The sequence below is a fragment of the Hemiscyllium ocellatum genome, chromosome 6 (assembly GCF_020745735.1).
Source record: "Hemiscyllium ocellatum isolate sHemOce1 chromosome 6, sHemOce1.pat.X.cur, whole genome shotgun sequence".
Lineage (NCBI taxonomy): Eukaryota > Metazoa > Chordata > Chondrichthyes > Orectolobiformes > Hemiscylliidae > Hemiscyllium > Hemiscyllium ocellatum.
In genome coordinates, this window is record NC_083406.1 from 97,927,185 (window position 1) to 98,064,293 (window position 137,109).

The window sequence follows — 137,109 nt, forward strand, 5'->3', positions numbered from 1 at the left end:
AAGGTAAAAGGGGGAAAGTACAAAGGAGATGTGAGAGGCACTTATTTGTACACAGAGAGTGGTAGGAGTTAGAAATGTGTTGCCAGGGGTAGTGGTGGAGGCAGATACAATAGGAACGTTTCAGGGACTTTTAAATAAGCACCTGAATATGAATGGAGTGGAGGGATATGGACCAAGAGCAGGCAGAAGGGATTAGTTTAATTTGGCATCATGTTTGGCATGGTGTGGGCTGAAGGGCCCATTCCTATGCTATACTGTTCTAAGTTCTATGATGCTAGAAGTAAGCTTCAATAAAGTACGTCATCATGAATTATGGCAACTTTCAGTCAGGGAACCAAAGATTGTGGATCTGGTGAGTAACCCTCAAAAAGGGTAGAAAAAAATGGTTTCAATGACGCACTGGGCAAGCAATGTTAGAAATACCAGATTCCTAAAAAGGATGGCTTAAACTAAAAAACCCTGGAGTCCACATCTGAAATGAACACAATTACTAATGGCAACCACGAGCTAATGAAGAATTGTACACCCCCAAAAAAAATCAGCTAATAATACTCAATATTCCAGAGGAAGGGAATGAAAAGACTATTGAAATTATTAAAGAAAAGAAATTTTCAACAGCTTTTCACCATTCAAGAAATAAATACCAAGTCTAGCTGAGGGATTCCTCAGGGAGAGATAGTGACCATAGAGAGAATTAGTGAGAGTCTGAACTGTGTGGGAATGTAAGGAAAATTTATTACATCAGGTAAACCACATAAAAGTTCAGAAAAGGTATGAATCCTAAATTGACATGAGAGGTTTGGATGCAGAGAAAAACCAAGTCAAACTCAAAACTGGGCACTTTGGAGAAAAAGATTCTTGAGGTACCAAATCATACCAGGATTGGACAGCAAGTCTCAAGCTGAACAGGTCACCCATTATTCCACAGGAACTGTAGCAGAAGATAATATTGCATGATACGGCATTAATGAGACCGCAGATAAACTTTAAGAAGTATTTAAAGACTTCAACAACTATTTCGACTTGGAGAGTAATAAGATTGAAAAGGTCAAATAATGATCCAGAAATCAAGAACATATGAATATACAAGGGAGGAGCCCACAGTACCCAACACTTCAGCCTGCTACACTATTCAGTAAGATTTACTCCACATTCTCAACCATCCTGATAATCTTTTACCCTTTGATTATTAATTTACCTCTTCTTTAAAATATCAAAGGCACTGCTTCCACCACTTTCTGAGGAACAGAATTCCAAAGATTCACAAGCATCTGTGAAAAGAAATTCTAAAGTGGGTGACTCCAAGTTCTAGATTCTCCCACAAAATAAACACCCTTTCTATTTGCATCCTGTCAAAACACCTCAGTATTGTTTGTTTCAATCAAATCATGCCCTTGTCCCAGGAATAATTTTTTTAAAAAGTCACCACTTAATCTTCTAAACCCCGAACACTTTTGCCTGTCCAACCTTTCCTCACAATAAACTTGCCCATTCCGTTATTGTTCTCTGAACTGTTTCCAATGCAGATCACCCCTTCCTTAAATAAGGAGACCAATACAGTATACAGCACTCCAAATGTCTCTCTATTCCCTGCATAATTGAAACATAACCCCACTACTTTTGTTTTTAATTCCCCACACAGCAAGCAATAAAATTCTATTAGCTTTCCCATTTACTTGCGATAGATGTTTCTACCAATAATATTCACAGACTGGTTGAAGGATGTTGGGGTTAGTATGAGACCACAGATGTAGCCTATGAATCCTTGTCAGACTTATTGAAATCTAACAGCTTAGCTGAGGAAAAGCAATCTTGTGAGACAAATGAAGGACCATAAATCGAACAGAGTAATACTAAGAGGTGAAGTAAAAACTTGGCTCAGGAAACCTTGTTTCTTTAGCATTGGAATGTAAAAGAAGGTGCTGTTAAACCATGCTCTTGGTATTGCACCAAAAAGACCCACAGGCACAAAGAATGCTCTGAAGAATGCCTACTCTGAAGAAAAATTGACTCTTTTGGGACAGTGTAACCATTAAGCTTCTACCTTCACAAGAAAGGGAACAGTTTTCATATATGAGGTTATTAATGAACTTAACAGGAGAGGATCAATATTGTTTTTTTGGTGAGATCAATGACCCCAATCATGCATTCTAGAATGCAGAGAATTATGTCAATAAACACACCACCAACTTCAAACCAGATACTGGAGTAAGTGTAATATTGTTATCAGACAATGAACCATGGTTTATGTTATATTGCCAGTAAGGACTGATTTAATAGTTAAGGGAAAGCCACTGGCAACATTCCATTGAAAGGAAAAGTAGTTATTGAAATATTGTATATCATACATAATCATGACATCTATCGTGTAAAGCTCGCAATCTTATCAGAAAAGTGGAAGACATTAGTCAACAAGAATCCAGAAGTGACTTGAGAAAAGATTTTCCAACACCATTTATTGGTCTGAGAAATCTTAAGACCAAATATCGCATCACTTTGCAAAGTGATGCTAAACCTGAATTTTTCGCACCTGGGAAGATACCATAGTCATGAACAAAAAAGCTCCAACTACAACCAGAAGACATGATCAATTCAGATCCAGTTTGTGGGAGTTCAGTCATATTGAACTTGAGACATTAACTGTTTCTCTGTCTTCAGATGTTGCCAGATCTGTAGTGTTCCTCAACTTACTGAAGTACAGATCCACATTGAGGTTCGAGTAGAAGCATAACTGCCTGAACACTGTACGATAATAATCTCCTTTTCCTCTTTCTCTTCTCCCTTTTCCAGGAACATGTCGAACTTCATGTCACCTCTCCATATTTTACAAGCCATGCAGTATTCCAGGGGAATAGCTATTACTGCACCTAATATCAGGAGCAATTGGTTTACACAGAGACCTTGAATTCCCTCAATACTTTTCACACAACTTCCTGTTGATTTTAGCAACTCTAGAATACCATCAAACTTTGCACAATTGTAGCAATAGCCAAGAAAAATCAGAAAAGAAGAACACATTGGTGTTGAGATGACATTCCTGCTGCTGAACAAATGCTCAGCAATGTGAAATTAAGATAGGACGTTAGCTAAAGCACTATGTCGCCATCACATCAGTGTTCCACACTAACTGACACTTCCAGTATACATTTGTTACCTACCTCCTGACACTCTCACCTAAATACCATCCACTCTGACTTGCACCAGGTCATTGAGTCATTTACTACATTGAGTCACACAACACCAGGTTATAGTCTAACCAGGTTTATTTGGAAGTACAAGCTTCCGAAGCTCTGCTCCTTTGTCAGATAGCTAGTGGGGTAGGATCATAGGACACAGAATTTATAGTGTCATACAACTGATGCAGTGTATTGAACAAACCTAGATTGCTGCTAAGTCTTCAATCACTTAGAATGAGGATGCAGGTTTTGATTGATTATTATGTAAATCTCAGAACTTCTTTCAAGTCACATTCCCGAGATGAATTAAGGTTTTAAAAAAAAATGTGGCATCTCAGTTCAGACAATACATTAAAGACGTGAGGTTAGAGTCTATCTCTATCCCAAACTTGAGTCAGACTCATTGTATTTCCAAAGTAGGAATTTATAAAATGTCACATGGACTGTCTGCGACAGATTGTGTGCTTTTTGAACATAATAGAATGTATCTGTGAATACAAATCTGAAAATGCAAGTGTGTGTGCGTGTGCACGTGTGTGTGTGTGAGTGTGCATGCTTGATAGGGTGTGTGCGAGTATGACGGAGTATACACCTTTGAGAGGGTGTGCACATGAGTGTGAGTGTGGGTGTGTATGGGTGTGTCTGAGAGAGGGGGTGTGTGAGTGTGTAGGAGTGTGTATGTATGTGTGCTTGTGTATGATTGTGTTTGTTGAGTGTATAGTGGAGTGGAGTCACCAATACTGTGACATGAACCCAAGATCCCCATTGAGGCCATCACATGGGTACTGAACTTGGGTTCATGTCACACTACAGGTGACCCCACTACACTATACACTCACACACACACTCACACACAAGCACACATTCCTACAAACTCACACAGACCCTACTTCATATACACGCTCTCTCTCAGACACACACACACTCATGCGCACACCCTCTCAAAGGCATATACTCTGTCAGACTTGCGCGCACACACACGTCTATGGGGTGAATTTGCATTTGTAGATTTGTATTTGCAGGTACATTCTATTTTGTTCAAAGCACACACAATCTGTAGACAGTCAGACCATGTGACATTTTATAAATTTCTAGTTTGGAAATAGAACCAGTTTGAGTCAAGATTAGAATACAGACAGACTCTAACCGCACACCTTTAATGCATTATCTGAACTAAGATGGCACCTTTTTTTTAATGAAACCTTAACTTATCTCTGGAATGTGACTTGAAAGAAGTTTTGGGAATTTATGTATTAATCAATCAAAACCTGCATCCCCATTCTAAGCAATTAAAGACTTAACAGCAATCTAGGTTTGTTCAGTGCGTTGCATCAATTGTATGACACTTCGATCCTTTTACTATAAATTCTGTGTCCTATGATCCTGACCCACTGTTTTTTTTTAACTTTACCACCCCAGTCCAACATCAGTACCTCCACATCATATTTACTACATTATTTTAGACATCTAAGGTCTGCCATTGCAACAAAGGGTTGTGTATCTGAATTTTGTGGCTGTTACCTGGTCATTTAGGTCATTGCTGTTTTTAAGATCAAGATCTAAGCAAATTGTCTGCCACATTTCCCTCCAATACATTAGATCTTACAATTCAAAGATTACTGTGATGTTCTGGGGTCAGGAAAAGCATTTCAATCTGCTCTGTGTTTTATGGTCATAAAAATTGTATTTAATTTATTTTTAGATTTGCCTATATCATCTTTTTCACGCAGTTTTAAAAGGGATCTTTTCACAACCTTGAAAGTAGCTATTTTTTATATAAAGAAAACCTTTTTCCATCGTTCCTGCCAATCTATAAAAATACTTCATGCAGTACAACTAGGTTTTAAATGGCATCAGTGTATGACGTATCAAAGGTGCTTTGAAAAATAAAAAAAAGTGCTCAACCAACAGTTCTCTTTTTGCAAGCCTGGTAAATATTACTTTGAAGCATTAGAGAAACCCTCAGTAATGTTCCTAAGCACTTCAAAACACATCTGCATAAATCACTAACTCAGACTTTTGCCATCATCCTCATTGAAATGCCTTTAGATACTGGCAGTGCACTTTTATTCCAAATTAATATTCATGAAACACTGCACAACTCCACAGTGCACAACTCAGTTCAGACCCTGGTGATAAAGTAAACACAACACATAAATAGAACAGAATTAAATTGAACAAGTAAGCTCCCATTAGAATGATTATTCCTTTTCTTATTGATAACCTGCTAGCTTCCGTTGATCTCAGCACGTTGCTGACACCTGGACCATACAAACTGCAGCCAGTGACAAAGTTAGTTTCATGATACAATGCCTTCCTGCAAAAATCAAAGCCAAGGAGGTCTTTCAGGAGTTGTTCTGAGAGAAAACTTGTGAATAGCACTGCTTGATCCACAGCTTACCAATCAGAAATAGTTACTTGGCATTACCAGAATCTGGACAAACACAGAGACAATGAAGAATTTGCTTTAAACTCTATTTACAAGGGTGGCAACAAGATTCTCCCCAAATGTTTTCCATGCTACCTACCCAGCTCTCTGGGTGGTCTGTTTTATGAGCCTCTGAGATATCTGATAATTTCTAATTCGTACATAATGTGCAAGCCTGATTTTCATTGCTCTATAACTGGCAGCTATTCATTTTGTTGCCTAGGCCCCAAGCTTGGAGTTTGTTTCCCTAACCTCACTGCCTCTCTCTCCTCCCTGAATTTACTCCTTAAAACTTGGCTGTTTGAGCAAGCTTTTGGTCACCTGTCCCAATGCCTACGAAAGGACATGGAGAGAGGGGGAATCAGAAAATTGATTAACTTGAGTACGAACAGACTGGCCAGGGACCTTTTGAGGAGCCTGATGTTCCCAATGGAGGACAAGCAAACACTGTGAAGAGTATTGCAGCATAACTTTACTTACACAAGCACCCAAGGTAGTGTAAAGGATTCTAGCAAACAGATTGGAAGTCACAGTAAGCCTTTACATAATCTGTGATCACATCAGCTTTAGGAAGGATTGTGGAGCTAAAGAGGTTGCATTAATGAGGAGAGTGTTAAGTGAAAAAGCATAAAATACCAGCACAAAACATAGACATGCTTTGTGGGTTATAAAAGAGCTTTCAACTGGGTGAATTGGCAAAGCTGTTGAAAGTTTTGCAGGTAATCAGAGTCGATTGGAGAGACAAAAGAATGATTTTAACACTGTACATGGGACAGACTGCTACAATCAGGACAGTATTTGGTGAAACTGAATCTGGTACAATTTGGCATGGAGTGGGACAAGGCTTTCTGCTATAATTAGTTCTCTTCAGACCAAATAAAAGAAGCACTGAATGATGTAGGTTAATTGGTGAAGGTAGTGAGATTTGAAGCTGACCAGGTCCAGGTGGTTAATACAACCAAAGATATACAGATACTAATGGATAGATTTAATAAAGTTTTGAAAGCTTGAGGAATGAGAATTAATGTAAAAAAGACAGTAGTTCAGAAAATTGAAGGAAAAATGGTGGAAAGCTAAGATCAAGATAAGTGTCACAACATAAGTGCTTGAGAAGCTCCTTGTCAGAAGATGGTTATAGCCACAAATAAATCAGGGCCAGAATAGCAAATATAAGGTTTTGCTCAGCACAAGAACAAGTAGAGATCTCAAAAAAGCAATAATTAACATGGTGATTTCAAGTGTCTTGTTGAAAGGGGCTAAAATTCAGACATTAATTGGACAGTCAAAGACTAATTGTGAAATGTGGTTCTGGAAGAGGACAAGATGGGTCAGTTGGAGACAGCACAACAATGATGAAGAAATTCTCAACAGGAAATGATCAATGAATACTGTATCAAGAAAAGACAACAAAATAGGATTGGCCATTTTCTGGTGCATGAAAACCTGTCGGAGGAGGTGACTCAAGGAAGGTTAGAGAGATGTAGACCAAGGTAGAGAAAGAGAATGATGATGTTACACAACTTAAAGCTGACAATAGGAAGATCTCACAAACAACTGAAGAGAAAACCACAAGATCTCGGGTGTGAGTGTTGAATAGAGGACCCATCCTTATGAAGGTCAAGACTACTAACTACTCCTTATATGATTCAGTGTCACATTTTGTTACTTAATTATGAAGCATCTTCAGGCATTTTAGTAAACTAAAGGCACTGCGGCAAGTTGTTGTTTACAGTTTCTGTACAAAGTATTTGGTCTAAACTGCCTTCTCACTTCTGAACCTCAGCCTGTGTCCTTGTTAAATACATCGGTACCAATCTCAAACCTGTTAACAGAATTCAATTTATCAATCTTTTCTAAATTTTAAACATCTGACTAACATCTCCCCCTAAGCCTATTCTTCTTTAAAGTAACAACTGATGCTCTTCAACTCTCCTCATAATTCAAGTGCCCAATACTGGATATCAATGAGTTTGTTCATTCCAGATAAAGGTCCATTCCAACAATAATTAAAGGTTGAGGAAACAAAGGCTCCTTGGATGACAGCAGAGATAGTGAATGTGATTAAATATAACTGGAAGAGTGTATGAATTTGTGAAGGATGGCAGGTGAATTCTTTAGTTGAGAACAAGATGAAATACAATAAGCTGAGAGGGAAAGTGAAGAGGAAATTGTGACTGATCCCACCTCTTACTAATAGCTTACTATTTATAGGCTAATAGAAGATTTTTGTGTCACATTTTATGCTAATCGCCATTCTATTCCCACCTTTGCTCATCTGATTTTCCAATGAATTCCTCTCACAACTGAATGTTTGTGTCTTGGTTCTCACATCATGCAAATTCCTCTTCATTTCATTGTAGTAACGAAGGATGGATTTGCTTAGAGATGGAGACAAGGGTAGGCTGCATAATGAGTTCTTCGTATTTGTACTTGCCAAGGAGGAGGATACTGACAAAACATAAGAAGACGTGAAGATAATTGAAGTAATGAATAGAGTATAAATTAAGAGGTAGGATATACTGGACAGACCAGTTATGCTTCAAGTGGATAAAGTTGTTCAGTAAAATGGCCTGTATCTGGGTTGCTAAAGGATGTGGGGATGGTGAGCACAGAAAGACTTATTGTAATCTTTAAATTTTCCCTGAGAGGTGCCAGGAATCAGGGAGTGTTTAATATCACACCTTTATTCCAGAAAGGGTGTAAGGACTAAGTACAGGCCAGCAGTTTGATTTTAATGGTTGGGAAGGTTTTACAATCGGGGTCAGGTTGGAGGGGAATCAATTGACATTTATAGAAGTTTTGAGCTAATTAACCCCCAGTCCAGGTTTCTTAACCGAAGATTGTGTTTAACTCAGCATAGTTCCTTTTGATGAAATAACAGAGAAGGATGAGTTTATCTATTCCAAATGAACAGTAGTGGTTTAAGAAGGCAGCTCACAACTACCTTTACAAGGGAAAATAGGAATTGGTAATAAATGCTGGCCCAACTAGTGATTACCACTTCATTGTTTCTTCAAAATTGGACAGACTAGACTAGTATGCACTGGAGCTAGAAGAGTGAGAAGTGACTTGGTTGAAACATATAAGTTCTAGGGAAGTCTCGACAGGCTAAGTGCAGAGATGATTTCATGTTTTGAGAGCATCCAGAACTAATGATTACAGAGAAAAAAAAAGTGAGGGTCACCTCTTTAAAATAAAGATGAAGTGCATTTTTTCTCTCACATCACAGACAGTTGAGAATCTTTGGAGTTCTCTTCCTTAAAAAGTGATGGGAGTCTTTGAATATTTTTATGGTAGAGATGGATGGATTCTTGGTTAGCAAGGGGGTGAAAGGTTACTGGACATAGGTCGGAATGTGGATTTGAGATTACAATCAGATCCAGCACGATCTTATAGAATGGCGGAGCAGGCTCCAGGGGCTAAGTGCTTGACTCCTGCTCCCAGTTTGAACATTAGTATGAAATTGAAAGGTTAGCTCACTATGGAATTGCACTGAACAGTGTAACGTTGTTGTATATGCACAGTTGATACAAACTAAGCTTACCACAGGAAGTTGTTGGGCCCATTCCAGTCTAGCACTTTTTAACAAAGCAGTATGTACTAAAATAAGTGGTCACACGTGAAAGTGTCACATTCTCAATCATTTAATTTTAATTTGAGTCACAACTTATAAAAATGTTCTTCTTTAGAATAGTTTACTTTTCTCTCGTCTTTTTTTCTCCTGCAAACTTTAGTCATTCTTTCCTACTGTTGATCTCACTTGGCATTGAATTTACCCATTCTAATTTACCTTACCTTTCCAGATCTTATACTGGTAATTTCACAGTTACATCTAATTAGTTAGGAGACATACAGCTGCTTGCCCCCATTTACATGGGCCTTGGGTATTTGGTTTTCCTTGCTGTGACATCATAAATTCACACTTTCAACCACTACTCACGCAAAACATTCAATAACCTAAACATGCAAGAGCAGTTCTAAGTAATGGCCCATACGTTTGATGCACTGTTGCAGTAAATTAAAGCTCAACGTTTCCAGTGTGGTTGTAGTTTCAGGCTTTACTGACTTATCTGCTGTTTTCAAGTCTATACAAAACCATTATCCATCATGTCCCACTTTGTATGATAACATGTCGCTTTTTCATCTTTTCCAGATCCATTGATTTTTAAAATTTCTTAAATTTACCCTTCCACCTGCTACACCAGTTTATTTATATGGATTCTCTTCCACTTTTTCTACATATATGAGTCTAATTTACGAAAAAATAAAGAACACGTGCAAGAATTCGAGAATTTCTGAGCATAATATTTGTACATGAAGAATGAAACCAAGCAGAGACTATAACAATGGCGATAGGAAATTCTGAAATTTTTTTGAACATACAGTTGCTAACTGGAATATTGAATAAGCCACTGAAGAAGTGGTTGGCAAAGAGTTTGATTTGCAGTGCTGTTTTTGTGTGGATCTGACCCTTGGAATTTAAGGAAAGTGGAGACACCCGACTTGCTAAAAAGCTTTGAAATGTGGGCTTGGAGGAGAATGGAAAGGATCATCTGGTCCGAATAAATAATGATGAGGTGCTGAGGAGAGTATTTCCAAAGAAATTTGCTGAATGTGATTAGGAAAAGGAAGAGAGACAATGCAGGTGCTTACGAGGAAATGGACTAGTACATTCTGGAGGGAAGATTTCAAGGAAAAAGAGAACAGAAAGAGAATATGGATTTTGGATTGAAAATTGAAGGAGATTATTGGAAAATGAAAATACTGAGGATAGGGAGTTATGGAGATAACTATGGCTTAATTATAAGGTCGGCCATGTTCTCTGCTCCAGCTAAAATCTCGAAGGGAAGCCTATCCAGAGAAATAAGAGTTGTCTTATGAAGATACATCAGCTAATTGATCATTAACAACCTGTAAGTGGGACTCCCCCTACACCAGCCACGGACTGAAGTCCCACCTCGGACAGCTGTCTTGCATGCCAGCTGAATTGAGGCTGGCAGCTCTCCATGTACCATATCATGTGGAATTGGTGGCCATTGCTAATTGCACCTGGACAAGCTCTGAATGGGTTGGGAACTTGTAATTAAGAGTCAGTGAGGGAGTGGGGAGCCAGAATTTGAGAGTTAATGAGGGAGAAGGTATCTTTGAGGGGGGAAATCGGAGGAGTTACACCTTGGAGTGTCCTCCAATGGGTGCTGATTGTCCACAAGCTTGGCCATCTCAGTTGACCCCATTGGCAGGTGGACCACCCCATGGCATAGTTACAGTGGGGACAGGGGTGGGTAGGCAGGTGATAGGTAGCCCACTGTCTGTATTTAAACAGCCACCACCTTCAAACTAATCAACAGGGGGCTGTTAAATCCGACCATAAATGTCAAGGATCTGTCCTAGACAAAGCATATATGATGAAGTTCTGAAGAAGGATCACTGGAAACGTTAACTCTGATTTCTCTCTACAGATCTTGCCAGACCTGCTGAACTTTTACACCAATTTCTGTTGTTTTTTTCATACATGATGATGGCTCTGATTCAGATCATATCTATGCTGTCTATAATTACCTTCAGTCCCACAATTTATCCTAATGGAAATTGAAATAGTTTCTTATTGCAGCTTTTAAACTATAATCTAAAGTGTCTCATTTATCCTTTCCCAGCAACGAGTCACTGACATATAATCCCCAGATTACCACCTCCATATTTTCACACTTTATTCTGCAAGTTAACTCTTGAAACATTCTCTGCAGGCCCTCCTACTCTTTCCTACATCATTGAGTCACTGCTTCAAGTCAATTAATGCTTCAGTCATTTGTTTCTCATGAAGATTTTTAACTTATGGTTCCTGCCATTCCAGTTGACATCAGCCACTGAGTCATAGAGTCCAACAGCACAGGGACAGGTCTTTTGGCCCAAACTGGTCCATGCTGACCAAAATGTCCATCCACATTAACCCCATTTCCCTGCACTTGGTCCATATCCTTCTAAACCTTTCCTATCCATGCATTTGTCTAAATGTCTTTTAAATGTTATTAATGTATCCATCTCAACCACTTCCACTGGCAGTTCATTCCATAAGAAGGGTGGTAAGGACAAGCCAGGGAACTATAGACTAGTGAGCATGACATCGGTGGTGGGCAAGTTGATGGAGGGAATCCTGAGGGACAGGATGTACATGTATTTGGAAAGGCAAGGACTGATTAGAGGTAGTCAACAGGGCTTTGTGCGTGGGAAATCATGCCTCACAAACTTGATTGAGTCTTTTGAGGAAGTAACAAAGAGGATTGATGAGGGCAGAGTGGTAGATGTGATCTATATGGACTTCAGTAAGGCATTCGACAAGGTTCCCCAGGGGAGACTGATTAGCAAGATTAGATCTCATGGAATACAGAGAACTAGCCATTTGGATACAGAACTGGCTGAAAGGTAGAAGGCAGAGGGTGATGGTGGAGGGTTGTTTTTCAGACTGGAGGCCTGTGACCAGTGGAGTGCCACAAGAATCAGTGCTGGGTCCTCTACTTTTTGTCATTTACATAAATGATATGGATGCGAGTATAAGAGGTACAGTTAGTAAGTTAGCAGACGACACCAAAATTGGAGGTGTAGTGGACAGCGAAGAGGGTTACCTCAGATTACAACAGGATCTTGATCAGATGGGCCAATGGGCTGAGAAGTGGAAGATGGAGTTTAATTCAGATAAATGTGAGGTGCTGCATTTTGGGAAAGCAAATCTTAGCATGACTTATACACTTAATGATAAGGTCCTAGGGAGTGTTGCTGAACAAAGAGACCTTGGAGTGCAAGTTCATAGCTCCTTGAAAGTGGAGTCGCAGGTAGATAGGATAGTGAAGAAGGCGTTTGGTATGCTTTCCTTTATTGGTCAGAATATTGAATACAGGAGTTGGGAGGTCATGTTGCGGCTGTGCAGGACATTGGTTAGGCCACTGTTGGATTATTGCATGCAATTCTGGTCTCCTTCCTATTGGAAAGATGTTGTGAAACTTGAAAGGGTTCAGAAACGATTTATAAGGATATTGCCAGGGTTGGAGGATTTGATCTAAAGTGAGAGGCTGAACATGCTGGGGCTGTTTTCACTGGAGCGTCGGAGGCTAAGGGGTGACCTTATAGAGGTTTCCAAAATTATGAGGGGCATGGATAGGGTAAATAGGCAAAGTCTTTTCCTTGGGGTCAGGGAGTCCAGAACTAGAGAGCATAGGTTTAGGGTGAGAGGGGAAAAATATAACAAATGACCTAAGGGGCAACTTTTTCACATAGAGGGTGGTGTGTATGGAATGAGCTTCCAGAGGAAGTGATGGAGGCTGGTACAATTGCAATATTTAAGAGGCATTTGGATGGGTAAATGAATAGGAAGGGTTTGGAGGGATATGGGCCAGGTACTGGCAGGTGGGACTAGATTGGGTTGAGATATCTGGTCAGCATGGATGGGTTAGAACAAAGGGTCTGTTTCCGTGCTGTCCATCTTGATGACTATGACTCTATATGCGTACCACCCTCTGTGTAAAAAAGCTGCCCCTCAGATTCCCTTTTATTCTTTTCTCTCTAACCTCAAACCTCTAGTCCTTGATTCCCAACCCTGTGAAAAAGATGGAGTGTATTTACCCTATCCATGCCTCTCATAATTTTATACCTCTCTATGTCCCCCTCAGTCTCCTACGCTCTAAAGAAAAAAGTCCTAGCTTGGCCAACCTCTTCCTATAACTTAGACCATTGTTTCCAGGCAACATTCTTGTAAATTTCTTCTACCCTCTTTCCAGTTTAATAACATCCTTCCTACAACAAAATGACCATAACTGAATGCAATTCGGCAACTGTGGTTTCATCAACATCCTGTATAACGTGCAATATAATTTCCCAATTTCTATACTCAATGTCCTGACTGATAAAGGCCAATCTGCCAAAAGCCTTCTTCACTGCCCTACCTGAGAGTCCACTTTCCGAGAACTGTGAACCTGAACTCCAAAATCCCTCTTCTCCACTACACTACTTAAGGCTCTACCATTTATGATGACACTCCTACTTGCCTTATTTTCCTATGGTGCTAGGTTCCATTTGGTTTGTTACGTTTGTTGACACTATTTGAATTGGTAAAAACAATGACTGCAGATGCTGGAAACCAGATTCTGGATTAGTGGTGCTGGATGCTGCCTGAACTGCTGCGCTCTTCCAGCACCACTAATCCAGAATCTGGTTTCCAGCATCTGCAGTCATTGTTTTTACCTCGTTGATTTTAACCCTACTGCGAATCCTCTTGCAAGGCGCCTGCCTTGAAGAAGTTTTCCTCCTCTCTCTACAAAAATCTCAGGGAATCCCTCTCCCACTGCAACCACGCTTCAGGCTCTCTGCCTTTATTCCTGATGAAGGGCTTTTGCCTGAAACATCGATTTTGCTGCTCCTCGGATGCTGCCTGAATTGCTGTGCTCTTCCAGCACCACTAATCCAGACACTATTTGTATGAAGTACAATAATTTCACCATTCAGTTCTAGGAATCATGGTCAACATCAGGACAGACCTGACTTCACCCAAAATTTGTGAAAAATATTAGTCACTTTATAGCGTTCAAATACGAACTGAAAGCAGGGAAGCCTCATCATCTACCATCCTAACTCTGGAGAACTGCTATACCCATATGGCTACTGCAGTGAAAACCTGCTAACGCAACACAGCTTGAGAGTTGAACAGGAGTTATTCAATGGCTAAACTGACAACATCTATTTGGCAACCAACTGTACATGAAAATCTGAATGAATATCTTCGTCTTGATCGTTTTTAATCCTCCCCAGCAGCCCCCATCTTGAAGACTGAAAGTGAAGACCAGCAAATGAGGACTTAAAATTTACAGCAAATACAGTTTCTGTTGCACTGAGCATTATTGTGTTGTTGATGAGTTTACATGTACTACTGTACAGACAGTTGATTAGTGAAGCAGTGTGATGCCAACAGTGTGTGGTCAGTCCCTGCACTGGTTGAGGTTACCATGAAAGACTCTTCTCCTCAATCTCTCCCCTTGCCTGAGGCATCGTGGCCCTCAGGTTAAATCATCACCAGTCATTTCTAATGAGAGAGCAGCCCTATGGTCGCGCAAAACTATGGCAACTTGACCACTGTTTTATCAGTTACAATTTACTATGTATGTGGAGGTGAAAACAATGAATTAAAACTGAATAATAATGGAGACACTCCACAGTCTTTAATTGTATTCAGGGAGAAGTCTGATTGGTGTGAGAATAATTAACATCTCCAGAACTCCAATTTGATCAATATCTAGGTTTTAAACAGAAGGTAATTTTCCAGCCAAGGGCCACAGCTTTCCTGAGCTAGTATCTTGCCTCAGAAATCTGGGGAATATGATTTCCCTGATCAGAAAGGCCATGCACCTAAAAGCCTAAGTGTTAAAGAGTTGTTTTTGCTTTAAAAAGCTTGCAGGAGATATTTTCACTTGAATTTGCAAGCATGAGTCAATTGCTTGGCCTGATTCTGCAGCGTAGCCTAAAAATGTAAAGATCACATCCTTACTGATAACCTTTGCGGCCTGAGTTTGGTGTCTCAGGAAGGTGACTCGGAGCAATGAGATCAGCTCTCGTGTGTGATATCTCAGTAACTAGTCACTAAGCTGCAGAAGGCAGATTAATCACAGAAGTTATGCTAAACTTTTGTGCTTTAACTCCACTATCTCAGCCCCAAAATTCTCTACAGGTACAGGGAAGTTGCAAAGCCCTTTGGACCCAAGAGAAACTCCAAAATATTTATTCACCTATATCTTCACATGTCCACGCTTTGCAGCCCTTCCCCCAACAAAAGCTACCCACAATGAAAGTATTGTGTACCGTGGACCATTAATGTTATCCCTAACCTCCAAATTCATTATTTACCAGTTATTTACCCAGGTATTACCACATCATTAACTGCTTTGTTGGAAAACTGCTTCAGTATTCCATTTTAAAAATCAGACAACACTGGGTTATCTTTGTTCACCCCAGACCAACACCATCTCCTCCGAATCAGTATTCCATGTGGTGGAGCAATTTTTAAAATCTCTTTTGAAGCAAGTTTATATTCAACCTGCAACCTCTAGCTATGTGGTCAAAGTCATTTTCTTAGATTTTTGTCCATATCACTTTCAACTGGCTTGAACCTTTGTCATTCTTCCCCATTTTTCCCCAACAGGAGCAACATTTACTCAAGAGTCTTTTTATCCTTGAGGATTTACACCTAGCCTGGTTAGCTTCTTGCAATCATTTGCGGCATAGAAGGAGGCCATTTGGCCATCAAGTCCAAGCAGCTCCCCTCAGAGTACTCCAGTCAGACCTATGTTGTGTGTGATTCCTGCAGGTTTATTTCCCTCAAATGCCCAAATAATTTTCTTCCAGTGACCTTGTACAAAGTGAGTTCCACAAACCATTCAAAGGGCTGTTCTACACATTCCCTACATCTCTTGCCCGAAACTTTAAACCTGTGTCTCCTAGTACTTGTGCAATCAGGTAATGGCAAATTGTTTTGCTTGTCCACTTTTATCAAAACCTCAAAATATTGCAGAGTGTGGGTGGCACAGTGGTTAGCACTGCTGCCTCACAGTGCTAGAGACCTGGGTTCAATTCCCACCTCCAGCAACTGTCTGTGTGGAGTTTGCACATTCTCCCCGTGTCTGGATGGGTTGCCTCTGGGTGCTCTGGTTTCCTCCCACAGTCCAAAAAATGTGCAGGTTGGGTGAATTGGCTATGCCAAATTGCCTGTAGTGTTAGGTGTAGGGGAATGGATCTGGGTGGGTTGCTCTTTGGAGGGTCAGTGTGGACTTGTTGGGCAAAGGGCCTGTTTCCACATTGTAAGTAATCTAATCTTTGAGGGGCCCTAATCTCTCCCTATCTACCCTTTGGGGTGGCATGGTAGCTCAGTGGTTAGCACTGCTCCTCACAGCACCAGGGTCCCACGTTCGATTCCAGCCTCGGGCAACTGTCTGTGTGGAGTTTGCACATTCTCCCCGTGTCTGCGTGGGTTTCCTCCAGGTTCTCCGGCTTCCACCCACAGTCCAAAGATGTGCAGGTTAGTTTAACTGGCTATGCTAAATTGCCCATAGTGTTAAGTACATTAGTTAGAGGGAAATGGGTCTGGGTGGATTGCTCTTCAGAGGGTCGGTGTGGACTGGTTGGGCCGAAGGGCCTGTTTCCACACTGTAGGGAATCTAATCTAATCTAAAATCTATCAGTTTCTTTTGGTCCAAGGAGATCAAACCCAACTTCACTGATTTAACCTTTTAACTGGAAACCTTTCCACGCCTGGAACCATTCTAATGAAAACAGAAACTTTTGCAGAAACACAGCACATCTGGCACAATCTGTGGAAAGAAAGCAGAGTTAATGTTTCAAAACTTGTGACTCTTCTTCCGAACAATTAGTAGCTACCATAAATATACACACCATACATAAACATATATACTACCTTTTCCTAGTTACTACTAGTTCTGAAGAAGGGTCTCTGAACCAGAAATGCTAACACTGCATTCTCTCCACAGATGCTGTCAGACCCACTGACTTTCTCCAGCAATTTCTGTTTTGTTTCAATCTTCAGCATCTGCAGCTCTGTTTTACTTTACCATGTCTAACAAATCTCCTCTGCTCCATCACATAGATCTTCATATCTTTTCTAATGTGCAGTGACTAAAACTGGAAGCAGTGCTCCATTTACTGCCCAACAAGAGCTTTTTAGAAGTTTACGGTAATCTCATAGAATTCCTACAGTGAGGAAGCAGGCCATTCAACCCATCAGTGTTTCCACACCAATCCTCCAAAGAGCATTCCAAGCAGACCCATCCTATCCCTATAACCCTGCATTTTCCATGGCAAACCCACCTAGCCTGCACATCCCTAGACACTATGGGCAATTTAGTATGGCCAATCTACCTTACCTGTACATCTTTGGACTGAGAGAGGAAACCCATAGACACAGGGAGAACATGCTAACTCCACACAGTTGCCTGAGACTAGAAACAAAACTGGGTCTCTGTGTTGTGAGGCAGCATTGCTAACCACTGAGCCACCTCATAACATCCCTGCCTGTAGTTATAAACCCAACTTCCCATTTGCTTTGCTAATCACTAATTCAATATATCCTTCCTCCTTCAAATACTAAAATACACCCAGCCGGCATCCCTTTGTTTCATACAGTCTTTAGAATTGTGGCACTATGTTTACTCTCTATCTCCTCATTCTTTCCGCCAAAATACACCATCTTACATTTATCTGCATTAGGTTCTACCTTCCACTTGTCTGCCCATTCTGTTAGGGGAGAAAGTGAGGACTGCAGATGCTGGAGATCAGAGCTGAAAATGTGTTGCTGGAAAAGCGCAGCAGGTCAGGCAGCATCCAAGGAGCAGGAGATTCGATGTTTCGGGCATAAGCCCTTCTTCAGGAATGATGGGCTTATGCCCATTCCTGAAGAAGGTCTTATGCCCGAAATGTCAAATCTCCTGTTCCTTGGATGCTGCTTGCCCATTCTGTTAACCTACTACTTGTTCCAGGCAATTCATATCACCACACCATTTGCTAGTTCTCCAAATTTGACATCATCAGCAAATGTTAAAATTTTACTCTGCAGATTTGTATCACTCATCGCTAGCAAAAAACAATGGTCCAAGCACTTAATCTTTAAGGAGTGCTGCTGTCTATCATCGTCCAGTCTGAAAAACAACCACCCACAAAGATTCACTGCTTTCTAATCATGTGGGGTTTTTTTCCATTTGTTTACAGAATATGGGCATTGCTGGCTGTGCCTGTATTTGTTGTTCATCACTAACTACACTTCAGAAGGTGGTGGTGATGAGGTGCTTTCTGAAACTGCTGCAATCTTAAGAATTTAGGTGCACCCACAGTGCTGCTAAGAGGGAACGTCTAGGATTTTGACTCAGCAACTGTACAGAAATCGTGATATCGTCCCAATCCAGAGCTTTCAGTTGGTGGCATTCTCATGCCTCTGCTGCTCATGTCTTTCTAGGTGATAGAGACCACAGATTTGTCAAAGTTGCTGAGGTGCAACTTGCAGATTATATATACTGCTGCCACTGTGGTGAAAGGAGTGAGAACTGAACATAGTGGGATAGGGTGCCAAACAAGCAGACTGTTTTGTTCTGAAAGCTTCTTGATTGTTGTTGCACTGCACTCATCCAGGAAAATAGAGAGTATTCCATCACACTCCTGACTTGTGCCTTGTAGGTGCTGGAAAGGCTTTAGGCATGATGAGATAGTTTACTCACCAAAGAATTACCAGTCTCTCTAATAGGGACAGTGTTTTTAAGACTGATCCAGTTCAGTTCCTGGTCAATGGTAATCCTGATGACATTGAAGGTAGCAGAACTTAAATGATGGCAATGCCAACTAATGTCAAGAGGAGATGGCTAGACACACTCTTGTTTGAGTCCATCATTGCTTGGGACTTGCATCTGTGAATGTTACTTGCCATGGATCAGCCCAAACTGACAGCCCTTTTTGAAGCAGCCTTCTATATGGTAATTTGTCAAATGCTTTCTTAAAATTCATGTAGATAACATCCTCTTCAGTCCCTTCTTTGGATATTTCGTCAATAAATTAATTTAATCAAACATTAACAACCTTTAACAAATCAGTTCTAGCTCTCCTTAATGAACTCAAATCTCTCCAGATACCGGTTAGTTTTATTTTACTGAATATAGATTCCAACTCCTTGCCTATAACTGATGGAGGCAAACATGAAAGTGGAATGGAGGCCATAATCAGATCATCCACGGTTCTGACAAATGGCAGTGTAGTCTTGAGGGGCCAATTGACCTATTCCTTCTTCTAAACCTTGTGCTCCTATTTACATACTGCTGGATAATGTTAAGATTCCCTTTTATGTTGATTGCTATTTTGTTCGCAGACTTTGTCTTTGCCTTTGTTTCCTCTTCACTTATTGTATTTATCCTGACTCTCATATGCCATGCATCATACACTCCCCTTTTACGTTACAACATGACCTCCATCTCCTTAGTCATCCATGGAGTCCTGTTTTTGGTTCCCTGACCATTTGCCCTTGTGGAATATAGAGAGCCTATACTTGAAATATCTCATCATTACAGATCATCTATCTTTTCATTGGTTTTTCCTGTCACTCAATCTTTTACGCTCCATCCATCCCTTTGCGTCAAATCGAAATTCACTCTCATGTGGTTTAGAAGCTCTGCATTTGATTGTGCTGCTCTTCTCCATTGTATCATAAATTTTAGATTAGCAATGTTAGTTCTTACCCAAGGGTTTCCCCCACAGATGTTTAGTTTGCTTGGTCCACTTCATTTTCAAGAACAAGACCAAGCATTGCATCCTTTATAGATGGGATGAGAAACTCCTCATAAATACATTAGAAATTCTTCCCTCTCAATTCTTTCAATATTATTTCAATCAATATTTGGGTAACTAAAATCCTCTAATATAACCTATTTATTGTTCTTGCACATTTCTGATTTCCCAGCAAACTTGTTCCTCTATGCTTTGTCATTTGAAAGGTAGCATGCCCAAAATGGCAGAGAATATTACAGATAAGATTACCTGATGGCGTTTTTTTTCTCTCTTTCAACTATTCCCCATGTTTTATGGGACTGGTGGATCACCTTGGTGTCAACCATCATTTTGGAAGCTGCTGCTAATTCTCCTCATTTAACTGCAGCAATAAATGACAGCATGATAAGCCATGGAACATTAATGTTATTATTGTCTTGCCAAAAGGCATATTGGAAGGATTTACAGCCTGGCGCTCAACCCGTTCAGCCATGTTTCAAGTGCGCCTTCCATGAACATGGAGCAGAACCCAACGCACAGCTACCGACTCAGAGACAGGAAAGCTACCACCTGTATCACAGAGCCTCCTCAAATTATGATCTTCTTGATGATAGATGATGACAATGTTTTGAAGTTTGGCTTAGTATTTGATCCGCTTTTCTTCAGACTAATTTTTCAATGAATGATCAATGATAAACCTAAAATATTCATCACTAACTTCTACATAAACTTTATATACCATGTATGATTATATGTAGCTATATCAGAAACAATACAGGTGCAACAAGGATGCAATTTCCCCTACCATTCACTTCAAGTGAAGAATGCAATTCATTTAAAAATCAAAATCAGAAGGGTGGCAGTAACACAATTCAGATTCTGTATCAGAATTTATATACATTTATTATGGCTCCATACAATACAGCAAAGATTGTTCTTGTGTTTTTTAATGTACATTATCAGGCACTTGTCTATGAAACAATATACTTAGTTACAACCTACATTATTGAAAGAATATAAAGTGGTGGAACTTTCAAGTACTGCTACAGTCTGTTTTACTGGAGAAAACATTATTTACATGCCAGTTTCAGGTTGCTGTTGGTCTGCGGAACATCCGTCAAAAGAAGGGTAGGTTTTGTGCAAATTGGTAATTTTCATTAAAAAACTACTCCTGTTGCAACTTTTATTTATAAACAGAATGTAATAGATTAGTCACATTTAACTTGATAAGTTAATAAATGTAAGTACTTAATTTTCATTAATGATTCAAAATGTAATGTTTATTGAAACGTTTTTTTTTTAAAAAAGCTCAAGTGCAATTAATTTTCTATGTGGAAAAGCAATTGGTCCAAGACGCTTTCTTCCCTCTTCATAGGGATGCTCTGCTGACTCCTATCAGTCATTTAACATCAAGCAGTACATCACATCCATTAGCTGTACTGAAGAAAATAGCACTGGTTTATCAAAAGCAGTATGATTTTCATCACTAATTTCTACATAAACTTTACATACCATGTATGGTTACATATAGCTATATCAGAAACAATACATCTTCTTGTTAAATTTAAAATATCTGAATAACTATTTTATAATATACTTTTAACAGTACAAATCTAGAAAAAATTCAAAGTTAAGACTTTGTATGCATAGGTAAGATTTGCACATTTCATGGAGCAATCATTTACAATTAAGGTAGTTCTACTCAAAGCTTTCGGAGCTTCTATGTCAAGATGACCAATGAAATACAGTTGTGAAACTGTCTGAGAATCTAGCGTAACACTTTGTGGTACTTTAAACTTAGAGCATAACATTAAGCAGAATGAAAACGTATATAAGAAATCTGATTGTTAAATAATTGATCAAAAAAGTAACAAAAAAAAACTTACAACTTTACATTAGTCCCTGCGCAAAAATCCACATCAGGCAAAACTGATTATGTTTAGAAAACTCTTACGCTTTGAGTTTCATTGTATATTTACAAAAACTGCAAACACCATCACTTAATAGCACCCCCTAGGATGTAAAAATCTAACTCTGTACATACAAAACTTTACTTTAATCCAGTTAATATAAAAAATGTGAAGGTGCATGATGCCCCTTTTTTTCTGTGATTCTGTAAACTCACCATGGGGAAAAAAACCTCTCTACCTGCACTATTCGCTTTCTTTAAACATAATGCAAAAAAATCACAGTAACAATGTGAATGCAACATAGATCTCATAATTTTTCATTCCTAAACTATTTATTTATAAACATGTCAGTTTATGACCAAAGAAAACTCTACTATAACACTGAATGTCATCTGATCTAGCCATCAATTGTGCGCTGTAACAAATTTAATGAGTAGAACAAAGTATTTGCATCTTTCAGTTGTCTGCATTGCCAAAGAATGTGCAGCTCTCATGTTTTGATATTCTAATAGAATGTATTCCATCTTGAAAGCTTTTTCTATCATTTTGAGTGATGTCAGGACTGTGCATCAGAAGTCTGACCATTAATGGGTCTCCTGCACTATGAAAACCAAGCACTAAGGGGTGTACCAATGTGTACAACGACTCTCCCTCTCCATCAGCAATCGAACTATCTCCGCTCAAGGTATCTCTGCAGCAGCTCAACTGAGATTGAAAACTCAAATTCTTTGAGGAAGAAGGGAATATAATGGGCTTCCCAGTGTGACACACTTATGCACAAGTACTGTAGATGACACTGGTGTGTAAACAGAAGAGAGAGAGATGCATGTACAAGAAGGTAGAAAAAGAAAAAGGAAAGAACAAATGAACATGGGTGCATACAGCACATAGTGAAACCTTAACAGATTACACTTCAAATGTAGTTTATATAGATAAACACAGCACCCAATTTCTAGATAACAATGTCTCACAAACAGCAACTGAATGGACAGCCATATAACCTCGTTTTATTGCTGACAAAATACATTTTGCCAAAGCCTTTCATCACAACAATTCACAAGAAATAACATTTCCTATGGTTTAGGAGAGAATGTTGATTGGTTCACAAATAGACTTTGATTGGGAAAGGTGCCTCTACAAGAGTCAAATTGCCAGCTATTTTGCATTCTCTTCTCATACAGTATGAAATATTGTTTTCCCTTTACATGGTGATTTCTTGCAAATTGTCCTGAGTGTAAGCTGAAAGCTTTGACAATATATGTCTATTTTCAGCAATACTCATGTTCTATACTACCAAATGATTAAGCTTGTTTTGGAGGTGATAGGTAAAAGAGGAATGTTGGCCAGGAGAACTTGTTTTTCTTTGCATAATCCTTTGGGATTAGTAACAGCCACCTGAGCTTGCAGATGGGACTTCAACTTGTCACTTAAAATATGGCACCTTCGGTAATGCAACATTTCTCACTGCTAATTGAAATAACAGCATAAAGTATGTACGCATGCTTATCATTTGGGTTGAACTTACTACAGTTTGTTTTACAGGTGAGAGAGCTACCTGAACAAAGCTGATACCCTGGATACTAAATGGCCACAAGATTAGTGTCAAAGAAAAAATTAGCTCTGTCCTCACAACTGTCCTCCTCCTGAATGAGGAGCCCATAAAACGAGCATTCCAATTTGGACAGAATTTCTTACAGGCAGAGCTTCGGAGAAAATTTCATACACATGTCTGTCTGTGTGTGATCATTACAATCAAAAACATAGTTTATAGATGTCATTTCTCTCACACAATTGCACCAGGCATTTTACGGGTCTTATGGTTTAGCTGATGATGCTAAACGGGTTAAGTTGCCAGTTTCCAAACAGTAGAATGCACTGTCTGATGTAATTGGGGAATGTGCATACAAGAAATCACCAAGTGTGGTTATTTCCCAGGTTTCATGCAAACATTTAATGGTGAACTGAGCACATGAGAAGCCCTTTTCCTTGGTAAAATGGTCTTCTATAGAGGAACATCTAGTATCTAAAAAATAGTGCCATTATCTATCTTCAAAGCTTGAGTTACAAAATACCTGTGGATAAGCTGGCTGGAACATTCTATCAGGATGATTTACATACTCTAAAAGAACAAAGCTGAATAGTAAGAGGCTCAAGGCTGGTTACATCTCAAGAAAATCTCACACTGCTACTGAACTTTTATATTTCATAAATCTTGGGACAAAGTAGGGCATCAAACTATCATTTTAAAAAATCTTCCAAGAAGAGTCTAGATTTTCTTCAGCCAGCAATCAAATCACTGCACTGGGGCAAAATCAGATTTTTGAAAGAAAAGTGTTTCAATTAATCGACTTAGAAATAAATCAGAATAGGTCAGGTGCGGGAGACACAGACAGAAACACCTTATCAGGATTTTCTCCTACAGCCAGTAAAACATCTGCACGTGGTTGAAAATTTGGTTGCACAGTTCATCAAGGTTAACTTCCTCAACGACAAGATAATTCTCAACATCAAGATTGATTGTGTTATTGTAACACTGATGTTTGCACTTAAAATGAAAACTGTAGAATTATGTGGCGATCTAGTATATCAGTGTCAAATAACTAATTTTTTTAAAAGAACATGACAGAAGGCATTTCCTTTATAATAAAAGGTGATCAAGTGGAATCCTCACACTGTCAGAATTTTGCCTTCATCTTACGCTTGGGAGAGGATGTCAAAGAAATGGCAAATCTTCTCCTCAATGGGCTACCCTATAACTAAAACATTCTTCCAGGCATGCTGATCAACGTACAGAGATTTGAAACTACAGTGAGTGCTACAAATGCTAAGAGATAAAAATTAATTTAAATAAATTAAAAAGTCAGTCTTCAGGTACAAAAGAGCATGTAACTTTCTTTCTGTTCTTTTAAAATTGAATGTTAAAAATCAAATCACAACCAGTTTTCAGCTTTGCAAAGTCACAAGCACCAAGGATAGAGCATTAGACTCCTCCGAAAGAGTCCTGTAATTTATATAGAAGGGCTGTGACAAATAGACCTATGGCGACAATCTGTTGTTTTCAAAGTTTATGTGGACGCAGTGATTGCCAAACCAACAAGACAGCACAACTATCTACAAACTAAATGGCAACATATCGGAAATATAAAAACTCACTGCAAAAACACAAAAATAAACATTTTACATTAAAGCTTACTTACATTAGAAGATAATAATTACTGTATTTGAATATCAAATTCTCGAAAAGGTCACTTCAGCCTGACATACACAATTAGAAACCATCAGAATTTGAAATCAGTCACTCATTTTATTCCCTGCCTGATATTACATTCCATCGAGTTCATGAAGGGTATGAAGTCACCCTAAATGCAATTTAGCTTCCCACTGGGAGAGTTTATTAAAATATCTCCTTTGCATTCCAAAGTCATACTTAAAATTGACAAAATGAATGGTATTATATCTTTTAAGAGTTAATTTATTTTAATATTCCCATTAATTGCATAAGGAAAAAGCTGAGGATATAATTGTTGCACGCTGGATCATGCTTCATTGTTGGGAATATTTTAAAATGGGCCTATCATCTATAGTGATTCACTGAAATCGACATCCCAGGCATATGCTCAGAAAATTAAGCTACTGGCATTACAAGCCCAGTTGGTATTAAAAGAGAATGTCAGCAGTACCAACATATTAGATATGTAAGTAGTCTATCCTAAGGCTTAACTGCAGTAACATTTATACAATAATTTGCTACCACAAACTGGTAAGTATTGAAGCTGAGTCCAACATTAACTGCAGGTCAACTCTTCTTTTGAAGGGTGAAGGACCTTTACCATCATTTAACGGTGGTGATTTCAAATAAGCTAGCAAGTGCATTATTTGCATTGAAATTGTGACAATACAGTATTGGACTCAGGAGCAGAGTTTGTTACAGTCATAGTCAACAACCAGAACAGGCCTATGTAATGCTCATAATTAAAAAGAAAATTGCTAATTAAGCACACAATACACATGTTTGAAATGACATTCTGTAGTGTGTTTGGCACTTTGTAACCAAACAGTTCCAAATTCCAGAGGCCTTATCAAGAGCAGCACAAAACCTGCAAACATTGGGCAAACATCCTGTGCAGGAAAATGCTCCATGCTGCCAAGTATGATGAAAGGGAAAAGGGAGCATTTATCAAGAGAATTCAGTAAGGGTGAAGGACATCTTTGGACTGCTTTTCCCAATTCCTGATGTCAATCCAGTCTGGGTGCTTTCAGAGAAATCTAGTTTAATGAGAAACAGAAAAAGAGTCAAACATAAATAGGAAGAAATCTACTGAACTATTGCAAACTAAGCTAAGTGAAACTAGTACTTCTAGTCATTCCAAAATCAGGTATAGTTTTTAATTTTTAAATCACAAATCAGGGTGCAGTTTAAAAATAAAATCAGAATGGAGACAAACTTATTTGCTGGGAGAGAGCAGTCAAACTAAACCCTTGCTCGAAAGAAATTCAAAAGTGATCTTTTACAGAACACGCATTTGGCCTGAATCAACTAGCTGAGGTTTAATTGCCCTGTTTCAATCATGACCCATTACAGGCTTCAGCTGTTAAGGCCTAAACTCTGAATTCCTTTCCTAAAGCTCTTTTGACTCTCTTTTCTCTTTGCGTTTAAAGAAACTCCTCAAAACCTACCCCATGTCAAAGTTTTTGGTCATCGCACTGATATCTCTTCATATAATATTTCCTGTGAAGCACTTTGGGATGTTTATCATATTAAAGGTACCACATAAATGCAAATTATCACTATCCAACAAAAATCAATTCAACATAAATTAATAGCACTGCTCATTTATGGTCAGGATAGCCTCATTACAGTGAACTACAATAATCAGAGATTGAGCCCAGGATGAATTTAATCAAAAAGATTTAATCAACTGTTATAAATTATTTGAGCTTTGTTCTGGCAGTTTAAATCATCTGAAATTCTCAATTAGGTTACAACCTTATAAAATACTCTCTCAGTTGCGTACATTTAAAAAACTACAGCCAAACACAATACAATTTCTCTCGCAATATTTGTACTTATTCTTCAAATGCTCAATGTGCTCCAACATTCAAAAAATGAAGTATTTCCAAGTCATATTTACAGTTAATTTGACATATTAGTTCATAATTTATTTTAGAATAATTAGCATGTACAGACAATATTGTGTATTATTTGTGACATGCAGTTGAACACTTCAATACTCAGTTATCTTGAAATGTATTTCCAAACACCTACTCAATAAACTTTTGGTTTCTAATACGTACCAGTCACTTAATTTAGTCAAAAGATGGTAATACCATGTTCCATGGTCTGAAGAAAAAGTTGATAAACACAGAATAAAGGGCGAGTTTTGAGAAGATTTATAGCTCAAGGTTCTGGGTGTAGGTTTCCTCGCTGAGCTGGGAGGTTCATTTACAGCCATTTTGTCACCATACTAGGTAACATCTTCAGTGAGTCTCTGAATGAAGCATTGGTGGTGTAGTCTGCTTTAAATGTTTGCGTTTCCTAGGGTTGGCAATGTCATTTGATGTGGTAATGTCATTTCCAATGGTGATGCCATTTCATGTTCTTTTTCTCAGAGTGCTAATCCATTTACCACCCCCTGAGAAAAAGGAACCAGAAATGACACCACCATAGAAAATGATGTCACCACAGGAAATGACACCACCAACCCTAGGAAACTCAAACATAGAAAGCAGACTACATCACCAGTGCTTCATTTGGAGGCTCACTGAAGCTGTTGCCTAGCATGGTGACAAAACGTCTGAAAAACAAACCTTCCAGCTCAGTGAGCAAACCTACATCCAGAATAAAGGGAAATCTTCAATATACAAGTATACAGCAGAAGTTGGGTATGAACTCATGACCCAATCCCCTGTGCTTGCTCGGTCTAAAGGACAAAATGAACAGCAGTTTTCTTCCCTACATCTAGCTGGGTGTGTTGTGGTGATATTACATATAAGTAAGGAAAAAAATAAAAGATCAGACTTGCACTTATACTGATGTTCTCTTGCTCAAGATGTTCCAACACACTTCATAGGCTACTAGGGTAGTGCAATGGCTGTGTGGTTGGCACTGCTGCCTCACAGGGACCAGGGTTCACTTCCAATCTGTGTGGAGTTTGTACATTCTCCCAGTGTCTGGGTGAGTTTCCTCTTTATGCTCTGGTTTCTTCAGACAGTCCAAAGGTGTGCAGGTTAGGTGGACTGGCCATACATGAACTGCCCATAGTGTCCAGGGATATGCAGGCTAGATGAATTGCCATGGGAAATGCAGGGATTGGGTTGGGGCAAGAGCTTCAGTGAGAAGCTCTTCGGAGGGTCAGTGTGGACACGATGGGTGGAATGGCCTGCTTCCACACTGTAGAGATTCTATGAAATTACTTTTGCAGCTGATTAATGCAGCCAATTTACACACAAGAAGGTCGTTCAAAAATAAGTCAATCATTAACTAAAACACTTTTTGTTCAAGTAGGACTCTTTAATCTCCTAACTGTGTTGAATTTTTCACACCCAATTAAAATCATGGTCCAATTGCCTTTTCAAGTCTCAATTAAGAGACAGCATTTCTGACAATGCAGCCTAAGTATAAACTTACTGTCCAATTGTGCAGTGGAACACGTTGAAATAAGCTGATGCCAACACAGAACATGGGAAAGTTTGCAAAGTCCATTAAAAGCTTCAGAGAATAATACATCTGACAAAAAAATACAAGACATAAAAATGTATTTTGCAATGAGTGCAGTGTTGGGGGGCAAAGGTGGAAGACACAAACTGAATTCCAGTCTGGATTATAATGGTTATGTTCAGTGATTTTCTTTTCCCCAGTATGAAATGGATATAAAATCTCATCTTAGGGGATTTTTCAAGTATATTTTACTTTCTATCTCTGAAATTCTTTTTCTTCACTCTTGCATGGAGCAAGGCATTAATTGATACCTTAAGATTGAAACAACACCCACTCAATTAGCAAAGATTCTCAGTTTGCACTACTGATATGAGACAGCTTGCACTACATGCATTACAAAGCTACCTTTAAAATAGGGCAGAATTACAAATTTGGAAACTGCAATAATCAGTTCTTTACAAAATACAGTGTGGAGTTTAACAAGATGGAAACCAGGCAGATGGAGAGTTGAATTGATCAGGTGACTTCTCTGCCAACGTACTAACTAAACTCCGCTACCTCAGATCTCAATCTACTCCTTCAACCTGGCCACAATCTAATGGAGATTATCCTTAAATATGCAGCTTGGGAACTGAGCACACGTAGAGTCATGGTTACCTCCAGCACAGAAAAAAGGTCCTCTGGCCCAGCAAGTATGTGCCGATCAAAAACAATACTTAACTATTCTAAACTCAACTTCCATGAATTAACCCACAGTCTTTTATGACTTGGCTTTACTAGTGTACATCTGTTCTGAGGGTTTTTGCCTCTCCCACCTTCACAGACAATGAGGTCCACATTCCCACCACCCTCTGAGTGAAAATATTTTTCCTTACATCCTGTTTAAACATTCCATGCCTTACCTTAAATCTATGCCCCCATCCTCAGTCACGGATCCCTCAACAAAGGAAATGTTTCTTTCTGTCTATTCTGTCGACGTTCATTATAATTTCATATATCTCCATCAGGTCCCTGACCACCCCACCTCAAATCTCCTCTGTTCCAAGGAAAACAGTCCCAGTCTATCCAATGTTTCTTCATGAGTAAAACTCTCCAGCGCAGGCAATATCCTGGTAAATCTCCTCTGCATTCTCTCCTGTGCAAAAACATCCCTCCTTTAATGTGGACTTCAGAACTGCACATAATGCTCTAGCTGTGCCCTAACTGACTTTTTATACAATTCCAGCATAAAACTTGCTGCTCAAACTCTAGCCCTTGCCTAATAAAAGCAAGTATCCCATATGCCTTCTTCACTATTTTATCTGTCTTAAAGGGACCGGTGGACATGCACACTGAAATTCCAAGTGCTATTTTAAATTTAATTTAGTAGGAAACACACCAGGGCTCTTTCAACAAGTGAACTCTGTTCAAGACAGGATTTGAAACATAAACAGTTTAGTTTTTTTTTAAATTTTCCATTGTAAAGCCAAGAGCTTTATAATGCTTCTCTGAGCCACACAAGCAAAGTTTCAGTTTCCCCTTGCCTTTGTCCTGGTGAGCAGATATTGGGTCTCCCAATTTCTAGACTACGATTTGCTTCCTTCAAACTGCGACTGGAAGGACAAAATTCCATTGAAATCAGCAGGTTCCTAACCTTCAACTTACTTCTTTCTCCAAAAAGGAATTTTCTTTCACCAAATTCTGCTTCTGCACAATATTATGCCTTTTCTGTGGTCTCACGGTAATGCATTAAAGGGATATATAGTATACAGTATGCTTACTAAGAGTTCCATTTTTTTAAAAAAATCATTGAACTGACAGTAACATTTTATAAATTTAATCTCGTTAATACTAGTAATAACAAAATAGAAAACTCAGTTTGGTGTGAGATGCAATACCCACCTGTGTACAATTTAGCCAGATACCCAGCTATGTTTGGATGCCTTTGCACTGTTGGAATAGCAGTCAAAGTTAAAATCTAGAGTATCGCCATCCATAAGATCATTACGAATAATGGACTCAACATCACAGTCAAGCCTTTCAATGAACATATCATTCAAATCACTAGGCAGCATCTCCTGACTCATAGAAGCAAGATTCATTCTTCCGTATCCACCATTACTGTTAATAGAGCAGGGATCCATTGCATTTAGTTGGAAATGCATAGGCACTTGTAGCTGACTTTTTGGTGTGGACAAATGTCGGATACTTGAAGGATGAGTCATGATGCTCACTGTATGAGGTAAAGCACGACCATTCATTGAAACGGAATGCTGACTGTGTGCTGGGTGGTGCTGCACACTAGGGTTCATCATCTTGGTGTGAACTGCCTGATTAGCATATGTTGTGGAGATCATCATATTTTGACTGGCCAGCCGACTACTAGCTTGTGATACCACAGTATCTACTTGTGGTAGCATGTCACTATGAGGTGGTGAGTCAGAAGTAAGTAACTCCTTAAGAAGTCCTGTTGGGCAGTTGTATTGAGTAATTGCCCCAAAGCTCTGTTTTTTATCTTGAAAATTCGGCAAAGGAATTTGCTGTAGGGAGTTCATACTGCTTTGAACATAGCATTTTCTGTAATCTGGAGTCTGTGAACCAATGGGTGTGTTCTGAGATGGAAAGGAATAGCCTGAGCTTTGTTGCATTAGTGACACTGAAGAAGGCTGGGTAGATGCTGCCATTGCTGAATTTGGGGACAAAAGATTTAGGTTGTCTAAAAGATCCTCCATTACATTTTCAGTCATTGAATTGTTCATGGAACTAGTCATCTCACTTAGACTTGGTAGCGGTGATGCCATTTTACTGGAGGTAGCAGTATAGACTAGGGGAGACATTTGATGAACCTCACCATCCACAATATCTTCCTGTTCTGGCATTATAGGTGAAAGCCTTCCACTTAATGTGCTGGCATTTGAGCCAGTTCTCTTTCTGAAAGTGGTCCAGGCATCAAAATCATCGTTACTGTGAGAACTAGGACTTCCAGGCCATTTTGAGAACTGCGTTCCAGGACTATCAGCACTGCCATCGTGGCCAGCCTGAAGTGCTGCCTTTTTCTTAGCTGCTCTCCCTCTGCTTTTAGCAAACTTGCTGTTGTTATCCATGGACACTGCTCTTCTTCTTGGAGATTTTCCACTCTTCCCCCCTTCTGGATTCAGCATCCACCAAGAACTCTTGCCAGTTCCTTCATTCTGAACTCTTACAAACTTGCTGTGCAGTGACAAATTGTGACGGATTGAATTCTACAAAACAAAAATACAAAATCATGGAGTCAGAAACACTTCTTCATTGCACCCTCTTAATTGTTTGTTACATGACCACACAATTTTCTTTGCTTTTCAATTCCTTCCTTAGCAGCCCTATTTTGGTGGTGATGTTTGGAGAAGGATCGGGGGTTAAGTCAGAGAATATTCCAAGTTAATCATTAATGCGTTGGGGTACTGCAATGTATAGTTTTGCATTCACTCAGCTTTAACAGTTAGTCACCCAGGAGAAAAAGTGAGGACTGCAGATGCTGGAGATCAGAATCGAAGAGTGTCGTGCTGGAAAAGCACAAGTCAGGCAGTATCCGAGGGGCATGAGTGTCGACATTTCGAGCATCAACTCTCCACTCCTGATGAAAAGCTGATGTTCGAAATATCGATTCCCCTGTTCCTTGAATGTTGCCTGACCGGCTGTACTTTCCCAGCAGCACACGTTTTGACAGTTAGTCACCCAAACATATACGACTAGAAGCATAACTTCCAGTCTGGTGTGCCAAAATGCACTACATAGCTGGAATGTCAGTCATAATGTGGATCAGTGATTCAAAGACAAAAGATATCAGTTATGCCTGAAAGAAAAATGCACTTTCCTACAAAGCAGTTCCCCATGCATTTTGCTAATCAATGGAACAGTTCAATATTAGCTTGTTCTATCCCAATTAAAAGTGCAGAATCAATTGCATTATTTCCATGATTTAAAAAATTCTAATAATGGGATGAAATGAAGCTGGAACCAGTGACATTCATTATGGCAGAAATATTCCCCACAAACAAAGCAAGCTGCACAGTAATCAGACACTGATAACATGCTTTGCTGCCATAACAAATTACCTAAAAGTAACTCAGGATGAAACTTTGTTTAATTAGATTAGATTCCTTACTGCATGGAAACAGGCCCTTCAGCCCAAAATGTCTACACCAATCCACCGAAGAGTAACCCACCCAGGCACTTTCCTTCTGACTAATGCACCTAACACTATGAGCAGTTGAGCATGGCCAATTCACCTGACCTGCACATCTTTGGACTGTGGGAGGAAACTGGAGCACCCGGAGGAAACCCACACAGACAGTTGCCCAAGGCTAGAATCGAACCTGGCATCCTGGCGCTGTGAGGCAGCAGTGCTAACCACTGAGCCATATCTATGAAGTGCTTTCAGACCCTCAGTGTTAAAGACACTATACAAATTCAAATTTTGTTAACTTAGTAGTTTCAAATGAGGTATAATTAATTAAATGGAATCAGTACAATGGTATAGCAAATGTTGAAACTTATGTTACATACAAAATTAATGTATGAACTTCAATGGACAGTGGAAGATCAGAGCTCGTGTCTTGTCAGTTTTTTTAAATTTCTCATCCATAGAACAGCAATACATGGCATGTTAAAAAAAGGTTTAAAGCACAAATATCATCTCCCAAGTGCATGAACTAAGCAAAACTTGTTCATTAAAAATCTGTATTCAAATCTGGTTAAACGCCCAAAATCTAGACACCAAATAAATGGTGTCTAGATGTTATAAACAGATGTTATAACTGCTGCACAATGCAGAATTTCATCCATTTCCACCGAAAGAAAACAAAGAAAGACTTGCTTTTTTTTTTAAGTGCTTTGCACAACCACCAGTCTATCCATATGGTCACTCTGGCTTGGCTGCAAAATAACATCTGAATTTCCATCTTACTTTATTTGGTTAGTGTAATCAGAAACACTGCCTCTCAAGTTTAACAATTAGCCAAAGATATTGGTGTCTGCTAAGCATTATTGATCACAGCTAATGTATACCATCATTTTATGGAACTTTATTGCAACAAGTTCCAATTTTAAAGATAAGCGTAGATAGACTACTGAAAACTGTTGACTATACAGAAGATAAAAGACTGGTTTTACATTTCTAAGAACTTCTTACACAGCTGAGTTCTAAGATTTCCGTTTGTCTTGTTGGATGCAAAAACATTAGCAGCAGAACCAATAGCATTAAAGAAATCAGTTATGGAATGAGATTCACTGCAGTCACAATAACATTGTTTTATCTACACAACAGCGAGTTGATGGTGTATATAAGCCTCCTTTTAGTTTTTAACAAAAACAATTAGTGACACCTTCATAGTGATCCCGGCCCAATCTGCAATGGTTAGATCAATGGGCGAGTTATAATTCATTCTTCCAGCTAAGAGAGCTGTCTCCTGGTGCTGCCAAACAATAACGTATTATTTTTCCGAACAGGAAAAGTTCTACAGGGTTGCTACATAAATTCCTGTTTTTTCAAGCGCAGACTGTATGTGAAGCTATAACTTACCCAACTGAGGAAAAAATGATTCGAGGCAATGTTATAAAAAATATGTCCTGTTGTTAATTATGTTGTGTCTGCTGACAACTCCAGACGCAAATACAAACTCATGAATGTCTAGCTTCTCCAAGGGATCTTGACAAGAGAGATAGTCTGAAAGTTTTTCTGCATTTTTATCACTTTCCATGCTGCATTCTACCTCAGAAACATAGCCTGCTGTGAACTTCCATATGGAATAGTTGGGACTTGAAAAGTAATCTAATTATAGATGTTCCCATTTGCCTAGCTTATACACAACTACTATGGGATAACATGTGGCTCTTCATGCTTTGACAATGTAGTATCAATTAATGTTAAATGTTCCTTGCTAGATGTTAAAATATGAATTATAATCTTACCTGGGCAATGATGAAAGTACAGCAAATGACAGCAAAAATAAACTATATGCAGGTATAGTCTACTTCTTATTTATACAAAAGCAGCATTGTTCATGATCATGAAATAAGTGGGCTTGAAGAATGGCGAATAAAATACATTGATGCTGACTGCTAGCCTTGTTTCAGGGCCAAATTCTTTGTATATTTTCATTTGATTCGGTTATTGAGATAATGCACACTACCTACAGACAAAATTCAAGTCTGTACTGGATGTTTTCAAGGATGGCATGCAAAATTTGGGTTCCACAGTGAATTTCATTCATGAAGGATTTTAAATGACTTAAGATCTATTCAGAATAGCAAGGAAATATTTGTTGCTGAAACAAATTACCATTGAACTTAAATTTCAAGAAATAGCAACATCCTATTTCTGCACAACATTAACATTTTTCTGATTTATATTATACCAAAATATTTAAACAAGTCCAAAGAAATAAATCTTAATGCAGTGCAAAAACATCAGTTCATTGTCAAATATATTCTTTAAGTGATGCTGTTGAATGGACTACATAAACCCTAATTATTCTGGTAGGTGAACAAGACATCATCACAAAATGGGAAAATCTAGATGCCCTAGTCAACAGACAGAAACACAGTGCTCAGTTTTTCTAAAATTGCTAACATGTGCGGGACTCACTAATTTAACAAATTAAACGTGTGGCAGTGAAAATCAAGGTTTTGACTCAAAAGGGAGTCAAAAGCATCCATTATTGTGTAACAATAAGATTTTCAAATTGAAACATCAATTTTGTTTCTCTCTCAACAGATGATATCTGATGTGGTGAGTATTTTCAGCATTTTCTGCCTTTATTTAGTAATTCCATTTTGTTCCCAAATTTATAGGAATTAGCCGGATATTCAGCGTGCCCCAAAAGTTAACCCCATCTCCTACATCATGAGATAGAAAGTAACTTCAGATAGTGGTACAAGACACATGGTTTAGGCTTGGGCACCTGTATAGTACAGTGTCTGATTTTCTGTTCCATTGATTACAATGAAACTGAATAACAGGCTCAAAGTATAATAGGCAACTGAGCCAATATTGTTCTGTTGTGTCACTAACTGACGAATTTCTAACCCGATCTCTCTCTTCGATTGAGAACAATGAAACAAAAGATAAAAGGATGGTACTATCATCCAAAATTAAACTTGACAGTGCGTTTTAGCAATCTCAGGATGGACAAAATTATGACAATGCAATTAAACACTCGTAAGTCTTTGCTACATTTGTGGTGAAGAGGGGACCTATAGACTGTTTAGCCTGACCTCGGTTATTGGTAAGATTTTAGAGTCGAGAGTGTGGTGCTGGAAAAGCACAGCAGATCAGAGAACATCGGAGGAGGAGAATTGACATTTTGGGCATAAGCCCTTCATCGGGAAGATTTTCGAGTTCATTATTAAGGATGAGGTTGCAGAGTACTTGGAAGTCCACTGAGTTAGCATAGCTTTGTCAAGGGGTGGTGATGCCTGAAAAAATCTGTTAGAATTATTTGAGGAAATAACAAATAAGTTAGACAATGAGGAACCAGTGGATATTATATACTTGGATTTCCAGAGGGTCTTTGACAAGATGCCACAGATAGGAGGCTACAAAATAAGTTAAGAGTCCATTGTGTTTGTGGCAAGGTAATGACATGTTTAGAGATTGGCTGACAGGCAGAAGACAGAGAAGAGAGATAAATGGATCTTTTCCAGGATGGCATCCAGTGACTAGTGGAGTTCCGCAGGGGTCTGTGTTGACACAATTATCCACATGACTGCGTGGAGTTTGCACGTTCTCCCCGTGTCTGCGTGGGTTTCCTCCGGGTGCTCCGGTTTCTTCCCACAGTCCAAAGATGTGCGGGTCAGGTGAATTGGCCATGCTAAATTGCCCGTAGTGTTAGGTAAAGGGGTAAATATAGGGGGTCTGGGTGGGTTGCGCTTCGGCGGGTCGGTGTGGACTTGTTGGGCTGAAGGGCCTGTTTCCACACTGTAAGTAATCTAATCTAATTATATATTAACAATCTTGACAAAAGAACCAAGGACATTATTGCTAAGTTTACAATTGACACAAAGATGGTGTAGGGATGGTACAGTTGAGGAAGAGGGGAGGCTGCAGAAAGACTTGGACAGGATAGGAGACTGGGCAAAGAATCGGCAGATGGAATATAATGTGGAAAAGTGTGAGGTTATGCACTTTGGGTAGGAAGAATAGAAGCATAGACTATTTTCTAAATGGGAATGGCTTCAGAAATCAGAAGCACAAAAGGGACTTGGAAGTCCTAGTTCAGGATTCTCTTAACGTTAACATGCAAGTTCAGTTAGCACTTAGGAAGGCAAATGCAATGTTAGCATTAATTTCAAGAGGCTAGAATACAAGAGCAGAGATGTTCTGCTGAAGCTTTATAAGGCCGTGGTCAGGCCACATTGGAATGTTGAGAGTACTTTTTAGGTCTGTGTCTAAGGGAGAACATGCTGGCCTTGGAGTTTTGCAAGAATGATCCCAGGGATCAAGAGCTTGTCGTATGAGGAGAGGTTGAGGACTCTGGGTCTGTACCCGATGGACTTGGAAGGATAAGGGAGGGAGGGGAATAAGGACTCAAATTTTTCTTAAGAGTACTGAGAGGTCTGGATATAGTGGGCATGGAGAGGATGTTTCCATTAGTAGAAGAGACTAGAATCCAAGGGCACAGAATCAAAGAGAAGGGGTGAGATGAGGAGGTATTTCTTCAGCCAGAGGGTGGCTTAGCTGTGGAACTCATTGCTGCAGATGGCTGTGGAGACCAAGTTATTAAGTGCATTTAAGAAAGCAATAGATTTGTGATTGGTAAGGGTATCAAGGGTTAGAGAGAGAATGCAGGAGAGTGAGCTTGAGAAACATATCAGCGAAGATCGAATGGCAGAGCAGACTTGATAGGCTGAAATGGTTTAATTCTACTCAATATCTTATGGCAACAGTTTTTTTTAAAGTCAGCAATAAAAGAGTTATAGTAACCAAATTGCTCTCAGCAACAATCACTTTGAATAAAGGTTTTAATAAATAATATTAAATAGTCAGGAAGTAAAGGACTTGAGTACTGCTGATATCAAAGACATTTCGTGGAAATGTTTCATCATCAGGACAATTTGCAAGAAATACCATTGTAAAAAAGAAAAAAAACTTTGCGGAGGTGATGGCCAAGTGGTATTATCGCTGGACTGTTGGGGTTCCAATCCTACCATGGAAGATGCTGGAATTTGAATTCAATGAAAATCTGGAATTAAGAGTCTAATGATAACCATGAAACTACTGTTTGTTGTTGGGAAATCCCATCTGGTTCACTAATGTCCTTTGTGGAAGGAAACGGATATTCTCACCTGCTCTAGCCAACAAACAACTCTAGACCTAAGCAAATGTGGTGCACTCTTGACTGTCCTCTGGGACAGGCAATAAATGCTGGCCTGACCTAGCCAGTGATGCCCTCATCCTGTGAATGAATTTTTCAAAAAAAAACTTATAATGTAAAAAGAGTGTCAATTTGTTGGCAAGAGAACTCTGATACTATTTACCTCAAATTTGTTTTAGTTTGCGGAGTTTTCACATCAAATATATTATTGTCAGATCATCTCCTCAAAATCATAAATTTAGTGTCAATTTATACGGTGAAGCAAAAATCCAAATAGTAATTACAAGAAGTTATTGACTAATTGATTGGGGTCAACTGTGAATATGTTTGGCAGGATGACAAGTTTAGACAAATTTGAATGTATGCATTTTGCAAATATTTTTTTTTTGGATGTTCAAAACATTAAAAACTAAACAAGATGACTAAGAGCAGAGAAGTTACTTAACCTTACTCCAGCAGCCAAACTTGTAATAAGATAATGCTAAAACATGAGGACAATGCAACAGTATGCATTCATTAGGATTACAGAAATATTAATTCACCACAGCTAATACATTGACTCATTCAGGGACTGTTTTTGACAACTCACTATATTCTTTTATATACCAATAACAAAGGAATATATTGCGATGCTATAAAATGAGTCCATCCCATCAGCACATCAACAACCCAAGGAGTAGCCGATCGGTTTAACATTCTAACGAAAACATGAACTGTTTCCTTCTCCATCAATGTTGTCAGACCTTCTGAGTGCTAATAACATATCAGGGATCTGCAGGATTCCATTTTTGGTTTAATGTGGAATGTTTTCCATAAGATAATAAAATAATGATATACTAGTAATTTGGAGGAATGTGTGACCCACCCTAACATGTTAGCCAGAAATCACTGGAAAAATAATGGTAACTCAGCGCTTGCCATTTGATGTGTACTGTTAAAAAAAAGCATTTGTGGCAAAGAAGAAACACGCGATGAGTTCCAATTCAGTGCAAAGAGTTGGCAAGTGTACTGCTGTACCATTATATTCACCAAAATTAGTAACACCACCATCTTGGCATGAGCCATTCCATTGCAAAAAGTGACAGAAATGGGGTGTGGAATGGAGATGAGTAGGGACTGAGAATTCCTGATGAAGAGCTTCTGCTCGAAATGTTGACTCTCCTGCTCCTCAGATGCTGGCTGACCGGCTGTACTTTTCACTTTTTGACTCTCAGATTTTGGGGCTGAAATGGTTCAGAGTTCAAGTGGGGCAAGGTATGCAAACATGATTGTTACTGGATTTAAGCTGGAGTGGGAGCAAGATTTGTTGCAGGATTGAATTTGAATATAGTGATGAATCAAGTGTGCTGACATTTATGAACAGTGGAGTGCGTGGATAGTCAGACAGAGAAGCATTGGAACAGTCAAACAAAATTGCGCAGATGCTGGCAATCTGAAATTAGAACAAAAGATTCTCTAAGTACAGAGTAGATTAGGTAGAATCTGTGAAGAGAAAAAACAAAGTTACCAGTTCAAGCCCATAAATAGTTAAGTCTGGAAGAGACAAAACATGATTGAGGATTTCAATAGCACACGACTGGAGCTGGAGCAGGCTGTAGTTGTTATCCCTTATTTAGCTGCAAGAAATTGCAAACTAAAATATATTTTGAATGTCAGACAAACCAAGTGACAGTAACCAGGGATTGAGGAGAACTGTAAGATATAAAACAGGACACCAACATATATCTAAAGGTTGGACCCCACATCCACTGATAATATCACTGGGAGGCAGATCATAAAGGAGAAAAAGGAGAGGATATAGACTCAGTTGTATAGGGGAGGGAAGGGAAACTATTGCTGGAGCTATTCCAGATATTTTCAGACTAGTTAAAACGAAGGCAAACTGGAAATAGACGAAGCCAAACCAACCACATTGAACAATTGAGAAAAAACACTGAAGGAAGATTGCACAGATAACCGTGTTGAGGGATAAAATAAGATTGAAGATGACAAGAAAGAATCCAGGTCATGGTCACTCAAAGTCAATTTGGATCCCTCTTAGAAATTATGCTTTCTGACGAATTCATACTCTACATCAAAAGGAAAATGTTGTTCATGTTTCTGTTTACATTATTTTAAGTATGTGAAGGATGGATCAATATAAGAATTGGAGTGTAATTCTTTCAGTTAACAAGACAATGCCAACATGCAATGGTCATCAAAATACCATTATCCATGGAGGTGTTCAGTGCATTAAAGACTGCTTCAAAATAGAAAATAAAATTACAGATATTCCTGGACAGAATTGTTCCCGTGGTGTAGACTGGCTCCACTGAAAATATATATATATATCTATATATCTATATATCTATATCTAAAGTCCTTGGCAGTTAGGTTTGAGGATAACAACAAATAGTAAGCTTATTAAAATAGAAAGGATAACACATTACACCTCTGCCAAAGTACAAATTGCACTTGAGCAATTACACTGTTTCATTTAAATTACAGTTAAGTACTTTTTCTGAATGGTGCAATCCTACTTTTCTGGAATGAAATTCTGTGTCAAAGGCATCACTTAGAAACAAGAACCTTTTATGGTACAGCTTAAATGAAGACCTGGAAGAAATAGGTATTTCAGTTAGCAGTATTCATTTATAACCTTCAGTTCTTCCACTCAGTAAATTAAAAATTCTTTGTCATTTACAAGGAATAGAGTATTTCAAGTACCACTTTGACATTTAGTTTGCCAAGATCATAACATACATAATTAGGATCAGCAATTCTTATTGGTGTGTATTCTTGGAGCTTCAATACTGGTTAGAAACTGGGAATTTTCCAACAGTATCTCACCGCCTGACTCCTCGAAGTCCACCTATATGTCACAAGATGCAAGCCAGGATTGTGATGGAATACTCTCTACTGGTCTGGAAGGATGCAGCTCAATGCACAGGCAAGGCAGCTTCCTGAATTGGTACCAGATCTAATGGTTTAAACATGCACTGACAACATGCATGACATTAACTCCACAACACTCAGTCAACATCCTAAATCTGCAACCTCTACTAGCCAGAAGTACCAGGGCAGTCAATGTATTAAAGCACCATCTGCAAGCTTCTCTTCATATCACATACCACCCTGACTTGGAACTAGATCATCATTCCTCCACCATCGCCAAGTCAGGAATCTGTAAATCCCCCGAAGCACCCCATGCTTGTGTCCGTACACCACAAGGACTATGGTGGCTCAGCATCACAGCCTCTAGAAGAATTAGGGATAAGGAATAAACGCCTGCATTGCTCACGTTTTATGAGAAAAAAATAAAGACTTGACCTCTCATTAATGTAATATATTTGGATATTTAGAAGGCATATGGTAAGGTACCATCTGCTAGGCGATTTAATAAGATAACAGGCCATGACTTTGGAGGTGGCATATTAACATGGACAGAAAAATAACTAGAAGACTGAGAATTGAATAAGGAAGGCATTTTGAGAATGGGCAACCTATAACTAGTGGAGTGCCACTGGGATAATTGCTGGGGTCACAATTATTTGTAATACGCATATCAGTGTCATGAGTGAAGAAAGTGCATGTATTATAGCCAAACTTTCAGATGACACAAAAACAGGCGAAAATGATACAAAGACGTTGCAGAGGGATATAGACAGTTTAAGTGAATGGGCTAAAATTTGGCAGATGGAAAATAATGTGGGAAAATATGAAATTATGTACGTTGTCAGGAAGAATAGAGGAACTGAATATTCTGCAGGAAACTGCAGAAACCTTCAGAACAGAGTGATTTTGGAGTCCTCATCCATGAACTACAAGAAGTTAACATCCATGTTCAGTGGTTAATAAGGAAGGCAAATGGAACATTGACCTTTATTCAAAAGGGAATGAAAGTACACAGGATTGTTAAAACAATACAAGACACTACTCTGAGCACAGCTGGAATACTGTCGACAGTTTTGTGTCCTTACCTAAGGATAAATATATTGGCATTGGAGGCAGTCCAGAAAAGGTTCACTTGGCTAAAGTCAGTTGCAGAGGGATTGTCTTATGAGAAAAGGTTGAATAGGTTGGGTATGTACTCATCGGAAAGTGGTCAGGAATTCAGTTTAACTACTTTAACTCATGCAAAGTGAGTGTTTAATTCTTTAAATTTTTCCTGGGTAACCATTTGCTTAACTGAGTCAAAATTCCCAAAATTTAATGGATCCATTTGGAGGATTTCAGACACAAGGGAATAGCCAATTGGAAACTTCAATTACCTGGCTAATTCTCATCGAGTCAATGTCTGAGAATCTACTTAATCTAAACGCATAGCTCCAGTCTACACTACTCCAATAATTCTGTGGCTATTGGAATATCTGTGCTTTTGATTATTATCCCTATGCCTTCTCCCTTGTGTTGCTCATAACAGTGCCTTGGAGACTTACCTCCAACTCTTAGAGACTCCGAGCTAATCCTTTAGGATTAGCAAACCTATATTTATTTAATCTGCACATCTTTCCTATCTGTCCTTCCAAATTCCCTCTCATTATTGCAAGGCCACACCCTACAGTTGTGTGGGTGGAGGAGGAGTGGTTGTTTTTCTCAAACTTAGGTCACTAGTAATTGCACACTGTCATGACAATTTTTTTCCTTTTGTAAGCTTGCTGGCTATGTTTTTGAACAATGTAAATGAGAGTATTTGTACCAACGTTTTACCCAACCGAATGAAAAGGAGTTTTATTTTAGGGAAAGCCAATGTAGTTCCAGGTCTCCAAAAGGTAGACATTACTGTACACAAAATACAAAGTGAGGGAGTGATTATGAGTAACTCATTGAACTATCTTGTTATTTCCGAAGACACAAAGCATTATTGATATGCGAAAACTTGCCACCAAGGGACAGCATGGTGGCTCAGTGGTTAGCACTGCTGCCTCATAGCGCCAGGGACCCAGGTTCGATTCCAACCTCGGGTGACTGTCTGTGTAGAGTTTGCACATTCTCCCAGTGTCTGCATGGGTTTCCTCTGGGTGCTCTGGTTTCCTCCCACAGTCCAAAGGTGTGCATGTTAGATGAATTCAAGAATTCCTGATGAAGGGTTTCTTCCCTGAAAAGTCGATTTTTCTGCTCCTTCGGTGCTGCCTGACCTGCTGTGCTTTTCCAGCATCACTCTAATCTTGACTCTGATCTCCAACATCCACAGTCCTCACTTTCACCTATGTTAGGTGAATTGGGCATGCTCTATTGCCCATAGTGTCCAGGGATGTGTAGGTTAGGTGCATTAATCAGGGATAAAGTAAAATAATAGGGTAGCAGAATGGGTCTGGGTGGGATACTCTTTGGAGGATCAGTGTGGACTTGTTGGGCCTAATGGTCTGTTTCCACACTGTAGGGATTCTAAGAAATAACTGATCACTGGACTACAGCATCTTTGGTCACAGGGGACAAAATAATTTTGAACCATTTCCATCTTGGAAGATTCCCTGAATTCTATGATCACAGCAAGGATTTTAAGACTTTATGTTTCTGTAGGGTTTTCTAATTTTACAGTCTATAATTGCTCATTATATATAATTAACAACATTCTAGTGTGCTCACATACTAAGGAGGAGTGATACCTCGGTGATATAAAGGGAAACCTGGCAATCCCTTCCATCTCCATCTGCCTAGCACCTCTTTGCAGATCTCCCCTTCCTGAACCATCCACATACCAGCTACCGTTCCATCAGTGTGTTTCTCCCATTAAGTTTCCTACTCTCAACCTATCACCGTTACTGCTAGCTCTGGGTTAAATTCAGAGTAGAGCAAAATTATTGTAAATGATCTGAGCTTCGTGTTGAGAGGATTTTCTTGGTGCCCCTCTGTACAAATACAGCCAGTGTTAAAATCAGAACTCTGGATTCAATATTTCTTAGTACAATTCTTGTAATCGCCGTTGTATCCCTTAAGACTATCACTGGTTCAGAAGACGGCACCAACGTTACACACACTACACAATAATGGCGCTAGTTGCCAAAATACTCTGTTTCAAATCATTCCTTTATATTGCACGTGCTAAATATATTGAACAACATATCCTGGCATGATTAGAATTTTAATCAAAATGGCTCCAATAAAATGGAAGACAAGGACTAGTGGGACTAAGAATTTCCCACTAACTTCAGGGGAAAAAGAAAAAAAACTACATAGGATAGAAATATCAAAACAAATAGCAAATAAATGTATCAATACCTCTACAGCTGTCTTACACATTACTGGTTTTACACTATTAATTGCAAGCTGCACCTCTATCATCAAGGTGACAGTTTTTCACACTTTAAAAGGTTTTTTTCTGGTTAGTTAAAAAACTGGATTCTCTTTTGTGAAAAGGGAAAGTTGGTTCGTCTTGAAAATAGTCCGCAAGAATGAAAATTCTGAAAAACAATCAATCAATCATTATGAAAAATAAAACAAAATCTCGCTGCCCTCTCAAGGACAATCCAAAATGAGCAATAAATTCTGGAATAAATTGCCCACATACCATGAACAAATATAAAACAGATAAGTGACAGAGATTCTCTCAGGTTGAGTACTTGATATAGCCACTTCAAGAAGAAGTATCAGGCAGTTAATTTTTTCACAACTTGATTAGGCAGGATTGAAAACTATGCCATCAAAAGCAATGACTACACAATGACTATGAATGAATTTGGCAAGTATGAGGAATCCAGAATGGCCGAATCCTTCAGGTTTATTGCATTGCTTGCGCATCAGGAGGTACAGGAACCTTTCCTCTGGAGGCTGTAGTCAGCCTCTTGACTACCCCAAACTATCACTGATAACCCTGCTTTCGGCCCAATCTCAGACCCCATGCTGATTACCATCTTTTCCTACCCACTCAGAAGACTTCTGAAGAATTGGTGATATAGTGGACAGTGAAGAAGGTTATCTAAGCTTACAAGGAGATCTTGATTAGTGGGCAGCATGGTGGCTCGGTGGTCAGCACTACTGCCTCAAAGCGCCAAGGAATGGGTTCAATTCCAACCTCAGGCAACTGTCTGTGTTGGGTTTGCACATTCTCTGTGTCTGCGTGGGTGCCCTCCAGATGCTGCAGTTTCATCCCATAATCCAGAATTGTGCAGATTAGGTGGATTAGCCATGCTAAATTGACCCTAGCATCCAAGGATGTGTAGGTTAGGTGAATTAGTCATGGGAAATGTAGAGTTACAGGGATAAGGGGGGGGGAGGATTCTGGATGGTATGCTCTTCGGAGCATCGGGTGTGGATTTGTCGGGCTGAATGGCCTGTTTCCACATTACAGGGATTCTATGGTCAATGGGTCAAAAGGACTAAAGAGTAGCAGATGGAGTTCAATTTGGATAAATGAGGGGTATTGCATTTTGATAAAATGCAAATGCAGGTCTTATGCAATTAATGGAAGGGCCCATTGTAGTATTGAACAGAGAGAGAGAGACGTAGGGACTCAGATAGACAATTCTTTGAAATTCTTTGGTGGGAGCAATGGCTTAGTGGTATTACCACTCTATTATTAATCCAGAAACCCAGAATAATATGCTGGGAACCCAGGTTCGAATCCCGTCATGGCAGATGGTGTAGTTTGAACTTTAAAATTTAAAGTTCAAATTTAAAAAATATCTGAAATTGAGTTGACTGATGACCACAAAACCATTGCCAATTGTCTGGAAAACCCACCTGGTTCACTAATCCCCTTTTGGGAAATCTATCTGGTCTGGCCGACATGCGACTCCAGAGCCACAGCAATGTCCTCTGAATTGGCCCAGCAAGCCAATCAGTTGCATCAATCAACTGTCACAACAAAGAAATGAAACTGGACGGATCACCTGGCATCAACCTTGGAACCAGAAAAGACAACAGTAAAAACACAAACAGCCCTGTTGACCATGCAATATTCTCCTTACCAATATCTGGAGGCTTGTGCTGGAATTGGGAGAGCAGTCTCACAGCCTAGTCAAGCAACAGCCTGACAGTCATTCTTACAGAATCATACCTTACAGATAAAATCCCAGACACCACCATTACCATCCCTGGAAATGTCCTGAGCCACTGGCAGGACAGACCCAGCAGAGGTGGCGGTACAGTAGTATACAGTCAGGTGGGAGCTGCTGTGGGAGTTCTTGACATCAGCTCGGACCCCACAAAGTCTCATGGCTTCAGATTAAAGATGGACAAGGAAACTTCTTACTGGTTACAGTGTACTGTCCTCCTTCAGCTGATGAATCACTACAGAAATGTAGGGGAATGGGTCTTGGTGGGTTGCTCTTCGGAGGGTCGATGTAGACTTATTGGGCCAGTTTCCACACTGCAAGTAGTAATCTAATCTACTCCTCCATGTTGAGCAACACCTGGAGGAAGCACCATCAAGAGTGGCTCGGCAGCAGTATTACTGATCAAGCTGGTCGGGTCCTAAAAGGATATAACAGCTAGGCTGGGTCTGCGGCAGGTGGTGAAGGAACCAACAAGAGGGGAAAAAAACATACTTAACCTCATTCTTATTAATCTGCCGGCTGCAGATACATCTGTCCATGACAGTAGGCAAAAGTGACCACCGCACTGGCCTTGTGGAAATGAAGTCCTACCTTCACACTGAGAATAACTGCCATCGTGTTGTGTGGCACTATCACCATGCTAAATGGGACAGACTTCAAACAGATCTAGCAGCTCAAGACTGGACATCCATGAAGTGCTGTGGGCCACCAACAGCAGCAGAACTGCACTCCAGCACATTCTGCAACCTCTAGGCCTGCATACACCCCCCCCCCCCCCACACTCAATCATTACCATCAAACTAGGGGATCAACCCTGTTTCAGTGGAGACCATAGGAGGGCATGCCAGGAGCAGCATCAGGCATATCCAAATGGCATAAACAGCAAGCGATAGACAGATTTAAGCGAACCCACGACCAACAGATCCATCTAAGCTCTGTAGTCCTTTCACATCCAGTCGTGAATATTGGTGACCAATTGAACAACTCTCTGGAAGAGGCAGCTCCACAAATATCCCCATTCTCAATGATGGTGGAGCCCAACATATCAGTGCAAAGGATAAGGCTGATGCATTTGCAACAATCAGTCAGAAATGCTGAGTGAATAATCCATCTTGGGCTTCTGCAGTGGTCCCCAGCATCACGGATACCAGTCTCCAGCCAATTCAATTCACTCCATGTGCTGGAGGTACTGGATACTGCAAAGGCAATGGGCCCTCGTAATATTTCGGCAATAGTGCTGAAGATGTGTGCTCCAGAACTTGCCGCTCCCCTGTCCAACCTCTTCCAGTACAGTTATTACACTGGTACCTACCTGACAACATGGAAATTACCCTGGTATGTCATGTACACAAAATGCAGGACAAATCTAACCCAGCTAATTACTGCCCAATCTACTCTCCATCATCAGTAAAGTGATGGAAGGTGTCATCAACAGTGTTATCAAGCAGCACCTGCTCAGCAACAACCTGCTCAGTGATGCTCAGTTTGGGTTTCACCAGGGTCACTCAGCTCCTGACCTCATTCTAGCCTTGGTTCAAACAGGGACAAAAGAGCTAAATTCCAGAGGTGAGGTGAGAGAGACAGCCCTTGATATCATGGCTGTACTTGACTGAGTATGGCATCAAGGAGCCCTGGCAAAACTGGCATTAATGGGTATCAGGGGGCAAATACTCCACTGGTTAGAGTTGTACCTGGCACAAAGGAAGATGGTTGTGGCTGTGGGGGGTCAGTCATTTCAGCTCCAGGACATCTCTGTAGGAGTCCCAACAATCTTCAGCTGCTTCAGCAATGACCTTCCCTCTGTCATAAGTTCAGAAGTGGAGATGTTCATTGATGATTGCACAGTGTTCAGCACCATTCGCAACTCCTCAAATACTGAAGCAGTCTGTGTTCAAATGCAACAAGATCTGGACAATATGCACACAAATGCCAGACAAGGACCATCACCAATAAGAGACACTCTGACCACCGCCCCTTGACATTCAACGGTATTACCATCACTGAATCCCCCACTATCAACACCCTTGGGGTTATCATTGATCAGAAACTCACCTGGACTCACCACAAACACAGGCTACAAGAGCAGGTCAGAGACTAGGGATACTGCGGTGAGTAACTCACCTCCTGACACCCCAAAGTGTATCCACCACTTACAAGACACAAGTCAGGAGTGTGATAAAATACTCCCTACTTGCCTGGATAGGTGCAGCTCCAACAACACAAGAAAATTATCATCCAGGATGAAGCAACCTGCTTGACTGGCATCACATCTACATACATTCAAACCCTCCACTACCGGCGCTCAGTAGTAGCAGTGTGTACTATCTACAAGATGCACTGCAGAAATTCGCCAAAGATCCTTAGACAGCAACTTCCAAGCCCACAACTACTTCTACCTAGAAAGACAAAGGCAGCAAGTACTTGAGAATACCACCACCTACAAGTACCCACCAAACCACTCACCACCCTGACTTGGAAACATACCGCTGTTCCTTCACAGTCGGGTCAAAATCCTGTAATTCCCTCCCTACCAGCATTGTAGGTCAACCCCTAGCAAGTGGACTGCAGTGATTAAGGAAGGCAGCTCACCAGCACCTTCCCAAGGGCAAGTAGGGATGGGCTATCAATGCTGGCTAGCCAGCAATGCCCAAGTCCCACAAATGAAATAATAAAAAAAAAACAAAATTTGCATCACATTTAGACAGGGAAGTTAAGAAGGCATTTAAGCTCACTTGCCTTCATTGCTCAGGTCTTTGAGTATAGGAGTTAGGACGTCATGTTGAGATGGCACAGTATGTTAGTGAAGCCTCTTCTGGAGTACTGTGTGCAGTACTGGTCACCCTCTTATAGGGAGGATATTACTAAATTGGACAGGGTTCAGAAAAGATTTATTGAATGTGTCTGGGAGTGGATAGTTTGAGTTATAAAAATGAACTGGACTTTCTTACTGAAGCATAGGAGGTTGAGAGGTGAACTTAAAGGTTTATAAAATCATGAGGAGCAGAGATAAGGTGAAAAGCAAAAGGTCTTTTTCCTGAAGTATGGGAATTTCAAAAACGGTGGCATACATTTAAAGGTGAGAGGAGAAAGATTTAAAAAGGACACAAGGGCAACTTTTGTTTTACACGCAGAGTGGTTGAGCGTGTGGAATGAACTGCCAGAGGAAGTGATGGACTCAGGTACAGTTAAAATGTTTAAATGACATTTGGATAAGTTCATGAATAGGAAAGGTTTGGAGGGATATGGGCCAAGGGTTGGGAGAAGGGACTAGTTTAGTTTGGAAACATGGACTAGTTGGACTGAAGGGTCTGTTTCTGTGCTGTAAGACTCTATGATTCTAAAGAGTCTGATCGGACTCAAATGTTAACTCTGTCTGTCTGCCTGTCTATCTCTCTCTCTCCACAGATACTGCCTGACATGCTGAGTTTCACCAGCAATTTCTGGTTTGTTTCACCTGGAAGACTTGCCTCTCCTCAGGTCAGCCAAGGCCCTGTGCCTCAGGTTTCTTCACCAGTCCTTCCCTTTTCAGATCAGGCTGGCTGTTGGGTGGGAAAATATTTTTAAAAATGAATAATATGTATCCTACAATTAAAACTGCTGGACCTTCAGGAAATCCATACTTTCAGGCTCTGCATCCATACTGCCACCCCTCAAAAGACACAATCTCATTAGCTTATGTTATTGAAGATTTTCTGCCATGTGTGACATTTTCAGAATCTAACATTATACAAGTCATCTATAATTCCAAGTTCTACTATTCTCCAAGTATGTGATGAAAACATTTTAAAATGTGGCCAAAATACACTTCTCTGGCATATAACTCACAATGGCTGTCATCCAGATAACTTGTGGTGCATCAGCCAATAGCCAAATCAGACACATATCCAGTCTCCAAAGCTATGTAGTAGCTTTACAGGTCAGACAATATCAGTGTCCTGAAATTTATTGCCTGGTCCCTATCTATTAGGTCTTTGATCTGTTCAGAGAAATCTAACAAATTAGTGCAATCTGCCAGTACTAAAACCATGTTAACCATCTTTAATTAATATTAATCCCCAAAAGTGGTGTTGACTACCACTCAACTTAGCAGTCTCAAAACATTTTGATAAATGCAAGTTAAAACGTGAAGTTCTGTACACTGAGGATGTATCTCCAATTCATTTTGTTTTTAAATTCAAATAATCTTTTCTCCCTTCCAATTCTATTTCAGGTTGAGAAGCAATACTACACAACACTGTGCTGTATAAAATTACAGAAAATTGGCAAGTACCACTATATTTTACATTCATTAAAGGATAGCATTGAATTTCAGAGAGGTCTCCACCTACAGTACACTGCAACCCTGTCACAGGATCTGTACACAGTTCCAAGAAATGGTGTAAAAGCCCAATAATCCTATGGAACTCTCAAAAAAGAAGTCCCCATGAAAAGTATCTAGTTTCCCTGTTGTCTCCTCACTTTTTAAAAAAAATCAAAATGTCTATGCTATAACATACTGAAAAAGTGTTTTCATCCTCAGACAGCCTATGCTATTTGCCTTTAAGGCAGTCTGTACAAAATCTAACTTTCGTTTTTCTTTCAATTTGGCATCAGAATGCATACAATTTTTTGTTTAAAAAGGATAAATTCAGAATTCCCATACTCTCATAGTCACAGTCTTACCTTGATTATGCTAATTTTCCGACTTATTGGCCCCACATATCAGAAGCACATTTTTCTTTACATGGCAATTTCACACAACAATTCTCTGACAAGTTTCATAACTGAATGCCAATGGAATACAATGTTGATATGCTGCGATTATAACTTAGATATGCTCACCATTAGTTTACGTCATTTCTCTGGGATTTCCTTGTATCATGTGCCAACGTTACAGCAAATGATCAGGAGATCGCTGGCAGAAATTCTGCCCCCATCTATTTATCAGCTGAAATACCAGCTGTAAATGGTGTAAATGACACTGCCAGTTGGAAAAAAACTATATAGAACCTGTACATACATGTGATTAGATAGCAATGGAGTTTATATTTAGCAACTTACAGTGACTGGTATCAGTTTCTATACAACAAGATATTATGCTCATTTATACAAGGTGGCCTGAACAGCTTTCAGCTTGAATCAGTTGGTTAGCTAGATGCGTATTTTGTAAGATGTTTAAGAAAATGACAACCAAACCCTAAAGTTGGAAAAAGAAAACAAAACAATCAAAACACTTTTTTTCAACCTGATTGGAGATGAAATTGAAGAAGTCTGTCCTCAAAGACCTTTCTTTGCATAGTATGCAACTAAAAAGCCACACATTTCCTTTACAGTAGGGCTTAACTACATCCCACAGGAAACCCTTACATGGGAGGAAGCTGTCCTCCTGTGAAAGGAAAGGCAAAGCCCACTATTCCTACAAAATTGCAAAAACAAAAGGCCCCAATTGTAGAGTCTGGTGTGCCTGCTTTGTCCTAAATTGTGGAATTGCAAAATGGCTATGTTGCTTTTTAAAAAAAAAAACTTTCCAAGCTTTTCTTTCCTCCCTGAGAGGTAGTGTTATTCCTTTTTAAAGCAGGGTCTGTACAGAGTCCAACTTTAACACTTGTCATCAAAAGCAACAGGATTAAGTTCAGCAGTCACATGCTTATGTGAAAGAGCTGTGCATCGCAAGTTAGCTTTCAGTAAATTCACATTGAATTTATGCCGATTAAAGTCCATGACATTATGTGTGTGTGTCAATATGGAATCCATTGACCTGACGCAATTGTCACTTATACAGGAACCCTCATTTTGTCTGGTGTACATTAAGGTTGTTCCTTTCCACAACACTCACTATAAAACAGAGACTTTAACACAGAAGACAGTCACTTGAATTATTAGGTTTCTCAAAATCATCTGTACAAATCCTATCACTCTGGTCTCTTCCCTACATCTGTCCATAAACACATTTTATGATTGGTGAATTCATATCAATAATACACAATTATTGGTCAGCTCTACAATATTCTTTCTCTACACAACCCTTGTGACATTTTAAAAGATTATTTCCTTTCCACTTTTTTTGACATTTTAACATAGGTCAACTTTTTGAAATAACCATACAGTACACTGCGGTTTTTAGCAGCAACATACATAAAATGGCACCGAGCAGTTAAAAGAATTGCAATTCTAATCAAAATTCTTCAAAAATGCAGCAAAGGATGACATTTTTGAAAGAAACTTATTTGTCCTTGTAAGAAAACTATATTGAATACTTATTTCATAAGAATGTGACTTACTGATTGGGTTTTCTGTAGTATTAGTCTAATTATTCCTGGAGGATACTGTTATGTTACCAATAAAGGTTAAAGATCTACAACAAATTTGAACAATTAATTTTTTTTTGGAGGAGAGGGAGGATATTGGAAATGTAAGACAGTAGAAAAAGATGATTATTTTATGTTCCACACTTCAACAGCAAGTAGCAGATCGGAAAGAGAAATGGCCAAAGTGATTCAGTAAATTTAACCCAGGTTAAACAAAAAGAGAGAACTTACATTTACATAGCACCTTTCATGGCTTCAGCACATCAAATGTAAGACACTTTGTCAGCCAATTCAAGCACAAGGTCTCACAGTAGCAGTGAGCCAAATGACTAGGCAGAATTTTTTTTAAAGTGAGTTAGTTGAATAAATGAAATGTTGGACAAATTACCTGCCCTCTTGTTCTTTAAATTTTGCCAGGAGATTGCTTGTGGGGGAAGTGAGGACTGCAGATGCTGGAAATCAGAGTCGAGAGTGTGGCACTGGAAAAGCACAGCAGGTCAGGCAGCATTGGAGGAGCAGGAGGATCAACATTTCCGGCATAAACCCTTTATCAGGAATTCCTGATGAAGGGCGTATGCCTGAAACGTCGATTTTCCTGCTCCTCCGATGCTGCCCGACCGGCTGAGCCTTTCTACCACCACACTCAACACAGCAGATTGTTTATGTCTACCTGAAAGGGCAGATTGGGCCATCTCATCTGCTCTGAACTGTGCTAAAACAATCATCTCAGATTCAAAACTGGTCTTCTCTCTTCATAGGCCTGTTGCATTTCTCCAGCATTTTCTGTTTATATTTCAAGCATCTGCAGTATTTTGTGTTATTTCAACGCAGCATTCAATCTATTATATGGTCAAATCTTTGGAATACAGCTTGAACTTCTATCTCAAAAGCAGAGGGTAGATAAGTTGTGTGCGCGCATGGGTGTGTGTGAGAGACAGAGTGATTGAAGGCAATGACAAGATGTTTCAGTAATAATGTTATAGAGAGGTAATGCTCAAATAATGTAAGATCTCATGGCAACTAATAAAAGGATAGCCAATAGCACAATTTAGGATCAAACAATGCCATAACTCCACTTCTCCAGGGTTAATTGGAGGTCCTGACCACTGGAGGTTTCTGAAAGACCAGATACATGTAGTTGCTAGCAAGAGACCAATAAAATAAATGTTATTAACATGGTGGTGAAAGGTGCCTACTTATCTAAAAATTGGAGAGCCAAAAAGCAGCACTGAAGGTGATGGCGAAGACTGGTTTAGCTAGTGGCATCAGCCTTTATGAACATATTGGTTGTATCATCCTAGATAATACAATGTTGCTATATAAATTCCACATGCTACATTTCCTGAAACTCAAAACTCAATATTACAGTACACTAAATGATGTGGTCTCACAAAGATTGACAACTTCCTGCATCTCCATACGTCGAAGGAAAAACTAACCACCAATGAAGTAATTCTCTTGCTTATTCTACTGAACTGTGGCCATTTCACAGCTAATTCTTATTTCTGTGGTCAGAGCAATCCATGCTTACTTTTACAAGTTCAGTTTCTATGCCAAGAATGACAGGCAGATACTGCATTTAAAGATTCAGGTTTAAGATGGAATCATTTATTCCTGTTCAAGTACATGCCACTTCACCCTGGAATAGCTAAACCATTTTTTTATTAATGTGAAACCATCAGAAGACAAAGATCAAGTTCCATGTTTCAAGGTTTGTTAAAATGAATAGCCCCAGCAGAGTATATGAAAATGCAGAATGTATTCTCTTCCTTCAAGTACATAAGTCAACCTGAAGTGAACAGTGAATGCATCTTCTCTGACAACCACAAGTAAAATCAGTAGTCTTAAATCAACTCACCCAGAAGCATATTATTTTTTCTACAGGTTTAAACGGAAAACAGGTAAAGGCATATCGTTTTTACTTCTCTTTTCATTAAATAAGTTATAAATGGACAATTTGACAATTGGAAGACAAAAAGTTGTATTTTTCAAATGCAATATGATTTGGCTGCAAGAGAAACTGTGAACATTGACTGGCAATAGTGTAATCAGGACAAGTAGGAGCTACCAGTCATGTCCAAATTCTTCCATTTACCAATCGCCAAGACTTTTAGACTGCAGGAAAGCAGTTGCGAAGTACTCAACCTCCTCATCCATCTTGAGGAGCACTTGGCACAAGGTGAGGTGTTTATAGTAAATTCCCTGTCATTCCTTGTGACAGAGTGACCATGTTTAAAAAAACATATATAGGTCATTTTTGTTACCAGGCCAACTGCAAAGATGCACAAATGTGAACTCAAAGCAATTTGATGTTCCAAAGGATACTCTTGGAAAATGACCAAGAGCTGTGACTTTTTGCACAGGGAGGGAACAAAAACGAGCATTCTATGCCAACACGAGCATCCTAGCCAATATTCTTCCCTCAATCAACATCACAAAGACTGTGTTTATGGGATGTCATTTTAGCTGCCAACATTAAGACAGCAACTACACTTCAAAACTACTTCCCTGGCTACAAATGATTGAAATATCTGGTAGGAATAAAATGTGGTTATATAAATACAAATTTAGAGGATTATAAATGGAACCAACATTCACAGACCATTAATTTATAAAATCAATATAGTTTTAGGATGATTTAAGTTGTGGTGAGATATAAATCATAATGGAATTTGCCAATCTTTGGACAGTCAGCAGACCCTGGTTATATTATCAATTGACAGTCATCACAACACATTAACAACAGCAGTCTGAGTGCACACAAGCAACTCTAGGGAGCAGGCGAAAGGGAAACAGCAGACTTTAATCCAATGTCTAATATATTTCACTACACACTCATTAAGGTAGACAAGCATTCTAGAAATAAAACTAACCTATTTCTACAAGCTGGTGGTGAAAAGCAGAAATAGCAAACCTCAAGCTTTTCCATTCTTAAAATATCACCCTCTGTTATCATTAACCTGAAGTCACATAGAAATACGTTAACTGAATAAATTGGTCATCCATGTGCTGATTGTGATTACCCTTTGTAGGTTGTTTGATACATTAAGGTGGAATGCTGACGTATATACATAAAATCCGTAATATTAATAACTTTTGGACTAATATTTTTAAAAGCTTCTCTAGCAAAGCCCCAATATTTCACCCTGGGCATTTAAAAATCTTACCTAAAGCATAGGTCACAATTTAGAAAGTTTGTTTCTGAAAGGAAAACAGAAAATGCTGGAGAAACAGCAGCTTTGGCAGCATTCATGTGGACAGAAACAGAATCAACATTTTTTGCATATATGACGCTTCAGAATTCTTCTGCTTTTTTAATTTCAGATCTCCAGTATTCATCATACTTTGCTTTTTTAAAAAAATCAAATTTTCCAAGACCAAAGAACGAAAAGAATTAACAATATCCACTTATTTCCTTGGCTTTCACTATATTTATCACAAACTTTTTATCCTCAACTGAAGCATGAACCATAATACAATTAAATTTTGCTACAAGCAGTATAAATTTGAAATATAAACAGATTACCATTAATATTTTTAAAAACAAAAGATGAAATGGAAATGTGAATCTAAACGACCTGACTTTCTTGTTTCATAATGCTGGGAATATTTCTCTTTTTAAAGTAAACATTGTGAATAGCTCAACCAGATACTTAGCGGCAAGAAGGAACAACAATCTGCTGCAATTCCAAGTCAAATGGTTATTCTTTTATAGCAAAAGACGCATTAAGGGACTTTAGAATATATGCATTGTACGAACTAACAAACAAGCCAAGTGAATAGTTTTTAAAATAATGAATCCTTCTCCTAAAATAGCCTTGCCCACCTCAGTTACTAATTTCATCAGATCCTTCTATTTTTAAATTGCAAAGGATTCTCATTACACTGTGGAGCTCAACTTCTAGTCTATACAAAATGTGTAAATAGACAACTTTAAGTTAGAACATAAGTAACGGGCAGAAATACTTACAAACCCATTGGCTTTTGCTTGCCACCTCCTCTTTTTGACCAGAAATCCAGATCAGAGTTCAATTATAAGCATAGGAACTATTTTATAAGCATGGGACTCTTTGGAACAGTCCATTTACTAGTGTGCAAAACCATACAATGACATCAGTGTCTTCAGCAAATTAATTAACTACGCATAACAAATGTGAACATTACAAACACTATGACCATATAACTTTTACTAATAGACTGAGTGAAGCAGATTGACAGTTAATGGACAGTCATATTTATATTTAAATATAAAAATATAGAAACTGATCAGTGTAACAATGCACATGAATTCTTATAAAAAGAAACTGGACATAAGGTGGCTGGAACCTATTTAACTAGATTACTAAGAACAGATACTGTGGGGCTTAACAAGAGAAACCTGGACAATATTCATGTTTGGCAAGGAACATTCACATCACACGTGCCAGACAACGATCATCTCCAACAAGAGAGAATTGAATTATTTCCCTTTGACATTCAATGCCTTTACTGGAGCTGAATCCTCCACTAACATCTTGTGAGTTACCCTTTTAGTAGGCTAAGTTTAATTCCTCCATCATTGGCAGCTGTGCCTTCAGCACAATAGCTAAATGCTTATGTGATGTATCACTTCTAATTGTGATTTTACATTTAGCAACAAGGGATTGATAGTTCCATTTCCAAAATATTTCCATTTCTTATGTCTTACAGAATTTCTACACTTCCTTTGAAACATTAGGGTTTCCACTGTTTAAACAGCTTAAAGCATAGTCTTGACTAGTCAGGAAAAAGGAGACATGTAGAAAACTTAGTCAATGGACATGATGGATGAGGGATCCTGGGCATTTTAAAAAGCATCTTAGTGATTGGGATTTTTTCATAGACACAAGAACAGGTGCTATGGGAATATTAAGTTGTATTAGACTTATTAATGGGTGGTCTGAAGATATTAATCAATATCCAGTGTCAATATTATTGAAGTAGGCAGTTATACTATATTTAACATGCTAGTCAAGCCTGGTGCTGTTACTAGCTGCAAAGCAGGAAAAAAAAATTCAAGCTTCAGCTAGTTCCAACATTCGTCAACACTAAACAGCACAGACTGTACAGAAAAAGCATATATTTACATAAATGTAACTTAGTGACTGCTCAGAAAAAAAAGAGAAATTTAATTTTGAATCATCTGAACTCATCTCATTTGTAAAATGCAGCAAATATTCCAAGTATTTTTGTTTTAAAAGCACAAACTCTCAATTTTATAATTTGTTATTCTGTTAATGGCACTATGTGGTATTTTGATGGAAGATAGAAAGAAAACTAAATAGTGACCACCCATGCCCATAAAGAAGCATAGTCCCAGAGGACCATCAGGCTGCTCGCTCAGTAGAGAGAGAGACACCTGGTGGTAAGTTTAACCTGAGGGTCACTATGCCTCAGGGAAAGGGCAAGCTGAAGGAGGCAGGAATTGAACCTACGCTGTCGGCATCACTCCATCACAAATCAGCTGTCCAGTGACTAACCAAGCCCTATACATTAGCAGCAACTAGTTAACAAAATCAACACCTTTTCTGAAGTAGATCTTGTATTCACCTTAAAGACAAATCTACTTACAAAATTTCACAAAAGCTTTTAAGAATACTAAGTTTTATTCTTAACATTTAATCATACATGTCATGGGATTTCAGATGTATTAAATGTAAATATTGTGAAATATCACTCAAACGCATTATTCCCTGAAGTGCCAATCCTTCATCGTTAATGAAAGACAAGTGTGATGGAAGAATTTGCATCAATGTCATAAAATTATTTTCACAGCTTTAGGTAATGTCTATGTTAAACTTGGATATTGCTGAAAATTGTTAACATCAGACCAGTACAAAAAGCTATAGCCACACAAATAGAGTAGAATCTGGAAGCAATTCTTCCTGTAATTTTAGGGTTACTCTTAGAATTTGAGCTCAACCAATTCCAGGAAAAGCAAATCCAGGAAGGATTTCATAAAACATGTGAGAATGTGAAACACATTACGCTAGAGGCCCTCCAGTACAAAATTCAATTGACATTCAAAAGGATGATAGATAGGTTGGAAGTGCAGGTATTAAGGGTACAAGGCAGCGAATTGGAACTAAGAAGAAATATGCAAAAGGTTAATATTCAGCAACCTTAACAGATGTTCTACATCTGCATGTATGTCCCTGTAGGAGATAAATAGACTTCAAGATTTTGATTAAGTACCACCTCTATTTCTCATAGAGAGACTGACATATGTGGCAAAGATTATCAACAAAAATTAGAATTGCTGCCAAGTTAATTTTTAATCCAGCTACAAATTAAGATCGTCTGAACATTATTTTGTCCAACTTCCAACATATGCATTTAATACATATACACACGTGCATTCTTCCCTGAAGCACCAATTCTTCATAATCCTATGGTGGGGCTAATATTCGTCAATCAGAGCAATGTGGCTGCCAGCATCTTGCTTCCTAACATCATGACTTGGCAAATATAAAGACTCTCACCAAAGAGTGCTAATGGCTGCCATCTGAGGATGTAAAAATGTTCCTTTGAAACTTCTATCTGACTTGTTTTACAACTACAAAAGTAAATTAACAGGAGAAGTAAATATCTGCAAATCATTGCATCTCAAAGACAAGTTACCTAAATACTGGAGTTAACTGACAGAGTAAATTTGTAAAATGAAAAAAAAATCTTTAGAATAAACAAAAAGAGTATTTTCTTAAAGAAATGAGAAGTGCAAGGAAAACCTCAGCAGGTCTGGCAGCATCTGTACAGAGGGAAACAAAGTAACATTTCAAGTCTCGTATGACTTCTTCTCCAGGGCTGGAAAATGATGTTGTTTACGCTGTTGACAAAGGGAGAGGAGGGAGCGAATGGAACAAATGGTGTTGAAGGACTTGAAATGTTAACTCTGTTCCTCTCTACATAGGTGCTGCCAGATTTGCTGAGTTTCTCCAGCACTTTCTGTTTTTATTTTGGATCTCCAGCATCCACAGTAGTTTGCTTTTACTTGAGCATTTTTGTAATCTGTTTATGAAAACCTGCAGGGTTTGATCAGCAATAAAAAATTGTTTTGAAACAAAACTTGGTTAACATAATAAAGCATAACTGAAAACTTGTTAATGAGTCACTATTCTTTTCTGAGGAACCAGTTGAAAAGTGAGTTAACTACCAGAAACTTTCCAATAGAGTATGTAAGTGATAGGCAACGCAAGCCTCTTTTTGGATGTACTGAAAACGTTTCATGATCTTGCTTATCATTACACTATAATGCATTGGACAAAAAGAATTCAATGCAGTGTAACACTCTAACTTGTGTCGCTTCAAGGACAGAAGGATCAAATTTATTTTGGAGGAAGAGTTGAAAACAGTCATTAAAGAGAGCAAAGTATTAGAGCAAGGGATCATTTAAAACGTAAACTCTCAGGGGAATTTGTAAAGGAACTTTACAGAAAGAGCACCTTAAATGAAATAACTTTCAGATGCTAGGGTAAGGGTTGCTTAAATACGGAGGGAAAGGGAAGAGGACAGTTAGGTAGGTGAGAATATTAGCAGCAGCCCAACCTTAATGACATAGAAATCCACGTGCTTCAAGTGCTTCTACTTCGGATAAGGCTGGCATCAGTAATGACCAGAATAAGAAAAAAGGAAACTGATGGTGTACATACTCTCCAGAGTTATCCTGGAGTAGCGGACAGTCTTTGTGAAAAGGATGTGGTTCAGCCAGATATGCTGATGGACAGCCAATGTAGTTAGGTACTACCTATGCTCATTTTATATTTCTTGGACTTAAACAAGTAAAAGTGGAGGCCATGCCAGGTAAATAACTGGGTTGATTGTGATGCACCAATGAATATGGCCATGTCATTGCTGGGGATAGACCAATTTTTAAACCCTGAATGGTAAATTTCCAAGGTCACAGGTTGCCACTCTCCACCAATACAGATATTTGGCAGTTTCCGTATCTATGACTATTCTCATTCACTATACATTAACCATCCTTACTGTTCAAATTACTGAGCACTTGCTGAAAGTTTCAATTGTTTTGTTTTACAAAACTACACCCAGCAGGAATGGGTCAAGAGAGATCCCTGCCTTCCCAGTGACATCTATTTATCACGGCAGGGTACGGTTGTGGGGGTAGGTGACCACTGATTGGTAGTAGTTTTGATACAAGTGAATCACTTGCCAAACCAATTCAGAGTACAGTCAAGAATCAACCATTTTGGTATGGGGCTAGAATCACAAATAAGCACAAACTGAATTCTTCCTATGAAAAGGCATTTAGGAATCAGACGAGCTTTTATAATAATCTAAAAGCTTTTTCTCCCCCTCTTGTGGGACATGGGCATCTCTGGCTAGCTAGCACTTATTGCCCTTACCTAGTTGTTTTTGAAAAAGTGATGATGAGCTGCCATTTTGAACTGTTGCAATCCATGTGGTGCAGACAGATGCACAATACTGTTAGATAGGGAGTTCCAAGACTTTGACTCATCAAAAGAACAGCAATATATTTCCAAGTCAGGATGGCGAGTGGAACTTGCAGGTGGTGGTGTTCCTACATATCTACTACCCTTGACCTTTGAGATGGTCATGGGTTTGGAAAGTTTTGTCTCAGGACTTTTGTTGAATTTTCATGGTTGCTTTTATTGTTGCCAGTTTTCACAGAATTGCTGAAGTGTGGAAACAGGCGATTTGGCCCAACAAGGCAGAGGTGGGCACTGCAAATGCTGGAGATTAGAGTGGTGCTGGAAAAGATGTACAGGTTGGGTGAATTGACTCTGCTAAATTGCTCATAGTGTTCAGGGATGCATAGGTTAGGTGCATTAGTCAGGGATAAAAATAGGGTAGGGAGAAATGGGTCTGGGTGAGTTACTCTTCGGAAGGTCAGTGTGGACTTGTTGGGCCAAATCAAGATTTGAGTGGTGCTAGAAAAGCGCAGCAGGTCAGGCAGCATCTGAGGAGCAGGAAAATTGACGTTTCGGGCAAAAGCCCTTCATCGGGAATGTTAATGATTTATCTCTCCACCCCCGAGGCCCCCAGCCTCATTCCTGATGAAGGGGTTTTGCCCGAAATGTCGACTTTCCTGCTCCTCGGATGCTGCCTGACCTGCTGCGCTTTTCTAGCGCCACTCAAATCTTGATTTGGCCCAACAAGTCCACACTGACCCTCTGAAGGGTAACTCACCCAGACCCATTTCTCCCTACCCTATATTTACCCCTGACTAATGTACCTAACCTACGCATCCCTGAACACTGAGCAATTTAGCAGAGTCAATTCACCCAACCTGTACATCTTTGGACAGTCAGAGGAAACCTGGAGGAAACCCAGTCAGACATGGGGAGCATGTGCAAACTCCACAGAGAGAGTTGCTCGAGGTTGAAATTGAACCTGCGTCCCTGGCGCTGTGAGGCAACAGTGCTAACACTGATCCACCATTCTGCCCTAAACTAAACAACTATTCTTACACTGTTAGCCCAGACCTCTGGGTTACCAGAGCAGGAAGATAGGAACCATAGCATTAAACATGTAATTGTGCCTCAACATTAGAATGTCTTTCTTTACTTGTTTCATTGTTGAAGAAAGGTGTCAGTGATTACAGTATTGAAGTATTGGTTTGTTCTACCAAAAATAGACAACTATAGATGACAATGTAGTTTTTGTCGTCATTGGCAAAATTTGAATCACCAAAAAGAAAACACCAATTATAAAGGCATTTGGAGTATTGGCTTCAACAGCTATCCAGCAATCATACCACACATGCCAATCCATAGCCACAAATTTCTGATTACCAAAACAATATGGTGCGTTACTTCATAGCAGGGGCATGACATTAGATTTAGATCACATAGTTCCTGTAATATCTGGTCTGGTTATAAAACCACAATCACGTATCATTCAATAAAGTCCAAGTCATTGCTGCAAACGTTTATTTTCTTCAGGATCACACTTCACGCTGGGGTTGCAGATATGGAACGATAAGTAGTTACAGTTTTAATAGTAAAAATAAAGTAAGTTTTTTTCTTATTCATGAATTGGAGCCACACCCTGTATTGAGGTTGTGATCTGCACATCTCATCGACACGTTAACTCACCACAACAGAACATTAAATGCATCAGGACCACACCCTAGACTTTGCAAATCTGGGTTATCCTCCACCTACTAATTTACAATCAACAAAGATTTGCACGCGTGGTTTCTTTTTAAAAAGGTGGAGTGAGTTCGGACAACGCCCAAACAAAAGTTTATCACCAGGTCTTCCATCAGCAACATGTGCAGGGTACATAAATACAGACCAGGGTCTCATCCTGAGCCACTGGGTATTAAAGCCAGCTTTAAGCAGACTTGTCACCACATGGCCAATAAAAACAGTGTTGCTGCCAGCTTCTCACTTCTCGGTAAGGGTCTGGTATTCTAGAAGGGCTAACCTCTCCTCTTGCGACTAACACCCTACAACCCTATTCTTCTGCCAGTCACCTCCCTCCCCCAAGACTCACCTGGGATCTGGGTCCCTCTGCAATTTTGGGACTCTAGTGGGTGTTGTTCCAGCAGCAGCCACGTCCCCCAGGAGCACTGCTGAGCACCAGAGCTTCCAGCCTCCAACAGACTTTGCTGCTTTAAGGTGGTGATCGTCTCTCCCTCCTAATTATCCAGCACAGTCGTGATTCCAGGGAAAGGTGTTGCCACTACCTGATTAGATGTGCCTTCCCAAAAAGAGAGAACACAGATCTCTCACTTCTTAACAAGACTTGGCCTCTTGATTCATGCATTGCTTTTACTCTTCTCCACAAAAACATCTGCAAAAGTTGCCCTATTTATTCTGACTGCTATACTCCTGCCTTGCTTATTTTCCTTTAAATTCCTCATAACAACTCTTGCCGTATAACAGAATAGCTTAATTTCCCAGCACTCTACAAGTGCCTCTCAAACACCAAAAAAAAGTGTTCAAAAACTAAGGGTTTTGTTCGGCGCCAAACCCCATTATTCCCATAGCATAATGGAACTTATCTTTGTTGTCACAATCTGTGGCTCCCCATGTTATTCAAACCTCTAGCTTGTGGTGATAATTAGAAAAAGTGATCAACTATTAAGTAAACTAGTAAAAAATGAAGGGCTTATGCTCGAAACGTCAAATTCTCTATTCCTGAGATGCTGCCTGGCCTGCTGTGCTTTGACCAGCAACACATTTGCAGCTATTAAGTAAACTACCCTCATACTAATATGGTCCCAGATTTACTCCAATCTTACTGCATTTATGTTATTCCAATCATGTTCAAACCAAGCTAGCAATCCACAAAGAACATAATACACAAAGCACAGAACCAGAATTTGTTAAGCACAATCTTTTATAAAAGGATTCAACCCAGAGGAAAATTCGACAAACATTCTCTAGTCTTTAACAATAAATCCAGGAGAACTCCAATTCTATCCCAATAACAGAAATTGCAGCCACCCTTCCAGTTATTCCAACAAATTAGCTGTTGAAAGATTCACCCTCAAGGCTAAGATGCATCGTTGTGTGAAGGCAAATGAAGACAAAGACAGATCACACAGTAATTTAAGCATCTTACCCTAAAGCAGTTTGAGAAGGAAGAAAGCAGTCGCATTTCAATTTAGATTTAAGCTTGATCTCTCAAGCTTTTATAATAAAATGGGCAATAACTACTCTGGAGTGGTCCCAGATTCAAAGAAACCTTCACAGACTGGAAAGCCCATTTTACAGGAAACCTCAAGAGGTCATGAAGTTAACAGCATGATAGTTTTGATCTATATAAGTAGCAGGAGACTCGTGGTTTACAATAGATGGAGAAACAAAGGATTATATTGAAGTGAAAGGGAAATGAGTTCCTTCTGGAAATGTTTTCCCCTCAGAATTTACCAAATCCATCTGGACACAATGAATGAACCAATCCAATCCTACCCAAAATCTAAAACAGTACAACACCCAGCTACAGAAACATAATTTAACCATCTTTTAGGAAAACGAGCTTTCAATTGAAGAGTCCCAATGTAAATTTCAGTTAAGGAATTAACTTTCTTGACCTTAAGGCCAAATGTTATGAATCAGAAAAATTGGATGTAAAAGAGAGCTTTGCATTTGGAGTTTAACTGTGCATGTGGGCAGTACTGTAGGGTTCTGGATTAGTGGTGCTGGAAGAACACAGCAGTTCAGGCAGCAACTGACGAGCAGTGAAATCGATGTTTTGGGCAAAAGCCCTTCATCAGGAATACAGCAGGGAGCTTCAATGGATTAGGGGTACTGTTTGAAGATGTGTATTATGCTGACAATCACACAACACCAGGTTATATTCCAACAGGTTTAAGTGGAAGCACACTAGCTTTTGGAGCGTTGCTCCTTCATCAGGTGGTGATGAAGGAGCGACGCTCCGAAAGCTAGTGTGCTTCCACTTAAACCTGTTGGAATATAACCTGGTGTTGTGTGATTTTTAACTTGTACACCGGCATCTCCAAATCGTGACTATTATGCTGACAGTTACGATCAGCTCATACTACTTCAAAATGATGCCAAAGCAAATCTAGATTCAGTGTTGCAGGGAATTGAGCAGTACATAAAAGATGGGCTTAAAAAGACTGTTCATTCAAAAGTTTAGGTCACTTCCATACCAGCTTGAAGTTTCCTATTCTGTGCACATTTGAGCTCACATTAGCCTTTGATCCAATTGTTTTGAATTTCTTTCCTTGAACCCAAAATTAATACTGTCATTAATGAATGACTTCTCTTAGAAAGCCAATAAGTTATTTGCAAAAAAAGCAGAACAACTGAAAGATAAGATGCCTAAAGTAGTCTTTCTGATGCCTGCAGTCAGAAGCAATGATATCTTGCTTTGATAGACAACTAGAGCATGCAGAAGCCCTAACTTTGTAGTAGGTCATGACTGCATGCAAGGTGGTATATATACACAGGTGAAGACCTGCTTAAGTAATCTACTGGATGTCATACATGTTACTGAAGAAAGCAGAATGATCAGCAGTTTGCAATGCCTGATTGACAGGACCCACACAAAAAAAAACTGATCATTTCCACTGTGAATGCAATATTTAAGAAAATCACAATCAGAGCTGGGGTAAGTAAGTATATCTGTTGCTGACATGTACGACGTGGTTTGTACAGCCACTGACAATATACTGCTTAAATGTCGTCACAGGACTGCCCTCCACCACCTTACGGGCACGCTGCAATGCAAATTCATGGGAAATGGTGCTTGGTGACGAGTGGGATACTCTTTCTCAAAAGCATCTCATGCAACAACTCCCGAAAGTCAGCATCCATAAACCACAGCTGGATTACTCCATTATTCACTCACAGACACAACATTCTCTTTCCCTGGCATTTTCCTGTGATGCTCAGGTCCCTGTCCCTACAAATCCCACCCCCCCCAATCCATTTAATTTTCATTTCAAACAAGTTTACCACTCCACATACTTGTCCAAATCAGCACCTAGTATAGTAAAAATGAGTTTAATGAACACTTTACCAACTGGAGAGATTAGTACCTTCAAAACTTAGAAATGGTATATAGCTTCTTCCACTTCTCAATATACACAGTTTATGTCCTAAACTCCATATATTGTAACGGTCTTGCTCCATATACCAGCTCAGCAGCAAAAAAAAAACTAGGCAACAGCTTTGAATGCATCTCAGCAGCATTTGAAAGCAGCAAGCTTCAGGTTGAACTGGCGAGTCCAACTTCATTCCACCTACTGCAATCACTGTGCCTCACGAAGATAAATGGATAAAACCGAAGTCTATGTTTTCAGATTGAGAATCTTAAACTCGGCGGTGGTAAGGACCTGTTAAAACTTTCATTGTGACTCATGCTAGCTTGTCAGGACTAACAGATTAGTGATCAGTCAGACAAGGACTGTAATGCTCTTTGTTCACTGAAGCCTGCAAAAGCATGGGACTTGCCTTGAACATCAAAAAGGCCACTTTTACCTATGACATCACACCATGGGTCAAATTCCAATGCCTTCAATTGAAAGTTATGGTACAGTGCTGAAAAATGTCCCTCACTTCAAATATATTGGAAGCCATCTATCCCTAAAAGATTAGAAGAGTAGAATCCTTACAGTGTGGAAACAGGCTCTTCAGCCTAACAAGTCCACACTGACCCTTCAGAGAGTAACCCATCCAGACCAAATTCCCCTACCCTATTACCCAACATTTACCCCAGACTAATGCACCTAAGACTATGGGCAATTGAGCATGGCCAATTCAGCTAACCTGCACATCTTTGAATTGTGGGAGGAAACTGGAACACCCAGAGAAAACCTACATGTACACACCTGGAGCTGTGAGGCAGCAGAGCTAATGACTGAGCCACCAAGCTGGCATTAAATGAAGAAATATCCAATGTGCTAAGTCTACAGTAAACTACATGTTTGAGTTTGCAAGTTGTGATATGGGACCAGACTTTAAACTCAACGTTTATCCAAGTGGTCTTCCCCACACTTCTCTATTTCCCTAAAACTTAAGACAACTCAGATGCCATATCAAGGCCAAAAACAATGTTTTAGTGGTGGGACAAAGAACGACCATACATATTTTCCAAGATAAAAACATGTAATACCATTGAGGACACAATAACCTCACCAGTTGAGTGGATGGGATGCATTGTCAGTACGTGCGACTCAAGAATGCCTAGACAGATGCTGTTCTCATAGCTGTGCCAGGGAATGCATTCACATGGGGACCAAAGGAAAAGTTGCAAAAACTCAATGATGATCCACTCTATTAACATTAACACATGAACAACAGATTCCCAAACATGACCAAAAGTAACAATTCATCATCCAAAACAGAGTCAAGATCCTTCAGTCAACAGCAGCCGCCACTGGAAGGGAATGACAAAGAGAGGCAGAAAATGGCAGGTCAATCCAGAACTAATATCCTCAGTATGGGAACAGCTTTTAAAGCTAAAATAGGGCTCAATAAACCATCTGCGAATGCACAGCCAATACTCACGTCTCAGATCCAACTAGCCATCTGCAAGAATAATCAAACAAGAGAGATTGCCAGAAGTAACAGGAATTTCTAGTTGTACAAGAATGCATGTGCAGTGTTAATAATGTACCATTCTCTAAGACGATTGGTGCCAAATATTAATTAGCAAATTACACTACATCTGAATTAGCATAATACTCAGTGCCTGATTTCAGTGCAATGCTTGTTCTGCAACAATAAAATGAGGAAAATGCTGCTACTTTCACAGCAGCTTTGCTCTTTTACTCTTCATGTGCAATCAGATCCCTCAGTTGTATACCATTCTGTAGAAACTGATAAGAAGCCTTAATATCCCAAAAAGCTCACTGCTGACTCAATCCACGATTGACAGTGTTTGTGCTTTCATCCAACTCCAGTAGCAAAGTCAGTCAAATCTGACTTGATTTCTATCATGCAGTGCAACTGAGAATACTAAATTATATTCAACATGGATTAGACGATAAAAGAATTCAGAAAGTCAGCTGCTTCGCTCCACAAAAGATTTTTTACTATTTATTTGCTAACCAAAAGATACAATAAGCCTTACTTCAGCCGTCAGTGTCAGTTCCATTACCAGTAACAAATGCATTGTAAATAAAGACAAGATAACATTTGGACAGAGGAGAAAAATTAAATTCTTCAAAATTGAGGCACATATCAATTAAAATTGGAAATTGAGCCACTAACTTAGCACCATACGTTAAACGTTTTTTTCATAAAAATAATTGTTCACTGTACTACTTGCTTTGCCATTATGCACAAGTTAAAATGACAGGCTATATATGCCAACCACATCCTGCCACAGATTTCCTGTTCTGCTTTTTCCTCATTCATCACTCCATTTCTCAATAAAATTAACTTCTTGGCTGTGTTTAGGTCATGATAACACCCATGGAGCAAAAAAATAGAATTCAGATTTACTTTTCTACTCTTGTAAAAGTTGAGCGACGGCCGATTTTACAAAACAGTCACCAGACGAGTAAATTTTGTGCTTAAGCACCAACTTTCCGAACATTCTCAGGAAATTTAAGAAGTCACGTGAGAGGACAAAATTATTTTGAATATGAACCTATTTATTCCATGACCACACTTTGAACAAAGAAATGAAAATATTCCTTTTTGTCTATAGAAATAATTGGAACATATGGTTGAGAACAAAAATAATCTGGTTTCTGAAGACGGCAGTGCCACCCAGCAGCTTCATATTTTATGCATATTTTAATTGATCTTAAATCAAATCCATTCAGTGAATAGGTAGAATCTGTTGTTGTCCCACATGGCGGGTTTATGGTAGGAGGTGGTGAAGAAGAATGGAGGTGGGAATCCCACCCAGCATTCCACCTCTAATTCAATTAAATCCAGGACAGGAAAGCCTGAAGGTAGCCTGCCTGACTAGCTGCCAATAAGCCCTTGAGTTGACCTTAAGGCCAATTAATGTCCACTTAAGTGTCCAATCCTGCTGCCACTGGCGTTAACAGCAACAACAGTAAGGTGAACTCACAACCCAGAAAGAAAAATCAATCAAACATGTGAATGACACAGGATCAACTCATCTTGCAGACTTAGAAAGGGAGCTCCAGTGCAAACAGTATTACTTTTTTTTAAGCTTTATCCATCAGGGCATGTAAGACCACAAGCAAACTGACTTGTGGTTCCTTGCAGGTCCCCAGCCATGGGTCAGGGGTGATGGTGACGGTGGTGATGATGAAGGGGCACTGAGAGTCACAGCTGCCCCTGCTACCAAACCTCACCTCCACAAATAAGACACAATAAACCTTTCTGAAATAAAAAGTATGAGGTGGCTCTCTCATTTGTTCTCCAGCTGACAACCAAGAACATCTTCACTTCCACAATATCCCTGCCGTTAAATTCACAATATGTCTGCATCAGTGACTGTTTAGTGAGAATTTGATGTTTTCAATGCCTCTTTCGAAACCTATATCATAACATTCAACTTCATTTCTTCCACAATCTGCTGCATGCAAATTTAAAACAGCTTGAATTTAAATAAAAAGACTTAAGAACAGTTTTGTTTTTAAAAAGGAAACCACAACAAAAATAAAATAAATTTTTTTATACTTTTGACTTGTGCACCAAATTAAAGAAGTGGCTATACATTAAACTTGGTTTTACGAAGTTTCCAAAATGGACCAATTACGTCAACTTCACAGCATTGCATTATCAATCTCATGCTGAGGGTCAGTCAAAGCAAATACGTCAACTTAAGTCAACAGGACCTCCAAATTATTTTCTCTAATTGTTTCTCCCGTTCAAAAAAAATATGCAAACCGTAATACAGGCAAGCATTCTATGAAGAACATGTATGAGATTTGCTGATACACCGGTTAGCATTGCTGCCTCACAGCACCAGGGTCCCAGGTTACGATTCCAGCCTTGGGCGACTGTCTGTGTGGAGTTTGCACATTTTCCCCGTGTCTGCATGGGTTTCATCCGGGTGCTTCTGTTTCCTCCCACAGTCCAAAGATGTGCAGGTCAGGTGATTTGACCATGTTCAATTGCCCATAGTGTTAGGAATATTAGTCAGAGGGAAATGGATCTAGGTGGGTTACTCTTCAGAAGGTTGGTATGGACTGGTTGGGCTGAAGGGCCTGTTCCCACACTGTAGGGAATGTAATCTAAATCTAAAAAAATTAGATTAGGCCTCCATGAGGAGGATGAAGTTAACAGCACAAATCATGGCGACTTTTATGGGAGGCACGGTGGAACAGTGGTTTGGCACTGTGAGGCAGCAGTGCTGAGACCCGGGTTCAATTCCCGCCTCAGGCGACTGCGTGTGGAGTTTGCACATTCTCCCCGTGTCTGCGTGGGTTTCCTCTGGGTGCTCCGGTTTCTTCCCACAATCTAAAAAATGCACAGGTTAGGTGAATTGGCCACGCTAAATTGCCCGTAGTGTTAGGTGAAGAGGTAAACATAGGGGAATGTGTCTGGGTGGGTGGCGCGTCGGCAGGTTGGTGTGGACTTGTTAGGCCGAAGGGCCTGTTTCCACACTAAGTAATCTAGTCTAATCTAAAACCAAATTACTATCCAAGTTTGCTTTAAAAATGGATTTTTAAAACCATGTTTGGCAGGAATTCCTGGTTGCAATGGCTCATGCCAAAGTCTTCATTTTATAAATTTGAAAATCTCCAAAATTTCGAACTTACAAGAGGCTGTGTCTTAAAGGATTGAGTATTTGACATGAGGTAAATAGCACGATACATTTAATGGTATGTACCGAATATGGAAACCTCTCTATTATTCATGAATCAAAAGCTATCTTGTGTTTATTCCTAACTATGTGGTAATGGAACACCCCAATTTGTATAGTATATTTAGTGCCAAATAGTACAGAATGTACTCCTTTGCTCAGCCAATTCTGGTCTTTGGTCATAAAGTCCCTGGCTTGAATTCTGTCATTTTTGTAGCACCTGCCGTTTGCACTGAAGCTCAGTCTATGAAGCAAACTCAACACAAACCTACGCATCTTTGGCAGGAGGCAAAGAAACTTGTTGGACCTCCTAGTACCATGATCTTTCCACATTTATATGATACAATAGTTTGCCTATAACACAGGCACAAAGCAAGCTTATATGAAACATGATGCTGATTGCAGACACACCATCTGGCATCATCTCGCCCTCCACATACTCATCCATTTACTTGCAGTAGGGTATCAGATCTGGGAAACTGACAGTAACAAAGTACTGCAAATACTGGATATGCATAAACTACATAGAAAACAATGAGACCAATATTGTCTGTCAAACTTCATTATGCAACTGCAGAGATTTAATAGATAAGCCATGTGAGAGGCATTACATGTTCCAATCCACTCCCTTTGGAAATGACATTTCTAAAGTTACACCCTTGTGTCAAATTCCCTCTTTGGCTGATGTGATTTTGAAGAGATACTAATAATGCTGCATGTTGTCCTCCAGGTACAACGTGCAAATCAGAACAAATATTGTGCGTAAACATCCAATGAACTGGCTTAAAACGTGAAAAAAAAAGCAACTCCCCTGATTTTCTTATAATACAAGACAAACAGGAAAGCCGCTAAAGTTTAACAGTTGTGTTGGTGGACAGAATGCCACTAAAAAAGGGATAGAAATTTGTAAAGAGGCATTAATAGTTAGATGGAAAAACTGGTAGTCTGTTTTCAATGTGGGAAAGTGTGAGGTCATCCTTTTTCGATCCAAGAAAGATAGATTTGAGTTTAAAAATAGACTGAAGCAGTGAAGGAGCAGAGAAATCTAGGTATACACACACACAGAAATCACTAAAATCTAGCAGACAGGCACAAAACATTAACCAATTAATGGAATATTAGCATAAAGTGATAGAAAAAAACTCAACAGGTCTGACAGCATCTGTGGAGAGAAAAACAGAGTTAACATTTAGTCCAATAGCACCCTTGTTCAGGATCAAAAGGGAGCTGGAAGACAATTGTTTTTATGCTGTTGGCAAAAGGTAAAGGAGAAGCGAATGAAAGAGTTGAGAAGGATGAGAACGGTGAAGAGTCCTTTGTTGTTATCCAAACTTCATTGTGCTGTCTGCAGACAATTAGGCAAGCAAGTCAACAGACCACCACTGATTCCAACTAAGTCCGACTGAGTCCTAGGAAATATCAAGTATTTGTGACTGAGACTGATAGTGTAGCAATAGTGCGACTATGAAAAACATTGGTCTCTGGGTGACAGCATCTCTCAAATATTTGAAGGCCAAACTTGAACATGCTGGAACTTTTAAGAGATTTTTAAACCCAATGTGGGCACAATACTATTCAAAGCATTTTGTTTGTCACCACAGGTTCCGTCACTTGTTGAAAAATTACAGGTTTTATAACATTAAAATACTGTACAATTTGATTACACAACAGAAAAAAAAAACTATGAATGTGTAATTGTTTTCCCTAAGCACATGGGGGAGATGTGCTGAACCCCAAAGTACAAAGTTTTACAAATATTGAAAACCAGCCAATGAGTGTGTCTTAAAAGTATTAGCTGACTACTATTTCAATGAAAGGTTAAAGCTTCATCAATGGACTCTTTCATTTGAAATACTACTAAGGAAGAGTTTTTAATTATATATTGTCAAAACATCTTTCTTGCCACCAATTCTCTCAGCGGTCCAATCATAGGATAATTTTCATTGAAACAGAACCAAATAATACAAATACTTTTAATGAGTTACAAAGGAATTCAACAAGTTCTACAAGAAATAACAGATGATGTTCAATGAAGTACCACTGAGTACTAAATTAATTGAATGAGTAAATTTTAATAAAAATTTCAAGAAACTTAGTGCCTTGAGTTGTTAATATTACAGAGGTTATTATCAATGCTAAAAAGGAATTATTAGATATAGCAATATCTTGATGTTGATTTCATTTGCCAAGATGAAACAGCACTGAATTTCTAAAGTCAAGTGTAATTTATAAGCAGCAATGACCATTGTACTAAGTCCTAAAGCATGCCTCCCAGTTCTTTCCCCCAGCTTCAATAGAACCTCTTAAAATGCATTTTTTGTTCAAATCCTTCTTTCATAATAATCCTTTAAAATTGCTTTCAGAGGAGAGGGGTTAGATGTGGAAGGATCCTTTGGGGCCTTGGACAAAATGGAGGGGCGAGGTGTGGGTGCAGTTTTGCACTTTCTGCGCAGGCAGGGGAAGGTGCCATGAGGTGAGGGTGGCCTGGTGGTGGTGGTGGTGGTGGTGGTGCTGGGGGGGGGGGGGGGGGGGGGGGGGTGGACCTGACAGGCAAATCACAGATGGAATGGTCTCTCTGAAAATGCAGATAGAGGTGGGGACATCCCAGACGGGTTCCTTCTTCAAAGTCCGCAATTTCCCCTCACAAGTGGTCGATGATGCCCTTCAGCACACCTCCACGTCCCACATCTCCTCCTTTGAACCCCACCCCTCCAACCGCCACAAGGACAGAACCGCCACCCCCACCCCCCGCTCGCCGGTCCTCAACTTCCATCCCACCAACCTCTGCATGCAATGCATCATCCTCTGCCACCTACAAACAGATCCCCACCAGAGATATATATGCCTCCTCACCCCATCTGTATTCCAGAGACACCATTCCCTCCAAAACTCCCTTGTCAGGTCCACATGCCCCACCGGACCATCCTCCCCTCCCGACACCTTCCCCTGCCACCACAGGAAGTGCAAAGCCTGTGCACACACCTCCCCCCTCATCTCCATCTAAGGGCCCAAAGGATCCTTCTGCATATGACAGAGCTTTAGCTGTACTGCCACCTGTCATCTACTGTATCTGGTGCACCCAATGTGGTCTCTTCTACATTGGGGAGACAGGACGCCAACTTGCAGATCATTTCAGAGAACAACTTTGGGTCACCCGCACCAACCAACCCTATCACCCTGTAGCTAAACACTAAATTCCCCCTCCCACTCCACCAAGGACATGAAGGCCCTGGGCATCCTCTAGCAACAAACTCTAATCACCCCATACCTGGAGGAAGAACGCCTCATCTTCTGTCTTTGGACCCTCCAACCACACGGGATCAATGTGGAATTCACTAGTTTCCCCCATGTCCCCTTCCCCCACCTTATCCCAGTCCCAATCTCCTAACTCAGCACTGCCTTCTTAAACAGTCCTACGTTCCCACCAATCTGCTTCACCCTCTTCTCTAACCTATTACTTTCACTCCCACCTTCATCCACCTATCGCATTCCCAGCTACCTTCCCCCTCAAGCCCCACCCCCCTTGGTCCACAAGCCTCATTCCTGATGAAAGGCTTTATACTTGAAACGTCAACTCTCCGGCTTCTCGGATTGCCTGTGCTTTTCCAGCGCAACATTCTTCAAACCTGCTTTGAGTCTTGTCCATGCAACTTTGAAATAATTCACTTGTTCTGCTAGTTTTTCTTGCCTTTCATAGCAAGTCAGCTCATTCGCTGGGCCAGCATTTATTACCTAATTTCCCCTTGCGAATGTGATGGTGATCTTAGTACAACAATGGTGTTGTGAGAGAAGGAATTCCAAGACTTTGCCCCAGCGATACCAAGTCTGGACAGTAAACAATTTGGAAGGGAACTTGCAAGTATTAGCATTCTCATGCATCTGCTGCCCATGTCTTTCTAAATGGAAGGGTTATGGATTTGAAAGGTGTAACTAAGGAGCCTTGATGAATTTCTATATTATTTCTGAGAATACACATTGATACTACCGAGCGTCGATGGTGGAGTGATTGATTATTTGTTGATGTGGTGCCAATCAAGCGGTTGCTTTGCTCTGGATGGTGTCAAGCTTCAGGGATGTTGCTGAAGCTGTACTCATCCAGGTAAGTGGGAAGTATTCCATCCAACTCCTGACTTGTGTCTTGTAGATGGAGGCAGGTTTTGGGGAGTTAGTGGTGTTAACTGCTGCAGGATTCTTAGCCTCTGGCCTACACTTGTAGTCATTGGTATTTATATGACTAGTCCAGTTCAGTTTCTGGCCAATGGTGAACCCCCCTCCTCCCCCAGGATGTCAATAGCGAGGGATTCAGTATTTGTAATGTCAAGGGGAAATATACGGTTTCTCTCTTGTTGGATGTGGTTATTGCCTGGCACTTGTGTGGCACAGATGTTACTTGTCAACTTTTATTTTTGCAAAGTCACAATCGAGGAAAATGGGGGTGAAATAAAACTTCGTGGAATCACAATTTGTTTGAAATGGCAAATTCAAGATATACACAAGTTGCTGGTCTGCACAACCTCTTGGCTGAACATGTTTAACCATGAACAGCAATGTTGTACAGATCAGCAAAGTTCACACTGAATCCATAGTCTTTGCCCATATTATCCAAGTGGGAGCTCTGGTTCTCAAACTGGCCTTGTCATCAATGAGTAAAAAGTGAGGTCTGCAGATGCTTGGGCGGCACGGTGGCACAGTGGTTAGCACTGCTGCCTCACAGCGCCAGGGACCTGGGTTCAATTCCCGACTCAGGCGACTGTCTGTGTGGAGTTTGCACGTTCTCCCGGTGTCTGCGTGGGTTTCCTCTGGGTGCTCCAGTTTCCTCCCACAGTCCAAAGATGTGCGGGTCAGGTGAATTGGCCATGCTAAATTGCCCGTAGTGTTAGGTAAGGGGTAAATGTAGGGGTATGGGTGGGTTACGCTTCGGCGGGTCGGTGTGGACTTGTTGGGCCGAAGGGCCTGTTTCCACACTGTAAGTAATCTAATCTAATCTAATGCTGGAGATCAGAGCTGAAAATGTGTTGCTGGTTAAAGCACAATGAAGGGCTCTGGCCCGAAATGTCGAATTTCCTGTTCCTTGGATGCTGCCTGACCTGCTGTGCTCAGGCACAAAAAATAGGCCAAAGATTGCTGTTTTGAATTTCCATCCAATGTCAGGTTCAAGTACATGCGCAAATGAAGGCACCGACAAGATTAGAACCGGTTGCAACGCTTCTACCTGCAGTTCCCCACTCTTCTCAGCAGCAATGGTACACAACATCCTTGAAGCTTTGGGTGAACTGGATGAGTGAGGTTGAAGATATTTGAGTCACAAAATTTTCAACAAACGAAATTGTTACACGCCTGGGAACTTACTACAGGATGTCAGGCAATGACCGAAACTAATAAAAGATCAGTGATAGACAGCTAACCTTCACAGCCTGCAAAGAATGTGCACTATCCAACTCATGCCATCTCAGAGTGGCCAGATTCGTTGTGTGAAAGACCGTGAGCACAAGCAGATAGACTCCAACACAACCTACTAGTTCATTGCTCCAGATGTAAAATTATTTTCAATTCACTCCAAATGATATTTCATCACCATATTGGAAATTCCCTAAATGAGGAAAAAGCATGTCCAATTTCAATAATCGCTGAACTACTTGGTACACTGTAGTTTAAAATTTGACAAATCAACTGATACTTAACCCTTCACTGTGATGGCAGAATACAAATTTAAAACTCTGTCGCACGACTAATTTAGTGGTCAGGAACAGGACAGGGATGTGTAGACTTCATAGATGAATGGGTTATGCAAATCAGAGACAGTTGAAATATATTCAACGGTCTTTCACCAGAAGTGCATAGATATAAATTGGTTAAAAACGGTCAAAAAATTAGAAGCAACAATTTAAACAAAAGGCACTCCCAAAATGTCATCTTACTGTGGTGAAACATTGCAATAAAACAGAAAGCTTGCAGAAATATAGCCAAATGTAAAGATTCCAAAATCATTGAAGCATATTCGACGAAGTTTTTCCTAGTTTCCTCCTGACCCACCTCTTTTTATAGTTAACCAGAGCTCAGTATTTACCCAACTAACCATCTACTCAGTGACTTCAGTAGTTTTTGGGATGAGAGGTGGGCAGGAACCCTGATCATCTGGGTTAGGCGGTCTGAAGGATGGTGGGCACAGATAGTCAGAAGCAATCTGGGGAGCTGGGATTCACCAGAATCAGCGGCTGGGCTGAGAGATGAATGAGAGAGAGAGGGGTATGGTGGTCAGAGAGTGGGGAAAGTTGGTGACTGTGCAGCGAATGGAGGCATGAGCAGATGGGTGTGGAAATGTGGTATCTACAGAAATGGAGCAGCATGAGGGGAGGAATTATGGGGAAAATCTCCAGTCCATACTTAGGAGCTATTCAACTCTTCCATGCTTCTTTCCTTACAAATGTTTAGCTCCATGGTATTTCCAAAGTCCAGGGACACAGCCAGCTAGGGAAAGGTCTGAGGCATATCAAATCTGAGGCACACAAAACACAAGAAGAACATTTACATGTATGATCCACCTGCTGAGTAAATCATTATCTCACCCCCTTCACCCATTTTCCCACCTCCAGTAAAACCACAAGTGGGAGTGTTGGGTTCAGATTTGAAGTGTTGTACATTACTTCCCACCTAACTCAAACCCACTCAGTTCTGGAGATTAAAATGCTTTTGCTGCATGGTGTCACAGAATTGTTACAGTTCAGAGGAGGTCATTTAGCCCACCATTCCTACAACAGTTCTAATAACTACTGAAAATAACATTAGAAGGGAGGCAAAATTAGTTTACTATATAGTCCCACTCCGACATTCCACTCTAATTCACACTTTTAGTGTATTGTGCTCAATTATTCCAGGTTGTAATCACAAGCTTCTCAATTGCGCTACTTCAAAGTAACAACTCATCCAGATTTCTGCTGAACGCATGTTACCTTGACCCAAGTCCCACTCCCCGCCCTCATCATCTCATTGGTCCCCCAAACCCAAAAGCATGTAGTTAGGTCCAGAAAGGCAATGCCCACAGAGGTGCAATCATTTTCACTGCCTGTATCTCTTCTGCATCTTGAATCTCTCAGATTACTCTGGAGACAGAGCATGCAGTGTCTACTTGACTTTTTGGCATCCAGTCATACTGACAAAAGCTAGAAAATATCTTATTGACATTGACATTAACTTTACAATTTGGTGCTCGAGCTTCCATTTGTTGAGCGTTTGTTGCGATTTTTTTTCTTTATTTTACCACCTACTTCCACCTTGCCTTAGTGATAAACTAAAAAGAGCATTTGTTAGACAGGTCTGTTTCTGCTTCAATTTTTTGGGGGATGTGACCACCACTGGCAAAGGCCAGCATTTGTCGCCTATCTCCTACTGTCTTGAGGATGATGGTGGACTTCTAGCTTGAAGCACCCACAGTGCTGTTAGCAAAGCAGAATCAAGATTTTGAAACAGCAATGAAGGAAGGCTCTTAGAACCGCAAGTCAGGATGATAGTGTAGCATGCGAGGTGGTCTTGTGGGCATTGGGTGTTCCCATGTATTTGCTGCCCTTCACCTTTTCGATGACTGTGTTTGGGAGTTTGAAAGATACTGTCAAATGAGCATTTGTAAATCGCAGTTCATCTTGTATACACTCCTGCTACTATGCATTGGTGCCTTGGAAGTGGGCTCAGTGAACATTTCAGCTGGATGGATAGGGTGCTGATCAAGTCAAATGCTTTGTTCTGAATCGGGCTGAGCTTCTGGAGCTGTTGGAATGCAATATATTCACACTTCTCACTCATCATTTGTGCCTTGTAGATGAACAGACCTTCGAGAATCAGACGGTAATTACTCACATCAAAATTCCTAGCCTCTGATCAGATTTCATAGCTACTGTATTAATGTTGGTGGTATAGTTCAGTTGCTTGTCAATGTAAATCTGCAGGATGTTGGGAGTGGGGATTTCAGTCATGATAATGCAAAACGGGTGCAAAGAAAAATTGGGACTGTTAAGATGTTTGATATTGGAAAGGTGAAGATGACTGGTAATGTCAAGAGAAGATGGTGATATTCTTTCTGGTTGGAAATGCTCATTGCTTGGAAATTATGTGGCTTGAATGTTTTGTTTTGTTGTCAACTACCTGCACAAAACTGAAATGTTTTCGTGGCTCTGCTGCCTTGGTCACATTTTCAATATGATTGCACAGAAAGCACATTGATGAAGTATCTGAAGATGCTCTGAGGAACTATGACTCTTGTGATGCAACTGTAGTATCCATACCCCTGAGTCAGAAGGCCTGGGTTCAAGTACCATCTGGTCTGACAGTGTGTTATAATATCTCCAAATAGGTTGATTAAATATACCTACACTTATGAATTATGACTCAAGGCACAGTGGTCCCAACCAATGGGCTAGAAGGCCTGGATTCAATTCATGCTGCTGCACAGCAGGTCTGAACAAGTGATATAAAAATAAACTACAAACAACACCAAGCTTTACTTCACCACTACTTAGGCTCTTGTGGCATACTGATTTTATGGAGGCAATGAGAACTAGTTGGTGGATATAGATACAAAATAATCAAATCAAATAAAGAATTTCAGAGTAATTTCAACAAATTTGCTAACTAGCCATTATGGTGAAGAGTCTAGAGAAATAGCACATTTACTGGTGCTCTTCAAACACAAAGAAGCAAAGAGATAAGATGACAGTGTAGAAAGAGACAATTACATTAAGACAAGGCTTATGGTGAATATAAATACGTGCACAATTAGAACAATTGTTTGATTTGATGCCATGGATTCTAAATCTATGAAACTATAATACAACATCTCAACGCCTACCAAAGTAATATGTTGTTTGTGTTTTGGTTGAAGAAAACATCCAATTTTTCTACAGGTTATTTCTGATTTATGGCCAAAACAGACCAAGTCACAGAAGTTCCGTCAGGTTTCTCTAACAACCACCATGAAGTGCTCAAGAGCCACCTAGGGAACTCTCCACCCAGTTATCTGTGAGCTATGCTACTGGTTCCTTACTGTAGCAAAGATGAGTTCAACAAACCAACAGGTGGACAATTGCAAGCAACATTTCTCCCCTTAAAAGGCACAGGCACAGGAATTCAGTCTGGCTGAAAAAAAAAGTGACTTCAGAATGGATTCTCACTGATCACTATATATAAAAACCAAAAAGTTTTCCTCCCTGAGAACAGTTAATGCAACTAAATGGACAAACCTCAGCCTTAATGCACGCAACAAAATGCAAGTGTTTACAATATATAAAACATCAAAGTCAGTCTTAATTACAGTCAGCTCAACAATAATTAAATGTTGAAGAGGAAATAAACAGCAAACTCCATTTGGATAAACCACAACTACCCTCCCATATAACTACAAAAGCCACTAAAAACTCAAGCAGTTTAAAAGATTTTTCCCATAAGACTAAAATGTCGGGCACAATTAGGAGGTTACTTCAGTCCTGGTTTCTCTGCACTCAATTGGCTCAGAAAAATTATTCAACCACAGGAACAGTCATCAAATATTTGAATCAAGAATAGCCTTTGCTTTTTCCAGATGTGTGCATTGAAGAACTCCATTTCTAATTTCAGCATTGTTCACCCACAAAGAAATTCAGGCATTTTCATATTGTGGAAAAAACCAACTATCACGAAATCCAACTCACTAAAGGAGATATTAGAAAATTCCTTGTTAACACACATCTTACCCTTTTCCATACTCCTCCTGCAACTGGTATCTTTGAAATTGGAGATAGATATGAATGTGCCTTGAACAATAATGAACAAAATGCCAAGTTACAAGACATTACTCATCTGGCTGGGAATTACCTGCAACTCCAGTATTTGCTGGCTTCATGCCTGTGACGTATTTGTCAGTCATTTACTGAGTCAGAAACCACCCACATTCTGATTAGACAGCATTATACAGGGTTTCACATTCCTTGTATCCGCATATATCCCCACAAGGTCATCTCCATCCCTAAGGCTGCTGCTACTTCATACAGCATTAAGCTTCTGCAAATTAAAAAAACAACTTTTTCTAGATTTAATTTTCCCCAAGTTTCAGCCTTCAAACTGCACGGTGTCAAACAGAAAACAAATCTTCTATTTTAGCACTAACAATGGTAGATGGATTCTTACCAATGTTTATAGGTGTGCCATCGAGACAACTCTGTCTGGATGTATCACTACCTGGTATGGCAACTGTACCATTCAAGACTGGAAACGCTTACAGAGAATGGTGAACTCAGCCCAGGCAATCACAAAGGCCAACCTCCCATCTATAGAATCCATCTGCCAGGCCCTACGGACAAGGAAAGACCACCAGCATTCTCAAACATCAATCCCACCCTAGCAATGTTTTTCCACAACCTCTACCAGAGAGAAGGTGCAGAAGCCTGAACACTCGCACCAGCTGGTTTTGAAACAGTTTCTACCCTACTGTTGTTAGAATACCGAATGGACTCTCAAACTCTTAACATTCGCCTGTACCTGTATTTTTGTTTTTGCCACTGTTTACCTATTATTTACTTATCTATGCTATTTAACTATGTGATCTGCCTGTATTGCTCACAAGACAAAGCTTTTCACTTTGCCTCATACTCGTAACAATAAATAAATAAATTCAATGGAAATACTGTGTCGTAACTACAATGAGGCATAGTGTTGGCCACCATGCAAATAATACTATTGGTACATTAAAAGAATGAAGAAAATAAAGCACCTCAACTTTTTTCATATTTTAGGAGCTCAATTTTAATCGATAGTTTATTTGTATGACATATTTTAATTTTTCACTCCAATACTAGTTAAACATGAGTGTAGACTTTCAACTTATCACCTAGGTGTAATACTAGTGACAAGGAAGAAATGTTCAATACAGAATTCAATGGAAATAGTAAGTAGAAAAGTCCCATGTGTGAATGCAAACTCTGTTGCTTATCATTTCAATTCTCCATCCCTTTTTCCTTCAGACCTCCGTCTTTGATCTTTTACACTGTTCCATTGAAGGTGAAAAAAAAAACCACAAACAACATCACTTGAAAAACTCAGCAGTTCTGGCAGTACCCCCAACATAGGAAGCAAAAGTTAACATTTTGGGTCTAGTAACCCCTATTCAGAACTGATCGCAGCTAGTTAAAGGTTGGTATATATGATGAAGTTGGGTTTGAGGTGGGGGAGGATAAGTGGAGATGGAGCCCAGAGAGAAAGAACAGTTGGACAGGCCCATATGACAAGCTGTGGATGTGTATGTGTGTGTATGTAGGGGGGGGGGGGGGAAAGAGACATGGGGAAAGATGCTCATACTCTAAAATTATTGAACTCAATATTGAATCCTGAAGGCTACAGGGCCTCCAAGCAGAAAATTAGATGCTGTTCTTCAAGCTTGCGCTGAGCTACCCTGGAGCACTGCAGCAAGCCTGAGACAGATGTTGGCCAGGCAATACGGTGGTGTGTTGAAATGATAGGCAACTAGAAGCTTGGGGTTTTTTTTGCAGACAGATGTGGGTGTTTTACAAAGTGGTCAACCAGTCTGTGCAGAGGAGAGTACATAGAGAGCAAATATAATAAACTAGTTTGAATGAAGTGCAGGTAAAAATCGCTGCTTTACCTGGACGGTGTGTCTGGACCTTGGATCATGAGGATGGGGGAGGTAAACAGACAGGTATTATACCTGCTGCAACTGCAGGGGAAGGTGCCATGGAAATGTGGGGAGGCATTGGGAACGGAGGAAGAGTGAACCAAAGTGTCCCGGAAGGAACAGTCATTTCGGAAGGCTGACAAGTGAGGGGAGGGGAATGTGTATCTGGTGATGGCAGGCCCGCTGTAAATGGCAGAAATAGCCGCTAATCATCCTTTTGATGTGGATGCAAGTGGGTCTTAAGTGAGGACCAGAGGGAACCTATTGCTGTGGTGTGAGGGGGAGGAATGAGAAGGGGTGAGCGCAGAAGTCTGGAGATAAGTTGGACACAGCTGAGGGAGCTGGGAACTAAGCCAGGGGGAATCCTCATTGAGGAAGCAGGTGGACATTTCAGAGGCCCCCTTGTAGAGGTTTGTTTCATCAGAACAGATACAACAGAGGTGGAGAAACTGGGACTGCAGATCCCACTTTCTCTCTGACAACAGATGCTGTCAATGAGACATTGGCAACAAACACATTAATATTTAAAAATAGAGAAGGTAGTCAAAGGGTGTCTGGCATCAGTGATATTCAACCTTGGTTACTGCATTGCTTTCTTTGATTACTCTTATTATACCCTCTTGTCATGCCAATAAACAGCTGCTTGAACTGCATGCACACATGCTCTTCCATGTTTATCGATTTTTCAAAATGCTGTTCATTTATAATACCGCCCACCTCCAAGGCAGTTTTGAGCTAAAACTGATTTTTTAAATGCACTCATGGGGCTCAGCTGCATCAGGCAGATTTCAGATAAAGTGTTAAGAAGCTTGCCTCCTCACTGGGGTACTAGCAAGGGACATTAGAGTACAGCTGCATTTTTGACTGAAGATGGCAGAGCAGGAATGGTAGAACATGGACTGTGTAACAGTAAAAGACGAGGAACCAGAGTCCAATAATCCCTGACTTACGTAAAGATATGGGTGCATTCACAGAATTGTATTAATTGTTTGGTTGATGACAAATTCCAAGAGGTTTTTCCAAGAGGTCTGTAGGTGGGAGGAAGGGAGTTGAAGACTGGCAATCGTGTGGGCTAAGGGCATGCACAAATGCAGTATGGGGAATATTTGAAAGACAACCAGGAATCACTGAGGGGGTTAAACTGTTGTGCAGTTTATTACATAAAAGGACACACATACATAAATAATTATCCACAGTATATGTTGTTATTGTGTCTTCACTACATTTGATTACCATATGACCAGAAAGTTTTATGATCCATTCCTCTCCAGAACACACGCTGTTAACAGTGTTTCATATAACACTGGTTGTATTTAGGCTCCACCCACCTTTGTTTAAAAAAAACATGAATTGAAACACATGAACTGCAAACATAATTGCAGCCTGACATTATGTTGTAAAAACCACTGCTGCTGAACATCCTCAGGAAATAAGAACTCAATCTTCAAGAAGTGTGTAAAAATAATGATCACACAATGGTTATTCACTACTCCACGGCAGTGTTTACATAATAGATATATAGCACTTGTTTTTGGTAACCAAAGAAATCCAAAGCTGTCAAATATTATTCATTTAAATCTAAAAGCAGCTAATAAAACATAGTGCTGCTATTTATTTTACACCTTCAATTACATCTCTGACCTGACCCTAGTACAGTGGAGACAGGGAGAAATAGCTTTAACTTTCTCAGCATGTGTAGCTCTATTCTACAGCAGCCCATGCTTTTCAATTGTGAACTTCTATTTCAGTCTGAAAGCATCTGCATACTTTATCTTGATCATAGAAAAATGCAATACAAACAGCTCATTTGTTCCATCAAGTCTGCATCTGTGCTTCCCTTCACCTCAACACAAACTTTAGTCTTGATTCTTCGAGCTACTGTAGTCCATATCAAAAGAACTTACATGTTCTGATTCAACAGAACTGTATGACAGGGATGTCCATAGGTTTTCTAACTCTCATTTGAACAAACATTTTCACAAAGAACCTTGGATTACAGTAAATTAATAAGGGAAAGTTCAGCCTCTACAGTACAAAGTCAGTTGCTATTTTTAAAACTACTTCTGTCAATCGTTTGGACATTCTAGTTCACAACACAGGAAACAAAAGTATTTTGTCACAATTTAAACTTTGATGCAATGTTTAAGACTAAGGGAAAGAATGAAAATGTTGACAATGTTTTAAACAAGGACATTAACATTTTTTATGCAGCTGTTGTCAGTGAGTTGTCATGATTTCATACATGATCATAAACACCTACTCCTATACATACCTTTTTGCTGTTTAAATTCAGAACTGAAACACTGGGGTCTTCAAAATGAATACAGAATATTGGAGCAGGAATACAGTAAACCTCAATTATCCAAATGAGATAGGCGCAGAGTATTTTGTTCGGAAATTGATCTGATCGTAAACAAGCAGTAACTTATGAGAGCCGGTTATCCGAACATTTCTCGGTTATCTGGCAATACATGCCATAATGCCATTTAACTGATAATTGTATGCTGAGTTGCCTAATGCCATCTTTGTGAGACCTTGAACTCTTGTTCAGATAATCCAAAATTCAGATAATTGATGTCCGGATAATCAAGGTAGTACTGTAGTCCACTCGGCCATTCGAGGCTGCTCCACCATTCAATATGATCACGGCTGATTATACAATTCAGTACCTTGTTTCCCGCCCAAATCTTCTGGTCCCGAGCACAAGTCCTAGCTGGAAGATCAATCCACGGGCATTTAGCTATACTTAGGCTGTGCCAATACGACATGGCTTGGAATGAACATTAGTCCAAAACTGGTAATACACACTGGCAAACCGCTGAACACAATATAGACTCTACAGCACAAAAATATTCTGAAAATGGTAACACGTGGAATAGACTTCCCAGTAGAATAATGCAAGATACAAGTTCTGAGGCAGCAAAGGAAAGAAAATTAAACATTTACACAATTCACAACCTAAAATCTACTTAAGATAATTTTTTTAAAGTTTTTTTTTAAAAACAGAAAGCTCCAAATAGCATGCAGTTGACTCAAAATCTTTTGTGGTGGGTGTACATATAAAAAAACACACTCACTTTCAACTCGTGAGAGGAGCATCATGGCACAATTTTTTTTTAGAAAAAGTACCCACAGCAACTTAACAAAACAGATTATGTGGCAACGCAAAATACTGTAACTGTCCAGAAATGAACCAAAACAAAAACACCAATTGCATCCTACAGTGCTAAGTTATTCAAAAAAAATCTTGAGGGATTTTAACTGAAAATTTGTCTTTTTGTATGGCAATCAAGTAGTATATTATAAAAGGAGATTAACAATTAAGCCCCTTCAAACTGTTGATTTGTATGTTTTTCTAAAGTTTGTCCCAATAACTGCCAATTCCTTAAGTAATGAAGGCCAATAAGCATCATTTCTTGATTTTTACATTGCCCGCTCCAAATACCTGAAAAGAATCGGTGAACAGGGTTAATACTGTCAATTTCAGTGCTAAGTGAAATGAAATCAAAATTGTAACAGTACTTATTGTGAAGCCTTCTCTACTACTTAATATTAGTCAAAAATAAACATACTTTTTCTTAAAAATATTTAACTTCAGTACAGCTCCACATTAGAGAAAGGAAGGGCACAATATTATAGTTCAGTTGTCAGGGATCTGCAAGCATACCAGGACCTAAATTGGGAACAGTCCGATGGACACGGTTATCCAAGGCAAAAATAACTAGTTAAAAACTGAAAGAACTGCGCATGATGTAAATCAGAAACAAAAACAGAAGTTGCTGGAAAGCCTCAACAGGTCTTTGATTTCTCTTCACAGATGCTGCCAGACCTGCAAAGATAGCTATTTGTTGATTGGAAAGAAATATCCTATGTATTTAATGTTTACATTCACTTCTTCAACACTAAGAGCATGCTGAAATACAAATCATTTTTGTAATATTTCAATACTGTGGGCCATGTAACAGTGTAGTCCAATCAATGTCGTCAGCAATGGATAAAGCATGTATCAATTTCAAGCACAACTCTGACAAGGTGAATACAATGATAATAACCAATGTAAGCACAATACATGTGCAATGAAATTTTAAAAAGGCACTTAACAGTATGGGGGTTACTATTTGAGGAATGGAAGACATTATGCAGTTAAGTTATAATATTACATTCAGCACCACAGTCCTTGTAACTGTGAAAATTCTGATTTATTTACTATCATATTTTTCTAAATAGAAAAACTAACTTGGGACAATGCGTGCATTTCTACGTTATGCCAAGGCAGTTAAAATTAAATAATTATAGCTGATATACAGAGGGATCACAATGGGACTCTCCTTAATGGAAAAAAACTAATACCGCTGGTTAACTTTGGTTAAGTGCATTATACAGAATCAACTCACTAGTGGTTTCTTTTTCCGTAAGCCATGAAATCCCATTGCGTATCTCGTAAAATTATCCAGCATATAGTATAAACAAGCTTAAGGGCTTTTCATTTAAAAAAGGGAGTTCACAAGTCATTTTGTGTGCCATGATAAACTAATATGTGAATCAAGCAAAAACTGTTATACTTGTCTCCATCTTCTGTCCACCTTCACTCCCTGTGGCTTCAACCATTGGCCATGGTCTACAGGGGACAATAGGAAATCAGTGTCCGGAGGGGATTCCAAAGACCAGAGTGCACAGCCTAAACTTTCTTTTTTTAAAAATTGTCCAAAAAAGGATATTTCTGTATTAGCTGATGGAGAGCTATCTGGGACAGTAACTTTTTTTTCCTTTCATATGGTGGTCTGAGTGTATCAGGTCCAATTTTATGACCTCATCCCACCATTACCACACAGTCAAGATCAACAAATTCAGTATAAACCAGAGATCAAACTTGGAATCTTTTTTAAATATAAATGCTAAAACATTATACCTGTTATAATGAATATAATTACATTTCAAATATCCAACATAACCGGCTGGCATGCTCCTTATGTTAGTTATTTTTCAAACTGAAAATATTCAATCCAGTTACAAAGACACAGAGCTAAAAACAAAAAAATGCCAATTTCTTTCAGTTTCATCGTGATTATGCGTGAACAATACATTCCAGTGAAAACTTAAAGATCTGTTTCAGTCACAATCCAGGTAGAAGATGTTTAACAATAGTATAATTTGTACATAAACAATGTAATCCAACACATGCCAGTGTCTTCCAAAAAGGCAACCACCAGTTTTTCAATAAAAACCTACCTTTCAACTTTATGGCGTGTGAGGGAGATAATGAAAAAAATGGCCTAATAGACCTATGCAAAGAAAAGAGCAGGAGAGAGAAAAAAAACATGTAACAATGAAGAAGAGGGAAAAAAAAATAGCAAAAGAACATAATAATTTCAATTAATTAGGAGAGACAGCTCACTCTCATGCACTTGGTGAGATGAGAGAAGAATATTGTGAGAGAGGAGAAGGAATGTGAGAACGCATTCATGCGGAGAGAGAAAACCAGAACAAGTAGGAAGGAAAATAAAGACCTCCAACAATAAAGTCTTTTAAGCTAGGTCTTGATGATACTCATCAACCCCCTATGATTGGATCATAGGACTATCTAGCTGATAGTACAAAGAGCTGAAAAACTCTCGATCTTAGCCTAAGGTCTCTCTGACTGACTCAAGTTCAACCAGCTCACGTGCAAATTAAATAATAAACTATTCAGTGACAAGAGGTTGGATAAGAGATTTCAAACATACAAGCCAGCAGACAATATTGGATATGTATTAATACACAGTTTGCTTTTGGGACACTGGAGTTTGCTCTACTTTGCAACTTGTATTTTCAATCAGATGACTCTTCAGCTGTTTTTACAGTTTAAACAAGTAAGATTTCCCATAACCACTAAAAACATTGACATTTACCTCATTTCAAACAGTCACAGTCAATAGTGAAAGAAAGGATGAATGTTCTGCTGTATGAAATAAATGGAGAAAATAATTTGTCTGCCAAACCGCCAGTCAGCAGCTTATGCTGAAAAATGACTGTGTAGATTGTGGGCAAAGACTAAATACAACAATTTTAAAAGGGATTGCAGGAACAAGGAAACATGATGGGATGGCGTGGGGTGGGGGTGGGGGGGTGGTTGACATATACAAATCTTTGACAGTGGCAAGATAAGTTCAGTTATGCTGTTTCAAAAAAAAAGCAGCATTTAGGATCCCTGGTTTTACTGTTAAAGGCATGGAATATAAATCCAGTAAGACAAACCTAAGACCTGATAAGTGATAGAGAGAACTATATCCAGTTCTAGGTGCCACACTTAACATGGATACCAGGACAATATTTACTAGGAGTAATGAAGTTCATTTATATGCTGGAAATAGAGAAGTCCCTTTAAACAGAGGTTCTCAAATTTATGAAAAAATTTGAGAAGAGTAAAAGCAGAAACTAGCTTCACTGGCTGGTATTTGAGAGTGACAATGCAAACATTTTCGTGGTGGTTAAAACAAAGTATTACCTGCCAGACTTAAAGCAACAGAAACATAATTATTTTATACTAAAATAAAGTTATTTATTAATACATTTTAAGTGAGGGGCATCAGATGGGATAACTTTGCAAATAAAAATAATCAGCAACAATAAAACATATCTCTTCCAGTCTTCCAAAAACAAAAGCATGGTTTTACCTCAGATTTGTGGAATGGTAACATTGCAGCCAAAGTAAATGGGTAAGAATCTACCCTGGAACACTTCAAAAACTTTAAATTATCCAAAATATTTATTGCGGAAATGGTTAGCATTTTCTTATTCCCCACATGTACTGCCAGGGCCTAATTTAAAGGCTTTCTATCAAACAAAACTCGTTAGTCATCTCTCTCATGAAGTTTATTAGCTACATGCTCGTAAAGATTTTCCATCGTAGAAGAGGAGGCTTGGTCAGAATCAGGGATAGAGGCTGAATGACTCACTACAATGGTAATGTTAGACTTCCCCCATCAACACACCTGAACAGGAAGTTCTGCGTTACACTGATAGAACTACCAGCACCTCAAGCAAGGTCTTCAACAGTTAAAAGTATCAACCTTCAGACTGCTCCATTAGGGACTAAAACTTTGAATGAGCAATTGCTTTGCTACTACACCCACCCTGTCCCAAAAGGCACAACTTACTCTTGCAAATTGCATTTGAAATGGAATTCAGAAGCAAAAAAGTTAATACTACTCCAAATTATTAACTAAGTTAAATTAAGTAGCCATTTTATGATATTTTGCCCACACCTTTACTTTAATTACTGTTTACAACAAAACATAAATCAAGCCAAGACTATTCCACATAGAATACAAAGCTGATAAATAGTTGGGACATAAAGCAGGGATTCCAGTTTACCTGGCCATTACATAAACTACCTAATTTTCACTTCTTTTGACTTCAATAAGGCACTTATTATGATCAACATCTAACTTAGTAAGCTGAAAATCCAGCAAGTTAACTGACAGAGGGTCACTTTCTCAGAGTATGACAGACAGGAAGTGCGTACTTCGGACACCACACTGCTATACAAATTTCTGTATTGGACTTTTTTTAAAAAACAGGTATCACAAAGTAAAAAGAGTTTGCACAGAAGTTTTCACAACTGACAGCACAACTTCACCTTTACAACCATCGTTGAGGCACTAGCTCTGGACATCTTTAGCAAGGTTGATCATACCTACTAAACTCAACTAAATGATCACAAAGATTTTATGAAGCCACATTGACCATTATATTTAGTTTCAATTTAGTTATTAAATGATCCTGCATCTTAATAAATTTTCCGCAGATGCAAGTAGATTAATTTTGACAAGTTTTACAGAGGGCTCCTCCCCACAAGCCCTAGCGAGTGTTCTCATGTTAGTGTGTAGCTAGTTTGCGGAGCCTATGTCTCTATTCCCAGCAAACACTATCTCCCTTCTCTCCAGAAGCAAAAGTATTCATCACTGCCAGGATTCCTCAGGATTCCCAATGAGTGCCATTGTTCAAGGCCAGCCATGTACCTGGTCAAGCATTGTTATTAGGAGCATCTCTTCACCATGTAATGGCAAGGTAACCTAAAAGGAACACTTCTCAGGGCACACTGGTGATATTAACAAGTCATTGCAAATGCAAGTGCACAGTCGTAAACATATCACTGCTTAATAACCAGGGTATACAGGTTAATGAACTTTAGCAACATCGCAGCTTAGAACCTGTCTAAGAAAGTGCCACTCTTTCCCAAGGCCACACGTAACCCAACATCTCTGTTGTTTATTGCTTAATGTGGGAGAAATCAGATACTGGGAAACCTTCAAAAATGGTTAAAACATTCACTTTTATCCAGCAACAACAAATGCAAAAAAGAAAAGTTGCATTTGCTTCTGGAACAGACAGGGCCTGCTTGAGTTTCAAGCAACTACAAAACAGTCAAGTGAATAATCACTGCACTCATCTGACATCAAACGGAAATGGATATCAACTAAGTCTAGTCTGGCTTGTTGGGCCTGACATTGCAATGTTCTGTCATGCTGAAGGTGTAGCCTGTCCCAGCTCCGAGCTCTTCAGCATCCATCCCCTTCGCTCTTTTTCTGTTCCAGCTGTAAAGAGCACAGAGTACATACTCTGAACTGCAGTGTACTGCAAGTTCGAGCCCTGACCAATCCAAGCATCAGAACCTCAAGTTCAACAGTCCTATCATGAAAGAATGTATCTACCCTCAGCTTCATTCAGGGGAATGTGTGATTGAGTCATCAGTCTCGGTTGCCCTCATCTCTGTCACCATTTGTCAGGTGTCCAGTCATTGATGATTTAGCATACTTCCCCATAGAATGGGACATAGAGAATTCGGAGAAGCGGGGCTCTGGAATGCCCTATATGGACCTTTGACATTGGAACCTTATTTCAGATGATTGCAGCATAGACCATGGTTGGACAAATGTATTAGCAGTGTGGTATTACAGCACTAAGTACAGTATGTTTACTTATAACATGTCACTCATCCCTTCCACCACCACACCCCCATCCCTGATATCGCCCAAGGAGGTCAACAATAGCAACATTGTTTGTGGCCAGGATTTGTATTCCACACTCTTGGATGCATTTTGCATTCTGGGTGTTATGATTACAGATAACTTAAAACTACAATGCAAGCATCTCAATAAGACAACTGCCCTTGAAAGGTCTGACAACATTCACAAATACAGCCCATCTGTTCAGACGGAAAAGAAGAGAAACAGATACCCTGCCCATTTCCAGGTGCAGAGGCAGCCATTACCATTTCTAGTGCACGATTATGATTTGTATGAGAATAGAAAGCAATGCAGGTTACACCTAGAAGAATGAGTTCCAGGCTCAGCCGAGTAGTCAAGGATCTGAACCTTCATATTTCTTTCTTCTTCACATTCCCTGTTGAACCCATCTTTTATACATACCGAGCTTTTATACATTCCTGCACAACTCTGATTTATGACTTCATCTCCTCACATTACTCCAAGTCCTTGTCCTTCAGCTTAGTCATGCCACCATTGTGCGACTCTAATCCATGGCCCAGACCCTCTCATCCTGACTGCCCCAAGCAGCCACTGACCATATCCAATCCTGGAGTGAGATCGGACAACGGCCTTGATTTAATGTCTTGGGACTCACTACTTGAAGGGTGTCTCCCTTGACCAAATTGGAGGCTACTCCCTTCAGACTTTGATACATGGTCATTTGGTTGATGCACTTGCAACATGTTTGCCAGGACACTGTCAGTCCCTCGCGCGGGTGTGAGGTTGATGTAGAAATGATAACACGCAGATTAAAGCAATGCTACCAGTGAACCAAGGCAGACACCTTAAATGACGAAAATGTAAACAACTTGTGCAAGTTTACTAAAAGCTTTCCTGAATAGATGCGCTTATCTTATTATTCTTACACTTCCTTTTAGTTTTGGGCAAGCAAAAGGTCTACACAAAAGCAAACTGATTGGTGAAAATAAAAAGAGAACTGAAACAAAAACAGTGTAAAATAGTCCCTGCAGGTACATTACCATAAATCACCAAACCCTAAATCTAACAAGTTATTTAATTCAGTTCAACATTAGGCTACACTCCCGTTCACCTTGATCACATTTTGTCTATTGGCTGCTTTGGAACTGTAAATGCCTGATAGAGTGGCAACAAGGTCAAAAAATGGCAGAACGTAAATTCTGAAGCTATGTGGTTGGATAACCAATACTGCAAGTTACCACAGTGCAGGCTTAAAATGTTGGACATAATAGTTTCAAATATCATCTGTAAAGATCCAACAAGTATTTACAACATACACAAAATCCTGTACTACCTAATAGGCTTCCTTGATTCACAGTTGAAAATGTGTTGCTGGTTAAAGCACAGCAGGTCAGGCAGCATCCAAGGAATAGGAAATTCGACGTTTCGGGCATAAGCCCTTCATCAGGAATGAGGAGAGGGTGCCAGGCAGGTTAAGATAAAAGGTAGGGAGGAGGGACTTGGGGGAGGGGCGATGGAGATGTGATAGGTGGAAGGAGGTCAAGGTGAGGGTGATAGGCCGGAGTGGGGTGGGGGCGGAGAGGTTAGGAAGAAGATTGCAGGTTAGGAGGGCGGTGCTGAGTTGAGGGAACCGACTGAGACAAGGTGGGGGGAGGGGAAATGAGGAAACTGGAGAAATCTGAGTTCATCCCTAGTGGTTGGAGGGTTCCCAGGCGGAAGATGAGGCGTTCTTCCTCCAACCGTCGTGTTGTTATGTTTTGCCGGTGGAGGAGTCCAAGGACCTGCACGTCCTCGGTGGAGTGGGAGGGAGAGTTGAAGTGTTGAGCCACGGGGTGGTTGGGTTGGTTGGTCCGGGCGTCCCTGAGGTGTTCTCTGAAGCGTTCCGCAAGTAAGCGGCCCGTCTCCCCAATGTAGAGGATGCCACATCGGGTGCAGCGGATGCAATAGATGGTGTGTGTGGAGGTACAGGTGAACTTGTGGCGGATATGGAAGGATCCCTTGGGGCCTTGGAGGGAAGTGAGGGAGGAGGTGTGGGCGCAAGTTTTACATTTCCTGCGGTTGCAGGGGAAGGTGCCGGGAGTGGAGGTTGGGTTGGTGGGGGGTGTGGACCTGACGAGGGAGTCACGAAGAGAGTGGTCTTTGCGGAATGCTGATAGGGGAGGGGAGGGAAATATATCCCTGGTGGTGGGGTCCGTTTGGAGGTGGCGGAAATGACGGCGGATGATACGCTGTATACGGAGGTTGGTGGGGTGGTAGGTGAGAACCAGTGGGGTTCTGTCTTGGTGGCGGTTGGAGGGGTGGGGCTCAAGGGCGGAGAAGCGGGAAGTGGATTCACAACATAAACTGTAAATGAAATGCATATGCAAAGATAAATAGATTTCTCTTCATCCTACAAGCCCCTTTACATGCAAGATTCATTATTTGTGTTTTGTAATATACACATTTCATTTCAAATAATCTTGCCTCCCTTCCACTTAAACCTCCAAAATCTTGCCCCAAAAGACCTTCCACAGTATACGAATGTTGCAATACTATATTACATGCATCAAGTAGTCTAAAGGCTGAACTCAGTTAATCATGCATGGATTCGATTCACAGGTAGGTCAGTAATGGAAGTCTCTGCACTTGTTTTCAAACTTTTCAAGGCTATGAAGAGTAGAAATACAATTCTCGTTCTTGAAGATGTTAAATAGAGAATGAACAGGACTGACTGTGATCACAAGTGAAAAACAACTCCTAAACAGTTTACTATTCAGACTCCAAACAAAAAGCAGACAATTGGATGGGATACTGGTGGCTTGTCAACATGCATGGAAACATATTTCAGTAAAAGTCACTACCTTAAAAGGAGGTGGGGGGAAGAAAGGGGGATAGAAAAGTGTAATTCCCTTTGTAGTCTAATTTTAAAAAGGAAAAGCACACAGTCAAACACACTGTTTCATGCACGAAAAAGGAGAGAGGTATACATTGACTGCTTTTATGAAATTTAATTTTGCCGACTATACACAGTGAAACTACCCACCCTCTTAGAATTAGAGGGGGTCAATTTAGAATGGAAATGAGGAGACATTTCTTCAGCCGGAGAGTGGTGGGCCCGTGGAATTCATTGCAGTGGAAGCCAGGACGTTAAATGTCTTCAAGGCAGAGATTGAAAAATTCTTGATCTCGCAAGGAATTAAGGGCTACGGGTAGAGTGTGGGTAAGTGGAGTTGAAACGCCCGTCAGCCATGACTGAATGGCGGAGTGGACTCGATGGGCCGAGTGACCTTACTTGCATTCCTATGGCTTATGGTCTTACCTCCAAGACTTGCCAACCAGAATAAAGTTGATTGCAGATATTTCGGACATGCTAGTTATAGCTCTGGAGTAGATGAGATGTAAACCTGGACCCTTTGCCTCAGGGGTTAGGGGAATACTAACACTCTACCACAAAGCCCTAAGTGACAAAATACCAGGGAACGCCGAAGTTTTGAACCAATGACCTCTCACATAAATAGGGCTAAATATCCCAAAGCAGGAATCATATCTCAAAACCAATATGGCAGCTGCTCCTTGAAGTTCTAGTTCTTTTAGTCAACCTATTCAGATATGATACACCTCCAAGGCAGGTGGGACTTGAGTCTGGACTTTCTGGATCAGAGACAAGATTACGACAACTGCACACAAGATGAGTTGAACAAGAAAGTGTTGACAGGGTAGTGTTACTTAAAAGTAGTACAAATCCCATTTTACATTTCTCTGATGAAGTCTTCGTCAATAGTTCTAGATCAAAAGGACTTTTGAGCCTTTCCAGAGACTTCAGGAATTTTACAATCTGACACTGTTTGTTAACCCTTATGTTTTAAAAGTCTGAGATTTATTTGCCCTTAACAAATCAACTGTGTTAAAATTTCACCCTTTGACAGATGGTATAAAATATCCCTACCACAGTTCTCAGATTTTCATAAGAAAAACAGATCAAGTATTGCTTTCACCAGTGCCCACTTAAGAGTAACATTAGCACAGGATTAGAGAAACATCAGCCCCTTTACAACAGTAGACTGCAGTGGCAGATTACCTACGCTGTGACTGCGAAATTATCCATACCACAACACTTTACGTAACATGAGCTATTTGCAACATTTTCTCATTTAGAGTGCAAGCTCATTTTTTTTCCTTTTTGAGGGGTGACGCAGAAGATTCCACTAACACTCGGTTAGATACGAAAAATTTTGATATAAAAGGACTCGGGTATTTAACATGGCCCATAAAGTGAGTTATACAGCTAAACCACAATGGTTACCCCAAGCCCAACAGTTATTATAGCACAGTAATCACCACAGAATTCTCATGACATTAATATTTATGAAAATTATCTTTGGAAATTCCTGTGGTATGCCAATAGTTGTAACAGATCACTGCGTTGTTATTCTAATCAAGTAATAAATGCATACTCCATTTGTGGTCAAGCTGTGGCGAAATTGGATCTTTTGTCTCTAAATCAGAAGGCTGTGGAGTCAAGTCTCACTTCAGAATTTGAGACAAAAATCTAGATTGACACTCCTATGCAGTACTGAGAGGTTGCTACATTGCCATAGATACTTCTTTCAGGAGGCATAAAGCCAATGTCCTTTCAGCAGGAGCAAAAGATGCTGCAGCACTATTTTGTTGTGATCTATATTTATTGCTCAATCACCACCACAAATAAAGATTATCTAGCTTTCAGCACAGTGCTGTTTGTATTTAATATGCACAAACTAATTGCCACATTTCCTCTATTGCAACAGTCACTACACTTTAAAAATGTTGCTGGTTGTAAAGCAATATGACAATAGTCAAGAAAAGAGATATACAAATGCAAGTTCTGTTTTTTTATTTAACCCATTCAAATAACTTCTACAATATAATAATTGCAAATGTAATCATTTCCCAAAATTATTTTTAATTGCAAAGCACATTTGGATCACATGTGTAAAATGTGATTTATTTTGTGATTGACTAAAACACTTATAATTCCGACGCTACAGAGAGAGGCTGAACAGGCAGGGACTGTTTTCCCTGGAGCGTCAGAGGCTGAGGGGTGACCTTATAGAGGTTTACAAAATCATGAGGGGCATGGATAAGATAAATAGACAAGGAATTTTTCCCCCTGGGGATTCAGAAATAGAGCACATAGGTTTAGGATGAGAGGGGAAAAATTTAAAAGGGACCTAAGGGACAACATTTTCATGCAGAAGTTGATGCATGTATGGAATGAGCTGCCAGAGGAAGTGCTGGAGGCTGGTACAATTACAACATTTAAAAGGCATTTGGATGGGTATATGAATAGGAAGGGTTTAGAGGGATATGAGCCAAGCACTGGCAAATGGGAATAGATTAGGTTAGGATATCTGGTCAGTATTGATGAGTTGGACCAAAGCATCTGTTTTATTGATGTACACCTCTATGACTCTATGAACAAGATCACTCAGCATGGTGCATACAGCAGAGTGTCTTTTTTTTTCCCCAGAGTCTATTAATAATGCCAAAGGTACAGGTCACTATTTGGAAGTAGTCATAAATGGGAAAATCCAATGAGGCACCAACAAGGGATAGAACAGAATTGCAGTGTCCAAATAAGAAATCTATATCAGAAAGTAAATTTACTAAAAATCCTCAAAATCTTGACTTAAAGTTATCAGTCCATATTTCTTGGTAGTGGGCCAATCCCGACGAGGAGATATGGTAAATTGAGCAAAAAAAAACAAATCTACAAAGCACAGTTTAGAAATACAAACAATGTCCCTGAAACGGCACAAAGAAAAATTGTTCCCATTTGAAAACTGTTCCACTCAGTTGTGACAAAGTTGTGTGTGGACCTACTTTTTCTTAAGTTCAATGATGCTATAGTTAGATGTGTCTTACTCCAAAGGTGAGCTGCATTGGTGAATGAAGAAAAGATATTTATGTTTGCACTGCTGTGTTGGAGTACAATTCCACCTCTTTTCCCCCCACATTTATGGAAATGCTCAAGTATTAGGACAGGTTTCCTGAGCAAATTAGGAACAGTTTCGCAGGGGATCTGTACAATGAATGGTCAGTTTGCTGCATTTTGGAAAACCACACTAAAATTACAGGAATCATTCAAAATCATTTCCGTTATGCCAAAACATGGAACTTCAGAACAATATTGTCATGGGCAGTGAGACCAAACTTTTAAAGTTTTTGTGACTGAGAAAGAGGGTGCCAAAGACATTATTATAATACAATGCACAATACCATTTGATTTAGATAATAAAAATTAGGGAAGAAACACAAAAGGAATAACAAAGATATCGGACCCACATCTGGAACCCACCATTTCTTTCTTTCTATATATATACCTGAATATGATTGAAGAACAGCCTTCAGATCTCCATTTCAGAATAAGGGTGGAACTTCAGGTACAAGTTAAGGTAACCATATCATGCAACATGTATGGATTCTTTTCAAGCTATTGCAGGGAACAGCTGCATCATCTGGCAATTTACAGTGCACGTTACCAGATGAAAAACACTATGTTTGCAACTTCAACACTGTCCCCCATGACAAGAAGGCATCAGCTGGGCAGAGTGCAAAACTTTCATCAGATGGTAGGATTCCCTCAACGACAAGTCACTGAAAATGGCATCCAAGTGAACTACAGAGCTCCTCCCAACAATCATATGGTCTACATGTCCTGGAAGAGTGTGTATTTAATTAATATTTAGGAGCAGTCTCACCACAGAAAAACTGTGCATGTTGATGACATTTAATATGTAGCAATGCAAATTGTTTGTGGTTTCTGAAGAGGAATATAACACTCAAGAGTTTGCTCTCAGGATAACAGGACAGATCGCTCCACCTTTGCTGGCTCCACTGACAAATTCTATAAAACAATGGAGTACGTCTGCCTTGACATTTTATGTTCTTGCTTCTCAGATACCATCTCTGGCACAAAAATGAATTATCACTCACAATTGGCAATGGTTGTAATAAAGAAATCTGTGAAAATTGTGCTATGCCTGATGGGTCCAATAAAAAAAATACAGCAAAAGTCAAAGAATACTGTACTCTCAGCTTTTCACTTTCACACCAGGAAACTTGCAGTTATGTATAAAAGGTTCTGGGTTACAAGGTGACAGCTTTGAATTGTATGGCACCATCCAAAATGTGTTGCATACATAATTACGGGGAAAATCATCCGTGTGTCCATACTTGCAGAAGGATTAGTGTGCAAAGTAATTTTGCCTGGATGTACACATAGCAGATGGATTCTAATGTCCATCAGTGCAAAATACCACTTTGACCAGAGAGCGAGCGAGCGCGAGAGAGAGAGACATGGCAGGCGTTTTCACTTAATAAAAAGGGAGCGGTCGAAGTTAATCACCTGGCAGCAGCAAAACCTCTCCCAATTAAGTGAGTGGTTGAAAGGGGCTGACGCACAATTACCTGTTGCTGGCAATACAATGTCAATTCCTCATTAATGAGCCAATTGACATCCATTGTCTCTTAGTCAACTGCAGTTAGGGATTAAGGTGAGGTTTAAAACGGGGATTGAATGCATTTGTCTGCTTTGAAGGACTCACTGGGTCTGCCAGTGGTCACTTGGGAAGTGACTCTTTGGGCACAGAACAGCTATCAGAGACATGGCATTAGCTAGAGGAGATCACCATTGTGCAGCAGGATAAGAGGGGAGGAAACAAAGTGGGAACTGCTTAACATGTCATTGCTGGCTGTTATTTTCATCTTGACAAAAAGGTTTCAAAACCATCCCTACCCTCATCCTCAGCAACAGATGTCCCAATGACAATCTTCATTTTAGTCTCCTCACCACAGGGTAAAGGGCATGCAGGGAAGCTTCTGGTTAGCTACATGGTGGCTGCCAACCCAAAGAGATGGACAATTGTTTTGTTGAGTGAATTAAACTCTGCTTGCATGATATGACTGTCATGGTTAAAGAGCAAGCATTGTGAGTTACTTGTGAAGTGCAGCAGCACGATAAACTTTATCACATGTATAGCTAGCTGCCTTGACTTATAACTGATTATTGAGAGGGTGGATGTGAGGTGATTTAAGCAATGCCTAAACAGTTGGTAATGAATGACATTTGAAGATGTATTCACCATCCTTGTCAATCCAGTGAGGTCAAATATTCTAGTATTGCAAGTAAGTAGTTGAGTTTCAATCCCTGGCAATGACCTTCAAAGCCATCTGTTCCCACTTTCATTTGTGTATATCTGGATTACTTCTTGGTCTCTTGCAAGTATAGAATACCTGTCCTCCTTTACAACTCTTCTACCAAAGTTCCCATAGCAATGTCCAAAAGTACTGGAGATGGCTCCCTCCCATGTTATTCCCTTCATCACTCTTTGTTAAGTCTGACACACCTCCTGCACAACTGCCAGCACCTGTTCCAGCCTCAGTATACCTCTTGTTTCAGAAGTGCTGGTTAGCTTTAACTGGTGTTAGTAAGATTGGAATTGGAGTCTCCTGATGACATATATAAGCAACAAAGGTCACAATTAGCCCTGGCTGCACAAAATAAGCATTCAAATGGAGTGGGCAGCACAAAGTTGGCATGCTTCCAGCATAACACATTGCATGCAGGTTAATCACACATTGAGATCTCTGCTCCTTTTTTTTTAAAAAGAAAGTGATCAGTATTTGTACTTGACCAATCTTAACAGAAAAATCTGTGTAAATGTCCTTGAACTAGCTGCTCTGTGCCAAACTTCAGCTTTAACGATTGTACACACAGGCTTCCTTAGCCTGTTCCTCTTCTCCAATGTTATCTTCTTTCAATTTGTATAACAGAGTCATAGAGTTGTACAGCATGGAAACAGACCCTTCAGTCTAGCCCGTCCGTGCCGACCAAATATCCCAAACCAACGCAACCCCACCTGCCAGCACCTGGCCCATATCCCTCCAAACCCTTCCTATTCATATACCCATCCAAATGCCTCTTAAATGTTGCAATTGTACCAGCCTCCTCCACTTCTTCTGGCAGCTCATTCCATACACATACCACCCTTTGTGTGAAAAAGTTGCCCCTTAGGTCTCTTTTATATCTTTCCCCTCTCACCCTAAACCTATGCCAATTTGCTTTTCATCCATTTAAATATTTTGATTTATAGTCACTTTTGTGGCAAGACGAGGAAACATTGGAAGCCAATTACACACAAAATCCAACCAAAGAAAAAAGGAGGCAAATAACTGCATAATTGGTTTAGAGAGACACTAGTTGAAGGATCATTGCTGGTCAGAAAAACAGGACACATGCATTCTCTTCTACAAACAATGTCACAGTATCTATTTACATATAGATGTTAGGAGTAAGAAGGCCAGTTATCTGAATAACAGCATCTCTGACAATATAGCACATTCAAAAAGCTCCAAAACGTCAAACTAGCTTATGGTTTCAAGACTCGAGTGGATACTGAACCTACAAAAAGGCAGCATTTAAACCAGTTCACGTCATCAACATTGACTGGCAAAACTGGAGTTAAACAAAACCAAAAGGGAAAACTCTCTGCTGGTTGGAGTCATGCCTCACACAAAAAGGAAAATGGTGATTGTTGGACGTAAATAAACTCTGTCACAGGAGGATATCACTGCAGGAGTGCCTCAGGGTAGCATCCTAGGCTCAACCATCTTCATCGCTACTTCATCAACAGGGCTCATTCTAATTCTTTTCTTCTGCAGGGAGATCCAAAGTCCAAGCAGGATAGTGGCTTCCAGACTGAAAGTCTGCAAGAGCATGTAAATCACCATGAGCAGAACTTCGAGGGAACATTTTTCAATCAATGATCTGCCTTTTAATCAGAAGGTCAGAGGTACTTGTGTTCTCTGTTGGGTGCACACCATTCAGCACTAGTCACAACTTTTCAGATATTAAAGGAGTCCATGCCTAAATACACCCATAGGCAATTTCTAGACTTGAGCTTAGAAGTGGCATGTAATATTCATGTCACACAAGTGATCATTTCCAACAAGAGAGAATCCAATCATTCCCTGATTCAACCAGTGTTGATTCCTCCACTATATACATCCTGAGGGTTACCACTGACCAGAAGCTGAACAGGAGCACCAGATAAAATGCTGTAGCTATAACAGCAGGTCAGACACTGAGAATTCTATAGAGAGTAACTCACCTCCTGACTCCTTAAAGCCTGTCCATCATTTATAAGGCATGTCCTGAGTGTGATGGAACACAAGATGGATGGATGAGTGCAGCTTCAACAACACAAGACACTCGACACATCCAGGACAAAGGATCCTGCTTGACTGGTGAAGGCTTTCAGATGACATGCCATTCACACCTTCTAACACAAATGTACAGTAACAGCAATGTGTACTATCAATAAGGCTCCTTAAACAGCATCTGCCAAACCCATGATCTCTATCACCCAGAAAACAATGGTGGCAGACACATAGAAATAACACTACCTGCATGTTTCCCTCTAAACCACACACCATCTCGACTTGGAACTTGCACTGGGACAAGAACTTGGAACTCCCTCACTAATAGCGCTGTAGGTGTACCTACACCACATGAACTACAACAGTTCAAAAAAAAGGTAACTTGCCACTGCTTTCTCAATGGCAATTAGGGAAAGATAATAATGATGAAAAGAAAATTTCTATTATGAAGATAAGATTTTGAGCACCGAATCAAAGTTAATAAGTGTTGACACTCATATGTATCATTATTCTTTTCATAGTCATTTAGAATCTATACATTTTTCTTCACAAAGATTATGAGACAGTTATCCCACACTAACCTAATTAAGTTGATAACAGTAATCTAACTCAAGACTGGTTGTGAGGAGTGAGAATTCTAGAGTTGAAACAGAAGCTACAGTTGGAACGTGGGAAGTACACAGATCTTTATCATGTGAACACAAGAACTGAAAGTATGATTTGAATTAATCAACCTCCCATGCATGGTAAAAGATGAGCCAGTTGTTAGTGAGTAGGTATGGTACTTTGCTGAGTTTGAGTGGGTGGAGCCAGCTCAAATCAGATAACCTCACCTGGTTTCAGGCGAAAAAGAAAAGAAACACATGTGAAACCAGCATTAATCCTGAAGTTTCAAATTTTGGACAAGTCAATCCAACCCAAAATTATTTTCAAATTAAACCTAGTTTGAGTAAAATGTCCAAGCTGAAAGATTTTGATTATTAATGATGTGATAATGATATATACCAGATCACATCAATGTTAAAAGTCTATAATTAAAATGCAATTTATTCAACATGCTTTTGCAAGCCAAACCTACAAACTGAAGAGTCACTGAATTAGCAGCATGCATATCACCACTTAATTCCAATTATAGCTGTCAACTGTGTAGACATTGGATCATCCAGAACCACAGGGAGCTGTCAGACTGCAGGCTACTATCACTATATTTGTTAACCAATTTTGTGTTATGTCTAAGCAATTAAAAATAGCAAGTGATTACTTTCCACTTAAACCAGAGCCTGAAATAAGTTTGATATCTTTAGTGACATTTATATCTTCCTGATTGGTACTGCACTTGAATTTCCCCAGGAGAAAGAAACAACTTGCCTGGCTTATGAAGGGAGAAATGAAAAGAACAAAGGAAAATAATTTGCAGAAGAGAAAAACCAGTTTCTCCACAAATGATTCAAGTTCACACGTCAACAGATATGTCGCATTATTGCCTGGATAGGCCTCTAATCCTGTCTCAAGATAATATGCATGTAGGGTTGAGGGAAATTCACTGAAGGCAGTGTTGAGAAGCAAAGTGCCCACCCCCCCCCCCCCCCCCCCCATAACACTAAACAGTTAATAATCGGAATAAGACTAAAACCACAATTACTTGAGTAACTGAACTATTGAACAATCAGTTTGGGCGAGACAAGATACTTTCATGCTCATTTAAACCACTGAAACTGAAAGATGTAGGTACAATGACTCATTGCAGTTAACACTCTTCCTCCTGCCTTCATGAACTGCTGCTAAGACAGTCTAAGGCATCTCATTTTGCCACATGATTGACAACACAAATTTGGATTTTTTTCATCTCCCCATCTTTTCTATGTACTATATATTTAGGAAGATTTACTGAACATTATTACTATGTAATTGTAAAGTCTAATAATTTTATGCAGGAAAAGTTTTGGTTCTTCTGGCCCTTTTTTCAGTATTCCCTTGTTGCACCTTTTAGTCCTGTATATTACTGCTGATTTATTGATAAGGTCACTAAGCATACTCTAGCAGAACTAAAATATCACCAACTTTAATGTACGGTGATGTAATAGCAAATTTTTAATAACACTTTTGATGACCAACAGGCCCAACATTGCTACCAGTGACATCATTCAGTACTATGGTATACTTGCCAGATACAAAGAAAAGTAGGTGTGCTGACATACCTTCCCTTAACAACACAAAAAAATTGTTTAGGTAGTTTACTTGTCCTAAATTTATCAGTAGGTAACACCATTACTAGACAGACTGAAGCAAGCATCACAACAAACCATTTTAGACAGAGTAAATGCAATCATAAGACCATATTTGTACACAAAACACTGTATTGTTGCTGTTTGCAATCAAGTTTCCAAGGGTGATATTCCAAACTGGATCAACATAGTCCATCAGTTAAAAAACTGATATTTCCCCTCCCTGTGGGGATAGGTTTTTAAATGTTTAAGTATTAAAAATTTGTGTCAGAACATACTTAACATATTAGCTAATGAGTATGCTCATACCACAATGGTGGAAACTAGGATTAGTTGCATTGCTTCATGAAAAAAAAAGTATAAAATATTTATACTTAAGGTTATTTTAAGTTTGGACATTTTGAGCTGGATTTAAGAGTGGATTAATCAAAGTACACCAAGAAGGGGAAAGAAGGGGAAATGCTAGCACCTGTTCATGTGATGGAAAAAGTCAGACAGTTCCATATTTTACAGTACTGCTGCTATAATGCAGCTTATATTTATAAATTGGGTTTGAATCAAATGTTTATGCTTGAATAATGTGCTGGAATATAACTGCTTTCAGTTGGCAATTTCCATTTCCTCATTTGCAACTATATCATTCTCATGAATTGCTGGAAAATAATGGACAAGTTCAAAAGTATATACAGCTTTACAAAAGACAGGTAAACTATTTTACAAAGACAAGTATATTTTACAATTAGTCACTATTATAGGTTAATTCCCCTCACTTACTAACCATTTACCACTCAATCAGTAGTCAGATTTATAGAGAAGTGAGTCATGGACTATGGGGTTGGAAGGGAGGGTGAAAAAGTGGGATTGAAACCACAACTAGTTCAGCCATGACTTCATTGAAAGATAGGGCTGGCTAGTCGGGCTGAAAGGCCCAATTTTGCTCCTAAACACTGTATTCCTAAATTCTATTTTGTCTCTTTTTTTTGTATGATATGAATCCTTGTCAAACAGTCAGCACATAGAACAAGATTCCGGTGCCAAAAAGGCAGAACTGAAGAAAAAAAACATTGTACAATAGTACATTAATCTGGACTAGAGGTGTGTCATTTTCAGCACCTCTATCAAGAGGTCATTGAGTATTAATCCAGTTGACATTGGTGCATTTGTTCTGATGACTTCAATGCCACAGCAACGATTATTGAATGTAATCAGTACTACTCCATCATATTTAAAATATTAAGTTATTTTTAATAAGCGACATTCACAGGTGCAATTTAAATTCAGCTGGAGCCACCCAACGCCTGTCAGGCTCCAAAACAAATGACTAAGGAAGGGGATATTTCGATATTAAAAAAAGTTCCATGCATCAAAAGGTTCGTCATTATTACAGTTTACAAAACAGGTAATTCCCACCTTTATGACTTAATTTATATTCCAAACTGGCAGTAACGTAAACATTGAACAGTTCAAATGGGTTCAAATGAGTCAATTCTGAAAAATGTGTTATTTTCCAATCTATAAGGAAATGCATCACCGCTTATTGTGGCTGTTTTGCCGGAAGATGTAAAAATAACGAACCGTTCCGCTAGCTGGTGCTGTTTTTTTCGCTCAACAAAAGAGTATAGCACAATTCATTTGATAGAAACGTCAAATCCATTTCCATTCTGATATCAAAAACAACGCTGCGCCACAAAAAAAATAGAAAATACAAACTACAAAAACACATGAAACTGTTCCAAGTTGTTGCAAGTCACGAGAGAAAGCGGAAAGCCGACAAAGGAACAGCTCACAATCTGACTCGGAGTCTTTCTTATTTATCTGAGCCGTTTTCCTCAACTGTGTTTGTGTCCCCAAAACAACGGTTGCCCCTTCTCCAAAAACATGTGGAAAAGTACATAAGCAGCGTCAGCTTAGTTTCCCGACGAAAGGGAGGGGGAGGTTGGTGGAGAAGATAGGGAGGAGGTTACAATTACAACTCGTCGAGATCTTTGCGTAACTTTGTTTCTGTCAATGAGTCACTCTCTCTCTCTCTGCCTGTCAGTGGATTGATACATCATTCCCTGAAACATCAAGCTTGCCTTCCCTGAATGATCGGCAGAGGGTCCATCCAATCGTAGCCAGAGAAGCCCTTGGAAGAGCCACTCTTTGACACATCCAACCCAATCACGTCAGGACAAGGGCGGGACCAAGCAAGAGCAGCAGGTTAGGGTGTGGGGGCGTGATCGACGGACGCGTGCGATCCTGACTGAAACAATAACATTCAGGGACAGACTGGCAGATGCGCCCGGCCGACTGCACGCGTGATTCATCCGACAACTATGATCCTATTGTACTGACATGACAAAATAACTAACGCAGAGAACACGACAGAAAGAAAGGCAGAGAAAGGCCCCAAATCCAGCCAGACAAAAATCAGGACTGCAAGAGTGTTTCCGCTTAAAAACTTTAAAAAGAGAAATGATGCGCCGTTTGAATACTGCGATACTCTGCGAACAAATGTCCGCCCCAAGATCCAGAGTCCACGGACAGACATCTTATAAAGTGCATCAAGAGATGTGCAAACCGCATCACAGATTTCAATGTGAACACGGGGGCGGGGGTGTTATTTAAATACAAGCCAACCAATTGCATTTTTGAACCGGACGTACACAGTTTGGTATTTTGGCAATACTTTTGAAGTCTTTAGTTGCGCACATGTTTAAACCCCCAAGCTCGGACTTCCTTAGTTAGCCCCAATTTTTTTTTTAAAAAGTACCATGCTACAGATTTCCGTTAATTTGTCTTGCTCTTCAGAAATGTTGGCTAACGTCTGTCTTACCAGCAATTTCAAATTCTGTTTTCACAGAAAAAAGGTTAAGAGTTATACAAATGTACAGCACGGAAACAGACCCTTCGGTCCAACTCGTCCATGCCGATTAGTTATTCTAACCTAATCTAGTCCAGTTTGCCAGCTCTTGGCCCAGACTCTTCTGAACCCTTCCTATTCGTATACCCATCCAGCAGCCTTATAAATGTGGTAAATGTTGTTAAAGCAATGCTACCTTTTGTTGTATATACTATATTGCCTTACTGGTCTGGGTTGAATCAATAATGTAATGTAGTGCATGAGAAAACCGAGAGAGCTGCTCAACAGTTAACATTTACTCCGAAGATTTCCGTCATTCTCTTCCTCACTAGTATCTTCCGTCCCCACCCATTCGAAAGAAAAACTAATTGCTCACCATACAGAATATCTACCACGAACCTACCTAATGGCACAAAAAGTGTTTTATTTGGTTTGGGAAACTTGGGACGTACGTCAGGCGATATCGATTTATTTACACGTCACTTGTTTGCCAAGGCTATGCAAGTTGTGACAATAATGTAAAATCTAAACTAAAAGGCAGCGCGAGTTCATCGGGACAGCATTTCCGGACTTTCTAACAGTGATTTGTTTTTGAAGTTGTGGAAGATGCTGTCCGTTTTCTTTTCTTACATGTGGAAATCCATCGTGAAGTAGTGTTTGTGTGAGAGCAGCTGATCTCACCTCTTACCTAATGGACAATTTCTTGGTAACTAGACCGACTGGACCCGTTTTGGTCACACGTGTGATTTTCCACTGAACACAATATTATCCCACTCTCCAAAACAGGTGGGAAAATATGATTTTTTTAAAAAAGTCACCCTTTATCTCTGCGGAGTGTACGACATATGATTAGCAGTAAATCATTTTTAAAAAAAGGTGCAGTGTTTGTTTTACAGCTATATCTTGCAGTCCTGAAAGCGGAATATTTAAAGTGTCAGATCTTTGCAAGAGTCATTCCTATCATTCCCATCAGACTTCCTTCCTGCTGGACAACAATTGGCGCTAAGTGGATTCGGAAAGTAGAATAACCTTACAATATGCACAATTGGGAATACCGATATTTTTTCACCAAAACTTCTGTTTCTAAATGAAAATTGAATTGGTTGTATTGAATATGTATTCACATAGTACAAAGTTTAAAAGATTTTAAAACTAAAACTAAATATTATTTTGAACCCACCTTCCATCCAGCAGAGCTGTTGCTGTCTCCTTTATCCTTGAAGTAAGGGACGCTCCTGACCATCCAGTCGTAGATTTGGGACAGGGTCAGCCTCTTCTCCGGGGAGCTCTCGATAGCTTTGGTGATGAGATCGGCGTATGACAGGTTCCCCCAAGCATTTCTCCGAGAAGAGCTACTCTTTCTCTGGGCTGCAGAAGCGGCTCCGGCCGAGGGGACTTGCTGCTGCTGCTGCTGTTGGTGCTGATGTTGATGGTGACAGCCATCCTGTTGCTGTTGCTGCTGCTGCTGGCACTGGAAGTCACCGCAGCACTCGAGTCCGAGAACAGCGGGCTTCTGCTCAAAGTCCTCGTCCTGCTCCTCCAGCACCAGAGCCGGCGACACCGAAGCGCTCACCCGGCCGGCCCCTTCCGGGGTCAGGTTGAACTCGCTCTGCCCTTCTTGCTTCACCGAAGCCGGGGACGAAGCGCAGCTGAAATCCGGCCGGGGTAAGGGCCAGGTGCAGGAACGGGGCCGGGATTGCGGCTCGAAATCGGGGTCGATCTCTACGACCTGTTGAAGCGGCGGTGCCTCGGCCATGACTGGAGTTTTGAAGTTTGTTTTCCTCCCTCTCTGCCTGTCCGCCTATTCCCCCCCCCACCCGCCCTCCCCTTTCCCTTCTCGGCTTTAAATGCAACTCGCGAGGAGTAAAGAAAAACTTTCTGGGAGGGGGAAAAAAAAGTTACTTCGTCACTTGAGGCACCAAGAAGAAAAAATAATGTCCCTTCTGATATAAAAAAAACTCCAACAAAAAAACGATTTCCAACAAGAGCAGAAAACAAGAACACGTTGACAAAACACTAATAACAATAATAATGCTCAGAGACCTTCATGACCCTGTCGTACCATTTGTCCTACTTTCCTCTCTCTGTACAGACAAGCGCTGTATTGTACTCTGGGCCGAGCCGCCTAACCTGATGGCTCTGCGTGACAAAGGGAGGGGGCGGAGACAGCTTGATGGGCAGCTGCATGCTCCAATCGACATCGGACTCCGCGTAGAAGCCGGGGACCTCCGGCCAATGAGACCCCGGGAAAGGGCCGAATCCTTCCCCGCCCCTTTCTTTCCTCTCTCTCTCTCCCCTGCCCCATACACTGTCTTGCGCCCCCCCGCTCCAATTCAAGTTAGGTTGATGAGGCGGAGCTCATCAAAGTCCGCCCACCACCAACATGAGTAAACACATGGCGGGGAGCTTACTCACACATAAAAACAAACACGTACAGAGACACACAGCCATTTTGACAGTCTGACAGTGGACTTTTATCTAACCCCAAAAAAATACAAAAATCCCCCAGTTCACAGAAAGGAGGGCAGGCTCGGAGGGCCGCAGAGGTTTGAAATCATGGGAACGTGTTGGCTCCCGACGCAAAGCTGGCGTTGCAAAATCCGAAAGGATGGCACTGTTTATTCAAGTCATGAAAATTAAAGCCGACAGTTGTACACTCAGCCTAATTCGATTTGCGGGGCAGCCTTTGAAGCTCTGCAAACCTGAGTGTGACAGTGATTTTGAGAAAGTGCGTGAGAGTGCTCGAGACTGCACACCCTGTTCTCCTGCAGACCTGTTGTATTTCTGGAACAGTGGTTAACCAATGTCAAATATTGACAGATTTCTAACCCCCCCAACTTCCAAAAAAATCTGAGTCACTTCCACGCCGACAAATGGACCAGACACTCGGCTTCAGTACTGAAATTAGTTCAATCTGGAGTTTGTTTACTTCGAGTATATTCTGCATTTTGCGGATTAGAACTGAATCCCTGAGTTCAACCTGAGTTCACTCTAATTTTGTCACCCGTATCAATACGGTCTGAGCTCCGCCCCCGAGGTTACCTGTTGGAAGGAAAGGCTGTTAGATTTAAAGTAGAAAGATTTGGACGAAATGAGTAACATTATGGCGATTTTTAAAAAAATAAATAATAACTTCACAACGATTTTGCACTTCAAAGAAGGTTGGAACAGCCACAAAAGATGTAATCAGTTTGCATATTTTGGCATCGTTTCGAAGCTAAATCTAAAGGAAGGCGTTGAAATTTGACACGATTCATGCTTTAAATGCTGTGGTTTTATCTAGAAGAAAATATTTTCTAGATAGGAACTACCATGTCGGTCTATTGCATATTTTCTTCCGTTAACAGCACGTCAACCAAACGATTCCACACCTAAAGCACTCCGAGAACAATGTTTTTAATCTGTGTTTGGGACCTGTGTCTTCACCTATTAACAAGCCATTACACCGCAACTTCCCTGAAAACAAAGCAACGCGACAGGTTACATCTACAGTACCAAGCTAACATCTACAGTACTCAAACAAGGTTACCCTACCTGAAATTAAAATATATTTTCAAAGGATATTCATTCCAGAGGATTAGTCAAAGCAGCTAAAACATTTTACCAACTCAATCAGCACACGGGCCTAATCTGACATTTCCAACATAGTATGTACATAAGTGATGTTAAACATTTTCAAAAATGTATTTAAATAAGCAAATGTTCTAATTAAAGTACTAACTTGGATGGAAAATTGGTTGGCTGGCAGGAAACAAAGAGTAGTGATAAACGGCTCCCTTTCGGAATGGCAGGCGGTGACCAGTGGGGTACCGCAGGATCAGCTGAGACCACCGCTTTTTACAATATATATTAATGATATTGAAGATGGTATTGATTGTAACATTAGCAAATTTGCTGATACAAAGCTGGGTGACAGGGTGAAATGTGAGGAGGATGTTAGGAGAATACAGGGTGACCTGACAGGTTAGGTGATGGACAGATGCATGACAGATGCAGTTTAATGTGGATAAATGTATGGTTATCCACTTTGGTGGCAAAAACAGGAAGGCAGACTCCTACCTAAATGGAGTCAAGTTAGGTAAAGGGGCAGTACAAAGAGATCTGGGTGTTCTTGTACACCAGTCAATGAAGGCAAACATGCAGCTGTAGCAGGTAGTGAAGAAAGCTAATAGCATACTGGCCTTCATAACAAGAGGGACTGAGTATAGAAGCAAAGAGGTTCTTCTGCAGCTGTACAGGGCCCTGGTGAGACCGCACCTGGAATATTGTGTGCAGTTCTGGTCTCCAAATTTAAGGAAAGACATTCTAGCTATTGATGGAGTGCAGCATAGGTTCACGAGGTCAATTCCTGGAATGGCGGGACTATCTTATGTTGAAAGATTGGAGCGACTGGGCTTGTATATCCTTGAGTTTAGAAGACTGAGAGGGGATCTGATTGAGACGTATAAGATTATTAAAGGATTGGACACTCTGGAGGCAGGAAACATGTTTTCGCTGATAGGTGAGTCCCGAACCAGAGGACACAGCTTAAAAATGAGGGGTAGGCCGTTTAGGACAGAGATGAGGAGAAACTTCTTCACCCAGAGAGTGGTAGGTGTGTGGAATGCTCTGCCCCAGAGGGCAGTGGAGGCCCAGTCTCTGGATTCATTTAAGAAAGAGTTGGATAGAGCTCTCAAGGATGGTGGAATCAAAGGTTATGGAGATAAGGCAGGAACAGGATACTGATTGAGGATGATCAGCTATGATCATAATGAATGGTGGTGCAGGCTCGAAGGGCAGAAGGGCCTACTCCTGCACCCATTGTCTATTGTTTATTGTCTAAATGCAGAAATAATGCACTGGAGTATGGTGGTTGCTACAAAGAGAAAGAATTCATGGGAACATTATCATCAATTTGGGTCACCTTCATTTAGCACCAGATATTGGATTAATGACTAGTGTAGCTGATGCATTTTCACTGACAGATTAATAAGGTTGATGATAGTAAAAGTTTATTACAAAAATCAATAATTTAATATTTGGCCATGACATAACATTTAGTACATAAGCTATTGCCATATGATTGTTTAAAGCTGCGAATCACAGACCATTATTTAAAACATTACCTTTCAAAAGGCCATCATATTATTTATTGTAAAATTAATACTTGCCAATATTTTTGCAATTAACAATTGTTCTTGGTGTTACTTGCATTTCCCTAACTGTTCTGTCTCTCTGCAACATAAACACAGTTAAAACTAATTTTGTCATCTAATCGTTTTCTCTCAATGTTCTTCTTTCTTTTCTGCAGAATGTGACTCTTCCACAGGTGTTAGTGATGCTTTAGTATCTTGACTATTCTTCATATATATTCTAGACATTGAATGTTCATAAGTTGTTCCGCCTTGATGGCCTCCATAACGTCCACATACATATGTTTTCCAGTAACAACCAGTGAATTACTGAACATCATCTCTCCTACAGACAATTATAGTGTGACAACCGCTAATATCGACTTTCCCCTCCTGCAACCTCACCTCATACTGCAGTTCCAGCAGAGATCAACTAAAGCCAAGAATTGGGATCATAATACTTATAAAGTGGAGATAAAATTATAATTTCCTTTGTGAACATAAACATTTATAATATGAACCTGTGCAACACCATTCTTCCTAGTCCATACTTCGTTTTTCCTAGTTCATTTATAAACTGGAATTGTCACCAATCACATCCCATGTTAATTTCACTCTTGTTCTCTAGCAATCTGCCTAACTGGAGTACCTGAGACCCAGTAAAAGTGATACAATAAGTCATTTGTCCACAGTCAAGTTAACGCTACATGCTTTAAAACTGCACAGAGTTCCAGGTTTTCACTCATAAAAATGAATATTTGTGATGGACTGACCTACAGTGACCAAGACACTCATCTTTCACCTTCAGGACTTGTATTGAAATTTAGCCCAGATTGTTCCTATGTGCACCATCTCATTTACTAGACAAAAGTGAGATTGAATAGTTTCAATTGAGATTTTAGCCAGATGGGCCCCAGTATAAAGTTTCTAACTACCATTGAATAGCTAGAGTGAAAATTGGACAAACATTACTTTGATGCACTAAAGTATGCACTTGGGGCTGAGTTAGGGAAGAATTACAGTAAAGTCTTCCTCAGGTGTATGGTATACCTAAGATGAAATAAGAGGTCATTCCATAGACAGGCCCTTAACACCAATGGTACCCTGCATATTTCTAACCATATTGCACTTGGATTGTTTTGTCCTTTTGTAAAGAACTGTACTTCACAAAAGTATTCCAGCCTATTTGATGAGGCCTTTTTTAATAGATTTCTACTGTTTTCTTGGCTGTTGCATAGTGCATGTGCCCCAGGTGTGTCACCAGGAATGTGTGTTTGTTCAGAACGTTGTTTTCAGATTAGAACATGTTCCCAAGATGATGAACATTGCCCCTTCTGCGTTTTTTTCTAACCATAGTAATTATGACGACACTGGATGAACCAAGTTCTTGATTTTGTTGGTCCAAGAGTCCATTGTCACTAATTAAATGTCAATTATTGACAGATTGTGCCCAGCTATCTAGTTCTACACAGTTAAAAAAAAGTAGTTTTACAACAAATATTCTGATCTTGCTGACATATAACTTATATTGTGTCTTAAATGTAATAAAACATCTCAGATATCTCAACACAAATAATGAGACAACATTTGAAACCAAGTTTCATAAGAAGTTATTAGGATCGATTTAAAGGAGAAGACAGAGAATGAGAGGAAGACTGATTTGGGATGTAATTCAGATTTCGGGCTTAGGCTGCTGAAGGCATGAACATCAATGGTAGTGAAATGAAAACTGGTGGGTGGAGTAAGAGATTAAAATTGGAAAAGCATTAAGTCTTGTAAAGTTATTAGGTCGGAGATAGAGAGAGGCAAGGCCTTATTGGGTTTGAACGCAAAGATGAACATTTTAAAATCAAGACTTTGCTGACAGCCAATGTAAATTAGCTGGCAAAGGGAGGATAAGTGAACTGAACTTAATGTGGATTAGGATATGGGCGTCAGCATTTCAAATAAACTCTACTTAACAGACAATGGAAGGTGGCAAGCAGGCCTACAGCGTAGTAGCTGAGACTGGTACTAACAATGCATGGGTCAGCGTTCCTGCCGCAGATGAACCGAAGTAAGGATGGAGAGAACTGTTATTACAGAGCTGACAGTAGGCCATCTTGGTGTTGAAGATGATATGCTGTTTAATAGCTTAGTTCAGTGTCTAATAGATGACAAAGTTGCTAACAGTCTGATTTAGTTGTGGTTCTGTTCGCCGAGCTGGAAGTTTTTGCTGCAAACGTTTTGTTCCCTGGCTAGGGAACATCATCAGTGCTATTGGAGCCTCCTGTGAAGCGCTGCTTTGATGTTTCTTCCGGTATTTATAGTGGTTTGTTCTTGCCGCTTCCGGGTGTCAGTTTCAGCTGTAGTAGTTTGTATATGGGGTCCAGGTCGATGTGTCTGTTAATGGAGTTTGTGGATGAATGCCATGCCTCTAGGAATTCCCTGGCTGTTCTCTGTCTGGCTTGTCGTATGATGGTAGTGTTTTCCCAGTCAAATTCATGTTCCTGGTTGTCTGAGTGTATGGCTACTAGGGATAGCTGGTCGTGTCGTTTTGTGGCTAGCTGATGTTCATGGATGCAGATTGTTAGCTGTCTTCCTGTTTGTCCTATATAGTGTTTTGTCATAGGACAAGCCAGACAGAGAACAGCCAGGGAATTCCTAGAGGCATGGCATTCATCCACAAACTCCATTAACAGACACATGGACCTGGACCCCATATACAAACCACTACAGCTGAAACTGACACCCGGAAGCGGCAAGAACATCCATCAACAGACACATCGACCTGGACCCCACATACAAACTACTACAGCTGAAACTGACACCCGGAAGCGGCAAGAACAAACCACTATAAATACCGGAAGAAACATCAAAGCAGCGCTTCACAGGAGGCTCCAATAGCACTGATGATGTTCCCTAGCCAGGGAACAAAACGTTTGCAGCAAAAACTTCCAGCTCGGCGAACAGAACCACAACAACGGACACCCGAGCTACAAATCTTCAACCAGACTTTAAGTCTGATTTAGCCCTAGACATGGCCAGTGAGGGGGATGGAACTGTTGGCTAAGGAATAGAATTTATGGCAGGACTGTGGCAATGTTTAAATACCTCATCGTTAACCAAGTTATACTTTCTTGCCTGAGACAGCATAATAACAATCTATTGGTCTTTAAAGAAATAGAATTGCATTCTATCAAATTATTAAATGAAGTGACAATATTTTATCATACGCTCAAAATCTAGGTTCGACCCCTTCTTTTAGTTGCATTAACTAACCTCAAGTGAGACCGGAGGGGAGCGTTACATTTTGGCCTGAATGCCCTGAACAAAGGGAGACTATCACATGCCAAAATACTGTTGCTATCCAGTCATTTCTGCTCAAAACACCTGTGAATTAAAGCATGACATTCCCATGATAAATAAGATTCTTGATGACACTTATTCTTAAGGTGTGTACATGAATAATGGTGTCTTGGGTGAGGCCATGATGAGCAACTGCACTCTCTCAATGAGTCAACACCCTTCAGGGACAGAAGATCAGAAAATGGCTAAGAAATCTACCAACCAAAAAATAAATAAAACTAATTTTGAAGTGTTAAATACACCTCATCATTTCCTTCCCAATTTGAGAGTTTTGTTTTTACTTCTGCTACAGTGGCAATGGCTCTATTGTGATTGGCTTCCATGTCCTTTTAATGGGATCTCACCCCTGCTCATAGTCTAGTGACCCCTGCTGCAAAGTATCCATATGTTCACACTTCATGGATTTAGTTGTGATGCTCATTTGTTGACGTATTGGTTTACATATAAATGATACCCACTTGGATATGTTACTGGACAACTGCCAACTCTGCAGCAACTGCATCCTCAGTAAAAGTTGCCACCTTCAGGGGAGAAAACAAACAGAGGAAAATGTAACAATATTAATCAACATTTGTCAACGAATGTTGTGAAATAAAATGTTAGAGCATCACTAATATGAAAATCAAGAAAATTTGAAGTCAAGTCAATGCTTGACATGTTCATACAAGAAGTTTGAAATGACTAAAAGAAACCAGTGAGGTTTAATACTTGCCTTCGGGCATCAGGAAGCTATTACCATTCCACCGTGCACCATTGTAGCATTAAGCGCCCAGCATGAGCATTCACAATGTGTCATCAGTCCATCTGACTTAGTCACACAAAACACAAAAGCTAAAAGTGCTTGAAAGACAGGAGCTGTGGTATTCTGAAGGAAGGAAAGGGAAAGGACAGACTTTGGCCTAAAGTCCCTTATCTGGATCTAGTTTGTTCTGAGTTTGTAATGCCAGAGGTAAGGGGCAGTACCATAAGCTTCATTCGAGCACTGTAATTAATCTATTCACTGACGGAATAGTTTAAGCAGAGACTATTGCATTTTTAAATAAAATGTGAATAACTGCTTGCAGCAGAACAAAGTATTGATCTACTGGAAGAGAGAATTTGTTTTTGAATAAACGAGCAAACAGCTGACAAAAACATGCAGCATGTTGGAAAAAAATGAACTCAGAATCACAGAATTGTTACAGCACAGAAGGAGGACATTTGTCCATTGTGTCTATGCCAGCTTTCTGTAACAGCAAGTCAACTTCTGTAGTCCTATCCTTTCCCTGGCAAATGTTTCTCTTCATTGAGCTCATCAAACTCCCTTTAGAATGTCACAGTTGAATCTGTCTCTATCGCATTATCAGGCACTGCATGGTAGATCTTAACTAGTCACCAGTTAAAAAAGTTTGCTCATGTTCCCATTGGTTGTGTTGCCAAACATCTTAAATTGATGTCCTCTGGTTCACAACCCTCTACCATTAGATACAGTTTCCTTTCACCTACCTTGTCTGGACCCTAACCTATAAGCACTTTGTTCAAATCTGCTTTCATTTTCTCTTCTCTAAGGAAAACACCCCAGTTTCTCCTGTCTATCCAAAAAACTGAACTCCATCATCCTGAGAACCATTCTGATAAACGAGCTCTGCAGCTGTTCGAGATTCTTTACATCTTCCCTGAAGTACAATCTTCAAAATGGAACACATTTTGGGGATGCTGAACATGATGTTTATGAAGATTCACCATGATTTCTTTACTGTTGAACCTCACGCCTCTATTTAAAAAGCCAAGGATCCCTTTTGCCTTTTTAACCACTTTCTCAAAACAGAAATTGCTCCAAAAGCTCAGCAAGTCTGGCAACATCTGTGGAGAGAAATCAGAGATAACATTTTGGGTCCAGAGACCCTTCCTTAGAACTAATGAGGTCCCTCTGTTAGATGTGTTAGCAGACTGTCTGGTGTGGAGGGTGTGGTGGGAGGTGGAATGACCCTCTTTGACTCTGTGCTAAGTTGAGGGGCAGTACTGGGCAGGTGGAAAGGTGTCCATTGAAAGCTAGCTATCTATCCTCATTCCAACCTCCCCAACCCCATCACTCCCATTTGTCAGCAATCCATACCTGGCAGCACCCAGCCCACTCATTCTCACCTCTATATAAAAATCTATTGCCAATCCATTCAGCCTTCAAGCCTGCTCTACTGTTCTACCAATAAAATAATATTGTACCTGCAAACATCTGAATCTTTTCTAAAAAAAAACCTCATTTTTGTTTTATTATGAAAAAGAAGAGTACTTGGGCACGAGTTCCCCAAATAGGCTCCGCCACTAGAGTTTTCTTCATGTAATATCTGGGTTGAGTGCAGATTAATGAATAGAGGGGGACTTCTGTAATTAGCCAACAGTTCTATTATCATATGGTTACCGGGATGGTCAAGTAGAGCAACATTGACTTGGTGTTTCTTCATCTATGTTCCTGAGAAAGAATAACAATAACATCACCAGGAATTTGGCCGGAAAGCATCACTGCATTTCACAGTATAGGGAGGACTTCAAAGTAATTTAAAATGATTTAGTGATTCAGTTGGATAATGCACGTACTGAAATAGCTGTATATATGCTGTTCTCAGAAAGGACAATGCAGGACTGCTACAATTGCCACGAGTTCTTCAGCAAATTAGCAAGAAAAAGAGACATAAGCTTCTTATCACCAGTTAGTGAATTACAGAGAAAAAAATCCTTGTCTAGATTGTTGGTGCATTCGCCATACATGAAGAATGGCTGGATCCAACATTGTTGGTGCTGGTGGAACAGCCTCTAGGCATTAATGTCAAGAAAGGGAAAGAAATGGATAGAATAAATGTATCAGCTGAGACACTCTAGACCTTTTATCTGAGGTACTTACAATTGGAATGTTTTTTTTAAAAACCAAAGGAATAGTACAGATATGCAGAAAAAAAAACAATTTTTAAATCTTTTCTTTCCTCATAGCTATAGCAGACTGTAGAAAGAATAACAAAAAGAAAATTATTTTTAAAAATATTAAATCTGGTAGGTTGTCCAATGACATAATAAACTGATACATTAACATGTTGTGCTAAAAGTAGGAAAATGCTGTGCGGACATGCCTCTTTGAATTCCTTGTGGAATACACTTAGGGATATTCAGTTTGAGGCAAGGTACAGTGAATAGCCCATAGCTCCTTTCATCTCTTGCTAATAGGCCAGCCACAAAGCTGCATCTGCAGAGCAAACATCAGTTTGTCCTTGTCCATTGGAAACACGTGGTGATCTAAATGTGGTGGAAGATAACTTTAAAAATGGTGGGTTAGAGATTCAAGTTCATTTGCTTGTTTGCAAGTTTACAAAATTAGCTATTTGCCAGTCATTTTGGCATTGGAAAATGAAATAAACGAGAGCACAATGTTTTAAAATCCAGATAATTTATTTTGAATTTATCTTTCACGATAATTTCTTCTGTTGATCAGTTAAGCACTGAAGATTAGAGTTTAAACTGCTATTTTTGCTCACAATTCTTTTGAAGTTATGTACCAACAAAAACATACTGAAATCTAACATATTGACAGCAACAGGATGCATGCAATTTACATTAAAGTAAATATTCAAGAAAACAATGAATTGATGTAGAGAAAGAATGGCTAATTTTCTGTACTTACCTTAGATGCTAAAGTGCACTTGAGTTTGAAGCAATTTACAAGAACAGTTCATCCAGTACAACCCATGTAGGACGAAAGATGCATCATGATGAAAGGACTGAAGTTTGCATTATGAACGCCGCCCAAAAGATCACCAAGAGCTTTAATTTGTCTGCTGGCTGTCACTAATGATTCGGCACAGTATTTTGACAGTCTGCATTTGATCTCATACCCTTTTCCTACTGCAACCAACTCTATGGGATTCATTACTAAAGATTCCAAGTACTTCGTAATGGGTTCAAGTCCCATCTGCTCCAAAGGTCTGTCATCACAACTCTGAAACAGCTTGAATGGAAAATATCCATATTAATCACTGTTACTTTTCATTTGCAGTTGATGGCAAGGACTGTTAAAACATATTAGGGTATCTTCTAGGATACCTTACTCAGACTTCACCAACATTAAATCTATATTTAGCCTCAAAATTCTCCGAGGATCTCATGAAATACGTTGAATGCTATTACTCCATTTGAATGGCCATCTTGTAGGATCTCATGAAATACGTTGAATGCTATTACTCCATTTGAATGGCCATCTTGTAGGAGTAATCAGGAGAAAGATTGTGGGTTCCTTGCTAGCTGTTGCCTTTCACTGCTGGAGGAAAGGAAGGGGGATATGAAGCAAGGTAAACAGGTGGCACTGTAGAAATGGACAGGAAAGTGAAATGGACTCCTCTTCATAGTAGACACAACACATTGCTCCTCCTCACCTGGATCTCCTTTACCAGGATGTCCAGTGGCTTGATTCAAAACCCATGTGTGCTCTCATTTGAATCCTGAACCACACTGAAATCTTCTGCCTGGTGTTAATCAGCAAGTCCACACCTTCAGTGGAGATCACAGATCATATGGAGCCCACATATCCAGCATTGCTCCACAAATATTGGGCCTGATCAGTCCTGCTGATTTCTGGCTTAGGCAAATTCACATTATAGTAACCATCATAGGTCTAAAATTGTGTGCCTAAGCCAGACTTTCATACAGGTTTCTCTTGAAGCACAGCCCTCATTTAGATCCTGTTCTCATTCTTTCATCAAAATAGTTTCTGGACTGAAGGATATTTCAGGCATTGGCAGTGAAAACTGTAGATCTAAAAAAAAGGATACAACTGAGAGAATGCGAAATCAAGAAACAATGTTGAACTTTTTAAAAAAGTACCACTGGGAAAATGCTGAGGGAAATCGAAGGGAAAGTCATGATAACAAGCAATTAAAACAACCAATAAATAAAATCAATACTAAGATAAGAAAAGCTTGGAACATTAGAAGTAAAGAGGAAGTGTAAAACAGAGAGAATGTAAAAATAAAGGACACAATTTATTTCCCACAACATCTACAAATTAATACAATCTTTAAATTTGAAGAATTCCAAGGATATATAATTTGTACTGGTTACATTTTTATAACAAAAAGTTACTGTTATGCAAGTCCAAGTTCAATCTAAAAGTTATTGTGTTTTTACCAACAGCCTATTTTTAGTGCATTTGATTTCCTCCCTTATTTCAAGTTTGCTTCAAATTGTGCACATTCTCTGGGCAAGACTCACTTTCAGGTTTCTATCAATACCACTTTTGAGTCATCAGTAATGAGCAACATGAAGTGCTTTACCCTCTAATTTTCGCTGCTTCCAGACAAGCAACTGTTTGCCATTTGATATTTACTGGTAAACTTGAGATTAGGAATTTACTGTGAAAAGAATTATGAAGACAAATTCACTCTATATGACATCAAAATAAGCTATTTTATAAACTGCAGATATGGGGCAAAGGCTTTGGGAACATGTACTGAGTAGAAACATAGGGCAGAAAGAGTTTCATTTGGCTTAATGTGCCAATGCTGGGTCTTTAAAAGAGAGGTGCTCCTTTGTCCCAAATCCCCTCTTTTTATTTGTCATCCTGTAAGTTGCTTTTAAATTACCTTTTAAAATTATTTAAAGAACCAGCCTTCAGCACCTTTTCAGGTGTTTCAGATTCCAAAAGCTTTCCAAAGGATTTTCTTTTCTTCATCTGTCCTTTAGATCTTTTTCCAGTAGTTTGAGTCCATGAACTATAGTTATTGACTCACTCATCAGAGGAAATATATTAAGATTGGAATATGACTGATTTTCCAAAATTGTTAATGTGTTGGTATGTCTTGTCATTCAGAACAATTATGAAGAGGAATCAAAGGCTAAATCCATCCAGTTTACCACAGCATTATCAAAGATCTAGAATATGTCTGCCTGTGTTTTAAACATAGAAATGCTTGAGTCAGAGAACTGCACAGGCCTTGGAGAAAAGTAATTTCTAAGGAACAAGAGAAATAACAACATTAATTTTGTATTGCACAATGCTGTATGAACATGACGTTGAATATTGGGAATGTTTAGATGTGGCATGCTAAGTTGAAATAATGCTACTTTTATTATCTGACTGCCTTGTCATAGGCCAGATATGGATCTGACACACGCATTTAAGCTCAGTAACAGGTATTTGCAGAGAAACTAGAGTGCTACAATGCATTTAGATGTGTCACATCTAGAGTCACATGAATGGAATTAAAATAATTTTTTCTTGATAATCACTCCAGTTTTAAAGTTTATGTTAAATACAGATTTCAAACAGACATATAGAATTACAGTTTAACATTATACAATTATTTCGTTATATTCAATGGCAACTTACTTAAATTATAGGGAGGGTACTTGCAGCATAAAAATACTTCATTTTCTGTCATTGCTTTGTTTTATGAAGAAATTCACTTTCTACCAGCCCAAAACCAATATTGTATCACACGTTGGCTTTTCTCATTTCAGTTTTGTTTCTAAAGTTCACTCCCATCTATGATCCCATTCTAGCTGGGTACCTCTCTCAGGAGTTGGTAGAGACACAATGGGTCAAATGGCCTCCTTCTGTACTGTAAAATTCAATGATTCTACATAGAGGTAAAAATCTAACCTTACAATAAAATAATTTAAGGAAATCAGCACTGTTTTTGTAATAAAAAAATGAATCTCTTTTCCAGATATGTATACAATGACTTATTTGACTTGAGCAAGAGAGAAACTATTATCTTAGGTACTTGGTTGGATGCACTGAGAACAGCAGCAACTACAATTGTACCATACAGATTTCAGTACAACAGACATGAATGAAATTGCACTTATATGATGCATTTTATGTTTGCAACACATTCTGAATGTTGCTGCTTTTAACTGCCTTTTTGGAGGCACCAATGGTAACCAACTGGCACTCAGCAGGATCCCACAAAGTGTAAGCATTGTAAACAGTTAATCTGTCCAGTGTAGGGATAAATGCTAATTATGACATTAATATATCCTTGATATTCTGCTGGGTTGCTGATGGGATTACTCAAAAATTGCCAAAATAACTTATATGAAAGACAGTACTTCTGAGAATGTAACACTCATCTCATTCTGCATTAAGTCTCAGCTTGGATAATGTACTAAAGCTTTAAACTGAAACTTGAACTGACAACTGGTTGTAACCATGGTGACAAGCTGATACATGTACTGTGGTATATAAGTAGGGTAAGTAGCCTAATGTGGCATTCCATAACTTTCCATACTTAGTGGCTGTACTGTAATTTGTTACACAAGTACCACAACTTTGCAGATGCACACAGATGGTGCAAACAACAACTTGCATTTACATACTGCCTTAACACAGAAAAATGTGGATTGAGAAAAATCAGTCAAATGAGGAAATATTATAAGGGGTCACCAAAAGCCGAGTGAAAGAGATCAGTTTTATGGCAAGGTTTTTGAATTTCAAAGCTGAAAAAAGTAGCAAGGCAAACAATTAATATTAGGACTTCCAAAGGGCAGAACCAATGTGGTAGTGCAAAAGAGAGGGAGAATGTACAAGGCGTTGGTGTCAGAAGAAAATCCATAACTACCAACTCAATTAAAACACTTGTTATTCTGCTTGCTCACCTATAATGTTGTCTCCATTGACCTAAGGTCAGGTTTCCTGACTTCAAGTTCCCTTACAATCACCCCTATCCTAACTTAGAATTATACCGCTATTTCTTTACTGTTGCTGGGTAAAATCCTGGAACTGCCTTTAGCAGTAATATTGGTGTACCTATTTCCCTCATGGACTGCAGCCATTCAAGAAAAAAGCTTGCCACTACATTTTCTAGAGCAAATGGAAATGGCAATAAGTTATTTCAATTACCTCGATGAAGGCACAGAATCTATTGTTGCTAAATTTGCTCATGACACAAAAATAAGTAGGGAACTAAGTTATGAAAAAGACATAAGGAGCCTAAAAATGGATAAAGGTAGATTGAATGACTGGGCAAACGTTGGTAGGAGTATAATGTAGGAAAATGTGAACTTGTCTGTTTTGGCAAGAAGAATAAAAAAGCAGTATATTATTTAAATAGAGAGACTGCAGAACTCTGAGTTGCTAGGTGTTCAGGTACAAAAAGTTAGTATGCAAATACTGCAAGTGATTAGGAAGGTAAATAGAAATTTATTGTTTATTGCAAGGCCAATGAAATATGAAAGTAGGAATGTTTAGCATGCACAGGGCACTAGTGAAACCACGTCTGGTGCACATTGTACAGTTCTGGTATACTTATTTTGAAAATGATACAGAGCCATTAGAAATTAACCTTTTGGACCTGTATCCACTTGAGTTTAGAAAAGTAAGAGGAAACCTTATTGAGGCATAGATTCTGGGAAGACGACAGTGTGGACACTGAAAATAATTTTTCTCTTATGGGAGAATTTACAACTAGGAACACAGTTTAAAGTCAGAGTCCTCCACTTAAGATGGATATAAGGAGTAATTATTTTCATTGAGAGTTGTAAGTCTTTTGAAACTTAGTGCCCCAGAGAGTGGTGGAGACAGAGTCATTGAATATTTTAAAGGCAGAGTCAGAAACATTCTTGAATAACAAGTGAACCAAAGTTAATCTTGGGTAGATCAGAATGTAAAGTTGAGGTCACAATTACATCAGCCATGATTTTATTGAATGGCAGAACAAATTAAAGGGGCCAACTGGCCTTTTCCCGCATCTGATTCATTCATATGATTAGTCATCACTTACTACTTGGTTAAAAAAATTAAACATGAATCTGTGAAATATAACAGTGACTTTATTGTTATGCCATGGACAAAATCTCCCAGCTGTAATCTCCACACAAAATACTGCAATCTTTACAAGTCAAATTGCTTGCCATTTGATAACATCAACTTTTTTTAAAAATCCAAAAGTGAGTTACTGCTTTATCATCAATTATAGTGGTTACATACAAGCAGCGATTCTAGACATGCCTGAAATTTTACCAGATGACTTTTAACCACAGAAAATTTACTTATGGTGGAGAGTTTCAAGCACTCTTCTACTCCGGCAAAAACACTCAAGGAAAAGAAAACTAGTGTAACTAAAACTACTTCAATGTAGGCAATTGTGTTCGGCTTCATAAAACTGAGGAAAGTTTTCAATGGTCACCATCAATTCACAACACATTTGAGAATCATGCAGTACATCAGCAAGTTTTGTTGGATCACTTATAGTTGAATTTGAAAGGGATACATTATCTGAAATATACTAAAAGCCAATTCATTAATTACATTGTGGCACTTATAGTCTATATTGTACTACACAGTGCAAATATAATACTAAGGGCTGTCATCGAGGTTCAACTATAAACAGTTTTAATAACTTATTATTTATCTGTTAAATATAATAGTATGTTGGAATATAACAACAGTAGTGCGGACACTACTACTTCGAGTAAAAAGTGAGGTCTGCAGATGCTGGAGATCAGAGCTGAAAATGTGTTGCTGGTTAAAGCACAGCAGGTTAGGCAGCATCCTCCTGTTCATTGGATGCTGCCTAACCTGCTGTGCTTTAACCAGCAACACATTTTCAGCGCTGGACACTACTACTTGTTGACTAAGATAATCCTTGAACTATGCTTCTTGCATTTTTCACAAACCCTAAGCACCAGCTTTTAAAGTGAATGTGGAGATTTTGTATTGTGCTATGAACTGGTAGAATTTAGGTTCATTTCTCTAGTTCCCCATAAGAAAGAAAAAGTACACAAGTCAGTGACTTTAGCTATTCTTATGGACCTTGGTCAAAGATAGTGCTTGGTCACCTTGGATTATACTTGATCATAATGCATCTTACATGGAGCTTACACACAAGTTAACCTTATACTCAGGATGTTCACAGCAATAACACTTGAAAAGAAAAAAAAACAAAAATAAGTTGTACCAAATAATCATAGATTTGATTCCTGATCATAACTGGCTAGCAGAGGTGGGTCTGTACTGGTATGTGTCCCTTGGTCCTCAAGGAGCATTATCTTGTTAAGTACTAGATAATCAAGTGGCACTAACTAAACATGTGGCTCTGCAGTCATCAGGTAAGGGCAAGCATGAAGTGTCCCCAGTCTTACAAAGAATAATAATTTGACCACCAACTGACAATGATGATATAGTATTCGATCATGTCTTAAAGAGACAAGAAGTAAAAATTAAAGGTGAAAAAATTGGCAGACACTAAGGTAGAAAACATTGAATTGTCTGCCATAAAAATGTTTGGAGAACGTTAGGATTAACAGAAGGTCCTTAAAGTTGTTAGAGTTCCGCCTGCCATCAAGGAGCAGCTCTTCAGAGATTTGAAATCAAGGCAAATGACAACCAGTGCTGAAATATGTAACAACTTGATTGATGTAAAGTATTTTCTTCACTTAGGTTTATAATTTCCCTTGTGCATTGCTTCTCTTTTATTTCATCTTTGAGTTGCTCCTGCTTTGTATTTGACCTAGCAGCACCTCCTAGTGAAACTATTCAAGGCCACGATACATCAGAAATCAAAACAGTACAATTGGAATCAACTATGAATGCCTCTCATCATATGTGTGATTTGCAAAGTCCCTCATTATTCATTTGCTTAAATACTGTTAAAATCTTTCAATTCTGATAAAAGTTTGCTAACCTAAAATGTTACAATTTTCTCTTTTCCACAGATATTGCTAGAATTAAGTTTGTCCAGCATTTTCTGTTTTCAGATTTCCAGCTTACACATTATTGAAGCATTTTCCAATTCCTTTTTAAAAAAATTCACTTTACTACAATATGAACCACAGACAAGTAGCAAGGAAATAACTTTAACATCATTTGATATCTCATAGGTACCCTTCATCATTGTTAACTCAGGTATGATTTAGCTACCACTCACAGTGGAGCCTGTGGGAACTCAACAGCAAACAGACATCAATGTTCTTAAAAGTTCAAAGTTATCTGTACCATTTCTACGCTATTTGTAGAAGTATATAAGAAGTATATAAGAAGTATATAACAAAGAGCAATGGTACCTGAGGGGTTTATAGCTTTTTTTATTCACTCATGGGAAGGACACATCACTGGCTGGACCAGCATTTATTGCCTGTCCCAAGTTGCCCTTGAGAAAGTGGTGGTAAGCTACCTTCTTGATCCACAGCAGTCTATATGCTGTGGGTAGACCCTCAATGTCATTAGGCTAGGAATTCCAGAGTTTGGCCTAGCGACACTAAAAGAACAGCTTGTTACAGATCAAGATTAAGAAATGCTCAGCACTCAGTTATCAACATTGAAATTGATGAAAGGAGCATATCAAGAAAGAGTCATAAATGAAGACAAATGAGAAAATAAGGTTTGTGAATATAAATTGTCTGTGTCTTTCCATTCAAAATATCCATACAATTTTTTAAAACAATCAAGAAAATCACCTGATCACCTTACAGCTAGGCAGTAGACAATTTTCTTGTGTACTCTGTATAATAGATAATTTATGTGGCCTTTTTGATTTATTTCATTTACATGCGGAATTAAAAGATTATATGTTGCAACTTACCCACACAAGTAATGGTGTAAATTTGATCCAGACCATGAATATAAATGAATATATGAATTTAGAGCAGGAGTAGTCCACTCGCTGATGGGAGTCCGTTCTGCCATTCAATAAAATCACAGCAGGACTAATTATTGCATATTTCTATCTACCTTCTTGCTAATCAAGAATCTATCTACGTCTACCTTAAAATATTCAAACATTCTGCTATTGAGGAAGAGAGTTCCAAAAATCCACAGTCCTCCTTGAGAGAAGGTTTTGCCTAATGTCTGTCTTAAATAGGCAGCCCTTATTTTTAAACTGACACGTAGAGCTTACTCTTTCCACATTCTGGCTCTCATTTTCATCAAGTTTCAGGGAAGGCTTTTGTCCATGAAGCCTACAGGGTTTCTTTTGCAATCATCCCAAACATGTCTCAACTACCAATGACTCTTCCATGATGCTCCCTCGTATCCAATGTTATCCTTGCCATAGCTGGAAGTACAGTACTTGCCATTGCTAAGATATCCTGGGATTCCTGGTGCACGCAGCCTATCTCTGTTTCTGTACCCACCTCCCATCAACCCTCATGCTCTACCTCTCCCTTTGTCACATACAAATTCTTTCTTCATTTGCTTCCATCAACCTAATCCCCCAAACCATAAATTCTGCATGGCTTCTGAGCTGCCTTCTCACTCACTTGGGACACGCCACCTTTTTCCCACATGCACTAGCAATAACACCTGTGCCAGACACATTCATCTCACCCAATCCCTCCCTTCTTCATATTTCAGGGGAAATCAGTCACCGTAGCGTAGAAAGAATGAAGATGTATGGTGGGGTCCCCAACATTCGGCTCTTCAACCTTCTACAAGGGGAGGATCTAGTCATTCCAAGCGGCCGACTGTCCATGCTGTGCCCCTAGACTGGTATCGGCCAACATCATTGACTGACTGTATGGGAACTGCCTGACTGATGGCAGCCTCCTAGGAGTTGACTGAGGACTACTCCCATTTGACTTTAAGACGTGGCTGTTTGGCTGATGCACATCTAGTTTGTATGCAATAAGTGTGACTTTGAGATAGGATGATGCCATACCACAAATTTACACCTCCTTGACTAATGCATGTTTGTGAAGCAGCCTGGCTTTCTGACTGTGCTGAACACCAATGTATGACAGAAGTACTGTGAACCTTTAAGCTCCTGTTAAGGGGAAAAGTGCAAAAAGGCAATGCAAGGCAAAGCAGGGATGCTGTGAACATTCAGGTTGGTGCAAAGCAAGTGCACCGTAAGACAGCAAGCGATCAGCACAATGATGCTTCATGGTCCATCATGAACTAGGTGTCAGCCTCTGTGTGCAAAGTGTCGTGGCAGCAGCATTACAATGAAAGGTGCTGGTCTGCTCCAAAGTATAGCTTTGAAATACAGACGTGTACAAAGTGCATTACATCATGGGCTGTTATGATGCACTGAGGCTGGTACATGTCAGATGTTAAAGTCTGTGGATATGGGGTGCATGCAATAGTTGTCTGCGATGTGTAACCTGAAAAGTGCTCAAAGTTGAGGTCTGACGGAGCAAGCATCAAGCTGGATTTATGAGGTACTTGCTCAGACTTCCATGTTGAAATTCGTGGATCTACTTTTTATCCAGTGCATGGGAGAATCAAAGTCTGTTTATTAATGGGATCAGATTAAATAATAATGAGGGCCATAATGAGTGATAATCTCTGTTCAAAGGCTCTTCCTCATTGACAAGTGAGACCCTTGTCTCAATATTCAGGTCTTGGTTGGAAAATGAAACTTAACAGTCTGAGTGTTATGAAAGGGTTCGCTCAAAAACTCACATGATTCTAAATTTCACATCATAGCCCATATTGTTCCACACCTGGGTAGATTCTGACCCTGGTTCTAGCTTCTCCCTCAAGAGGAAACATCTTTCCCACATCCACCTTATCAAGATCCTTCAGGATCTTATACGTATTCATCTAGTCACTTATTACTTTTCTATTACGCTAGCCCATCTAACATTTTCCTCATAAGAAAACCTGGCCATTCCAAGTATTAGTCTGTTAAACTTTCTCTGAACTATTTCCAGAACATTAACATCCTTCCTGAAATAAAAGATACCAATACTGTACTCAGCACTCCAAGTATGGCCTCACCAGTGATCTTTATAAATGAAGTGTAACCTCCCTACTTTTGCATCCAATCCCCTCACACTTAGCCATAACATTCTATTAGTTTTCCTATTCACTTGCTGTACTTGCATACTAACCTTTTGTCATTCATGTAATGGATACCCCGTTCCCTCTGCATGTCAGAGCTCTGAAATCCCTCACAATTGAGATAATCTGCTTCTTTCTACTGTTCCCAAAATATAGACAATTTAAAGTTTTCCCACATCATATTCTGTTTGCTAGATCTTTGCCATCTCATTTGCATCTCGGACGGTGGCATCAGAAGACTGTTGGCCAACTCAGAGCCAGAGCCCATCAGTCAAAGTCCAGTGTTGGAGGAGATGAAGGACCTATGCAACAAGACCATGTCCAGCTGGGAAAGCAGCGAAGGAGCACATTGCCCAGGGATGATGTTGAACGGTAGTGACTGGAGGAGCAGAGAGAGTGAAATCTACATAGAGGGTAAGATGAACTTTTGAAGCTATTTCATTAACATCATTATTCAGTATTTTACATTTTATATAGCTTATTCAGTAAATTATTCTGTAATCCAAGGTGGCACCAGTGCATGGTAACATTAGATACTTTTCGCTGTACTTAGGCATAAGTGACAATATTAAACAAATCTAATCTAATAAATCTATCCCATTTGTTGTTTCCTTACGATCTCTTCACAACTCAATTTTCTACCCATCTTTCTGTCATCAGCAAATTTAGCGACCATACCTTTCGTCTCTTCATCAAAGTCATTTATGTTAATTGGAAAAAGCTGAGGCCACAACACTGATCTCTGTGGATCTCCACTTGTGACATCTGGCTAACCTATAAATGACCCAGTCATGTTCCTTAATACCAATATGTTAACTGTAAGGTTTTATTTTCCACCTTTGACATGCTACCTTATCAAATATCTTCTGGGATGTGGAACTTGGAATACAACAGATCAGCCATGATCTTATTGAATAGTGGAGTAGTCTCGAATGACTGAATATCGTACTACTGCTCTTAATTTATATGCTCAAATAGTAAGCTAACTTATCTGTACTTTTTGGTCTCCTCTCTTTCAAAACAAAAAGGTACATTTGTTATTTTCCAATCTAATGAAACCTTTCACTAATTTAGGGAGTTATGGAAAATTAAAACCAATGCATCAACTATTTCATTACCACTTCCAGTTGGACGTGGGGACTTGTAAGCATACAGCTCCAACAATTTCCTCAATACCATTTTCCTGGTACTTCTAATTTTCCTGAATTAAAGTACACAATTAAACTTAGTTAATTATCCAAAAAAGGTACATGCTTGCTTAAAAAAAAAGAAACAACTGCATAATGTGCTGAAGCAAAACATAGAGAATTTATAGTCAAGATCAGAAGACTCAATGAAGACCAAAGACTGAACCTGCATTCCTCAGAAAATCAGTATTGTTTGGAATGAAAGCAAGTTGTGTCCCCTAGAATTCCATTAGGTAGGGAATTCCAGAATTTTGACCCATCAACACTCAAGGAATGGCAGTATATTTCCAAGTCAGAATTGTGAGTGGCTACAAGAGTAATTTGCAGTTAGTGGTGCTTCCACTATCTGCTGCCCTTATTCTTCTAGATGGTAGTGACTGTGGGTTTGGAAGGTGGTAGCTAAGAAGCCTTGCTGAATTTCTGCAGTGCATTTTGAGAAAGTACACACTGCACTATGGAGCTTTTGTGGAGAAGAGAGTGAATGAGGATGGATGTGATGCCAATTAATTGGGCTGCTTCTTCCTGGATAGTGTGAAGCTTCTTAAGTGTTGTATTTAGACCCAGAAGTCTTTCTACTTTTTCCAAAGTTCCTCGATCTCACCTAAATGATATTTTAATTATCCCGAACTGATGTTTCTCCTATTAATTATCAGAAAATTTATCATATCGCATCATCATAATTTCTCTGTCTCTGGCATAAAAGACAGTCCTCTGGGACTATGGTAATTTTACTAGATGGATAACACAATATTATTGGAACTGCCTATTTTCAAGAGAATCTAAGGCACCTTTTGGGCTGCCAGTCTGCCCCTCATCATTAATTTGAAAATCTTTCAGCATGTTAACATATTGAATATCTGTTGAATAAATGTACCTTATTTTTGTATTTTGTATTTTAAGAATGTTTACAATTTGAAATCAAGATGTAAACAAAACAGCGATTAACTTAGTTGGAGCTATTTTTTTCAGAACCAATATCAATAAGAATTGGGCATTTACTGGCTCAAACCTGCTTCTCCTGCATTCACTTATCATAGAATCATAGAGATGTACAGCATGGAAACAGACCCTTCAGTCCAACCTGCCCATGTTGACCAGATATCCCAACCCAATTTAGTCCCACCTGCCAGCACCTGGCCCATATCCCTCCAAACCCTTCCTATTCATATACCCATTCAAACGTCTCTTAAATGTTTCAATTGTACTAGCCTCCACCACTTCTTCTGGCAGCTCATTCCATACCCATACCACCCTTTGTGTGAAAACATTGCCCCTTAGGTCTCTTTTATATCTTTCCCCCTCACTCTAAACCTATGCCCTCTAGTTCTGCACTCCCCGACCCGAGGGAAAAGACTTTGCCTATTTACCCTGTCCATGTCCCTCATAATTTTGTAAACCTCTATAAGGTCACCCCTCAGCCTCCGACGCTCCAGGGAAAACAGCCCCAGCCTGTTCAGCCTCTCCCTTTGGCTCAAATCCTCCAACCCTGGCAACATCCTTGTAAATCTTTTCTGAACCCTTACAAGTTTCACAACATCTTTTCGCTAGTAAGGAGACCAGAATTGTATGCAATATTCCAACAGTGGTCTAACCAATGTCCTGTACACCGCAACATGACCTCTCAAGTCTTGTACTCAGGACTCTGACCCGACAAAGGAAAGCATACCAAACGCCTTCTTCACTATCCTATCTACCTGCGACTCCACTTTCAAGCACTCCTAATCATAGAATTCCTATAGTGTGAAAGCATACCATTCAGTCTAACAAGTCCACACTGACCCTCTGAACAGCATCCTACCCAGACCCATCATACCCCTTGTAATGCTGCATTTCCCATGGCTAATCCACCTAGCATGCATACTACAGGACAATTTAGCACGTTCAATCCAGTTAACCTGCATATCTTTGGACTGTGGGAGGAAACCAGAGCAGCTGGAGGAAACCCACACAGATATTGGGAGAACGTGACAACTCCACACAGACAGCCGTCTGAGGCTGGAAATGAACCCAGGTCCCTGGCACTGTGAGACAGCAGTGCTAACCACTGAGCCACCATGTCATCCCTGTACTAGTTGACTTACATTGGCCCCGATAACCAATAATTTGATTTTAAGATGTTTATCCTTATATTCAAGGCTTTCCAAAGCTCTGTTTTCCCTTTCAGCTCAATGACACACAGATATCTACACTCATCCTATTCTGGTTTCTTTAGAAGGCAAAGTGTTAGTATCGCAGAAGTACCTTCAGTTTCCTCGACATTAAATTCCAGAATTCACTCCCTCAACTTTTCATTTCTCTACTTCTTTTTTTGTTCCTTTAAGATGCTCCTTAAAGCCTAGATCTTTGACAATTTGTCTGGCTGTCTGTGCTAATATTGCCCGATGTGTCCCAGAATTAAGTACTTCTTTACACATTCCTGTGAAACCCCTTGAGATGTTTTATGATGTTAACGTAGCTACATAAATACAAGCTATTGTTAGCAGAGACATCGAGGTACACAAGAATGAGTCAGATGTAAAAGATTACACTCCCCTCACTTATGAAGAAAATGCAAGTCAAGACCACAGCTATTTCTACAGGGAGGACTTTCCTTTGAAAAAAGAACGTGAAAAGTATGTGCTGCCTTAAAAATCTGCTGAGATTGGCTATAATATTGTTCCAAAGCTAAATGCAGTAAATCAGGAGCAGGTGGAATTATAGGCAACCTCTGTTATATACATAAAATACCCATAGGAACAAAGAATCCTACAATAGCAACTACTACGTATTATCTTACTGCAAAACTGGTAAGCTCACCTCATTCTGAGGTGGCATGATAACAAATTTCAAGCAATTCTATGTCTTTGATAGCATTAATGAATTTTAAAGAGGTGAACAATTGAACTCAATTTAATTAAACTCTTCCTTTGGCTTTAACTGTGATCGAATCAGTAGGAAAAACAAAAGTTATGTTTGTATTAATACTTGATCACATCCAGAAAACAATCCAATGCTCTTTACTGTTTCTATAATGTTCATGGTTACTTCTGAAATGAAGCCACTATTGTTTTATGGGCAAACACAGCAGCCAATTTCTGCACAGAGTTCTGACAAAACAACAAATTATATAAATGATCAGGTAACCTGTTCTTGGTAGGGCTATTTGGGAGAGAAAGTTTGATCAAGGCCTGGGAGAAATTTTTGATGTTCTTCCAATAGAGTCATGAGATGCATGTAAGACCTGAGTTTAATGTCTAATCTAAAAGATAGCTCTTCCAACAATGCAGCCTAAACTTTGCACTCAAATCTGTTGTGAGGCTTGAATCTACAATATTGTGTCTCAAAGGCAAGATTGCTGCCACTCATGTTCAACTCACAGAAATCTAGATCATGGGAGCTGCATGTAATCTTTCATCACACAATTTTAATAAAGGCTTAACAACCTAGTCCTCAGGAATATTTTCTTTAACTTTATGCAGACTTTGCCCCTCAACTTACATTCAGCATTCTAACAGCAATGGCTGAAATCACAAGATTCAGTAAATCCCTTTAACTAAAGTTTGTAGCTTATCAAAATACAACAATAAAGACTGCTCATGGGATGGATACTGTACAGTGTTTTAGTGTTGCCTGCTTATCTTGCTGTTCTCGAGTTTTATGAAGATACCAGCCAGAATTTATCAATGTCTATTATTGCTGTATCTGGAGTTCATAACATTCCAACAGCACAGCTGTGCATTAGTCTTGCCTTTCAGTTACAAAATGTTCTCCATGACATGAAAATAACTGGAAAAGCAAACTTACAAGAAAAAAAACCTCGTAAGAAGCTACGAACAGATATTGGTGGATAACCATGGTTGTGTCAAATGTCCTGTTAATGTAGTAACATTAATTTTCTATTGGTATACTTGCACTTCCACCTTCAGATTCCTTTTGTTATAAAATCTCCCATCTCATTCCTCCAATATGTTTTCACAAAAAAAGCCATGAGAATTACATTTATTGAAAGGGCAAATTTTTAACTCACAATTAATATTCAGCTATATTTTTTCCTCCTCACTGGATCGCCACATATAATGTACTTGATCTGGGGAATATTAAGACTGTTGTGCTGAAGGTCAGAAGACCACAACTTTGGATTGACTGGGAACGACCAAGCTTTGTTAAATATACTATAGCGTTAACACAGATATTAGGGAAGTTACTTCAAGAAAAATAATTTCTTTTAAGTTTAGAATAAGCTAAGTGTAGAAATTTAAAATTTATCTTACAATAGCTTTAAGAGATCTGAAGCATTTATGACCATTTGACAAACTCTGATTAACACATTGACCAGTGGAATAAATCTGTCCATTTGATTTGATCGTGACAGACACAAATCTTGTTAGCATAATTCAATGACAATCCCTCATCTTGATTGGATTAGACATAGACTGGCAAGAACTAGGCTGCAACTGACAACACAATGGAATGGTTACATATGATCAGAATAGGCCTATTGTAGAAATGATAATTGTAACTATCTTGCAAACAATGCACTTTTGATTTCCATTTCAAAAAGGAGTCTGATGGATATTTTGCAATGATGGTAAAGCTGAAAGCATTCATCATCAGCCTGCGAAACTGACAGAAACTTACAGCTTCTGTTCTTACACAGTTAATGTGGAAATCCAGAAGTTGCTGTCAATGATTCTCTGCAATGTTTAGAAATTACTAACCTGACAAAAAGTTTATGCTTTAAACTAATATAACTGTTGAACCACTGAAAAGAAAGTTTAAAACACTGAAAAGAAACAGTTTAAAACAGCAACTTTTTATCAGTTTATTAATTTCTTTGCAGAGAAAGAATCACTGAGAATCATAAGTTTCTGTCAGTTTCACAGGCGGACGATGATGAATGCTTTCAGTTTTACAATCATTGCAACTGCAAGATATCCATCAGCCTCTTGTTTGCAGAATGCCATCTGGCCATTTTGAAATGGAAATCAGAAGCACATTGTTTGATAGATAACTGGGGTTTAAGTGTCTTACTAAATCATAAATAGCATTGAGCAACCTCTCTGACCCTGAAAATTAATTTTAAATTTGTGTAATATATTTTTATTTTCCATTTATGTTTATATATTTTAAAACTGTTTACAAAATTTCAGCTTAGAGTCATCGAGTCATAGAGATGTACAGCATGGAAACAGATCCTTCGGTCCAACCCGTCCATGCCGACCAGATATCCCAAACCAATCTAGTCCCACCTGCCAGCAACCGGCCCATATCCCTCCAAACCCTTCCTATTCATATACCCATCCAAATGCCTCTTAAATGTTGCAATTGTACCAGCCTCCACCACTTCCTCTGGCAGCTCATTCCATACCCATACCATCCTTTGTGCGAAAAAGTTGCCCCTTAGGTCTCTTTTATATCTTTCCCCTCTCACCCTAAACCTATGCCTTCTAGTTCTGGACTCCCTGACCCCAGGGAAAAGACTTGGTCTATTTATCCTAATTTTGTAAACCTCTATAAGGTCACCTCTCAGCCTGCTCCAGGGAAAACAGCCCCAGCCTGTTCGGCCTCTCCTTATAGCTCAAATCCTCCAACCCTGGCAACACGCTTGTAAATCTTTTTTGAACGCTTTCAAGCTTTGCAACATCTTTCTGATAGGAAGGAGACCAGAATTGTATGCAATATGCCAACAGTGGCCTGACCAACGTCCTGTAGAGCCGCAAAATGACCTCCCAATTCCTGTACTCAGTACTCTGACCGATAAAGGAAAGCATACCAAACATCTTCACTATCCTATGTGTATATTTATTTTGTTCCCTATAAAATTCATAAAGAAGTAAAGAAATTACTCGTTAATAAAAAAAAGGGCCAAAAAGTGTTGTAGAAGTGAACCAAACAGTATCTGCTATTAGTTAGCCTTGACCTTACATGTTCTGGTGTTTACACTTTTGCACAGTGTGAGGTGACAATATTGAAGTGAAAGAAACTGGGCTTCGGGGTCCCAAGTGAAGAAAACACCCAACACATTGTCACATCAAACAATTAGACCGAAAAATTGTGAAATTAACAGTGAAAATGCTGAGAAAGAACTCTCAACTGCAGCAAAGCATATGAAGTCAAATAAGATACAAACAGAAATTAAGTGGGGAGAAGAATTGGACCAAAAGAGAGAGAGAAACCGAATGTTAAGAAAAACAATCAAAATTTTACCTTTGAAATAATCAACAATTAGAAGGTGAAGGAATGAAACTCTATATTTGTAATTGTTAATTTTCAGTGTCAGAAGGCTAATTGGCAGCAATTAACACTAGGCATATTATTAAAAACCAATCCCTGAGTACTAAACAAGGACTAGCTAAACATGCACAGAATCAGAGTCGAGAATGTGGTGTTGGAAAAGCACAGCAGGTCAGGTATGCAGCATCCGAGGAACAGGAGAACTGACGTTTTGGGCATAAGCCTTTCATCAGAAATGAGGCTTGTGGGCTGGGGGCCTGAGAGGTAAATGGGAGGGGCGGGGGGGTGGGGCTGGTGGGAGGGATTAAGGTAGCTGAGAATGCGATATGTAGATGAAGGTGAGGGAGAACATGATGGGTCGGAGAGGAGGGTGGAGTGGATAGATGGGAAAGATGATGGACAGGTCAGGAGGTGATGGACAGGTCAGGGGTCAGTGCCACGTTGGAGGCTTGGGACTGGGGTAATTGGGGGGAGGGGTAATGAGGAAATCCACATTGATCCCATGTGGTTGCAGGATCCCAAGGCAGATTATGGGGTGGTAAGGGTTTGGCGATGGAGAAGGCCCAGAGCCTGCATGTCCTTGACGGAGTAGAAGAGCAAGCTGAAATTTCAGCCATGGGGCAGTGGGGTTGGTGGGTAAGGGTATCCAGAGATGTTCTCTGAAACAATCTGCAAAGAGGCGTCCTGTCTCCCTGATGTACAGGAGACCACATCGGGTGCAAGGGATACAGTAGATGACATTGGTGGAGATACAGGTAAATTTCTGTTGGATATGGAAGGATCCTTTGGGGCCTTGGACGGAGGTGAGAGGAGCAGGTTTTGCACTTCCTGCGGTGGCAGACAAAGTTGCCGGGAGTGGGGTGTGAGCTTGCCGGGGGGGGGGGGGGGCGTGGACGTGACAAGGGAGTTGCAGAGTGAATGGTCTCTCCAGAACGTTGATAGGAGTGGGGAGGGAAATATATCTCTGGTGGTGGGGTACGTTTGAGACCAACTTACCATGGACATCTACCACAAACCCACAGACTCCCACAGCTACCTAGACTACACCTCCTCCCACCCTACCTCCTGTAAAAACGCCATCCCTTATTCCCAATTCCTCCACCTCCACCATATCTGTTCCCAAGATGAGCAATTCCACCTCAGAAAGTCCCAGATGGCCTCCTTCTTCCAAGATCGCAATTTCCCTTCCCATGTGATCGATGATGCCTTCCTCCACTTCTGGCACCAATGCCCTTCAACCCCACTCCTGCCAATGCAACAAAAACAGAACACCCCCTGGTCCTCACATTTCACGTCCCCAACCTCTGCACACATCATCTTCCGCCACCTCCACCATTGACAAGCAGACCCCACCACCAGAGAT

At 39.7% G+C, this 137,109-nt stretch overlaps 1 protein-coding gene across 1 annotated transcript; it reads right to left on the reverse strand.

The window, feature by feature from the left end:
• Positions 1-20,811: 20,811 nt before the first annotated feature.
• foxo1a (forkhead box O1 a) lies at positions 20,812-107,936 on the reverse strand. Its single transcript, XM_060826176.1, has 3 exons — positions 107,324-107,936; positions 30,349-31,688; positions 20,812-26,075 (listed from the first exon to the last, which is right to left on the reverse strand). The coding sequence occupies exons 1-2, from the start codon at positions 107,897-107,899 to the stop codon at positions 30,360-30,362; spliced, it is 1,905 nt and encodes a 634-aa protein (XP_060682159.1). The 5' UTR covers positions 107,900-107,936; the 3' UTR covers positions 20,812-26,075; positions 30,349-30,359.
• Positions 107,937-137,109: the final 29,173 nt, after the last annotated feature.

Coding starts and splice junctions, on each gene's coding strand:
- foxo1a (XM_060826176.1), bottom strand. CDS start 107,899: ATGGCCGAGGCACCGCCGCTTCAACAGGTCGTAGAGATCGACCCCGAT. Junction 31,689..107,323: donor ACAGCTCTGCTGGATGGAAG/GTGGGTTCAAAA, acceptor TTTGTTTTGTAG/AATTCAATCCGTCACAATTT.